This window comes from Thermobia domestica, chromosome 5 (genome assembly GCF_964235325.1).
Source record: "Thermobia domestica chromosome 5, izTheDome1.hap1.1, whole genome shotgun sequence".
In the NCBI taxonomy this organism is placed as follows: domain Eukaryota; kingdom Metazoa; phylum Arthropoda; class Insecta; order Zygentoma; family Lepismatidae; genus Thermobia; species Thermobia domestica.
The window spans coordinates 96,207,933-96,321,381 of record NC_137458.1 but is presented as its reverse complement, the minus strand read 5'-3'; the positions used below and the strand labels follow the sequence as shown (position 1 = coordinate 96,321,381).

Genomic DNA, 113,449 nt, shown 5'->3' with positions numbered 1-113,449 from the left:
TTACAAATTTGCATAAGCAGTTACCGTATTTGGGTACATTTTGCATATTATTCACTTCTATATTTTATAGCCACTTGCGTGGCTTAGTGGTCTAGCATTTTAGTCTCCGATTCCAACATAAAGGGGTCAATTCCGCTGGGAACAGCTGAATGGAATGGTTCAAATCCCACTTTATGCAAGAAAAAGTGTAGTTCTACATTTATAAGCTTCTAAGCTCGTTTAGAGGGTTATTTCTTATAAATAATTAATAATAATAATAATCATTTTAATTTTAATTCTTTTTAATAATAATTTCAATTCTTATTAATAATAATTATATCTAAGAATATTCCGCTCTTTCGAAGATATTTTGTTGGCTCTAAAAATAGCATTGTCTTTGTATAATATATCTATTTACAACCTAATCACAGAGCTAATATATAACACTTGAAATAAATAAATAATATACATTCCTATTAACACGTAACAGTTTACAAGCGCAATGAAGAATATACCGGTATGTTTTATGTTTACGTTCAATTAATCATTATCACTAGAGACCAGATGTTTAGGCATTAAAAACCTGGAAAATAGGTAGGCAAATAGGCACTTAAAATTTATAAAATAGGCACTAAAATGTAACTCAAAATAACGAAGATACATACTCAATACAATTAAAAAATAAATTCAAGTCATAGATAATGTTCAAAGAATATAGAAACAGGCTACCTGTTTGTGAATATCTTCTTTTCCTGTATATATGAAAACGAAGCTTGCCATATATTTCGAGTATATTTGGTAAATACATTCTCTACTGCACTTTTTCACTATACATAACAGTCCAAATTTTATATATTTATCAGTACACACAGCAGTCCAAACTTTTACAGCACTTTATCAGTACGCATAGCAGTCCAAAGTTTTATGGCATCTTATCAATATAAACAACACTTATATTTCTCGGAAGAGGCAGAATCCTTTCTTTAAATTCTAAATTATATACTTTCTCCTAATAAAGTCTAATTTGGAAGAAAATTCATAGAATAGGCAATGTTAGACACTAAAGCAATTATTTAGGCAGGAACGGGCGAAATAGGCAAAATAAAATTGTCTTAAATTGAAACTATAACCTCCGATTTAAACTTCAAAACGTTATTTTTGATTATATTTTTAATATTAAAGAATAGACATTTTGTCTAACATCCGGTCTCTAATCATCACTATCGGACATGCGCTGAGCAAGTTCAGAATCCGAAGATGAATTCTCGTCCTCTTCATCATCATCATCACTGTCAATACCACTAAGTTCAATTACAAAATTATCTATGGTATCCTCTATTAATCCATCTTTCTCCCAAAACTGCTGCTCCACTCTAATCACATGTTTGTTGTACCCCTCCCAATCCTCCGGTGTCACAGATTTCAGAGCATCTCTGGTTACTTCCTCCAATCTAGTCAAAGGCAAATCCCCTGTTGGATTATTTTCCCTAACAATTCTTTTGATTTTTGCCCAAGCTAGTTCAATGGCATTAAGTTCACACATGTAAGGCGGAAGGCGAAGTACGTTATGACCATTGATCTTCAATAATTCATCAATGCGATATACTTTCTCCTGTGGCTTATGTTGTTCAATCAGCTGATGTAGTTCAAACTTCTTCATATTTTGGGAAAAGGGAACTTGGTTGTCTTGAAGCCAGTTCATCATCTCCTGTTTTACAGCATACTTTGATGGTGGTTTGTTAATTTGTATGTTGTGGTAGGGAGCATTATCAAGAACAATGATACTTTCTTTAGGAAGATTCGCGACAAGTTTTTCCGTAACCCATTTCTCAAAATTAAGTGAGTTCATTTGTCCGTGGTAGTCCCCAGAAGCCCTTCCTGCTCTAAAAGTTAAACTTGCCCCATCAATAAACCCACTACTCGCTCCAGCATTAACTAAAATCAACCTGTTCGAAGAACTTGGGTTTGAAGTTGGGTTTGAAAGTTTCACTCTGCCAGCATTTCTCAAAAGTCAGATTGTTGTCTACCCAACTTTCGTCTATGTAAACGATATTTCTATTTTGTGACCTGTAATTTCTAATGGCCCTCAAATACCTTCCCCTCCAATTCACAATATTTGGACGCTCGATGAGAATCTTCCTATTACTCCTGCATCTTTTCCACTGAAACCCCATATTGTGAAGCAACCGCCGTAAAGTGTGAACCTTCCACGGGAAATCAACTTTTTGTTTGATGACTGACAATAACTTTGGTGCACTTGGAACAATTTTCTTCCGCAAATAGAAGTCTTGTATAATATCACGTATAACGCACCTGTCAAATTCATCACAATGAAACCTATACTTTTCCGCTTTAGGTCGTTTTTTACCTGGAGTGGTGAGTGATGATTCACCAGCTTCCAGTCCCTCTTTCCGTATGTTTGTCACACTTCGCACAGAGATCCCTGTATACGCGGACACACGCAAATTAGGATTTGATAATAAATGCTTCAGTTTTTTCTCCCTCGCTTCTTCGTCGCACTGCACTATGACCTTCCTTATTACTTCCCTAGCTTCGCTGTGTATAGTTTGCCCTCTCTTACGCTGTGAAGCCATTGTCAAATGACTAATAAGCAATAAAACCGCAACCACAACAGCACTCAATAAATAACCAACTCACACGAACTCTTCAGAATGACATTCACGTGACAATTTTCTACCCCTGGCAACGCTGACATATAGAAGGAGGGTAAGGGAGTGTCGCAAGAGTCAGGCAGAAAGCATGTTGGAATTTGTCCCCCTCTACCTCAGCTCCCGCTGGTAAACAAGCTAGCTCCCTATAGTACCTGAGAGCATAACACACATACTGCACTTACAGGATAGACGAAAGTTATCGCTTTCGAAGGGTTCTTTGTCTTTTGAACTTCAACACATTCATTCTACTTTTTCATTTCACATCTCATTGTTGCTCATCTCTCATTTCGACCAATGGGCCTGGAGCCCATCACTGGTTGACCCGATATGGCGACTGGGGGACAACATGGACTTCCTACGGCAATAGCAATAGATGGTCCAACCGTCTCCTCTGCAGACTCCGATATCAGAGGTAGGCACCGAGACTCACACCGTACCGACAATAGCCCGAAAAGATCACGATCTCCAGTTATAGGTCACCATCACCCACCATCTCCGAAACGTCATCGCCGAGATAGCATCTCAGACTCTGATAGTGAGCGACTTAGAATCGACGACACGGAGTTTCCATCGTTATCTGACAGTACAAAACAACCAATCTATTCGTTCTTACTTACAAATTTCGACACGAAATATCAGAACGAAAAACACATCTATCTTCAGCTCACTAAATATTATAGGCGAGCTCGGATCTCACAAATTGTTGCCAGCAGAAATGATCATCAAATCTCCTGATTAGCATCTGGCTACCACTATTCGTAACAAGTTCAGTTATGAAATTTTTGGCAAGAATGCACAGCTCACTAAACTGACCGACCGGAGAATCAAACAGCCGTCTCCGCCACCATGCACGCCTCCTTTCTCTGTGGCCATACGAGGTGTAAATCCTGACCTTACGGACGATGAGATCCTACAAGAACTAACAGAAAAAGGGCACAAAGTTTCCAAGTGCATCCGCATTCGAAACGACCGCGGTCCCACTTACATGGTCCGAGTGTTATCTCAAACGCAGGACATCATCAATCAGCTGCTTGATAACGGAGCTTATATATATCACAAACGGAATCGTGTCGAGCCATCAAGCACTGCACGACCAGTACCAATCCGTTGCGAGCGTTGTCAAGAATATAACACGCACACCACCGCCAACTGCAGGAATAACTTGAAATGTGGATACTGTGCTGGACTCCATTCCCCACGCACCTATCCGAACTTGCAGCGTCCACCGCAGTGCTCAGCTTGTCCTGAACAACACCCGATTTATAGCTTTAAGTGTCAAGCTCGACCCGCACCTTCACCAGATAAACGTCACTTAGTGGCACCAATGGCGCCAATGGTGGCGTACTCATTGGATTTGCTTCTCAGCTACCTTATCGTACTTTCCAAGCTCCTATTTTCAACCTTCCAGAATATCTTATCACAACCGTCTATTTCAAGGCTTTATACATCACCTTGGCGATCATCTACGTTCGCCCCGGTCATGCAATACCATACTCCTTTCTTCAGTATATCGCAAACAATTTTCGCCACTTCATTATCATGGCCGATATCAACATTCATAGTAGACCCGCTTGCCAGAAAGCTCAATTCCAGGACTTCGTTACATCACGCATACCTTGCATTCTGCATAAACTTCCAAAATCAACACGCCCTCTCTGATACCACACCGGATGTTGTCACTCTCAGCAGCCCTTGTCAGCCTCAGCCTCAACTACCCTTGTCAGCAAGTGCCATATCGAAGTCTTAGACCCCTTGGCAGTGACCACTTTCCAGTTAAGTTAACTATAAAACGTTCTTTTCGCCACCACTGTTCTGTAAACATTCCACCTAGGAAGGTCCCTAGATTTGACAAAGCTAATTGGGATAACTACAGACTTCATCTCACTTCTAAGCTTGAACATCTCGAGCCACCAAATACTGAGGATGAACTATACTCGGCGCTGGATGCTATCACCTCTTCTATTCATACAGCATCTGCCGAGAATATACCTACCTCGCAAATACATTCATGGTGTCCTCGATTACCACCTCAGTACCTTCACATAATCAGACGTTCTCGACAATTTTACCGAGATTACGTACGTACAAAGAACGAAGAGGCTCTACGCCATCACCGACAACTCCAACTTACGGTTCGTAACTACGTTGTAGCCTATAAATTTCGAAACTGGGTCAAAACGTGCAATGCACTGAACGCAACTTCTCATCCTACCAAATACTGGAAGAGATTTAATGCATTGACTGGCAAACTCATTCCAACACCTTATTCTCTCATTGACGGTGACCATCCACTCACCTCAGATCGTGCCAAAGCTGATGCCTTTGCGAATCATCTCCAAACCATCTTCACGCCATTTCCTCCTGAAAGATCTGAACGACGCCACCCTGCATATACGTTTAATGTTGATTCTCCTCATCTTCAACCCAGTACAGAGCATATCTTTCCAGCTCATCACGTACTTACCACACGTATCACAGTTCCAGAAATTCGTGAAGTCAGCTCGAAAACGTAACACTGCTTCAGGCATGGACCTTATCACCTACCGTCACATTAAAGAAAGTCATTTCTGTTTACTGCTCCTGTTAGCCCTTATCTTCACTTTCATTTTACGTACCGGTATCATTCCCGTCGATTGGAAAACCCCCAAGACTTCAATGTTTTTAAAATCTAACAAGCTAGCTACGTCAGTATCATCTTAGCATCCAATCCAATTAACTACTGTTTTCTGCAAAATTCTTGAACGCATTCTTGTTAACAGACTTCATCCACATTTCTCTCGCCATCGCATCCTTCCACTCCATCAAGCAGGTTTCCGTCCTCGCATTGGTGTTCATGAGCAGCTCTTATACCTCACCAATCTCGGAAACCTGCTTATTTAACCACTCACAGCCTTCATGTTTACTTCTATTCGACAAGGTATGGCATCTTGCGCTCTTCTTTAAGCTTCTGTGCTGTAAACTATCAATGTACTACATCCGATTCATTTTCAACTTTCTATCATGTCGCATTACATACATATCTGTAAACAACTCCTTATCACACCCTCTCTTTATTCATTCCGGCGTTCCACAGAGCTAAGCATTATCTCCACTTCTGTATCTACTCTTCGTTGCCGATCTTCCTCCACTTCCTCCAAATGTACATCTCTTCCAGTTTGCAGGCGACACAGCCTTACTTGCTCTCGGCAAACGATCCATCAATTGAACACAGCACTCCAATCTGCCATCGATATCTTTGTTAGTTGGTGCTCGAAATGACAATTACACCTAAATCCTGAGAATACGCAAGCAATAGTTTTTCTTGACCCTAAGAGACGGTCCCGCGTCCATAGAAACCCAACACGCCTGAACCTTACTGTTCTTGATACTCCCATCAAATTTACTAAACACGTTAAGTACCTAGGTGTTACATTCGATACTCACTTCACATGGCGTCCTCACTTAGCTCAGATTATCACTAAAGCCTACAATAGGCTGAATCTTCTTCGCCTACTCACTGGCACAACCTAGGGCCTACAAGCAGATACAATTCTCACAACATATAAGGTGTTCCTACGACCCGTCCTCACCTATGGGTTCACAGCTTGGGTCGCTGCACATTCAACCTTTGACAACAAGCTCAAGACCCTAGAAAGACACACCCTGCGTATTGCATATCGTATCAAGGTACCCAGCCCTGCACAAGATCTGTATGATCGCATCTCCTTTCCTTACATTCTTTACCACATCGAAAACTTCGACTTTCCTACATCACCAATAGACTGAATCAGAAGCATCCCCTTTTCCTTCATATTCTACACAGTGATATCGACTACGCTCCACGACATCCTGTCCGCCACCCGCCACTCTCCATCCTCTTTACTTTATACCGTTATTCACTCCCACCAAATCATCTAGATCAAGACATCGCATCTGCCTTTGCCATTCATTCAGGTTCGCACTATGTCTTCCCATCATACGCACAGTAACCCATTTATTCTAGCAGGGCTCATTCTGTCTCTCATCATGATCCTGAGCAGCCCCAGAATCGGAAGATAACATGCATTCGTCTAACTAACCCTTCCCGTTACTGTGTTGTGGCGTTCAGTGCATCTCACCCTCATCTCCATCTCATCACCCATCCTAATGATTATGGCTAAAGGCCATAATGTCTGCTATGGTACTTCAATACTATATAATTTATGGTCAATAAAGTTTATATAAATTATTAAATCACTTAGACCATCCCTGCTGCCTTCTTTATATTAATATTCCTTCTCTTCCCGAAAAAGGGGTGTAACCCTTGTAAAGGGCTACTATGCCTTTAGCATACTAGCATTGTAAATAAAAAAAGACATTTCGTTGCTTGAAGTCCGCCAGCTGTCTGGCGCCGTCTTGCTAATGAGAACATTAATGGAGAGGCATTAATAAAAAGACCGAACCAGTTTTAAAACCGAAAACGGTTTTTGATAGAAAACTGAATTGGTTTTAAAATCGAAACTGGTTTCTAGGAAATTAAACCAGTTTTGAGAAAAGCCGGGTTTTCAAATGCGAACAAAATCCGTTTTCGGTTTTCCCAAAAAACTGAAAATTGAGAAACAGTCTTCTGCGTCGCCACTACGTAATAAGGCATGAAATCAATAACAACAAAACTTTTAGTTGGTAGTCAGTCCCTCATTATTTCAGAATTACCCCGCTGTACTAAAAAAATGCAAGACCAAGAATCAAAAGAGATATCAACAGCATATGTGGCAGACACACAACTTAAGACAAGTATGCAATAATTATAATTTCACTCTGTGCGATGTATGACATGTAGCGAAAGTCTAGCAGGAAGTCCAGAGGTCATAGAGCATGAGTCCACTACTGGTAACCTGAGCAGCTGCTATATGACCAGACATAAAGTGAATGAAATATTAGACATCCTCCTGCAGTATGTCTGGGCATCCATCTACGGCGCGTTACCTAAGTTCATGAAGAAGGTATCTAATATACAAGGTTGTATGTAATCATCACCAAACGAATTCAAGCAGTGGGAGATCAGATAAACGAAATAGCCAAAGTAGTGGTGGGACATCATGTCTTTCCAGCAGGGCTGGATTAACCCATCTGGAGGCCCGGGGCTGAAGAAAATATGTGGCCCCTGCTGACTTCACTTAATTGATTTCTGTGAAAGTTCAGTAGGAAAGTTAAGGGAATATGTTTCATATTGTTAGTCATTTTTTATTTCATGATGATTGTATCTTCATGATTCTTTTTAGATAGCCAGTTGAGATTTTGATTCAGAGTGGAGGTTCCTGTCCACCTGGAGGCCTGGGGGCTCCCCTAAGCTCCCCTTTTAATCTGGCCCTGCTTTCTAGGAAGTGTAGGCTATACCGTTGGATATTATATGACATCGCTTGTCATCCTATTTGAAATTGTTTCATGCAGGACATGCAATAAAGGGATTAAACTTTGTCCAACACCCTATCAATGAAGCCTATCCGGCCCTTGGGCTGGTCATCAAAGACGCATTAGATTGAAGGACACAGAATCCGATACCATCCCATATCTGGCTGCTGGAGGACAGGCATAGCGATTGAGAATGAGGTATTGATTAGTTTCTTGTCACAGTTCCAGTGTTTCTTCCAGACATTTTTGGGGGGCACTCCTTCTTCCCCGAAGCTCTGAGAGTGCCCCCTGAGAAGACCAAAATAATACCTCTATAATATAATAAATAGAATAGTACAGTGTGAAAACAATATGTGCCCGTCCCAATACTAAGTGTGCCTCCCGGAACATTTTTTCTGAAAGAAACACTGCACGGTTCCGAAAGCCACTGATAATGTCCAGTAGTATATTATTGTTTTTATTATAGTTTCTTTTAGCTTGTAGGGTACGATCGTGATACTTAAAACTGAAATAAGAGAACAAACAACGCCTTTAAAGATTAGTTTTGATGTTTAAACTTCTGTACATGAATGTAGTCATCGTTTCCAACCCGTTTATTATTCAACATGGGTAATAGTTCCAGGGTATGTCAGTTTTGTTGTTTTGACCAACATACATGAATTCGTGCTAAGGTCGTCTTACTTTCTTTCTGTAGTAATACATAAAGGAATATAAATGGATGAAAAACAAATAGCAAATATTTTAACAATTCCACCGAATGGTAATAATAATGAACAAGTATTGCAGCTTTCCCAGGTTAAGTTTCTGTTGGAATTTTTTCCCCATGTAAATAAGAGTATTTGTTTGAAGTAATATTGTAGCATTTACACCCAACGTTATCAATAAATGGTGTATTGATCTTAAAGTAGAAAATTTAAAGATTTAATTTCATGCCTATAGGAATGTGGGTGAATGTCTCGCAGTGGGTATTAACGCACAAAAGCGTATTGTAGAACTAAAAAACATAGTAACATTGGAAACATGTGCCTCGTACTTGTAGTGAAAGAAAGCTTGCCAACCATACGATAATTTATTGTGATATACGATAATTTAAGCCTTAATGCTATATGCAATAATACCCTTGCGATAATACGTGAATATACGATAATTTTAGAACGCATACATTTTTTCAGTTTTTGAACGTACAAATAAATTGTAGATGTACATTAAATAATTATAAAACACAGATACTGAGGTTTCTAACAGTCATTCCCGCTAAAATAAATCAATAAAGATTTGAAAATAGGCAAATGGCAACGCTGCATCTATTCTTTAAATTCAATTACTTTTACGAGGGGGTGGAAATGTTGTTGTTCAGAGTAATATTAGTAAGCATGGGCAGAGTTAAGGGGGGCAATAGGGGGTAATTGTCCCCAACTTTTTGATAAAAATAAAAATGCCGCTTATAAGATCCTTTAATTAACATTTGTATTCACCGTGCCCCCCCCCAGTAGACAAAAGCTCTGCCCCCCAGCAGATAATTCCTAACTCCGCCTATGTTAGTAAGGCTAAAAGAAAAATTATGAGGACAGTGAATCCGATTCAGATTTGATTTGAAGTTTAACGTCTCTTTCAACAACGAGGCTATGAGACCTGGGCGTAAAGCTTAACGTGAAATCCGACCCACAAACCTCCCCCCGTGAATCGAACCCGGGTCCCCCACGCCACAGGTGCGAATGGTAACCTCTTAGCCACGAGGGACCTGATTTGGAGTTCGAAACTGGATATCACTAGATAAATGTATTATATATTATGGCTATTGTTAGCAGTATGATACTTGTTTGTACAATTATCACATGCATAACGAATATATGATAATTTTTTTTTTGTAATATACGATAATTTTAAAGACGAAAATCGATAATTTTGTTCTATTTTAACGAGGCATGGTACCCTGTTGTAACACCGATTGTAATAAGATTGCCCAGACATAGAGAACATCGGAAAAGAATCGACACGTATTTTTTTATATCGGCGAACAAACGCATTGTAAGGGTCAAATAGGGGCATAAAAATTGTGTCAAAATGAGATTATGTGGAGTATAGCGAGAACGAGAAGAGATATCGGAAAAGGTTAAATGTACGAAATACTACCCATAGTCGACGCAAGGCAGTAAGATAGAACGCGCACTTTCGAAAAAAGCAGAATATCTGAAAATGAGGCAACCACGTATACAACATTGTTAGAATGTATTACGGAAATGAGCGAAGAGGATGGCAAAGAGCAGGAAGAAAGAAGAAACGAAAACGGAAAATACGTGTTTTTGCTTTAACTGCATACGTCGACGGTATGCGAAAGAAACTCAAATTCATCTCAATGCACGAAGATGGGAGAATACGCTGGAAGGATCCACCGCCGTTCGTATAGACAACCAGCGAGACAATACTGGACAGTGGGTTGCATATATCGCATATTGGGAACAACAATCAGATGTATCTTGGAAACGAGAATGTGTTGATTTTATTTGATTTTGATTTTGAGTTGGGTTGAGTTGGTTTTGAGCTTTACGTCCCGTTTAGCAGCGAGGCTATATGAGACGTGGACCTACTGATTAACGTGGAATCCGAACCACATGAGCTCCCACCGGGAATCGAACTCGGGTCTCCCACGCCAAAGGCGTGTACGCGATTTTGATTTTGAATATAACGTCCCTTCCAGAAGCGAGGTTATATGAGACGGGACCTACTAATTAATGTGGAATCTTAACCGCATGAGCTTCCGTCGGGAATCGAACCCGGATCTCCCACGCCAAAAACGCGTACGCCAATGAAAATATGGGGCCGCAGTGGCTCAGTGGTAGAGCGTTCACCTCTGGTGCATGGAATCCCGGGTTCAATCCCAGCTCACGCCAAGTGAACTTTGTGGTGGACAAACACCGTGTGCGTTGGTTTCCTTGGGATTCTCCCGTTTCCTCCCACTTTCTTCACTCCACCATTTCATTCATTTCTCATAATCACAGTCTCCTTTAGCCTAACCGGCATAATCGTGGGACGTAAGACTCAAAGATTTCATTTTTTCTAACGAAAATATATGTAGGCAGTAGTAACAAAAAAATTGTTAGTACTATTGTTATGTTGTACATATATTCGTAGTGATGTGATGTTGATACTCATGCGTGGTATTAATATTACTATTGCTGTTTATGTATATGGACCAACTACTATTACATTCTATTTTGCTGTTAATGTTTGTTCCCATTACGCGATATATGCAACCCACTGCGCAGTACTGTCTCGCTGGCTGCCTATACGAACGGCGTCTGTATCCTTCCTACGTATAGAGATGAAACTTTGTGCATTGAGATGAATATGCGTCTCTTTCGCACATGAGCGACGTATGCACCCAAAGCAAAAACACGTATTTTCCATTTTCGCTTCTTCTTTCTTCCTACTCCTTGCCATCCGCTTCGCTCATTTCTGTAATACATTTTAACAATGTTATATACGTGGTTGGCTCATTTTCAGATATTCTGCTTTTTTTTCGAAAGTGTGCGTTCTATCTTACTGTCTTGCGTCGACTAAGGATAGTATTTCGTACATTTAACCTTTTCCGATATCTCTTCTTGTTCTCGCTATACTCCAAATAACCTCATTTGACCCCATTTTTATGCCCAAATTTGACTTTCAATGCGCTTGTTGGCCGATTTAAAAAAATACGTGTCGCTTCTTTCTCGATGTTCTCTATGTCTGTGCAATCTTATCATAATCGGCGTGTTACACCGGGGTACCCTGCCTTGTAAGTGCCATTTTATGAAAATTTCGTTATTAATGAGACATGTCTTTGTAGGGCAGCTGATTCTGAGGACGCAGATGAGAAACTGTTGTGTGATGATGGTGGACTAGATAGTGGTTATAAGTTCTGGAAATTTATGCATTATCTCCAATGAGTTCGTAAGAGATGAAGAGTTTGATATCATTGTGTGCTTTGTTTAAACTAGAACTTCAGGTACAGTACATAAGGCCAGGAGATCTATTTATTAATTATTTTTTTAATATATTAATTTTAAAAATACAATCTTTTGAACGTAGATACTACTAGCAGAACACCTGTTCTTCGCTCGGGGAGAATACATTTTATTTTGAATATAAAGGGCTGAATTTGGGGAGCTATAGTACCGGGTCCCCAGGTGGACAGGATATTCTGATCAAAAATCTCAACTAGCTATCTAAAAAGAATCATGAACATACAATCATTATCATAAAATAAAATATGACCAAAAATATGAAACATATTCCCTTAACTTTTCTACTGTCTTTTACAGAAATGTATTAGGTGAAGTCAACAGGGACCACATATTTTGTTTCTAACTCCGGACCTCCAGATGGGTTAATCCAGCCCTGGCTTTGGTTGTTTCCTCCAGTTTTTTTCCCTTCTAGATCCGCCATTGCATGAAGGCCATGCGAGAGGATATGGTGGTAGGAAAGAGAAGTAAGGGCGAAGGAGACTGCAATTGATGGAAGAGATCAAAACAGGAAAATCGCACATGAAGACGAAGAAGTTAGCGAAAAACTGTGGAGCATGAAAGCTTCTCAGTTACGATAAGTGACCTGCCAATTATGGCAGAATACCTATGATGATGATGATGATGAATGGTTTCTTGAGCCCGGAGAACCCAGCAGAGGGCGCCTGTGGAGAAAGGAATATATCTAATGGCATGGGCATCAGTTGGATAGTCGTGCATTTCATTTTTTAAATATCCAAGAACATGAAATGATCTATGTTAGCTGAAGGTTTGAACATCTGATGCTGTCCTAAAAAATTAAGTTTACATATAAAAATTCCGGTAATTAAACTTGTAGACCTATGTGTGTAGTAATTCGTGTAAGCCTCGTTCAAAGATTACTTGGACGTTGCTTCAATATCCTTTCAGTGTCAAATTGCGATAAGAAAATGACCAAGGTCGCTATGTTTATCGCAAACAATCCACATTGCGCTGTTTTACGGAACAGTGTGTGAGTGTGTTTGTATGTGTGTGTGTGTGTGTGGCTAGGGATTACGAATCACGTGGACAACTAGCCCAAGATGAGCGCGCTGTGAACTTCGTTTGATTGATGGGACTTTCCGAAGAGGTCAATTAGAAGAGCGTAAATATCCGGGTAAGAGCTTATTTTCTTTCTTCGTTTCAATTTTTTATTCAGTAGATTCACAGTTAAATGGTGTTAAATGGTTTGGGAACTTTCCTAAAATCATCTTATAAGTTGAAAGAGTCGATAAGAAAAAAAATGTTCATTTTAGCTCATAGTTCATTTACAAGTGTGATCTATTGTCAACATGGTAAGTTTGGTGTTTCTCTTTACTGGAATATTTTCTTTCACAAATATTTTATACTTTAGTCAAAAATTACGTTAGTGGTAAATAGTGCTTATATGTATATGATGGAATGGCTGACTCGCTCGGTTGTGCTCATAGTTACAGGTTTGATTCAGGGGCGTCATTTAGGGGGGCAGGGAGGGGCATTTGCCCCCCTGAGTTTGGGATTTATATAGATTTAATCAATAGAGTAGTAATAAATGAGTGAAAAACGCGAAATTTTACTTATATCGAGGGGTTTTGCCCCCTCCCCCCAAGCAAAATCTGAAATGACGCTCCTGGTTTGATTCCTGATAGGGGCCTCGTTTTCGACGTTCCACTAGCATCATGAAGAAATTGGCAAGTTTCTTGAATTAACAAATGTCTACCTCTAGTCTAGAAATTCAGAAAATAACATCAATGGGAAGGGGTGTGGTGAATGTAATCCCGGGAAATGGTGGACTAGCCAACTGTCAACTGTGACCCTACGTTGTAATTGTCCGCTTATATACTATTTGTCTATAAAGTCTCAATTGTTAACATAACCCTTGCAAAAGAAGTAACATAGTAAGTAGGAACGCGAAATCCCAACTGTTGAATAAATTACGGCAAATTGTTGGTTGGCCAGCATAAACTACATTGAGCCAACACAGTTTTCTATTTAATTCGTGTAATTCCCAGTTCACAACAATGCCGATCATTGACCGACCAACTTACCAATGGTCACATTCCGTAATGATTTGCGTCAACGTAATACAAAATTTGCAATTTAGTTTGAGATAATCGGCTGAGTGTTATAATTGAATGTTTGCATTTTTTGTGTTGCGTTAGTGTAGAAAGAATTTTACGAAGGCTGGTGTGGAATGATCTTCCAAGTGTGATATTAGGGAATAAACCATCAAACTGGTCTTGGGTCCTTCATTTGCATTGTTGTAAACCAAGAAAATTGGACAAATCACTTTGAACACCGTATATGAAGGTACTGAATACCACGATATGTTAATAATATTAAATACTCGATTTTGAAATTTATTGGTATCTTCACTGCTAATGAGTTATATAATCAGTCCATATCAATGTCGTGATATGAATTGTTCAAAAAATGAAATGAAATCTTTGAGTTTTACGTCCCATGATCATGCCGGTTAGGCTAAAGGAGACGGTGATGATGAGTAATGAATGAAATGGTGGAATGAAGAAAGTGGGGGAAACGGGAGAACCCCGAGAAAACCCACGCACACGGTGTTTGTCCACCACAAAGTTCACTTGGCTGAGCTGGGATCAAACCCGGGACCCCAAGCACGAGAGGTGAACGCTCTACCACTGAGCCACCGCGGCCCCTATGAATTGCTCAAATTATGCCAAACAGCTGTTAGTAATTAATTCCACTCGTTAATTCCAAGCATTAATTAATATTACATTATTGATAAAAGTTTGGATCTCTACTTGGGTTATGTCTAATTATTCATTGGAAAAGAGAAGCAAGCACAACTCTGTCTCAGTGGCGTCGCCAGCTTTAATTTCTTGGGTCGGGCAAGCGGAGGGGCAGAGTTATTTTGGGAGGGAAGCTGTTTTCTTCTATACTGAAAATAGTAGTTTCATATTACTTGACCTACATTATATTCCAACATGTCTGGGGAGCAATAGGGGAAGTGGCGAACGATGCCACCTCGTCCCCTTGCTTCCCATTAGCGTTGTTACTGTTTCATTTTCGTAATTTAATTTGATAAATTTAACTTTCAATAGTTATAACGTTGTTATGCTAGTTGTCGCCTGTGGCAAGAGCTCGACTTAGCGCCTCTCCCTGACCAACAAAAACCAAAACGCTCCCCAACTATTCCTGATAATGGCATCACACAGTAATTTTTCTGTTTCATTTTTTCTTCAAGTGGTAAAGCTTGATTTCAAAATTGTAGTACACAATTGAATTTTTAATACAAGATAAAACACCAAACTAATTAGTATTTCATTGCCAAATAATCTGAGAGTACCGTGTCAAGCATTCTTATAGTTTTATCATAATAACTACAAATCACAATGTTTTTAATTATATCGGGATGTGCATATGTGTAGAATGAATCAATAATCTGTGGCTTTAGGATAGAATATTTAATTATAACTCTCAAACTGTTGCCTCGAGTATTGTACCGTAAGACGGGGTTACTTTGCACAAAATATGAAGAGAGTTTCAGTTCTTTATCGGTAAAACCATGAACTGTAAAGAGGAAGTTTCAACTGCCACCGTAAGATAGAACATCTAACTGTATTTTGGCTATAATGTTGGTGGTTAACGTCAATTCTAATTACCCGGAGGGTTTGTTGTTGTAGAGGTATGGAAAGCAGTTACTGTAAAGACCGACAAAGTTTGACAGATATCACGTACAAGAATTTCCGTCAAAGTTAAGTCAGTTTCGTAGAATACTACTGTGTATAATGGGACTTTGATCGAATAGTTGAAATTCAAATGTGATACGTTTTAAAGTCATATAAAATAGCAAAACTGGGAGAAGACGATATCAGCCTATACTCGAGGTTACTTTGCATCGGTCCAAAATACCGCTTAGATAGGAAATTATTATTACTGGAACTTTGTGCATTCTAAATTTTGGTAAATTTCCTATTTAGGTAGATGCTGGAATGAATCTCTTGTTGGAAAATAAATTATGAACAGTACGGATCCAGAAAATTAGTTTGAGAGGGACTTCACTCACAAAGGCTTCGCTTTTTTTTCTTTCTTTAGAAATCGCTAGACGCTCGAAACTCGGAAGCTCGAAGCTTATACGCATAAGAATGACTAACATTAGATTTTTTTTTTTTAAGTAAATTATGCAATTTGGGTGGGCTTCAGCTTGAAACTCTCAAACCCCGTAAATCTTCCACTGATTACGATTGGGATGATATTTTTGGACATAAGGAATATCCAAGGCAAATCGGTTCACGGGATTTTTTTTCTTGAGTTGGCATTTTTGTGGGACATATGCTAAACTACTAGAATGTGGTTCCTGTGCCAGTACCAGAAAATACATAATATCCTTTATAAATGTTGGTAATTCATACTAAGCATCGATACCGGTACGCTTATTCTAATATTAATATTTGTAGACTGCATGCAGTTTTGAGTAGAAAATAAATTGTATAAATACTGAAGGAAGAACACAGCACAGAAACGTTATTTCGTATGTTGAACATACTTTTTTGTATGTTGTGCAAAGTATCAAATGTAAAATCGTAGACCAATTTCTAAAATCAATATTTTAGGTCATTACCTAATACAATATATTTATTGGTAAGTATCCTTATCACGGAAAAAGATCGTCCTTCAGTGATTTTGTAGCAAACGCTTACCGTATTACAATTACACACTGTATTTATAAACACAGAAGCTAATCAACTGTCTCATAATTTAGTTTCTTATGCTTGATTCAAATTAACGTTTAATAGATTTGTTCCATATATATTTTTGTTCTGAACAGTAATTAGAGAAATTTATCAAAAATTTTACGTCTAAATCCAAACTTTGATAGTTCATAATTCGCGTAAGCTCATCAAGATCTATCCTAATGCAACTTTAGTAAAGAGTTTTACTGACCACCTTTCTGTTTTGTTTTTTAAAAGAAAAATCAAATGAAGGGCGAGTATGCCTTCCTTTTGCATTATTTCTTTATGATATTTTAAATAATTAATAAAAGGACAGAAATAGATACGTTTTAAAAATTTGATATTAAAGGTATAAGTAGATATCGATTTTCCACCCCCATAACAACAGTGACGTAACTAGGGGTGTCAAATGGAGCTTGTGCCCGGGCGCCGGATTTGGGGGTGCAAAATTGGGCAAATACTTATTTTCACCATAAAGCAAGGAAAGGAGTTTTACCAAACTAAAGATCATAAAAAATTACCTCAGAAACTTAACAGGACAACAATGACGCATCAATCTTGGCATCAAATCCATAGAGCATAAGTTAGCTTCAAAACTATCTTTTGAGGACATTGTGAAAACCTTTGCAGCCAAAAGAGCCCGCAAAGTTAGATTTTAGTTCCAGTTTTTTGAGTTTTCATTTAACATATCGATTTAAGAGATTTGTAAAATGTTCGAGTACCGTAAGTACTTTGCACAAGATTTAAGGAATTCTAAAGAAAATCGCATGTAACTGTTGGGATGTAGTATGGGCAGGAAGTTACATGAAATTGTACACATGCCGTTACGTAGCTGTTGTTAGGTAAATATTATGTGCAATGTTAAGATAAAATCGAATCGTTAGATTATGAAGAAGTAATTAATGTACGTGTGAGTTGAGATTAATATATTTAGTTGGGAGCCGTAGCGATTGTGTATCCACAAAATAATTGTTGGATAGATCTTGTGAAAAGTATATACCATAAACAGGTATAGAAATAAAGTAAGCATTTCTACGAAAAGGTGTTACTGATTTGGGCAGGTCTATAGAATTACAGTAGACACAATTGAGGTGTGTTTATATTCTTTTAGGAAGAATATAGAATTTTACATTGGCGCAGTCGTTTATTGAAGTTACGCTCTGTTTAATTATGTCTACCATTCCGAGCTTTCCGATTTTTAATGTGGAAACTGATCGCCTCCAAACTTATTTGGAACGCTTTGAGTTTATGTGCATAGCAGCACAAATACCAGAAGAACGAAAGGTTGCAACATTATTTACAGTAATGGGAACAGAAGCTTATGATCAACTATGTAACATTTGCTGGCCAGATTCTCCATCAACAAAATCTTATGAAGACATCAAGATCGTAATGAAAAAAATATTACGCTGCAAAAGTAAATATAATTTCGGAAAGATATCAATTTCACATCATGCGACAGAAGCCTTACCAGTCAATTTCATCTTTTGTATTGGATTTAAAAAAACAGTCGACCTTCTGTGAATATACCTGTTGTTTGGACGAAAATTTGAGGGATCAATTTGTTTTGGGGATTGCGGATGAATCAATTCGTAGAAAATTACTCAATACACGTGATCTAACATTCAACAAAGCAACAGAGATAGCATTAGCAATGGAAAGTACCGAACAACAACTTCGGCTTTATAAGACATCTGAAAAAAGTGAATTAAACGCTATCCAATCGCCAAGGATTCGTCAAAAAAACGACAGTTCATCAACATCACATAGCTCTTCGTTATCTTCTGCTCAGGCTTCACCAAAGTCAAAGAGTAATTGCCGATATTGTTCGATGCAGCATAAACGAGGACGTTGCCCGGCATGGGGAAAGATTTGTTTACGTTGTGGACGAAAAAATCATTTTGCTTTGACATGTAAATATGATTCGTTTGTGTCTTCAGAATCAGAACGTCAAACACAAGGTTTAGTTAATTCTGGGTATCAAGAGCCTGCAATCTGTGATCAACATGAAGCCCAAGAATTAAGTAATTTGGCAAACATTCTACGGCTTGATACAATCTGGGTAGAAACTCCAAATGCAGATATGGCAGGAACAGACCCAACTTCGGCTTCGGATATGTTACCAGCAATTGCAGACAGTACAAGTAGCGATATGGAACAGCCACAGATTAACGAACATACATTAAGTACTTCTGTAGATTCTGTGACGGACGAAGTAATGGAATTGAAAAACAATTCAATGTCAAATGATGAAATCCAAAAACCAATACATATTGTACAGCGTAAAAGACGCATGAAAAACAAAAGAGCATCATCACACCGGCAACTAAAATCAGCTACTGGTACCGAAATAGAAAAAGCAAATAAAAAAAGTGTAGAAAAGAAGTCGACAGATGGCATGGCTAGCAACTCGAATGGTGATGATCCGTTGCATAAACGGTCAATTGATCGAGATAATTTGTTAGTTGCGGTAGTTGAGAAACTAGAGAACTTAGAGGCACAGATTGATGAGCTGAGAACCTGGTGCAAAGCACCGAAGAAGAAAGACAAGCGAGATTGACAATTGAGACTGTATTCATGATTAATTGTTGTAATGAAAAAAAATACTAATTGTATTTAATGTTGTTTTTTAGTGGCGGCGGTTTTTTAGGTAACAGGGGGAGAGTGTTGGGATGTAGTATGGGCAGGAAGTTACATGAAATTGTACACATGCCGTTACGTAGCTGTTGTTAGGTAAATATTATGTGCAATGTTAAGATGAAATAGAATCGTTAGATTATGAAGAAGTAATTAATGTACGTGTGAGTAGAGATTAATATATTTAGTTGGGAGCCGTAGCGATTGTGTATCCACAAAATAATTGTTGGATAGATCTTGTGAAAAGTATATACCATAAACAGGTATAGAAATAAAGTAAGCATTTCTACGAAAAGGTGTTACTGATTTGGGCAGGTCTATAGAATTACAGTAGACACAATTGAGGTGTGTTTATATTCTTTTAGGAAGAATATAGAATTTTACAGTAACTTTCAAATGTAATGATTTAGAACGCTGTATTTTAAAGTATAGTAGCTAGATATAATTATAAGGAAAACATTAGTTCAAGTTCATTAGTAAACATTCAGTATGACCATAGTTATTGAAATATAAACTTTGGTGCAAAGTAACTCCATAGCTAGACATGTCCTCATTTTGAACCCTAAAATTGGTCCTGGTGGCTGTTTAGGAAAATGGAATATTCTCTTCTTTTGGGATGTAGTTCAACTTCAAGATTCGTAACATAAAATTGTTAATGTTGCCAGTATACAATTTTTAAGGAGATACAACATATTCAGCTGCAAGCGAGAAGACACATTGGATATTCATTCGCCATTATCATAACCCATTATTTTCCTTAATTCTTACATCGATTGGTTGGTTGGTGGAATTGACGTTTAGTTTTTCTTTCAGCAGCGAAGCTATATGAGACATGTGTCTAAAATCTAACGTGGGATCCGAACTGCATAAGCTCCGCCGGGAATCGAGCCCGGGCATTTCGCGCTGAAGACGGATCGCTAATCATGAGAGAGAGTACTGTCCTAGTTTAGGTAATCATATATTTCTACAATTCATGGAAGAAATCTGTTATACTTAGTTTACTTCTTCCTTAATGTGAATTTATATTTACAGTTGTGCTAATTGTTAAATAGGATTGCTCTCTTTAAACCTTGCGCCGTGGAGAGAAACACAGTCTTATAGGAGGATAGTATTCGGATTTTAAGAAGGTGGGGAAAACAGAGCAAGGACGAGCAAGATGAGGAGGAAGAAAGAAAAAGAAGGAAAGGAACACTTCTACATGTACTTCATAACGAATTTAAACAGTCATAAAACGAAAAAGGGATATCGGAACCCACCACCACAATATTTGCGAAAGTGTTGGCAACACAATAGTCTGCGGAATATAGCCTATCTCCCGCCAATTCTGGAGCCTCAGTGTTCGGCCCAATTCTGGCCTTACATAAGCTGCCATCTAGGCATACACCTTGTGGGACTGAGGAAAACCTTAATCAGAAAGACTGGCCGGAGCCGGGTTCATGCCCACGCTCGATCTACCTATTTTAATGCCTTTTTTGTGTTGGACAGTGTCTGGTAAGGACACCCACACAGTGAGGGTAAATCTGTACTGCATAAAAATGTTTACATATTTAAATTCGCTTTATACTGTACTTTGAACACGTAATTCAATGTGTATTCTATTCTTCCTATAGCAGCATGATTTATTTCCTAGTGCTTTAATTCTATGGTTGTTAGTCATTATAATTATTGCATCATAATCCTCCTTTTCAAAGCTCGTTCAATTATTATGAAATTCTAGACTTGGCAGTTTGCAACATTGCAAATCTTCACCAATACTGTGGCGAGAATATTTCCACTCACGCTCGCATCGAAATTCCCAGCCCCTGTTTACAATCAGTATAGTACGTTTATTTCGCCTTATTATGAAAACAACGCTGTCCAGCGAACTTAACGGTCTTTGCTGTCTCTGTTTACTTTTTACAACACAAACTGCAACTTCCCAATATTGCCGGGCGTACAAGGTTTTCTCATACTTTCGAACAAGAACACTTGTACAAAATTGAGTGTGTATTATATGTAGTAATATTGTATTACATAATAACTAAATCGATTTGTAGTAACTTTAATATCTCAGTCATCTCAAAAGTAGCAATTTATGTAGTAATAATCACGGGCGGCGATTAGGGGGGGCAAAGGGGGGCAGTTGCCCCTCCACTTTTTGAAATGACCCATTAATGTATATAGTTTCATTTGGAAATATAGTTTTGTATGTATTATTGGTTCATAGAATACAAATGTTGCCATAAAATATTTGCCGTTCCAAACTGGTAATAATAATTAGTCCATGACGGTGCAGAAGTAGGTACATTCAGTTTAACGATTCATGTACCTGGCAACCATGAATTAATCATTTAGTTTGAGGAGCAAGGTTTTGACACTCCCTCTACGATTATTGTTTGTAAACATTTTTTACATCCTAGAGTGAACGGAAAGTAAAAATGCGATAGCTATTTACTGATGTAGCTGACTTGGATCTGTATCTGTATCTGAAGATCTACAACAACCTTAGTTGAAGTTATGCGAGAAAGAAAAGAGAAAAGGAAATTAATTATTTTTGTTCAGGAACGTACGCAGGGGATGTTTCGTGGTGATCTGGACCTCCCCGAAGTCCCGAATTTCGTGTGAATTTAGTGTATTTTTAGGAGTGATTGTACAAATTTTAATATAATTTATAGTCGTATTGAATCTGTACCCTTTCCAAAATAAATTTTTGCGTAGGCCCTACGTGCCTTTTTTTCGTGTATGACTAGTATAATCGGTGTTGTAAAAGTTTATTTGTTAAAATTAGGCTATAGTTTCTTGCTATTCTATTAAGATATTTGCCAAGCCTAGAGATGCCCTCTTTGTAAAAATTTTATCTTAATGTAAGCTTATCCATGTGATTATGCAAGAACATTGTAGCCGAAGAATGTAGAGAGTGAAATAGAAACAATGAATGCTTATTTTGATTGATTTGCAATGTTGTTATGATTGATTTCTGATTTGTAGTTGTTTGCATGCAGTTCCGTGCCGTGGAAAATCAGCGCCCGGGGCAACAGTATACGGCGGCGCTCCCGTACATAATTTTACCTCTCTTTTCTTTCCTTCTTTTCTGTTTTCCTCCCGAATTTCTGCCCCCTTACTTCGGCGCCCGGACCCGACGCCCCGCTCGCCTCCCTCACGGCACGGTACTGTTTGCTTGTTCTCAAGTTTGACATCCTTATCCTGGGAAGGAAGTATAAGAAGGACTCTTGAGTTTGAATGTCTGTGTTTTGCTTCCCTATGATGTAACGTTGAAGCTCTGAAGGATGGGGATCTATTCTTAAGGGGATCACCACACAGAAGTCAGTACATATTTTAGCTCATTCCCTTAACTACTGCCCAATGACGTTACATATTATAAATATTGTACTATTAGATAAAGTTGTTTCAGCTACAACACAAGACACTGATTCATTTGGTTGTGTCTTCTGATATCGAAAAAGGGAAAAAATAAAAGAAAATATTTGATTCGTTTTACAATGAGCACACAAGATGGCACTTGCTGTTAGATCTTACTAGAAGTGCTCAATTTTATGACATGTTTATTTATATGTGTAAAGTATTTTAAAGTAACGATCTTATTACGAAATAAATATATTATTTGGCCGTTTTTCGTGTTTCACATTTTATTTAAATATTAATTTACATTTAAGGAAATAGATTTTGAGAAGAAACTTTCGCAGAACGTCATAATGTGTTGTTGCCAAATTTGTACGTTTAATTCCTGGATTCTAGCGTTGCAGTTCGAGAACGGAACTTAGCTGTGACTTCCGATAGCGGTCGAAAACTAATTTCTCCAGTAAGTATCAAAGCAGAATTCCATACTTACTTCTTTTGTTATCTGACACCAGTAAGCACTCGACACTACCTGGCAACGCAGCACTATTCAAGCAGCGTTTAGCATAGCACCGAGATCACCTAGTGATCCACCTTAACGTGAGCTTCGAACCACGAACGAGACATGAATCTTCTGCAGTTGGCGTGTGCATAGATTACGTCCGTCCATAGATTTCAGAGCCTCAAGTCCGCTTTTTTTATTAAATTAAAAAGGAACAGTTCAAAATTCGCTAAATTCCTGTATTATGAATGGACTAAGGTTTATTCCCGCCATCTATCTACTTATAAAATTGAAAGTGACTGTTTGTGACTCTAAATCTCTTGAACACCCGATCAATTTCGATCAAATTTTCAATATAGATGAGGTTCGGGCCTGGGCATGTTTTTATCTATTAACTTTTACGGTAGAACTTAGGAGGGGTGGAGGGGAGATGTAAAAAATAAATAAAACTTAATAACTCTTGAACCACCCGACTAATCTCGATCAAATTTTGAACATAGATGAAGTTCGCGCCTGAGATGTTTTATTATTATTATTATTATTATTATTATTATTATTATTATTATTATTATTATTATTATTATTATTATTATTATTATTATTATTATTATTATTAGGGTCTATTATTATTATTATTTCACTTGGACAGAACAACATTAGGGAGAGAGATAAATGAAAATGACTGTCTTTGTGACTTCATCACTCTTAAACCACCCGACCGATCTCGATCAAATATTCAGCATGGATGAAGTTCGGACCTAGCATGATTTTTATCATATCACTTTGACGGTACAACTTAGGGGAGGGGGAGATATTTAAAAGTGGTCGAAAATGACCGATATTAGTGTCGAATGTATAATTTTTGGGATCGCTGAGAAGAACAGTGACACTTTCGATGCTATTTAAATCCAAATTCAGTCCCGCAACTTGAGGGAGGAGGTCGAATCCATACTTTTCGGTATCGCTGAAATGAACAGTGACACTTTTAATTCCGTTAAAATCCAAATTAGTCCTGCAACTTGAGGGAAGGGAAGATATATAAAAATGATCGAAAGTGACCGATATCAGAGAACGCTTTAGAAATAGTAAAAAGTGATTGACTAACGGAACGTACTACCATTTTTAATTAATTTAACCCAGTGAAGCTGGTAATTGATGCTAGTATCCTTATAAATTTACTTAAATGAATTTCTAGAAAAGTTATTGTTATTTTGTCGCTGTTGGAAATGTCAAACTTGAAAAGAAATTAAGAGTTTTCAAAAGCTCGCGTTCTCCGACATTTGTCGAGGTTACCCAATCCTTCCTCCCTATGGGCGGATGTGGCACACATCATCATGCGAAATCAACCCTCACGGTATTGGCCATTTCTCACCAGAATAGTTCACCTCCAAGAGAGCTGTATTTCAGGACCACGTTCAAAGAAGGCCCCCTTTCTAGCCTGTGTTTGTTGTTTTGTGCAGGGTAATATTTAAATATTATTTAGTACAAATTATTGTAAACTCCAGTCAGCAAAAGAGATGTCCAAATCTTTAAGCCCGTCTCTGGAACTTACTAAATGAAAACGAACTCATGTAAATACAATTCTTGTAAGTAGACAACTAGCTGAAGTCGGAATCCGATGGAGCAAGAACTTCAATCAGGCTAATGAGCGCGAGCACAGAAGTGTCTCAGTCTCCTTAGGGTCAGTGAGCTTAAGCTTGTGCGAGCCCTAATTAACCGCAATTGCAGTCTCTAGCTGATATGTTTTGTTGTTTTATTGTACACAGGAAAGTTCTTTCTTCTTAGGAGAAAGAGGCCCGGCTCGGAGGAGGAGGGAATCTAGTGTTCAACTTCTATATTGTGAGGTAGTCCTGTTGTGGACGAGGGATTGTTTGACTGTGAGTAACTAGAAGATGCGTCTAATATAAAATATTTTTTTATAATCAACTTAATATTTTGTTGGCGTGTATTTAACCTTAAAATTGGTGAAACAGATTCTGAGACTTAAGTATTGGTTGGTGTAAATGAAATGTCCAACCCCAGGTACATCATTTCCAAACGCCAAACAAATAAATTAAGATTACAGTACCTGGTTGATCCAAGTAGTGACTGTCTGCAAACACACATTTTTGTCATTGTTTAGGCGACAGCTGGGTTCCTTGGCGCAAGAAGATTGGGTCCTGCTATGCGAAGAGGTCCTCAACCACATATTGCTCCGCGCAATCATCAGGGAAGATCTTGCCCCCAAAGAAGTGATTGATATACAGGAAAAGATGGTAGGTGGATGGAGACGTGTCAGCAAAATACGGTAGGCGAGGAAGTGTTTCATACTAACACATGAAGAGCTTGTACTGCTTCTTAAGCGATATGTTGGCGAGCATTGTCTTACAAGTTGAGGGCACCATGTCTGTTGACCGCTGCTGGATGATTGCGGATTGCGGACATACAACGATCCGCAGTGATGGTTTTTGTCTCGATGAAGAAATACATTATGGATCAACTGGACCAAATATCACCATATCAGTTAGAGCGTATTCCAGACATTTTGGAAATCATCCTGGACTTTGAATAACCACTGGCCTGACCATTTACGATTTTCGAAGCAGGTTCAGTTTTCATTTAAAGTGATGATCAGATGAAGGAAACTTTCGCGGTTATTTCTTACACTCAGAGAGACGTACACACCCAGACTGCGATTCCTGTTGGCTAGTGTCAACTCATCTCATATATATATCCAACTTTTCTACCTTAACGACTGCACAGAACTGCCGAACGACAGTTGTATGATGTATGCCAACCATGTCTACAATGGCATGAATACATTTCTCAGTATCTACTTCCTCTGTGTGGCTGAGAAACTCATCTGAACGTGGTGTTTCTCGGTGACCACGGGACTTATTTTCTAATGCCGTGTCATCGGAACTAAATTTGACAAACCAACGGCAAGCATCCATTCATTATTGCTAGTCCAAATGAACTGTTCGTATTTTATTGTACTTGCTGTGCAGAATATCTCACTTTGAAGTGGTAAAGAAAAATCGCTCGCAATTGTGTGTTCTCTATGATGCAATTAAGGCTGCAGTGGATTGGTTGTAGAGCGCTTACCTCTGGTACATTGGTCTCTGATTCGATCTATATCACACCCAGTTGGTTTTGTGGTGGATAAAAAGTGTGTGTGTATATGTGGATTATCTCTGAATTCTCCCGTTTTCTTAACCTTCTTTATGCTACCTTTTCATTTGTTCTCATCATCACCGTCTCCTTTAGCCTATATAGTGTAACCATGGGACGTAAAATTGAGAGACATAGATAATGCATTTTCATATGACCCTGTTCAACAACAAACTGCTTCCTGATGACTTCCTAGGTATCCCAATCTCCTTGCTGAAAATGTACAAAGTTTGTGACGTTAGATATATGACTTCAGTCTATCCGTGTGTTGTGTCACTGAAGTGAGTTCCCAAACAGACATTAGAGTGAAGATTCCATTCGCACAAACAGAGGGTAGGACATATAAGAGTAGACAGAAAAGTAAAGTTATGAAAAACTTTATAAAAACTGTTTAATTTTTGAAAATCCTGACAGACATGAAATGATCGACCTCTCCTTGAAAAAGTAGAATTTTCTTATCATTGTACGAAATGAACAACTTGTTGTGAGCGATTGATGTTCCAAAATAAATAAATAAAAAGTTGTACTAAAGCAAAATCGCCATTTTCTGACTCATGACTTTTCCAAAACTACTGATTCAAATCAATTGAAGCCAGCAACGCCAATTTTTGTATAACTTAAAGGGATTCAGATACTTGTGTTTTAATGTAAGATATCCAGATCTTGGGGGCCCAAACGAACTTTAGGAGGTCAGAGCTCCCTCAGCTCCCCAGGATCGGCACCCACGACCGATGAGATGTCTTAACAAGCTAATGATGATTAAATGTAGCATATTCCCCAATCTTTAGATATAATCTTTTTTTAAAATCTTGCATTCCATTCAATATAAAATCAATTTCTTCATTTTTTTTGTTTGTTTTTTGATTACGTTTACACCCTAGTATTCTCTCTTTAGTCTCAAGCACGCATGTCAAACTCGCAGTCCTTGACTCATAGTCTTATGGCCTTTGGTTTACCACGTCGAAAGAAAACTAAATAATATAAAAATAATTCACTTCTTTACAGATTGAATTAACAGAAATTCAGTGCTACAAAACTTTTAAAAGCAAAAAATCAGTGTAATGGGTATTCCTGAATTTTAGGTCTACAAATGCTTGCCTGCGTGTTTCCTAGAAACCTATAACTTTGCATCGTACGTGATTTCCATTCCGATAATATAAATGTAAACAATCTTTCTCACTTAAGAAAAGGAACACGTCTCCAGTGAGATCCAGATTAAAGACATTGATCTGAACTCTGTTCTGAAAATTGCAGTGCAAGCAATAGAAATCCGAAAGCTGGTTGGAGAAAAAAGATTCCAGATATTGGAGTATTAACAAATGTTTATTTATTACTAGGACTTCCTTCTCTTGCTTCTAATTAAAGAGAGAAGGAAAAGGAAAGTAGAGGATTAATTTTAAAAAAAAATGTTAATAATTTTTTAAATATACTGGGTGTTTCAAAACAACACCGATAACGTTTGGGAGGTGATCCCTGACACCAAAATAAGACGAAAAGTATAGATTAACCTGCGTGCACAAATGCTTCCTTTCGGAGTTATAGGCTGACGGAAACATGAAAAAATGAACTTTAAAAGTCCATAGCTCCAAAACTATGGGACCTACCATAGTCGGGTCAAGACTTTACTTAGGAACTAAAATGTGCTCTATCCAAAAATACATGTTTCAGAATCCTAAGGTACTCACACAACAATTTTTGTACAGGCAGTTTGGTAACGGGCATATAATCTGAAGTACTCACCAACTACCTCTATAAAAATTGTTGCGGAAGTACTGCAGGATTGTGAAGCATGTATTTTTGGATATATCACATATTAGTTCCTTAGTAAAGGCTTGATCCGACTACGGTAGGCCCCATAATTTTGGAGCTATGGACCTTTAAAGTTTGTTTTTTCACGTTTTCGGTAGCCTATAACTCAGAAAGGAAGCATTTGTGCACCCAGGTTGGTCTATACTTTTTGTCTTATCTTGGTGTGAGGAATCACGTCCCAAGCGTTGTCGGTGATGTTTTGAAACACCCTGTATATTTAAATATGATTTTCTCCCCTTTCCATATGGGGGTACGGTAGCTTAGTGGTAGAGCGTTTACCTCTTCTGCATGGTATCTGGTTCCATCCAGCCAAAGTAAGTTTGTGGTACCCAACATCGTGTCCGTAGATTTTCTTGGGGTTCTCTTCCATCATAACTCACTTGTCTTAATCATCCGTCTCCCTTAGCCTAAAGGACATAATCGTGGGATGTCCAACTGAAAGGTTTTATCTTCTCCTTTCCGATCCGCAGTAATTTACTCTGATGACTATTTGGCCTACTTGAGATACTGAGTTTGACGCCTGGTGTAAAGGATATTATACAAAATAAGTTATAGAAAGATAATATCATATATAACATCTATGTCCTAAACGTAATTCAAACTCGGCCAATATCTTATGTTAGACTGCTTGACCGTACTAAATAGTATGAAGTCGTTAATTGTTCAAACGTGTTTTATGTATCATAATGTTGACTGGTAAATAACTAGTAACAAGATAGTTTCTGATGTCCTTAACAATGTCGTGTTACAACTTCCATATCAGAGGAAATGTAGACATCGTATGAAATTGTTGTAACATAACCGTATACGTAGACATGTAAAGAATGGAGACGGAGCAAATTGCAAAAGGAAATTACCTATCTTAATTTTCTACAATTTGTACGTCAACATTGTTCGTGTTTTCTTTATCTTTAAAAAAGAAGTCTTTGACAAATGACAACATAGCCAAACGGAGTTCATATTATGAAATACTTTTGTTGCTTTAACTTCAACAAATGTTGGCTGCTCATTTAATCAAACATATTTGAATTAGGTAAAGTTGTTATTCTTGACTATCCTAATTTTAAAAGGGAATCATGTCAATCTGTGCGTCATGCTATTCCAAATAGTACACAGTCATGCTAATAAGTATCGCTACGTGTCTAGTAAGAGGAACCAAGAGGGCCGGGAGACCCTGTAATGGCTACTTCTCCGACTGCTCCCCAGACATGTAATATAGGTTAAGCAATATGAAACTATCCTTTTAAGTATACAAAAAAGACATGTCCCCCAAAATTTTATCTGACTCGCCGTTTTCACCCAATAAATAAAAGCTAGCGTCGTCACGGTACATACTTGCCTATCAATAGTTGTCCCTAGCATTGTAGGAAATTTGCAGATGTAAAACTATTTTGACCTTTTAATTACAACTTACAAAATCAGAATGTTTCAATTTTAATTATTTCAAAATAGGACAGAAATCGTAACCATGTTTAGATTTTAGTAGACTAGTAATATTTGTGTAATGCATATTGGTCGAATCATAATTTCGGGCCATAACTAATTAAAAATACTGTATAATGACTTCCTAGAGTTACGTTGAAAAGCTTGACTAGTGTTTACTGTACTTCACCTTAATATAAATGGCGCGGTTATTGTTTAATCGCAAACTTTAAGGTTTACAAAAAAAATCTCGAAAAGTACGCATAGGGATTTATACTCACCCATATCAAAATATCAAATTGTTTAGTTCAAAGAGTTATATCGATTGATATATTTATATGTAATGTTTGGTTCGTCAATTGCTAATCATATGGTAGAAAATTTAGTTATTAAATATTACAATTTGGCCTATAACAAAATTTAATAGTTACGAAGTAAGGAGCGTAAAATAAACTTGAAGAAGAAACCAGTAAAATCAAAGTATTCATTTCAGTAAGCTAACTTCAAAGAACACAGGGAAAAGAAAATACCTACCACATGCAGTAGCGCAACGCAAAAATATCGTCCCCCCCCGCAGGATTGTTTTTGGGCTTCCCTTCCAATGCCCATTAACTTCTCACTACATTATGTCCCTGTAGAAGACAATGGTTAATAAATCCATGGAATATAATAAAATTACAATTAAAATTATTACTCACCGACAAAGGCAAAAATTATTTCCCCTTAACCTTCGAGTGCTAAGATGATTTTTTAAACTGATATTGCTAGAATGAATGAATTTTCACCCAGAGCATATATTTCTTGTCTAAAGTAAGCCGAAATAATGTTGTTCAGGGAAATGGGTATTCCGTGTTCAGCTCACTTTTTGCAGCCTATAGTTGTTGGCATTTGCTTCGCGATGGACCTGCCCGCATTCCAGGCCCTGCGGGCCCCTCAGTTACGTCACTGACTACAGAGGTCTCTTGCATGTGATGCTTTATTACTATCCATAATACCAATATCTCATTCATCTTGACGAGTTCTATTGAAAGAGGCAGGACGAGGAGGGAGGGATATAAGTGCGTAAGTAATTTGTATCATTACTCAAATATTACTTTGTGACACACTATTAACGTTTGGTATTACAACCAGGTGCGTAGCCAGAAATTTTTGTTGGGAGTGGTCCAAAGTTTGGGGGTCCAGTACTATAAGACACGGAGTCTATGTAGTATTTAACCAGTGTAATTCTACACCCGAAAAGACGGTAAATAATTGTTAAGTTCTGCCACCCATATTCTCAGAAAAAAATAGTGGAAGTATATTGTTTCTTTAAGAAAAGAAAGAATTTCTCTGCTAAATAAGTATAGTTCTATTAAGAAAACGTCCTATATATGTATCTCGAGTTACGAACTTTTTGGATGGTCCGGACCCAGTGGATCCCCGCGTAGATGCGCCCCTGATCAATAGTAAATGGAAAGACATTTTTGGAAATTTTCTTATCGAGAGGGTATTTGTTCGATTCCTAATATATCTAAGTGATTCGTACCTCAAACTAAGCTCTATGTTATCTATCATGATACGTCCAAATAGGAATGCAGTAAAATAGCTCTTGTGCTGGTTAGGTATCTTTCACTGATAATAGAAGAGAAAATAACTGTTAATCAAAGTTTTCTGGTTAGTAATAGCAGAAAATTGGTAATGACAATAATAAATCCACAATATTTGACAATATGAAACGTGAAATATGAATTTTAAAATTTTGAGAACGTATGTTGTGAGGTTCACAGTCCCTTTTGAAACTATCTTGACGTAAGCTGCAGTTAACGAACACATGATGATCTACAAGTGTATCGTCTCTGACAGATAACGATTAAAAGAATGATCGTTAAGCAATGTGACCTTCGATAACACGCGGAGAGAACTCAAACGTCAAAAGTGCATCTGCGAGGTGAAAACATTGCTAAATCTTACAAAACTGGCTACAATTGTCAATTTCTCGGTTTCAGTTATACAAATTACATTTCAAATTTTAAAATAAAATCTGGTTAAGAGCAGTAATGACGACAGAGAAGAAAAGTAGATCACGCTTTTTGGTTTTGATGACGAGAAACAACTAACGAGAATGTGATGTACGGTACCGGGTGTTTCAGACGAAAACTCCACTGCTTATACATCGCATACGGCTGAAGATAAAAGGATGAAACAAACAATGGAATCGAAAAGTGTCGAATTGAACGTTCTGTTTGCCCACAGGGTCCTTTATCGTTATGGTCTAGAGTTTTACACGAAAATTTTAAATAACAAGGTTCTTATCTGATGCATCATTGAAAAACAAACCATTTTTATATGAGGGGACACCGTGTACCAAAAACACTATTTAAATATATGTATGTATGTATGTATGTATGTATATACTATATTTAAATATCAAAGTGGAGAGCATTTTTTCGGTCTTTGTAAACGGTAATAAGTTTTCCCTTTAAAAATGCAAGTCGAAATTCGTTTAAAAAAAAAAAAGCTGTTCACGCCATTGACTCAAAAATCCACAAAACACAGTGATTTTCTGAGGATTGGGCGATTATAATGATTATACATTCTTCACAATGTACGAAACATCTGTCGAACTGGTCACTTATTTGATGATTTATTGTATATTGGAATATGCTGTAGAATTGTACATCTTACTAATTTACCATACATTACCATATACAGCTATAACAGTTTCATCTAGCCAAGCAAGGCAGCATTACAAAAACTTGATTTCAAAATTCTGACGTTGTTTTTTGGTAAACCCTTTATAAGAGCAATGTTTATCAACAAGATTTACTGATAGAGGTGGAACTAACGCAACTTCGTAATGGTAAGATAAACATAACTTGTATTTGAGTCTTCAGGTACTCTTAAAGATAATTTAGCAGAACAAGGAAAAATTCAGATGGGAAGTCATTAACGGCTTGTACTGTACTTACGAGTTTTAGACGGCGTTTCCATTTTACATGTATCTTGTAACTGTCATAAAAAAAATCTTGAAACCCTATAATATTTCTTCATGTAAACATAGTCTTGAAAGGGACATACAACATTTTTTCCATCTTGTAAGGAGTTAAACCATGTCCAACTTTCTGGGTCGTCTTGCTTGCTACCTGCTATCGCCCTCCCGCTGACATAAAGGAAAAACCTGTTTCGCTTTCAAACCAGCTTCCAAACCAACGGAATCTTTTGGACAGGGAGGGGAAGTGCGCCAAAATACACGTTTTTAATGAGGAGGTTAACTATTTGTCCACTAGAGTGCAGTGCTGCATGAGTGGAGATACCTTTCTTGCTTTCAGGAAGTTGTAACATGTAAACAGCTTCATTTTTTTTACGACAGCTACAAGATTCATGTAAAATGGAAACGTGGTCTAAGGGAAGGTTTCATTTTACATGAATCTTGTAGCTGTCATAAATAAATGAAGCTCTTGGAGGCTAAAGGTGTTATGTAACAAATTGAATATGACGGAAAAATTGACTTTCACAACTTTGTCCGTTAATATACCGCCTTTATCCTTTCTAAATACCTGCACCCAGACGAGGACTCACTAAATAAGGTGTTAAGTGGCATGATTAACATATAACGCGTGCATGAACCGCCAGAATGCAACATTTCAAAAAATGTAACATAACACCTTTATCCTCCAAGCGCTTCAAATCTTGCAACCCGATCTTTCTGTTTATTCTTTACACATTTGCCCTCATCATCACTATGGGACGTAAAATTGAAAGACATAGATATTGCATTTTCATATGACCCTGTTCAACAACAAACTGCCTCCTGATAATCTAGGTATCCCAGTCTCCTTGCTGAAAGTGTACAAAGTTTGTGACGTTAGATATATGACTTCAGTCTATCTTTGTGTTGTGTCACTGAAGTGAGTTTCCAAATAGACGTTAAAGTGGAGATTCTATTCGAACAAACAGAGGGGAGGACATATAAGAGTAGACAGAAAAGTAAAGTTATGAAAACATTTATAAAAACTGTTTAATTTTTGAAAATCCTAACAGACATGAAATGATCGATATCTCCTTGAAAAAGTAGAGTTTTCTTATCTTTGTACGAAATGAACAATTTGTTGTGAGCGATTGGTGTTCTAAAATAAATAAATAAAGAGTTGGACTAAAGCAAAATCGCCATTTTCTGACTCATGACCTTTCCAAAACTACTGATTCAAAGTGCTGCATGAGTGGAGATATCTTTCTTGCTTTCAGAAAGTTGCAATGTGTAAAGAGTAAATAGAAAGATCGGGTTGCAAGATTTTTTTTATGACAGCTACAAGATTCATGTGAAATGGGAACCTACCCTTAGACCACGTTTCCATTGTACATGAATCTTGTAGCTGTCGTAAAAAAAAAAAAAAAAACTTGCAACCCGATCTTTCTATTTCCTGTTTACATGATACAACTTCCTGAAAGCAAGAAAGTAGACAAATAGTTAACCTCCTCATTAAAAACGTGTATTTTGACGTTCTTCCCCTCCCTGTCCAAAATAATCCATTGTTTCCGAAGCGGCGAAACAGGTTTTTCCTTTACGTCAGCGGGAAGGCGATAGCAAGTAGCAAGCAAGACGACCCAGAAAGTAGCACATGGTTTAACTCCTTGCAAGATGAAAAAAATGTTGTATGTCCCTTTCAAGATTATGTTTACATGAAGAAATATAGTAGGGTTGCAAGATTTTTTTAAATGACAGCTACAAGATTCATGTAACGTGACAACCACGCTTAACGTATGACAGTCTTGTCTTTTATGTTAAAGGAATGGATGAGAAATTAATGAGTACAATAACATGAATGCTGAAAGGATAACACACAACCAATGGCGATGGCAGATTTAATTTCTTGTGGAACGGGGCAACGGAGAGGCAGAGAAATTTGAGGGGTGTAGGTTTTTTTGTTTTAGTATAACGAAAAGAATAATCTTATATCAGTATTATTGACCTACATAACAACACAATATGTCTGATAAGGGGCAAACAGGGGAAAGACATTGCCAAAAATCAGAGGCCCTGTCCCCTTGACCCACTCTGGCGTCGTCACTGTAAGTAACGCCCATATCATTTTCAGGATTCCAACCCGCGATCCCCAGCTTTTACGCCTTTAAACTGATCGACCAAGCCAGCTGGCTCATTGAATGCATGTCCATCCTTCAGCGTAAAAAGCTAGGCAGACATGCTTAGTGAAATAGTTGTTGTCAGCTACACGACGGAAATAAACAATTGTGGTTGAACTTGAATTTCTTGGATGTATTTTAGTTCAAATATTCTGATAGTGGAAACCAAACAGAAAAGAGAGGAGTAAATCCAACTATTACCAGAAATATTATCAGGAAAACTAACCACGGAACAAACGTTGGTAAACAGATCAGAGACTTCCGCACACAAAATATGTGTAACCTTGTTTATGTAGCGTCGAAGTGATAAAACAATCACTGCACTTCGGGACTAGCATCCGGAAGATAGTTACGACAAATTTTCCACTTCAAAGACAGAGAAAAGTAACCTTTGTAGTCACAACGAATATCTAAGCATTCACATGTTTTCTATTTTGTATTTGTAATTTCACATTTTAACTTTCAATACACTTAAAAAATTAAGTTGCCCTTTTCACTATAAGCCCCATCCCTTGTTTTTCAATAAGATAATAAGAAATATAGGATAGTACCCGGTTTCGCCCAAGAATAAAGAAGCCATGCCGCCCACCGTACGAGACGAGACGAAAAATAAAGTTTTCTGGTCTCGTCTCATAAAGTTTTGTTGAAGTCTCATTTCGTCTCGGTTTGCAATTTATTCTTTCCTGTCTCGTCTCGTTCCATAAATCTATATACAGCAAGAAAACTCCCGACTGTCCGTCTAGTGCGGCAGAAGGGCAGGCCAGCCATATTAGAAAAATGCCGGATAGGCCAGAGTTCTTTATTATACACATCTTTACCCGTGCATACTATTAAAAGCAGATTTATATATCAAATCCAGCTCTTATGATTATTTTTTGTCGTTTTAATACAGAGCAGTACTTTATAAATCTTTAGGAATCGAAGGCAGTTGTGGCTTTTATATGTGTGGACAAATGGGAATGTTAATGGGTGGGCCGGGTAGGAATGCATCGTTCTGAAACAAGAACGACACATTGGCACCAAGATATCCCACGGCCATAGTAATGGGTAATGCATGGACGTCTCTGGCGGATGGACAGGGGGACTGGGTGTCCCCCAAAATTTTGATTAGACGATACACATATATACAATTGTTGAATAAATTTAGTGACCTTTAAATGAGTGACTACCGAATTGAGTGAGAGTGTAATGAAGATGATGGATGGAGTAAGGTGCGATACACGAGACAACACATGGTACATTAGTAAAACGAATAAATCTATCTTCTGCCTAGGGACAGCTTTAGAAGCCGCTAAGGACATAAGCAGCCCTTATAGAAACAAAAAGTTCCACTTTGCAGTGAATGATTGAAAGATATGAAGTCGATGAATATCAAGTTTGTAGTAGGCCTATTTCTAAGAGCAAGTCCAGTTGATCAGGTGGTATAATGTAGCGGTATAAAGTGAAAAGCTGACATAATGGAGAACGGGTATAACAAGGACGGGTAGAATTGAGTTCATGATGCCACACAGTGTCCATGAGTAAGAGATGTTGAGAAGTATATCGGATAGTGATGAATGTCTGCCTAAGAGACTTAATATGTGTGATACCAGGAAAAGTGATGAGATCACAGAGAGCTCGGGTCGGACTGGGAAGTTGAATGCAGTGTGCCATGCGCAATGCATGAAGTTCAAGAATGCGTAGTTTTCGTAAAATGTAGTCAATGCCGAAATTCAGACCGGGAACCGTATGTAAGAACTGGACTCATGAAGGCTTTGTACGTCTTGAGAACTGTGTTTGGTTGGAGGCCTCAGGCAGTGTCAGTGAGGCGCTTCAGATGGTTTGAAGTTGGTAGGCTGTGGCAGTGACTTTCTGGAGATATAGTTTCCATGTGAGATATATGTCACATATGATGCCAAGATAAGTAACGGTGTGAGTAGAAACTATAAAAGTATTGTTAACTTGAAGAGAAAGCAACGACAGGTTGCGGTGAAGTCTGGAGCTTTAGCGTGGTGGTATGAAAGTGATAGCTTGTGTTTTTGTTGCGTTTATAAAGAAACTTCACTTGTTGCATCAGCGTGTGAAACGATTAATAGCTTCCAGGATATCATGATTAATCTGGCGAATAGTTTTTTCCAAGGCCAGCAAAGCTATATTATCGGCATATTGAAAAAGGTATGTGTAGGGAGGAAGCGAAGGAAAATCTGCTATAAGAAGAATGTACAAAAGAGGCGAGAGGCAGAGGTACTCCTGACGAAAGAAATATGAGATGAAACAACTGATCAGAAAGGCGACCAGCCAAAAAGTAATAGATGAAACAAACATAAGCAAGATTAATTTGGATGATCTTGTGAAGAAGTGTGAGGTGCCTGACTGCCAAAGGCTTTTTTGACGCCAAACAGCAGTAGACAAGAAGGTTTGACGGCATTATAATGGGATGTGAGGCGACGATGCTAATCGTTGATGGCATATGAAGGACGGAAACCTACTTAGTGAACAGGAGGAATATATTTAGTTTCGAGATATGAATGCAATCGTTTAACGAGGATGTGTTCCAGAACTTTACTAAAAGTGAATGTCAACTGAGTAGGACGGTAAGATAATGCGTCGGTGGGAGGCTTGTTAGGCTTCAGAAACATGGGGGTTTTGGAAAACAGAAGTTTTCCAGTCTGTTGAAGAAAAGACGGTTCTGAGGATGAAAGTGTAGATGAGTGCAAGTAGATTCAAAAATAGTAGGAGGACTTTTTTTGATGTGGTGATATGTAACATGATCAAAGCCTGGGACAGAATTTGTTTTACAATTGACAACAGCCATGATTTCATCGCTAGAAATAGATGTTGTAAGAGAATGATGCGGAAGAAAATGATGTTGGGCTCTAAGTAAGGAGATACTAGATTTACCCGATGGTATTGGTGGTTGACGCAGGTGTAAAGATGTCTAACAAGTAAACTGCAAAGGCGTCAGCTTTCTCTTGATAAGTTTGAAATGGTACGTTATTATGAAGAAGGTGACAAGACCTAATGTATTTGCCACAGAGGGCACGGAATCATTTCCCAATTTAGTAGGATTGTTAGTTTCTTTGAGATTGTTTCAGGTCTTGACCAATTTCCTCAGAAGATATAATTTGTGTAGGCTCTGATGTAGTTACGTACGGTGCGCTATAGTTGGGTGTGATGACTGAGATTTTCGGGGTTTTTAGCAAGGATATTTACGATATAACTGACGAGAGCAACGAATCATGGGTAAGTAGCAAGATTGAAGATGAGCTTTAAATGGAGTAGAGTAGATGGTCGGAATATACAATTAGAAGGTACGACTGAGAGTCGAGTTAATGTTTTTAATGCTGTTGTATAACTGCTCCTCTGTGTGCGGAGGTGGATGATGATATAAAAACTGAGAAATGTATTTGCGGTATTTGTTACAATCAGCTTTATCATATCAAAGAGTTGGCCAAGAAGGGTAGATTAGTAGATTAAGTGGTCTGGGTATGATAATGCGTCAGCTTAATAGGTGCGTGATCACCGCCAAGAAGTGTTAAGATTTCAACGGTGCAGTGGAAAGCAAGAGTATTGAAGTGATGACTACATCGGGAGTTTTCTGAGAAATAGGACAAGATGGTTGTGGTAAATCGTGTAGAAAGCTTGTTGTATTTGAAGCGACAAATTGTGTGAACGTGGTACCTTCGTTATCTGTACGAATATGAAGATTGATGTCTGCCATGAAGACGTAATACTTTATGTGTTGTATATATACGGTAGAAAACAAAGTGGAATCGAATGTCTCGGTCTGATATAAATTTTAATGAGTTGAGTTGAGTTGATTTTAGTTTAGCGTCCCTTTCAGCAGCGAGGCTATATGAGACGTGGACCTACTGATTAACGTGGAATCCGAACCACATGAGCTCCTGCCGGGAATCGAACCCGGGTCTCCCACGCCAAAGGCGCGTACGCTAACCGCTTAGCCACGGAGGAGCTCTAAATTTTAATGAGAGTGTAATGGTTATATTCGGGAAATACAATGTTGTTATAACATATTCAGGAAGATTGAAAATCGGGCTAGAGTTGCATCGATATGGTAGCAGGCACGTAGCCAGGATTTCATAATGCGGAGGGGGGGGGGGATCCGTGACATGAAATACTGCGGTTATCACACCAGGGGCTCGATCATTCTAAACTATTTTACTGGCAACATATATTCATTCGTTTAGCCAGGATTTCATAATGGGTTGGGGGGAGTGCAATTAAATACTGTGGTTATCACACTAGGCTCGATCAATCTAAACTATTTTACTGGCAACATATATTGATTTGTTAGGACAATAAATTAAGGATTTGTTAGTAAAAGAATATGTTATGAAGAAATCTAGAGTAAAAGAATATATAAAAAGATATTGAAAAAGGTTTTACAATATCTACATTCCTTCCTCTGTTCATTCTAATACAACAATTTTCCTTTCATTATGACCTCAACTATTATAAAGAGTAAATATCCACTATTATAAAAAGTGTATATCCAATAATGTCTTGTAAAATATTTTACAATTTCTGCGTTCCCTTTGTCTGTTGAATCAAGTGTTAACAGAACTTTCTTTCCACATAACTTTTTGTTTTTATTATTCCGTCTATTCCAAATGAAAAGTTAAAGGATCAGTAGAAAACTGTTTTTAAAATAACATGTTTGATACTGCATAGAAGTGATGACGAAAAATTATAATAAAATATGTTCACACTATCAGAGAACGGCGCTATGTTTTCGAAAGCTTGAAATTTCCATGACTAGTAGCAGGAATTCTGAAAATGCCGTAACTTTTCTAGAAATTTCAAATTTCCTGACTTTTCCAGGATATCCCGTTCATTCACCATCATATATTGCAAGCCATTTGGCTAATGCGTTCCTCGAAGGCTAGAGTGGAGAGGAAATAATGAGAAGGGCACGCGTCGACAACGCTGTGCTCAAGTTTGCGTATCATTGGCTACAGCTTATTTAACTTATCATTTGAAACAGACAGTAAAACATACGTCATTAACTTTTTCATTCTGTCTCTAACAAATATTTACAAAAGCAACCTCCTTTTCCCTTTTCGTGCTATTACATTTAATACCTCGTTAGGGTTGAAAGGCACAGGGTAGATATCAGAGCCAAAACAATGAGACGTTCTTCCCCCATTCAATTTCGTAGGCAAGTCTTTATTTTTTTCAAAGTTGAGAACTATCTCTCTGTTTCAGACGTCGTCACTGGTAAGGATGCTAACACACTGTAAATAACGAATGTTTGGGCAGTTCTTGTCACATGTATCCAAAGTTGTCGTAATCTTCATAAAAGCTACACTTGCTGCAGCTTTTTAATGCTGATTATTCTTTTTCTAGTGTCTTTTTGTTTAATCCTTCCTTAATTTTTTTCCATTTCTGGTTTCGAAGGGAGGTCCGGACCCCCCTTGGCTACGTGCCTGATTGTAGGATGTGGTAAAAGCCAGTAGCTGCCTCACCGTTGGTTCTATGAGCGGGAAGAATGTTGTCATAATGAATGATGTTACAACTGGCTTGTGTTCGACCGTTTGAAAAAGGTTTCATTGAGATGAAATGCATTCACTTTTTGTTCGATCAGAAACGTTTCAAAGAGGAGTTTGTTTCTATATCGGCTATTAAGAAATAAGAACACAAAAGCCATGATGAAGTACTGTAGTACCGGTAATTGTTTCTATATCGGCTATTAAGAAATAAGAACAGAAAAGCCATGATGAAGTACTGTAGTACCGGTAATTGGCTATTAAGATTGAGACGGAAGATTTGACGTGTAAAAATATACATCGGTATTATTTAGAGTAGGTTGCGTTGAAAAAAAAAAAAAACGTAAAAATGATACGGTCAGAGTGAATGACTTGTTGGAGGACATGTGGCTGTATAAAGGGATGAACGTTTTGCAAGGCAAATATAGTAAAACCGAGAAGTTTATCAATACTAACAGGACTGAAGTCAATGGGGAAATCAGTGTTGGTAGAACAATCATGAATTCGGAGTGAGGTTACTAGCTCAGGTCAAGTAGTCTTTGGTTTTCTTTTGCACTTATAACTGTAGGTAGAATGTTGTTCGCTGCATGTAGCACAACGAGGTGGCAATTAATGACAATGGAAACTGATGTGATGACCGTGTATCATCCAGTTGAGTATACCACATCTGACCAACCAATAATTTAAAGATTGAGAGGCTAAATTATTTCCAGCTGCAAGTTTGTTTCTTTATCTTTGGCGTATTTGTGAATTTTAAATGAGCATGTCAACGATGCTCTATTACAGTAGGAAAAGTTCTGTAGACCTGCCAACATTGTTCGCTGGTCAAAAGGAACGTTTTGAAATTAGAAGTTCAAACAGAATATTGTAATCTTGTTTTTAACCTTGGATGAATTTCACATTGAAAATGTGCAATGTACCTATTAAAAACACACGGTTTTTAATACATATGATAAAACTGTATGATATCTTTTTCCTTCCAGGAGGTTTACAATTTCGAAACGGTCACATAATGGAACTACCAGTCTTGATTTTTACTGCACATTCCTGACACCATCTTTACCGATTTTTGTGAGCTGCATCATTTAACATGGCTTTGGATTTTATTGCAGGATGCATTGGTGGTAAGTTCGATTAGAACTAGATTTATTTCAAATTCGTATTTTTCTTTTGTTTTTTTTTTGTTTTTTAGAACAACGCCAAGTAAAAATAAAAGAGTTCAAAATACGAACGTAGTATGCATGAAATTAAAATCATAGCTGGAGAAAATATTGTTGGGAGAACTATCTAAATCAATTTATAATGCTCCGCGGGCTAGGACAAAGTAAGAACCATACTTGGGGACCAGGTAAATTAAAAATAAATAGATAAATAACAAGAAACATGCAACAATGGTAAAGAAACACACTACATTCATATTCTATTCTGTGAATTTTGTTCCATTTTACATACATATTTTGCTCCTTGCTTCAGACGTCTAGATCAAGGAGAGCCTGAGCTACAAAACTTCTGAAATTAACTATGAAATCTGTAGTTTTTCGAGTGGTACCAACGGCCTTCTTGGTAAAAGCTAAGTCTAGATTAAAGTATAATATGATCATCAGCTATTACACATGGAATTAGAAACAGGAGCAAGTCGACACATTTTCCTTTTTTATTGCAACTTGAACAACATTGGCTCATCACTGATCTGAAAAAGCAAGAATACATATTGCAGAAACTTTAAATACCATTTTATGCATAAAAAGCTTGAGAGCTTTCGGGGATTGGAGTGGGGTGGAAAAATGGTGAAATTAATCTCAATATCTTCCTAGTTACCCCTTGCTTGAAATTAAAAGATAATCAAATCATTATATACTGTAGGCTCGTTGGTTATACGTGCTTTTTGTCTGACCCTTCTGCGATTTCAGATCCAGCATTGAATTATCAAATCTATATTATTATTATTATTATTATTATTATTATTATTATTATTATTATTATTATTATTATTATTATTATTATTATTATTATTATTATTATTATTATTATTATTATTATTGAGCTGAGCGAAGCGAAGCTCTTATACTCGGGTTAGCCGTTTGGTTGTCCGCGAACTCCTCCTAGACCGTTTGGCCGATCTCAACCAAACTTAGCACGCTGATAGAGTATGTCGTGCTGAGTGACAACATAGGTCGAAATCAAAAATCCGATGTACCATCGAGGAATAATCACCGAAAAACGCTTCCTGATTACGTAGTTTAAGCTCTCTCAGCTCATTTCATTGCAATCGGGTATATCCATTGCATTCCTAGTTATTATTATTATTATTATTATTATTATTATTATTATTATTATTAATGATAATCTGATTAGAATGCTATAATAAAGAATAGAACAAACTCACGAAAATCTTTTGCATTCTTTTTATAGTTTCAAAATAATATGTATCTGCACACCTAAACAGTGCTACCGCAATGGACTTTCTCACTCCCAGTTTCTTAAACTAAATCTTGGTGTGCTGTAGTTGTTAATGAAACATTTTCTTGTGAAATACAAACAAAATTGTAAATCATTCTCGGAAAATTGACCAAATAAAACTTACCCTGAAAGTAAACTACCTCTTGTAGATTTTTTCCATAAGAAAATGACTGATACAATATGTTAAGGTTATTGATGAAATATTTGTATGTAAACTCAAATTGCAGAAATCATATTTCACAAGACTATCAAAAAATTCATCCCAAGAGTAAGCTCTCTCTTGAGGCTATTCTCATGGAAGCTATTTATGCAACATTATAGGAATATTAAAGAAATATTTATGTATGAAATATAAACAAAATCACCTGAGTCATTTACGAGAAAGTAGTCTGAAAAGAAATTCACCCCAAGAGTAAAGTACCTCTTGTAACTTTATACAGTGAAACCTGTCTATGTTGGCCACCATCAGTTCCATCGAAAAGTGGCCAACTTAGACAGGTGGCCAACTTACAGAAAATAAGTGTGATTTATGTATTTTTAGAATAGGACTTCTAGTATTACTTGACTGTAAAATTTTAATAAGCAGTGACACGACAGCTACTTATAAATAGTGTATATAGAGTAATCAACAATATACAGTACTAGAAAATATTACTATAGTATGCAAGAGCGCCGATTTCTCCGTACATTTGGGGGGCTCATTCAGATGCAGAAGGTATATATATGAAGATTTAAAGACAAATTGCACTCAAATTATACCAAATATTGTATACTCATAAATAAAATAGGGGCCACATGAGCTTTGGGAGGCCCGGTCCCCCTCGGTCCCCCCAGGATCGGCGCCCTTGATAGTATGTTTAATATATGTGCATACCTTTCTCTTCCTGAAAATTAGTCTGATACATTGGATTATTCGGATTGAAAACACAATAACACAACCAACCATGAAATAGAAGCGTATGTACGCAGTTTATTGAAATTGATATTATAGCACACTGCGTTATTCAGATTGAAAACAAGAAAAGCTAAGTTATAAACTGAGAAATTCATATGCAATTTATATGATTTCTTTTCAGTTGTTACTGAATGGTGGTTCATTCTAGACGTATTTGTTTTACTCTTTTTGGCAGATATGCACATTCTAATATTGTAGTTAACACCGCGGTGATTTTAGCAGACATTTGTCCGCAGACAAAACGAAATTTCGCAGGGTTGCCAGTATACATTTTAAATGTGTACTATCAAAACCAATCAAGGTACTTCTAGTGCAATGTCAATAACGATTCACGTCTATAACTTAATATGCACATAATATGCTAACATGTATAATATCTAATAACTACCTCTTGTTAATGAGCTATAAGTGTTTCCCTCGGAGCAAAAGATGTTTGGAGAAAATCTTGAGGGAATTCATATCTCAAAAACTCCGCTATCTTTTGACAAGCCGACAGGTGCCAATAGTTGACAATTGACATGGTTAGTTTTAACCTTGAGAATTTTCCGGAATTACTAAAGCTCCCCACTGATGAGAGAAGTTGATATAACTAATGGTTTTACCAAAACAGACAGGGTAAACAAATACGTACAACCATTTCCTGAATTCCTGTACGTGCTTTTTCTTATTCACATCTTCCTTCACCACCCCTTTATGAGGGTAGTATTCTGGCCATTGACCTCCAAGAACAAATCTTGCGAATCTATGGTTTTTGTTGTCCAGTCACAAATACAGAACATCTGCCTCTCATATGGGAATTCGAAAGAGTTAAGAAAAATAACAAAACTGTATTTTTCGTGGCCAAGATACGGAGGTAAATTTATCATTATCATCATAGGGTAAACATTGCTTCGGTGTGGCCAACTTCCAAGATAGACAGGTGGCCAACTTATAGAGTAGTAAGTAACGAGTGTCTTATGGGAAAATGCAGGTTCAAGACGAACTACGCCAAGATAAGCAGGTGGCCAACTTAGAGAGGTGGCCAAGTTGACGGGTTTCACTGTACATAAGGATTAATTTGAGCAACAGTATAGAGTTATTAATTAGATATTTATTTATGAAATATGTATAAAATTGCGTATGTTGTATTGGAGAAAATCGTCCGAAAACAAACTCATTCCTCAAGAATAAATTATCTCTTGTAAAACTATCAATTATACCATACTAGCGTCAACTACCCGCTTTGCTGCGTTAAAATAATAATATTAAAAAAATAGCAATATGTTTCGTTAGTCAGTCACTTTTTACTATTACTAAAGCGCTCTCTGATATCGGTCATTTTCAATAATTTTCAAAATATCTCCCTCTCCCCAAACCCCAAGTTGCACCGTCAAAGTGAAATGATAGAAACCATCCCAGGCCCGAATCTAATCTATTTTGAAAATTTGATCGAGATTGGTCGGATGGTTTAAGAGTTATAAAGTCACAAACATAGTAATATACATATTGACCCTATATATATATATATATATATATATATATATATATATATATATATATGAACTTCAAAGGTCCTTTAAAGGTCCATAGCTCCAAAACTATGGGATCTTCCGTAGTCGGGTCAAGACTTCACTTAGGAACTAGTATGCGTCCTATACAAATATCCATGTTTCAGAATCCTGTGGTACTTCCGCAAGAATTTTTATGGAGGTACTTGGAGAGTGCTTCACATTGTATGCCCGTACCCAAACTCGCTCTATAAAAATTGCTTCGTGAGTATCTTAGGATTCTGAAACATGTATTTTTGGATAGTGCACATATTAGTCCTAAGTGAAGTCTTGACCTGACTACGGTGGTTCTCATAGTTTTAGAGCTATGGACCTTTAAAGTCAATTTTTTCATGTTTTCGGGAGCCTATAGCTCCGAACGGAAGCATTTGTGTACCCGTGTTGGTCTATACTTTTTGTCTGTACCCGTGTTGATCTATTCTTTGTGTCTTATCTTGGTGTCAGGAATCACGTCCCAAACGTTGTCGGTGTTGTTTTGAAACACTCTGTCCCTAGATATACTGTAGATATATTGTTAGGTTATTGTTTAAATAATGTAAAAAAATAATAGGTTAACTTTGACTTTGAATATTATTAGGGGGCCGCAGAGGCTCAGTGGTAGAGCGTTCACCTCTGGTGCTTGGGGTCCCGGGTTCGATCCCAGCCCCCGCCAAGTGAACTTTGTGGTGGACAAACACCGTGTGCGTGGGTTTTCCGGGGTTGTCCCGTTTCCTCCCACTTTCTTCATTCCACCATTTCATTCATTACTCATCATCACCGTCTCCTTTAGCATAACCGCGGGACGTAAAACTCAAAGATTTCATTTCATTTCATTTTTTGAATATTATTATAATTGAAGGAACCAAAAATGTAGGCAAAACAAGTATTTCCGCCTGTTCTTAATTCATAAAAATCTTGGGTAAAACTAAAGTAAAAGGCAAGTGATTCTATTTGTTTCTTTTCTTTTCCATAATACACAGAGTTTTATTTACACATAATTAGAGAATCCAGTTTATATGGCAAATTGATATTCCCAAAGATATTCGTAACATCGAATCAATGAATGTATTTAAATCAGTTACAAAGAAGTATCTATTGAACAATTGTTTTTATTCAGTAGATGAATACCTATCTGCTAAATGCAGCTTGTAGATTGTATAGTGTAATTTTGTCTCATATAATACCATAGCGTTATTGTCTTTTAGTATGTAATAACTATTTCTTTGTATCTTATTTATTGACATGTCAGATTCACACGCTCATCTTCCTTCGAGCTTCATGTATGACTTACGGATGAAAATAAAATGAAATGAAAAATGTAAATGATGTTGCAGAAAGAAAGAACATGTTAACATGAAAGCCAGCTTTCTGTAATTACGTGGGAGACCAAACGTAATGTGAGCTTTGGATTCAGTAGTGACAGTCTTTAGTATACAGAAAAAAAATACAACTTACATCCAGGAATAAGGTTGTCTCTCAGTACCACACATTATGTGGTTTTTTCCTATGTATATAGGGCCGGATCCAGGATTTTCTGACGGGGGTGCACCAATACTTACCAGTACATTTAAATTGAATTGAATTTTTAAAATGCCTTCACACTGTAAAAAATCGTTGTGTTATTTCAACGACATGCATATATGTTAACACGATTGTGTTAAAATATAACACAAACAAGTAGTTAGAACAACTCACTCTCGATTTGGAGTTGTGTGTCAAATGCCGGTAGTTGAAATGACACACAACCTGTCTGTTAAATTAACACAAGTGTAGAATCTTCGGTGTTGTATTCTGCATGATTGCCAAATATGTTGGGCATCTAATTATAAAGGCTTATGAATTGAAGCTACAGACAAACACAGTAGAAAGAAATATTTAAACAAATCCAGATATACGCAAAATTTCATCTCCCATATTTGATGCATTTATTGCTTCTTTTTCTAAGCGATTGTGTACTAAAAGCAACAAACGCATCAACGTGAAATCATTTGATCATTTGATAGTGAATAAGGAAGGACTATAAAGAAAAGTAAATATACAGTCGTCATTTTGTTATAAAATTACATGGCGAGCAGATTTTATCTTATCCCGAATGGTTATCGTCGAATATACGCGGCTTAAAGAAGCACTCTGATTAGCAAAATTCAAAAGACGTAAACAATTTATTCCTTTACAAGCAACATTTTCTTCATCTCCGTGGCCAAGTCGGAAGAGCACGCGGTTAGTAATCGAAAGGTTGGTGGTTCGTGCCCTCCACCCGTCACTGGAGTATTATTTTTTACTTGTTTAAAGTGTTTTTTAGACTGAGCATAATGTAAACACATTACACATAAAGGCGATTTAACATGTTTTGAGGGAGTAATTTTGTGGTTCGTTAACGCTTACGGCACGGCTCAACACCGGTTGTGTGTTAAAGACGTAACACACCCCTTGTATTAAACGCCAATACCGCGGGGTATGTGTTGAACTAACACCGCATAGTGGTAGTAACGCTGGAACCACTGCCTTATGTTAAAATTGAGTTGAATTAACACAACCAGTTTTTACTGTGTAGGCATCTATGGTTTGAATGAGTAATTTCCCTGAAAATGCTAAATGTCTGTTTTCTCGGTAAATTCTTTCCCTTCAACATTCAGAAAATTTACGTTAACTTTTGTTTTCATAAAACTCAGCTTTCTTTTAAGCCCGCCAAAACGGAAACATGACATTAGATTGTCTGAAAGTGTTGCTATTTTTACTTCTAGCTTCTCACTTTAGATACTCTATATTCACAATGAAGCGGGGCACACCCCTAAATCCGGCCATATATATATATATATATATATATATATATATATATATATATATATATATATATATATATATATATATATATATATATATATATATATATATATATATATAGATAGATAGATAGATAGATAGATAGATAGATATAGATAGATAGATAGATATAGATATATATAAATTTTCACTCTGTCCTTATAATGTCATTACATTATTAATGTAATATTTATTTATGAAAGATGAACAATATCGCCTGAGTTGTTTTTGAGAAAATTATCCGAAAAAACACTTTCTCAAGAATGAACAACTCTTCGTACATTTTCTCAGGACAAATGAGTTATGTCGTATTGTTGTCATTAATGAAACGTTTATTTATGAAATATTAACAAAATCGACCGTGCCAACTTTGAGAAAATCGTCCGAGAATAGCTTCCGCAAGAGTACACTACTCCTTCTCAATTTTCCCCAGAGATATGGCTTGTACAGAGGGGGACACTTCTAAATGGTACAGCCATATGGAGATTTACGGCTAAGGTGTACCATTTAGAAGTGTCCCCCGCTGTACCACAGTATACGTTTGTAATTGAAAATTTGATTTGTGAAATATGAACAAAATTGCCTGATTAGTGATGGGCAGTGGGAATATTCAAGGTGGGAAGGAAAAAAAGTGAGAATATTCCCAGGTTTTTTCCCTGGCATATAAATTCCCGGGAAGGAATTTATTTCCACTTATTTACTTTATCTTCCAAATCATAAGAACCATGTGTCTAATTACTTTATTTTCATTTATTATTATTTACTTCTAGGTTTTAAATAATTTGGAGATTAAAAAAATAAAATTCTTTGACAGTACTTTAAATAACTAATAATATGATATTTAAAGTTCCATTTCCGTTTGCACTAAAAAGTAGCAAAGTACAAAAATGATGAAAAGGAACCAGTTTGTAAAGCAATGTAAAAATTATATAGAAATAGAGAAGAAGTACTATCAATACACCCCAACCACAGTTAGTAATAATAGACGTCGGTCTGTCTTCTGGCTCTGATTCAAATTTCTGAAAAGGTGCTCAGACGACTCTTACATGTGAATTAACGCATGAAATTTCGAGAAATAGGTAGGAAGAAAGGTCGTGTGTTACAATGTTACGTGCTAAATTATAAAACTAGATTATTATATTGCAAATATTGTGAACATAAATATATATGTGCAAATGTGTCTTCTGAGACATGGTGAGACATATGTCTTCTGACAGTTACCCAACCTAATTTGTTTATAACATATAAAAATTTAATATGTTTATGGTATTAATAGTAGAGTCAACTTTAGAAAATCCACTTACATATAAATTTAAACTGTTTAGCGGTGTAAAAGTATGTGGACTTACTATACCATTTTTCCACATTTTTACTTGCATAGAACATATTGTAAGTAAATATACATTTATGCGTATTCTCTAAATATAATAAAATATTAATAAAATAACATAATGCCGTTCAGAATATACATTATGAAGAATCCTCTGTATATAACAGTAATAATATACGGTGATGAGAAACGAATTTACCTTTGAAATCGTAATATAGTAATAGAATTCAATTTTCTGTGTGTTTGTACATAAATTCGCGGAATATTCCCATTTTTGGGAATCTTCCCGGGAATTTTCCCAGGGAATATTCCCGAAAAATATCTTCCTGGGAATTTACCCATCACTACGCCTGATCCGTTTTCGAGAAAATTGCAAATTTTGATTTCTACATCTCAGTAGACTACCCTTAATTTTGACGGTAGAAAGAAAATTCGAAAAACTAATAAGAATCACTTAAAAACTTTCCGACGTATGCAAAGTCGTTTTGACGTATGATCAGGGGGTAAAATTGAGGGGAACGCGAGGGACGCAAAAATATATACGGCGTCCCCCAGTTCCTAAAAGATTACGATGGGCAAAAATAGGCAGGAGGACGGCATGACGTCATTCCGCTACCTGCTGTAACCCTACCTTTTCAGATCCACTTTTACCCCTGCGTATGATTAGCGTCATACTAAAAGCCTGACTACTGCAAAAAAACATATGTTAGTCGAATTCTTTATTATGGCACTAATCATCGTCAGAACGATTCTGCATAAGACCCTTTCCGCCTTATGCAGAGTCGTTTTGACGTATGATTAGCGTCATACTAAAGGCCTGCCTACTGCAAGAAAGATATGTTAGTCGAACTCTTTAGTATGGTACTAATCACGCGTCAGAACAACTCTGATATAAGGTTCTTTAAGTTTAAAGTTTGGTCTCGATGCGTTCAACGGTATGGCCTCTAGGCGAATGTACCGGTACAGCAGGATGAAGGGACGATCAGACGGACGGATGTCGAAAAATGATGCTGTTTGTATGTATAAGCCATGAAACGTGTAAATCCGTTAAAATCTCGATCTTTTCTCACGACCACCATTCTGTCTTCACTCCTTCAGTCGCTCGAATATTTACTCGATGAATTTAATGGAGAGACGAATATAACAGTTTAATGGAGAGACGAGATTAGGCTGACCGTTATACAAATTGCTTCATAATGGTGTAGATGACAACGACCTCATTTAAACAAATTGGCAACATCGTGTTCGTGGGTTTTCCCGAAGTAGACTACTCCCGTTTCCTCCCACTTTTCATTCCACCATTATTCATTTCCTTTAATTATCGCCTCCCTTTGCCTAACGGGCATAATCGTGGGATGTCAAATTCAAAATTTCATTTATTTTTCCTTTTAAACAAATTGGGTACAATCAGGGTAAAAGTGGGTCTAAAAAGGTAGGGGGACGGTAGGTAGCGGCATAACGTGACGCCGTCCCCCTGCCTATCTTTGCCCATTGTAATTTTTTTAGGAACTGGGGGAACGGCATACATATTTTTGGAGGTGGGAGGGGGACGGCGTCCCCTCGCGTTCCCCCGCACTTTTACCCCTGGGTACAATATCAATAAGGTTAATCAGGATCACTTTTGGTTTAGCCAAAAATCTAAAAATGAGCATTTTAAGAATTCGCTTGTAACAAAAATATGTTCAACCAAGATTTCAAAATAAGGATTTGGATTTCAGTCTCCCGTTCGTGAAATATTTACAATAATTTAAGCAAGCTTGTAAAGTCTATACTAGTGCTCTCAAACGGGTCGGGTCAGGTCAGCTCGGGTCGGGTTGTCGGGTCGGGTCAATCGGGTCAACTCGGGTCGGGTTGTCGGGTCGGGTCAATCGGGTCCGCTCGAGTCGGGTTATTCGGGTCGGGTTGTCGGGTCGGGTCAATCGGGTCAGCTCGGGACGGGTCACTCGGGTCGGGTTGTCGGGTCGCGTCAGTCGGGTTATCGGGTCGGGTTATCGGGTCGGGTTGTCGGGTCGGGTCAGTCGGGTCAGTTCACTTTGGTCAACTCAGTTTAGGTTGAGTTTAAACTCGGCTGGAGTCGAAAGCTGCTGTTTTTCACTAGCTGCCTAATTAAAAATAGCAATTTTCAATTGATTTTATAGAAACCATAAATCTATTTTGAACACTTGCAGCTAGTGTTTTTATGATAAATGCTTATTTTTCTACTTGTGTGTACTTTAATTTTTAAATATGAAAGATTGATTTTACCAATCGACTGTAATATTAATATCTACGCCAATATGGAGTCTGGATTTAGAACAAAACTAGAAGTTGTTTAAGCAACGCCAAAAGAGAGATTGGATATGGACGACCAAGCCCAAGCAGGGCCGCGGTGGCTCAGTGGTAGAGAATTCATCTCTGGTGCATGGTGTCCAGTAGCGTAGCTAGAGTTTTTTTCAGGAGGGGGGGGCAATGAAGGGCCCAAGAGGATTTTGAGGGGGACATCTCCAATATATATATATATATATATATATATATATATATATATATATATATATATATATATATATATATATATATATATATATATATGTGTGTGTGTGTGTGTGTGTGTGTATTCAAGGTGAATGTTTCCATCTTTATTGTTCATGATTTTACTCTTTGGAAAACAGTGAAAATATAAGAATTTAGTACCTCAAACAACTACGATTCATTAATGCAATTGATTTCTAATATAAGTAAATAGTTATTTAATCATGGCGTTTAAAATATGTGTAGCTGGTTGACTTAAGTGGAAGCAAATACATTTTTACAGGTAAAGAAAATAACTTATAGGTTCATGCCTCTACTTGAAAAGGATCTTTCTATTCGTGTGGGCAGCAGCAAACATATCCACAACCTTTTAAAGATCTAACGATTTAGCAATTTTCTTCTCAATATAAAGTAACACTAAGTTTTTCAACCTATCATGAGTCATTGACTTGCGTATACAAGTCTTTAATCTTTTCAAAGAAGAGAATGACCTTTCACATGTAGCACTAGAAACTGATATAATCACAGAGATGATACTTAGCTTGTAGGTTTCTAGGAATGATTTTTGTAGACACAAAGAAGATCAACGAAATTCGTTAAGGAATCAGCTTTCGTTTTCTTCTCGTCTTCATACAACTTAATTGTTAGAGCAACCCACATTATGCTTTATTTCTTGTTTAATTATGTTTTTTTTTAAATTATGCTTTATTGTTAATTTCAATGATTATTTTACATTAATCGTGTATAATGTATATTTATTATACATCAAATATTCTAAATATCTTGATCTATTTATTGATATTTTTTGCAACTAGTTTCTCTCATATTTAATGAACTTTCTACTTAATTCATTGTAAAGAGATGTGCTTTTCTCGAATAAATTTTTTCTATCATTTGTGTGCGCCTTACAGGTACATATATACAGAAAGGGAAAGTAAAGGATGCCACCAAAAAGTACAGAAAGTGCTTAAGTTCAAAAAGTAAACATAACAATACAGTGATGACGCCAGAGGGGGGCAAGGGGGGCGAGCGCCCCCCTAGTAGCTACTTCTGCCCCCCTGACTGCCATCTAGACTGCCCCCCCAGACTCGTACAGTCTTTAAACATTCTTCATGTAGTATTATATATCAGTATCATAACCAATCTCATTGACAAATTGTAGTCTACTTTCCATGAATTTACTATGTGGCAGATTAATCCTCAAGCTTTCTTCTTTGAGCGTCTGGGTATGCACGCATATTTCTGTTTTCTAATTTAGCCCCTTTTGAGGTAAATTTTAGTTATACTTCTTTCTTATGATTTTTAATAATTGTGCCTAGCGAACAATAGTAGATTTGGTCGACTTGTTTTCTTCTCATTGGATCAACTTCGATTGGAAACAAAAGAAAGGTAAAACCAGTTACGTAACTTGTTTGTATTTGTCCAGGTTTGAAGTTTTCAGTTTCATATTTTGTTTTATTTAAAACTTCATTTTTCTGAAACCTTATTCTCGGCTTCCAATATTCAGAGGATGTGCTTATAACAGCTTAGTTTGCAACTACCAGGGCTTAATTTTTTGAAGGAGATAAAAAGAGTTGTGTTTTCCCTTCCTGCAAATGATAATAATAAAATTATGGAATGAAATTGATTCCCAATAAAATGTATTGTCAGAGTGCTGATCTTTAGTTAGTAATTGGTTTATACTAGTGCTCCTTTACTTATTTTGTTCCAAAGTACTGACGTGACGTCTACCATATTGACTAGGAACTGCTGAAAAATTCGTAGCCCAATCCAGAAGGAGTGCACGTGGATTGGTGAAGTTTTACTTCTTCTTCTCTTCCCCCGAGAGTCAATATACTACCTTGTACAGTGCTCCAGCTTTTGCAGAAAAGTTTAAAAAATCTAGATTTCCTCGCACCACTGTTCGTAGCACTACCCCTATCAGATCTAAAATGGCGTCTTTCAAGTGTTATTTAAGTTTGGGAAATAAGTACACGTAATAGTTAGACGGAGCTAAATCTGCGGAATAAGAATGATGATCTAGACATTGAAATCCTAGATTATGCAATGTCAGTTATGTTCGCAGGGGCTTGATGGACAGGTGTATTCTCCTGAAGGAACAGAATTCCTTTCTTTTCATTTTCCGCAGCGTTGAACTTTGAATTTTCTTTCAGTTTTGTAAGTAATGTAGAGATTCTGGATTAAATATCTGACCATTGAGGAGGTAGTCTACCACTCCATACTTATACCAGAAGAATGTTCCAAACAGTTTCTCAACCTACTTCTGTGTCTTGAACTTCTTGGGGCGATGGAGAAATGAGTGCTACTACTCCATTGGCTGTTGTTCCGATTCAGGATCATAGTGGTACAACCATATTTCATCTATGGTTACTATTCGTCAGCGAAATTGATCAGCATTACGGTCAAATTGGAAGAATACTTCTCTTAATGCCGTTACCCTTTTATTCTCCTGACATATATTTTGGGAACCCATTATGCCGAGAACTTGCGCATATCCAAGCCATTCTGAATTATGCTACCGACAAGTTCCAAAGAAATGACCAGAATCCCTGACACAAGTTTTGCTGAGAAGGTAAAAACTGAGAAAGCGGGGTGCAGACCTCAGACTATAATAAATATAAATAGCTTAAATTATTTTTGTCACACAAAAACTGGGGCGGCCTAGGCCCTCCGGCCCCGGGCTATATCCACCACTGGCTGGAAATGCTGCAATTTTCAAGAATAATGTCACAAATTGCATCCATGATTCCAGGAAGAGTCATTGGTTTCAATCATCCTGGATGTAAAGCATAATTTGTTGAGAAATTGCTACGTTTATACTAAGCCACTTACTTCTTCACCACTATATATAACGGAGGAGAGTCCCGTGGTGTTTCACTGATTTCCTAATTAATTTACTTCGGTGACTTTCCTTGGTGGAACAAAAATATTATAACAGTAAGGATCTGGATGTTCGTGAAATTATATGTTTGGGCACACATAATCACTTCAGAGGCCTGAGAAACAATAAGAATTTCATTATTAATATGAACATTTATATTTGTACATACACAGATATGTTTTTCTAAACTACGGATTCATTTTTCTACCTAGTACCTACACTCCTTCTGGATTGGACTACGACATTTTCAGCAGCTCCTCGTAAATTCTCTCTCTGGCTCTCTCTCTCTACATATATATATATATATATATATATATATATATATATATATATATATATATATATATATATATATATATATATATATAGAGAGAGAGAGAGAGAGAGAGAGATAGATACGTAGCATATAGACGAATGTGTTACTTGTAGCATACGCGAAAGTAATTCAATTTATGTTTAGGCTTCAATATTTCATGTGCAGACGTTACTTATCTGTTAGTTACAAATTTTATTTGAAATAAGTTTAATTTATAATCATATAGATCTAACATAAAAACAGCAACGAAATACACAATGTAATGTAAAATAAGTCAAAGTAATAAATATGTCATTTTTGGTATGGCAAATAGCCGCCCCCCGAAAATGTAACTGCCCCTCCTTTGCCCCCCTTAGAACTTAAAGCTGGCGTCGTCACTGTAACAATATAGTATGGAGTTCTTGCATACTATTCATTGCTGGCGGAAAAATTTCTTCTTTTACTTTCTTTTCTCCACATCAAAGGATTACACCGAAAAGTTTACAGAAATGAAAATAAGCTTTTCGTTGTTGCATTGTTATGTTCTCAATGATTTTGCATTGTAAATATTGGCTTTAAAAAATATTAACACAGTATGTTAAACTTTCAGTTAAAGAGAATTTTCCAAGAATTGTGCTATATATTTTAAATTATGCTTTATTTTCTAAAATTATGCTTTTAAAACTAGTTTCCCAATGTGAGTGCATTTTGGCGTTCACCCAGTGTCGTGACCATAGTGCTCTCAAACGGGTCGGGTCAACTCGGGTCGGGTCAGTTCGGGTCGGGTTGTCGGGTCAGGCTACTCGGGTCGGGTTGTCGGGTCAGGTTATTCGGGTCGGGTTGTCGGGTCGGGTCAATCGGGTCAGCTCGGGTCGGGTTGTCGGGTCGGGTCAATCGGGTCAGCTCGGGTCGGGTTGTCGGGTCGGATTATTCGGGTCTGGTTGTCAGGTTGGGTACACCGGGTCAGCTCGGGTCGGGTTATCGGGTCAGGTCAATCAGATCGGATCACGGTTCGGGTCAGTCGGGTCGGGTCATCGGGTCGGGTCAGTCAATTCGGGTCACGGGTCGGGTCGGGTCGGTCTTCAACCCGACCCGACCCGACCCGTTGAGAGCACTAGTCTATACAAACGCCTTGTAATACTTCGAGCTGGCAATTACTTATTACATGTTATGTACCTCTAATTTATGTACATTTAATATTACCTTTTTTTTTATCTTACTACATATTTTTGTTCTGAATTTGTACGTTTTTAGTTTTGTATCTTTATATTTCTACGTGTATCACATATAACTTGTTGAGATGTACAAATCAGTGTAAGTCCTCTTTAAATGGAGTGATCTTTCTCTGTTGAAAGTACAGTGAAATAAACCAATCTTACAGTAATAGCATTATTTTGTCTGTGGGTAACGCAAATTTCTAATGCTCAACAACTGCTCCGCTCCGCTATGTTCGCTAGAACTGCAAATGCCGTCAATTCCATGAAGTGTACGTGTACTACCATTAACACTCACTATTAAATGGAAATAAGGTTGTAATTACATACATAAGATCCACAAGTATTTTCCCATGTCAAGGAGAATATAATTTAGTAATAAAGGAAAATGAGAACAGTATAATATACTGATACCATGTTGCTTTGTTACTAAATTATATTCTGCTTGATAAACTATAGAGAGCTGATTATTCAACAGAGGCTGGGTTTCACCTATCATTTATTATATTCTACGTAAAATCAAAAGCAATTATTTCAATTCATGAAACGTTATACATTTAACTACAACTAGATACCTCTTCTACGGAGATTAAGAATAGGTGTACCAATACAAAATGATTACATATGCAGCCTTTTGGACAAAATAGATTCTTATTATCTTCAAAAATGTTTTTAATAAGCGACATTATATTTTTCGGTGCAAGTCTACTTTATGGAGGCCCTAATCATTGTGGCTATAAATAAAGCGTTTTCAGGCTGGCAATGTTCGACTCAAACTGATTTAAGATGGAACTATAATTATTTTTAGTGTAAAGTTTTCTCGTATATGTATACTAGAAAAGGTTATAGTAAAAACAATTTTAGTACAGTAGAAATAAATATATACAGTAAGTGGATGGATAAATGTGTATATATTCAAACATGACTATGGAATGCCCGGAGCAATTTCAACCAAACTTGACAATATATAAATTACAACCTCAGAAAAAGGTCTTGGGGTAAAATATTCCTAGCATCCTTTTAGGGAGTAGAAAAGGGGTGATATAGAAATCGAAAACGACCGATATTAGTGTCGAATCAATAGTCTTTCGAAGCCACTGAGATGAATAGTGACACTCCAAATGTCGTTAAGTCCAAGTCCAGCCCTCATCGGCACAAGGGATGATAAGAGATGAAATATAAAATGTCCAAAATGATCAAGGTTAGTGTTAAATCCATAGTTTTTGCGTCATGAAATAGACGAATTTGTTTGAAACGACTTTTGAAACATAGTTATTACCCTCCTCAAGCTTGATGTGTATCATGTCCACCTTTGAATGAACCTATTCCTGTACGAAGAACGGGCATTCCAGCTCGTAATAATAATAATAATAATAATAATAATAATAATAATAATAATAATAATAATAATAATAATAATAATAATAATAATAATAATAATAATAATAATATGCACTACTACTACCACTAATAATAATAACTTTTACCAATTATATTTATTTCCGATGCGACTTCTGCTTACTATTGTAGTGCAATGTTATTGTTTTTTTTTAACCAGTTTTATTCATAGTGAAACCCCAGTAGTTTGCGTCCTGTTGGTCGGTCTTCGCGCCTCCCCGGTTGAGAACCACTACTGTATAGTGTAAGGGTGTGAAGTAGAAAAAGTTGAGCAAAATCCTCAATGTTTTTACTTGCATACCTTGTGTAAGCTTTATCCCTATCATGTTATTCTAATACCACTGATCCAAAGAATGGAAAGTGGTTCAAGATTAGACAGCAAAGTAAGAATCTTTAAATAAATGTGCTTTTAATTTGTAAGAAGCTGAATAATGTGCTGTTCAAAATGTAATAAATAATGCATTGAAGTTTAATAAGATAAGATCGACCTTAGTACAATTCATCCTGAGTATCTCATATATGTACAACGCGTAGTTTTTTGATTACCCAGAAATTTAGGAGACAGAAACAAAATAAATAACTGAATATATAAAAAGTAACATCTTGAAAAATGTTTTTATTGTAAATTGTGAAATATTACATTTTCTCTAGGGTTTTCCTTATATGATTAGTTTTACATCTTGTGAGTGGGTATTTTGAAATTCAAATTAGGTACAGATAGTCAATAGGACTGTGCGGACTTAGAATAGCACCGCTGGCAACAAACAATTGCTGCAGCCTAGTAGGCTTATTTTTCAATTCAATTTTTAATTTTCTATTTTTCAATTTTCAAAACATACATCCATGATTTACTTTATTCTTTCCTCATTGACATAAGATAATATAATAATGATGAATCACTTATAAAACACAATATACGAGTCTTCATACGTTTTTCGGCCTGTAATAACTGTTAATTTCCTAGATGTTTACCAGAAACTATTGAGTATATAGGTTTAGAATTTTATGCTATCAGATCTAGAAGACATGCTATCGGCAGATCTAGAAGATAAAAATTGGGGGGCAGCCAGATGCCAGACTATATAATAGGTATATCACAAGTTTACTATAAACCTTCAAAAATGTATAAATAATAGCTTCAATTGTTTTTGTCACTCAAAAAACTGGGGGAGGGGGGATAGGCTCTCCCAGCCCCGGGCTAGATCTGCCACTGGTTATCATCCTCCTAAGAACTAGAAAAATTCTGTGGAACTAGTCTTTTGTTGAATATTTACCATTAATTTACATGAGGAATTACTTTTCGGTTTAGGTTAACTGGAATTTTAATTATTTGCTTTTACTAATTTCTTTTTTAAAATCTACTTAAATGTCCCTCATTTTGGTATATATAATTTTAATAACCAAATTTAACTTTAAGTAATACAAATTCATAAATAACACAAACTCATTTTAAAAAAAAGTAAGAGACGTTTAACTGAACTTCAAAAGAAATGAGTAAAACCACATTTAATAATTCCAATTAATTTCAAAAGCAAGAAGGGAAGAGCCGAATTCAGAAGCTTCCGACGCGTAAAACTGTGGAACAGAACCACGTTGCCGGGCCGAACCTTTTCCTGTTCGAGCTCGGGAACCATATATAGTGATTTTTTTCCTTAGTCCATGGACTACTTTCCCACAAAATTTCGTTCAGATCCGGCCAGTAGTTATCAATAAATAAAGCATCATATGTAAACTGAGCCGAACCTTTCCTTGATCGAGGTAATCCATCAATAATAGCAATCTTTATTCCTTAGATGATTGGTAATTTGCCCCTGAAATTAAGTTCAGATCCTATCAATAGTTACCGACAAATCAAATATCACATACAAACACACATACATACATGCTTAAGCCCGGGGCTAAAAACAGAAAAATAATTTTTCATATAAAGGAATGGGTTAAAAAAATGTGGTATAAGTATTTAACCCCATTAATCTCTAGGTCTGTAATAGATGCCAAATTTGTCCATTCCCTCATTACGGCCCTGATATAATCAAGAGAATCAATCTGTTAAAAATGAAATTGAAAAACTTATCACTTGCGATTTTTATTACAAAAGTAACCAAGAAAGTTCTATCGCTTTCTCACCCACCACCTTCGAACATCGATATATCACCTAAGATGTATAACGATATCTGGTTCTTTAACATTAAATATTGAGCCATAAAAACACCAATTTACCTTTTTGTTGCACACACGGTTTAATAAAATATGATGGAGAAACGTACAATTACTTTATACACAAATCTTCTAAGATGTCTCCTTTACTAACTCTCCATAATTCTATTTATTTTCGGTCGTCATGACGACGACACCGAGATCAGATTATATAAAAACATTTGAATAATCTTTTTTAATATTAATACTATAAGTATATTATTTCTCTTTCTTTCTCTTCTTCTATTAGTAGAATCTGCCTAGTATATATATGAAATACATTGTAGCCCAAAATTACAAGTAAATAATAATGGTTACAAGTAAAAATATACAATAATGATTACAAGTAAAAATATACAACATACCGTTGTAGACGTACCTGGAAGATCAAAAATAGTCTCCATTAGCATCGACGACCTTTCCTAACGTTCTGGAAGACCATGGATTCCATCGCGGTAGAACTTGGTGGGCCGTGAAGCGACGAAGGTACAAAGTTCATTTGGCATCTCTACTAGGGATTTGAATTGGCGTCCTCTAAGGTGATTGTCCAAGGAATGGAACAGGTGATAATCGGACGACGCAATGCCCACGGACTATGGCGGATGCAATAATGTTTCCCATCCAAGATGTAGAATGGTGTCTCGGGTCATCCTAGCCATGTGGGGCTTAGCGTTGTCTTGTTACAGGAGGATCCCTTTGCGATTCAGAAGTCTGACTCCAGAGTTTTGAGTTTTTCTTAAACATTGGTCAACTGGTGACAGTACACAGTTGCATTGATGCTCTGACCAGCTGATAGCAGTTCCTGATGCACGATATAGCGAGCAGTCCACCAAACATAGAGGAGGACCTTCTTCTGGTGCAGTGCTGGTTTCCGCTGTTTTGGAACCGTTTCACGGGATGCTAACCAATGATGAAAGTGCCGTGGAACTTCGTACAGGACCCATTCTCATCACATGTCAGCACCTTGTTCCAAAATGGCTCCTTCCTCAGACGAGACAGCAAAGAAACACAGGTGTCTGCTCGCGTTGCCTTCTGGTCCGGAGTCAAATCATGTGGGACTCATCATGTAGTGCTTCCCATGTTGATGGAGATGCTGCCGAATAGTTTCTTCACTCACACTAAATTGTAGTTCCAGTTCCTCACATGTCTGGCCTCTGTTCGCCTCAATTCCTGCCTGAAGATCTTCATTTTGTACATGTGTTGGTCTTCCGGTACGTGATGCGTCTTCGAGTGTTTCGCCACCGTCCTTAAACTTGTTAAACCACCGCTGCAGCGGCGTTTCGCACCAGTTTGAACACGTACAACGTACATGCCCTTTTGACCCTCTGTGGAGGTCCAATGTAATTGGACCCATGTTTACGCAAGTTCACGTTGTAATTGAGCTACAACCAGGTAGTATGTTGGATATACCTACACCAACAAGTGACCTTCGCCTTATCTCCTTTCACATTACTCACGGTGTGAGGATTGAATTAAATTTGAACAAGGGCCTCACTGATAAAATGGGAATAACAATAAAATTAGAGACATATAAAGAATATATTTCATTCAAAATATATAGCTTCCAGTTTTCAACCTACAACACTGTTAGAAGGACATATAAACCTACTAAATATTCAATATTCAGCATTAGAAGCACAGTTGGGTGAAGAAAAGAGAAACCTGGTGCCAAAAAGTTATCACTGTTCATAGTGAAGAAGACAAGAGGGATAGTTGAACACAGACCTCCACAAAAAGCGACAGAACTTTCTTGGTTACCCTTATACAAGCATAAAACAGGGTTTCATATTACTAGCCCTTCTCATTTACTTATGCAAATTCTTATCTGCTTGTATTAATTTAATAATAAACTTAGTGCTTATATAAATCTCAAAAATGCTTGTTCTTTTGATATCTCATGTTGCAATATATAAAACTCATGTTGTAATATTGACCTCTGATGAAGTGATATTAAAGAATATAAGTTTCAAGTTTCTTCTTTTTCAACTACTGATAAATAAAAATAATTATTTGTTAATATTCATGTGATAAGTTCAAGAATGTTCATTATAGCTTTAAAAGTTAATAGAACATGCACTGAGGAATAAATTAACGTTTGTAAAATTTATACATTTTTAAAACATTGACTTCTTACGCAATACCGTTTATTTTAGTTTCTCTGTCTTCTTCACTTAGTAACAGCTTCTTCGTTTTCTTCATTGCTTGAAAGTTATCTTCATTTTGTTCTTTTTGGTCTCATGAAATAGTATATTGTTTGAGATTGTGGAACATGGATTTAAGGAGTATACAAACAGTAGATCAACATTTGCTTTTAGTTTAAAAGTACAGTTGAGTCACGGTAATCCGAACACGTTTAATCCGAACAGGTCAGGGAGGAAAATTTTATTTATTTATTTATTTATTGTGGCGAAAATATGCAGTTTTAGGAAATTAATAACTAAAAGGATGAAACTGGGTGCATGTTTTCGTAGAAAGCAAAGTAAACTTTTGTTAAATATAGTTTTTTCTTTAATACCTGTATTTAGGCCTTAAGCCGCATTACGACAATTACACAAAGTTTGAAATAGAATACAGTATACGTACTGTACAATATTGAAACTTATAGGTTTAGTATGAGTGAAATACAGTAATATAGTAGAATAAGTACTGTACTATAACATAAAACAGAATGTACACTACTGGTAGTGTACAGTACTAGTATTTACCATATTACAGCACTAGTATTACTTGTTACAAGATATGAACTCATTTAATGTCTTTTATCGCAGTGAAGAGAATCTATTCACCATCGACTGAAACTACTGTACGTACTGTACGTGGAAAAATGAAGACATCAAGTTTTTCTAACATTTGTAACATGTTTGCAGTACAGTCCATATACTGTAGTCAGAAAACGTGTTTTGAAATACTAAACCTATGTATTACAACACAATAGACCAGTTTACTCGCTTCAAACCGCGATGTTACTGTTATTCCGGCTAATCCGAACAATTACGTAATCCGAACAAGGTTCGGTTCCAATTAGTTCGGATTAGAGGGATTCCACTGTATACTGAAAACAACGTGAATTTGAAACAATATCAATATTCAATACAGACTGGTACTTGCCAAATGGTAAAAACCATCTTATATGCTAAAATATTCCAGTTTTACGTGCGATTGGGGCGAAAACGCAAAAAGCTGGCCAAAAGTAAAAAAACGAAAGTTAGTAATATATGATTTTTTTATGTAGTTGGCTAGAGTGATGTTAGAAGGGCCCAAATCCATAAATAGAATAGGGTTTTTACTTTATTCCGACTACCTGAGCCACTCTTAAGTAGACCCTTCAGCAGGTCAAATGAGTAGAGAACAATAGAAGAATTGTGACGCGTCCGTTGAAACGGTTGTAACTTTCGAACGCGTTCATAGTTTTTAAATCTGTAAAGTTTTCCTATATCATACTGGTAAGTAGAATAAGTGTATGAAGTGAAAAATTAATAATAATGATGTAATAATTTATAATTTGAATCGCAAGTCAGGCAAAATTTTCACATTGTTTATATATTTTATTAATTTAAAGCGTTGAAAACATTATGTGCACCCTCGTGCACCACGTTCATATTTTGTAGAATGGCAGTTTGAATGTTAATTAATGCTGTCGACGGAAACGTAGCTGCCAAAACGTGCCAATTACGAAGCGTGTTGATGTTAATTATTGTTCATTTAATGTTACAGTGACAAGCTGTTGCAGTTATCATAACCGAATCAAATACCAATAATTTGTGTCATTTAAGTAATAATACATTTCTAATAAATAAGAACGTAAGTAACAAGTAATTGTTCATCAAAATATGTGAAAAAAGTGAATATTGTTAAAGATACATTGTGAAAATTACAAAGTATGTTGACATTCTTTTTATTCCGCCATTTTGGATCCGCCATTTTGTTTTTTTCAACTTTAGTTGCAGAATCGTAATCAGCAACCTCAATAACCCCTTTATCGCCACTTTTGAGAACATTTCTACGACTTTTTCGACTTTTGCAAATTTTATTCCGCCATTTTGGATCCGCCATTTTGTTTTTCAACTTTAGTTGCAGAATCGTAATTAGCAACCTCAATAACCGCTTAATACTAAATTTCATTCAATTTGAATATAGTTATCATATTTTGGCCAGCTTTTTGCGTTTTCTCCCCACTGTGCGATGGTTAAAACATGTATCAGTTTCGACGCCAGCATAGATTTCCTAGGGGTGTAATCTAAAGGGCCGAGATATTTCGGGACCAGCAAAATTTTTGTATATCGAAAATAATAATTTTATATTAATGCAATGTGACCTGGGGGCCAGTCGGGGGCAGAAGATACTACCCGGAGAGCGGCTTTGTACCTTCTCTAACATCGTCACTGCCATGGAGGCTAAACACTGTGATGATGTGAATGAGTGAAATGAAGAATGTACGAGGAAACGGGAGAAACCCGTATTTAAGCGGTGGAACCATTTTAAGGAAGGCAAAAGCAATATGGAGGATAAATGAAGAGTTGGCGTTCATAAGCATCAATGTAGGATGAGAACATTGTGAAAGCAGAGACATTGTTTAAAAAAACATACGTTTATCAATTTTTTAATTGGCAGCTAAACTGAATGTTGATGCAGCAAGATTCAGGAAATTGTTATGGAACACGTGAAAATATTTCGTATGTGTGCAAGATGGGTGCCATTCACTGAGTGAGTAACAGAAGCTCCGTTCCATTCCATGTTGCAAGCCACTTCTTTAACGCGTGGAACAATATCTTTAATTCTTGAACAGAATCACTGTCGAGTTCTGACTCAGACATTATGATCCCGAATGAAACAGCAGTGGAAACACAACGATTTAACGCCTTTACAAGAAATTCGGGTTTCTAGATCTTCAAAGAAGTTAATGATGATTTGGTTTTTTAATATCCGTGAATAGTATAGCAACATTAGGTTCCAGGAAATCAAATTGTAAATGAAGCAATTCACAAAAGAAAGTAGAAAAAAGAGGCCTAAACTGTTTCTTGAAGACTGGATTGTCCTGTAGGATAACGCTAGGCCATATGTAGCACGGTAAACTATGGGAACCTGGAGAACATTAGTGGCAAGTATCTGGATCATCCTCCGTACAATCTAGATCTCGCACCCTGCCATTTTTAGGCTTTTCCAACACTTAAGGACGACTTTGGATAGAATGACCAAATTTAGAGAATAACATGACGGGACACCGGAAAACTGGAATAATTTAACAACCCACTTAAGTATAATTATTATTACGTCATTAATAATGCAAGTGGGAAGAAATATCTATTCAAAAATAACCAGATTTTTATTTATTTAACCTTATTTCAATTTTAATATTTATATTACCTTTTAACATTTAACAGAAACCAGGATTAGAGGCATCGATTCCTCTTGAATGTGTGTGTGTTTTTAATGACTGAATTTCTTGTAGAAAGATTGGTCTTTCTTCTAAAAGCTTCAGAAGTCCAGACAAGAAATGCGTTTAAAATGGCACCTTGTGACTATACCAAGTACCTACAAGCCAAAAATGAGGCGTTTCTTTCTTTCTTTTTTTTAAAAAAAAAAGTAAAAAAAAAGTAAATTTCTGCGTCGTTTGCATTTTTTTCTTGGGAACTCGGACGACTTTGAAAAAGGGGACAATCCCGTTTGAAAAGAGACATCTCATCAGCCTAAGTTAGGCGGAAGTTTAGCACGGAACAATGAGTTTCTTTTTTTAATGTTTGACCTAGGAAGGAAGAAAAAGGTGTGGGGCTTCAACCATTATAGTAAGATCCCTGTACCTCAGAATTTCTTAAAGGTAAACATGAAATTTGGGCCAGTCAATAAGAGATGATTTAGGGTCGAATAAGGAAAAAAAATGGTGGAAAGCTGGAACAAATTTTCTTTTCTTTACAAAAGTGTCCGTAACAACATACTCATTTTGCACCACTCTGCCACCCCGGATTTGGCCGCCATCTTGGAAAAATGGCGCCAAAAATTAATTTTTTTGTAAATATCTCGCATGGAAAGCATTTTAGAGCAAAACATGTTATTACAAAAAATAATTCACATTAAATTCTCTACAAGAAATGTTCTCTTCATTTTTTCTCTAGGATGCATCGTTTAGCGTGGCAAATTACGCATGTTTCTTTCAGCATCGCTCTGTAGGAGAACCTTAACGAAAATTTTCTGATACTATTTTGTTTTAGAGATTTTTTAAATATAAAATATAAATTAATATATTTTTCATTCATTGCAGGTGTGACTAAGGGTTCGTAATCAGGCCTATTTGATCATCTATGTTCAAGATGTCAGCTGAAAAATGTTTTATCTGTGAAAGACTTCTCGGTGATGGTGTTACATGTATAGTAAGAGAAAGGGACTGAAAACATTAGTAGACTTCAGTATTAAAGTGAAAGATGGAAATGAATGTCACCTTAAGGGACTGAGAAGTGTTACACTTCATGAAAAGTAGAAAAGTTTACACAAAAACAAGAATTAGCAAAGCGTTGCTATCTGAACGTACTTCATCACCTACTCCGATAACCCTTGAGAGAAGTACTAAAATTTAATTTTTAAGAAGAAGCCTGCCTGTTTCGTAGACAATGTACATTAGTTGAATTTTTAAAGAGAGAATAAAAAACTTGTTGGTGAGCGTGAGAGTGTACATCGCGTCGAAACAATTCAAGTTAAAGATTCTATTATGGAAGCTAACAAAGAAGAGTGCCAATTTTCATTCAGTGAAATTTTTCAAGATTATAATGATGAAAAAAACAATAAGAACTAAACTGAAAGAAAATTTCTCAGAAAATATTATTATACCAACAAAGAAAAACATAAAGCCCATAGTTTGCTTCCGTGATACAGGGCAATGGATTATCACGGATGCACGGATTATCAAAAGCGTAAATATATGGACGAAGAGATGTTGAGAATCATAATGACAGTCGGGCAAATAATTTCTGAAGATATTAGATCCCAGGTTTACGAAACTGATGAATAGCCATCAGCAAATAACTTTGAATGACGTTAATACATTCATTCCTGGGACCTTAAAATGCCTTCTCCATACTACTATCTTAAAAAACAAGACAGAGAATAGCACAAAATGGGAAAGAAAAAGTATAATAATTTCTCACGTCATAATTGCAGCAGCTACACCAAAATATCTTTTATCCTCATCGCAAGTAGGACCTGCGATGCATCTCAATCAAAAGTATGATAGTAAGCATCTTCTTAATGTTCTCTCTACGTTAGGACTGTGTGCATCATATGCTGAGGCAGCTTTCTTTCAAGTTTCGGTCCTTCTGCACCCTGCATTCTTTGTTTGTTGATATAATAATATCTTCTAACTAATTTTCTTTCAGTTTAGTTCCTATTGCTTTTTCAGTGGGCAGTGCATCATTATTATCTTGAAAAATTTTACTGAATGAAAATTGGGACTTTTCCTTGTTAGCTTCAAGGTAGTTGAAAGCATAAACCATGACATCTGAAGCAACATTATCTTTCGGAAACAACCACGTTTCATTTCAGAAGAAATCTTGTAGAACTCTGTCATGCTTCAGCAGCAACATTGCCAATCCTATTACTAACTTCTTTTCCCCAGTCGTCATTTCTTCTGTCGGCTGCTTCCATAATAGAATCTTTAACTTGAATGATTTCGACGCAATGTACACTCTTACGTCCACTCACAAGTTTTTTACTCTGCCTCCTTAAAAATTCATCTGATGTACATTGTCTACAAAACAGGCAGGCTTCTTCTTAAAAATTAAATTTTAGTAATTGTAACCTAATGGTTATCGGCGTAGGTGATGAAGTACGTTGTAATAGCAACGCTTCGCTAATTCTTGTTCTTGTATAAACTTTTCTACTCTTTTCATGAAATGTAACACTTCTCAGACCCTTAAGTCGACATTCGTTTCCACCTTTCACTTTAATACAGAAGTCTACTAATGTTTTCAGTCCCTTTTCTTTTATTATACATGTAACACTATGCGATAATCATGCCTGTTGTTCTGTATGGTTGCGAAACATGGTCGCTTACTCTGAGGAAAGAACATAGACTGAAAGTATTTGAGAACAAGATCCTGAGACGAATATTCGGACCCAAGAGGAACGGGAATGGGGAATGGCGGAAACTTCATAACGAGGAACTACATAATTTATATGGTTTACCCAACATTGTTCGGGTCGTCAAGTCTAGGAGGCTTAGGTGGGCGGGTCATGTAGCTAGAATGGAAGAAAGTAGAAACGCTTTCAAAGTCTTGACTGGAAGATCAATCGGAAAACGACCATTAGGAAGACCTAGGCGCAGATGGGAAGACAATATTAAAATGGATCTCGCAGAGGTAGGAATACAAAGTAGAAACTGGATGCAGTTAGCTAAGGATAGAAGTCAGTGGAGAGCTTTTGTGAACACGGCATTGAACCTCCGGGTTCCATAGGCCATAGAGTTAGTTAGTTAGTAACACCATCACTGAGAAGTTTCTCATGGATAAAACATTTTTGAGCTGACATCTTGAACATAGATAGTCTAATAGACATGTTTACTTGTCCTTAGACACACCTGCAATGAATGAAAAATATATTAATTTATATTTTATATGTAAAAAATCACTAAAACAAAATAGTGTCAGAAAATTTTATTTAAGGTTCTGCTAGAAAGCAATGCTGAAAGAAAGATGCGTAATTTGCCACGCCTATAACATCTAAACGATGCATCCTAGAGAAATGAAGAGAACATTTCTTGTAGAGAATTTAATGTAGATTATTTTTTGTAATAACATGTTTTGCTCCAAAATGCTTTCCATGTGAGATATTTACAAAAAACTAATTTTTGGCGCCATTTTTCCAAGATGGTGACCAAATCCATGGAAGCAGAGTGGTGCAAAATTAGTACGTTGTTATGGATACTTTTATAAAGAAAATAAAATTTTTTTTACCATTTTTTCCCTTATTCGACCCTTCATTGACTGGTCTAATTTGGTATTTAGTCATGGTGTCCCAAGTTTTCAGTGCATTCATAGTATTCAATGAGACAAAAGTGCCTTGTAAGTTTCGAACTGCTAGAAGAAGTGACACTTTATCTTGAATATGGGTAATAAAAGTAGAACCGTATCTATTATTATAGTTTCATCATGTCGACCATCTTGAAGTTCGCAAGTTTGGATTCAGGTTTAAAATTTTTAATAGGAAAGGAGTCACATGACGTATCGTTTCAGGGCAGCAATTCACCAAAAACAAATATACAGGGTGTCCACAAAGTCTGGGTACATGGCAGGAAAAAGCACATTTTAGTCAATTTAATGTTAATGAATAATATTTTCAACATGTTTTCAGTACTGTTCAACGCATAATTTGATGCGCTTTGCAAGATTAAGGTGAACTCGATGGAATAGATCTGAATTGCCGTCGATTTCAGCACACTGACTGGTAATGTGTTCTGTCACGTGGTTTAAATGTTTAATCTTCATCGAGTAAACTTACCCCAGAAAAAAATCAAGGGAAGAAAGGTCTGACGGACGAGAGGACCACTCCACATGACCTCTTCTCCCAATCCAGTGAGGAAAAATGTCATTCAACCAATCTCTAATAGCTGCAGCAAAATAGGCAGGGGCCCCATTCTGGTGAAACCATTTTGGAGGTCCCTCACCCAAACGCTCAATTTGAGGCATCAATTTGTCTCTCAGCATGTTCAGATAAGTCTCACCCATTACATGTTCATCAAAGAAGAAAGTCCTAGCATGTAAACTTTCCAGAAATGACAGCACACCATCACTTTTTGGCAGCCCTGCTGTTAGGATGGACTCATCCAATGTGGATTCCCTTGAGACCAGTACCAAAGATTTTGTCTGTTCACTTTACAATTGACATAAAACACAGCTTCATCACTGAACAACACACAATCTTTAGTAAAATTTATATTTTCATCCAATTTGTCATGGAGGAAGTTCCACTGTTCACTCCGGTACAGTTCTGGCCGAACCCACCTCATGCGTTGCAACAGTCGTTTCAAAACTCCTTTGTAAACTTCCATTCTGACAGTTTCACCCTCGGATATAAACTGTCATGATGGTTTAAGCTCTTGCTGTCGAGATAGGCGATCAACACTGTCTTAATCTCGGATGTTGTCAGTCAACTTTTTTTTGTGAGACGGGCAAGACGATGAACATCATATCATTGACTATCGCTTGGTCTCCGTATCGTATTGGTAGCACCAGGTCCCATCTCCTGTAATGATGGTTCCCAAAAATTGCGAATTCCGTTCAGCCGAGTGTACTTCTGCTCATCTGTCAGCGTGCGCAGTACAAACCTGTCACAATTCTTCCGCTTTTTCAAATGTTCGTGAACAATAGATAGTGCTTACATTCTTTTTGCTTATCTTGAACTCTTCTGCTGTCATTCTTAACGATATCGCCTATTATCCCCAAGCATCCGCCGTACTCGTTCTATATTGTCTGAGATTGTGTTTGTGGGAAAGCGTTTAAACCACTCAAATACACACTTTTTATTCACTGCTGCAACACCATACACTTGCACTAACATTCCATGAGTCTCCATTGCCGTTTTCCCTAATTTGAACCAGAATTTCATATTAAGGCTTTGCTTCATTTTGTGCTCCATTTTGCAATGATACGAGTTCTCACACTGACTCCATTAGTTTGGTCGCATTTGCACCACTGCTTCTCTTCGTTGATTTGCATGATGGGGGAGGCTTCTTGTCATGTCTCTCAATGCCTCTACGCGGGCTCCTCATCCTCTATCGGGTGCTGCATAATCCAGAAATTGATAATTTGTGGGTTACCATGTTTTTACCTCACACCCTTCAATTAGTTGTAATCTTTTACGGTAAAAAATAATATCCGTTCAATACTACTTAAACAAGTAGCTGTAATATTGGCACTCCCGCTCAAACCTTGGATACCTGCCAACAAAAAATTTTTGAGTGCGCGCCTGATGAGTACTACCTGTATTATTTTTCTCTTTTGCGTTAGCATTTCACTACAGTATGTGCACTTATGACACTATCGATGCTTTACTATACGCGGGGGTCTTGAGGCATCTTTAGTTTGCGTAAGAAAAACAATTTACAATTGATTTACTCAACGTACTCTCCCTTCAATTTGGTGCATTTTTCTCTTGGGTCCTGCAGTTTGTGTAAACCCTCCAAAAGTTTTCGGTTGGGTACCAAACCATGCACTTGCAACTAAAAACGCTTCAGAAATATTGCTGATTTTTTTCCCGACAGATGTTATTTATTTATTTATTTGTTTGGAAATGGATAGTAGTTATAAGGGACTATGTAAAGTATAGTAGCGTTTATTTTGGTCGTTTAGAATGCATGGGTTGAAGTATTGTTTATCTTAATCTGTATGTTTGGTAACGTTAAGAAAGAAAGAAAGAAACATTCATTTGCGATAATGTAAATCGCTTATTAACTAGTATTTCTAATGTTTACTTACGTAACTAATTTTCTGTAACTCTGTATACTTGAAAGTTCAACAAGGACTCTCCTGTAATCCTCAGAAGTCAGATCTCATATCTTTATTATGGCCCGTCTTTCACTCATTCCGCTGATAACTTTACGAACTTCAGTCTACATATTGAATTAAAAATGAGTTTTGTTTTCTTCTGATAAAATCCACATTTTAATTCATTAGAAAAATGAAGATAGACTGAAAACATGTTTTCAGACTCCCAAACTATGTTATGTACGAGTGTCATCCAGAAAATAAAGACCGTTTAGTTATACAAAATGAGAAACACACTATTCAAAGGAAAAAAAAAAACAATTCTGTTACATACCTAATGCTTGTTTTAGTTCTCTATATAATCATTACCTTTATTTAAACATTTGTCGTATCTCTTCACGAACTTCAGAATTCCCATATCATATTCTTCTGCCACCAGCTCGTTAAGCCAGTGGTTACTGCATTCAAGAAAGAAAGAAAAAAAGATCGCTCGTGCAGTTCCGTCGTGCAGCTGACTCTTTTTTTTTAACGGTCAACTGGCTTCCGTAACAGTTGTATTCATAACGAGCTTCATCCAGCTCTTACTCTGCTGGTGCAACTTAAAAATTGCTGAATCAATTCCGATAGGAAAATTTTTGATCATCCACCCTACAGTCTGGACTTTGCTCCTAGCGAATTCCACCTTTTCCCTAAGCTGAAAGAATTTCTGGACGGTAAACGTTTTGGAAGTGATGAGGAGCTGGAAAATGCAGTGACCACCTGGCTTGTATTAACAGAATTATATTATCAAATAAATATTGTGTTTTTCATTTTGAATAACTGAACAGCTCTGTTTTCTGGATAATCCTCGTATAAGTATGGGAGGTCTTATAGAACGCTATGTTCGTTCGTCTATCTGTCAACAGATACTGGTATCAGAGCAAAACCGGTAAGAGATAGCGAGAAGTAGTTTTTCGGAATATGTTTAGAATAGGCTTCATCGTCTTCCTTAATCTTATTCAAACCGGAAGTGGTGAAAATTATGGTTTTCAATTCCAACGTTAGTTGATCATCATAGAGCAAAACGAGAATAGGTAGCGAGAAACAGCTGTCTGGAATCGATTCAGCATCACAAGAATAGATTCTTTGATTTGATTTGATTTATAGTTTAGCATACCTTTCAGCAGCTAGGTTATATGAAATGTGGATCTACAGCTTAACGTGCAATCCGAACCACATGAGCTCCCGCCGGGAATCGATTCCGGGTCTACCACACCAAAGGCTCGTACGCTAACCGCTTAGCCACGAGGGAGCTCAAGAATAGATTCTATCTCAACACTTATCTCTCTACTAAAACTAGAAGTGGTGAAGTCCACCATATTTCCCGTTTCAACTTTGATCTCCATGAATTAAAAACAGGAAGTGAAAACGAGAAATTGCTTTTGGATATACATTAAGCATCCCAAGAACAAGTTTCATCTCCAAATTTAACCCTGCAGTCAATTTGGAAGTAGTGGTAATCTACGATTTCCGGTTTTAGCACATTGCAATAGCGAAAAAAAATCTGTAATAGACAGAAGAAGTAATTTCTTAATCCAGAAATGTAGGTTTCATATCCGACTTCAATCCTATATTATAACTGAAAGTGGTGGAAATCTAATAATTACCATTTTCGGATATACTGATTCCCATAGAGCGAGAACGGTAATAGAAGAGACATTTTTTTAAAAGATATAAATTCAGGATCCCAAGAATACCTTTCTTTTCAGTTCATATTCTTGTACAGAAAACCAAAAGTACTAAAAAGTAGATAAAATTCAGTATTGATTCCTATATTGTAACAATCATAATGATGTAGATTCGAGATCCGAAGAAGAAATTCCATTTCTGACTTCTTCCATTTATTGCAACCGAAAGTTATGCTTCTACTACGTATTTCCGCTTTTAGTATTAAATTCACATAGTTTCGAAATTTACCATAATTTCACAATGTTAAACGACATTTAATTTTTTTCCTTAGAAACTATAATAACTTAGGTCTCCCATGCTAATATTGTTTGCGCTGTCTGCTTCAGTGGGGAAGGTCTGAGTTCGGTTCTCGGTGGAGGTGCATGTGCTTAAATAACTTCAGTATTAAATAAGAAGCGAATTCTAATCCATTATAATTGCAACGACTATTCGCAATTTATCGTTACCTTCTACATATTTTGTTAGAAATAAATTGACAATAATATTCTTTCCAAGATAATGTTTCACGAATAGTATGTGCTTCAATATTAGGAGTATTAAGTCATTGTTAGATGTATTTGAGTCACTGGTAGGAGTATGTGTGTCAGAGTTAAACTAACACAAACAAAAGTAAATACAATCTGTCACTTAAACGTATATTTTGTTTTACTTTCTTCTCCTTTTTCTTTTTTCTTTCTTTCTTTCTCTCTTTTTCTTATATATACGGTACACATTAGGATAACAAAAACTGTTATTCAGTGTTGCCAAGGAACAACATATTTTCTCTGCGCCTTAAACCTTTATTTTCGTTCATTCTCTCGAAGACGTCCACCGAAAAGAATTTAACCTCAAAAATGATATTTCATTAACATTAATACTATCTTTCAATTGATACATGTCTCATCTTAGAACAAGACTAGGCCCTACATCTTTCTGAGTTTAACGACGCATCTTTATGCAACGAGGCTAAAGGAGACCATGATAATGGGATGGATGATATTAGTGGAATGATGACAATGGGAGGAAACGGTAGAAAACTCACGCACACAGTGTTTTTTTTTTAGCACAAAGCACACGTCGTGGGAGCTGGAATCGAAAAAGGAACCGCATGCTCCAGACGACAACATTATAATAAACGAATAATTAAAATTAAGCGTTAGCCATAACTTTTTCCATATCTCATTAACTCATACTATGTACTGTCATCTTTCTAGTATCGTAATAAAAAGCTTAATCAGTGTTGCCAGATTGAGCTCCAAGTAGCGGATTGGAGATTTTTTTAAGTGTCCTTGCTACCAAAATTTCAAATTGGGCGACGCGCTAGTTTTGGGTTACTTTTAATTATGTGCAGGCCATAACTCTTAAGAATACCCTACTTTCTTATTTTTATTTATGAAATCACAAATTAGTAGTTTTATATAGCTACTACAATAAAGTTTTCTTTGTAGAATATTTTATTCATAACGCACAATAATTTTACAATAAAGTTTTCTTTGTTGAATATTCTATTCATAACGCACAATAATTTTGGTAAAAATAACATGTTCGATAATAGTTTAATTTGAGTAGTTTTAGTACCTTTTAATCTCAATCCGCCTTATGCACAGTCGTTTTGACATATGATTAGCGTCATACTAAAAGTCTGCAGCAAACATATGTTAGTTAAACTCTTTAGTATGGCACTAATCACGCGTCAGAACGACTCTGCATAAGGTCTCATATCTTTTGTTGAGGTAGTATCACTGACTGTGTTGATGTCTAAGTTTTAATGCTTAGGTATAATAATTTTACGGAGCAATAGAAACGTGAATTGCAAAATGTTACTGTATTATCCATATTAACATAATGAATAAGTGGAGCTACATTAAAAAACTTCCAAAATTCATAACTCCTAGATACGGAATTTAGTGAATGAACTAAAGAAGGAATAAATAGTGAAAAATCATACTATAAACATTGTAAAGTGTATTTAAGAACCCACGAAACTAAATTAAGCAAACATGTCTTCTTAAATCAGAAAGTTCGCCCATTATATACTATCATCGTCTACTCAGTTCATTCCGCACTGCGGTTCTACTGCTCTTGATGTAGTACGGAGTTTTCTTTAACACACAACTGCCAACAGTTCTAAACTGTGGTCGTCGTCTGACCGTCGACAACTCAAACATCTGACGTATTTCCAACTCCATGTGTTTCCATTAAATCGATGTATAGTAAAAGTATATATTTGCAAAATAATTCATTTTTATATTTTGGTTACAAATAGTTCAAATCCACTATTTTTAGAATACAATCACGTATCTGAGTTTTTGGTCTTGTATCTGGCAACACTGATCTTGATAAGGTTTAATCTGTTTCGTCTTAATAGATGGCGTGGTTGTCGTGCACCATTAACTTTTAGGTTTACAAAGAAGCAACCTTTCTTTTATTTCCTCAGAAACTACAAATGTGATTTTACAGTCACCCACGTGATTTTAATCAGTTTGAAGAGATCTGTTGATAATGCTAATAATGTAGACTTTTATGAGCTATACTCAGATGAAAAGAACTGACGTGAATAAAAGTTGTAGGGCGGTCTAGACTTGTCATTTTCAAGTGGGCAGTCTATGACCTCACAATTGGCTGCTTATGGTCTCAGCACACCAGGCACAGATAAAAAAGGGAAGGGAGCAATCTTACAGCTGATAAGAAACAGTAGTAGAAGACAAACAAGGCGTAGTTACATTACCTACATTACCCGTAATTCACGATTAATCGAAGGCTGTCAATCTAGCTTGATTGCATTCCACCTATTGGGGTTCACTTTCCCCCTTTTCTTGCTCTACTTGTTCTCTCGCTCCTCTGGCTCTCATCGGAAATCCGGCTCTTACGTCATACAACGGCAAGTTGGAAATGAATGACATACATAATATGTATCCAGTATCTGAACAATTTTATGCTCCGAAAATAGCAACCTCTGAACTCAAGTTACACATAGTCATAAGTGTTAATAACGCATTAATTATTCTTATATTGTCATCTTTTCAAACGATCTTTTTTCTTCTTTTGTCTCTTCATTCTCCATATATTTTTGTTTCATTACAGGTTGTGCTGGAGTGGCTGTGGGCCATCCTCTCGATACTGTGAAGGTAAGCGCTATTGGCTTCTCCATAGATGAAAAATGAAATCTTTCAGTTTAACGTCCCACGATTATGCCCTTTAGGCTAAGGGAGACGAATGATTAAGGCAAGTGAATAATGAGGGAATAATTGGTGGAATGAGAATATGGGAGGAAAAATGGAGTACCAAGAGGAAACACCCATTAACTACTAATGATAAAATTACGTTTGTGATAATTAGTAAAGTGAGAATGTTTTATATGACAGTATAGATCTTGATAATAAGAACTAAACATTTCTAAAATTAAAAAAAAAAATCTCGAGAATATATTTATTTTTAAGTATTTTGAGTTCCCCTATAAGCAGGGGTAAAAGTGGATCTGAAAAGGTAAAGGGACGCTTGACATCACGCCGTCCTCCGTGCCTATCTTTGCCCATTGTAATTTATTTTAGAAAGTGGGGGGACGCCACGGATATTTTTTGGAAGCGGACGCACGGCGTCTCCCCGCCTTCCCCATTACTTTTACCCCTGCCTATAAGCTTATGAGTGGCGCTTTTTGTGGAATCTGAAGGGCAAATCAATATGTTAGAAAACTTGAGGAAGTGGTGTGAAGAAAATAAATGTTCAAAAGCAATGGTGATTGGAACGAACGAAGCGGTCGGTATCGAATAGCCTATAGAATCAGTAGAGAAAATAGAACAGATGACTAGTTTTCGATACCTGGGTGTGCGAACTTGGAATAAAAACCAGGATACGAATGGTGAAAGAAGCCTTTAGGAGGAACAAAAGTCTATTTTGTAGGACCTAAAATAGAGAGTCATGAATGCTTCGTGTGAAGTATTGTACTGTATGAATCAGAAACATGGGCATTACGCAAACATGAAGAAAAACGACTGGAAGCCTTCGAAATGTGGTGTGGAGAAGAATTGAAAGAATTAGTTGTGTAGAGCATAAAACGAATGAGAGGCTGTTAAAATTGGTGAGGGAGAAAAGAATAATTTAGATATTATTAAGAAGAGAAAGAAAACTGGTTGAAACATTTGTTAAGAAGAAACTGTATTTTGAGAGACGTGTTAGAGGGTATGGTAGCAGGAAAGGGAGGGAGGGGGTGAAGGAGACTATAATCGGTGAACAATATCAAAACAGAAAATCTGTATCTGAAGACAAACGAATTAGCTGAAGAACGTGGAGCATGAAAACTTCTCAGTTACGGTAAGTGACTTGCCAATAGTGGCAGTATACCTATGATGATAATGTTGATATACAATTATACTTCTCACATCAGTGTATCGGATGCATAAGAAAAGGTGTTCCTTTTAAAATCTCCAGGATTGCCAACGAAAGGAACAGCGAAGAAAATCATATAGCGTTTAGTTGAAGATATTTATTGTCCAATTATTTTGTTTTTATAATTAACTAAAAGTTTCATTACTAGTCTTAGTGTGAGTGCTTTCCTTCCCGTTAGTGGTCAGCGATCGGTGAGGGCCACAGAATTCTCAATGCTGAGACTCAGCATCAGGAACCAATTGGATATCTACTTAGATGAAGACGTAGCTAACTCAAGAATTATAGCTTTAGGAGTTGAGCTGTGACCACATAAGCTTATACGGTCTCTCAGTGTTAACTTACATTTTAAAAAAAATACAGAAAAATAGGAAAAAAAATCTTCTTTTGAGGTTTGAAGCAATGAACCACAGTTAGGAAAACTAGATGTATGATAAAAGCATGAAATTGGTCCATTGGAATTCTCGTAGTTGAATAAGTGGCGGTCGAGACGTTGGGCTAACGATCGTAAGGCGAAACCGGAGTCTTTCAGAAAAAGAGCACGGATGTCAACTGTCCTCGATGTTTCTGCGTTTGTGTTCCTGTCCAACCTGGTTCTCATTCAAAGTGAACAAGATATAGAGAAAAAGAAAAAAAGATTATTAGAGAACTCACTTCTGGTACAGTACAAAGGTCTTTAATTTGATCCCAGATCATTAGTTCAGTCAGATTAGGTCAAAAATGAGCAAAACTCGGACAAAATTAGTAACTTTTTGAAACTCGGGGGATAAGTTCCTCTGATTCTAAGGAGTCATATCTCAAAAGTCCCCGCACCTAGGACTTGTGCATCATTCAAATTGGTGGCCATATTCAGCACGGCGGACGCCATTTATACGCCAATATTGTTCTCCTATCTTTTTCTTGTTATAACAATTTGATCTGAACCATACTTGGGTATATCATACATGAATACCTGGCGCATGCATATGAATATATATTATCCAGTACCTTTTATACAAAAACTTTATCAAAAACTTTCCTTCTGCTACGTGGGCTCTCTGATCTCCAGTATTTGCTCCAATGGTCATATGAATTAGAACAATAATTCATTTTCATTTTAAAACCCAATAATCTAACAAAGTATTTTGATCAGATTCAATTCTATTTTTTAAGGTTATAGAAGTGCTGTTCCACATTACAGATTCGGATTCTAATTTAATTCTTACGAGTAATTTTTATAAGCACACATAAGTTCTACCATTTTGAAATACAGACCATTGTTTGAAAATAAGATCAACAGTTCTTCTTGCCTCTTGTATGATAGGATTTACAATTTGACAAAATTTTAACTGTCTGTCGAACGTGATTCAGAGATCTTTTATAATCTCAGTTTCCTCAATTTTCACATGATTAACCACTTATAAAGTATTGTGTTTTGATTGTGTACGTTTTAAATTTTATTTCATTAGTATTTATTTTTGTAAGTTATTTTTACATGATGCATTTACTATTTTTAAGTCTTGCTGTAGCAAGTAGTTATTACACAAGTTGTTAACTATTATTAACAATTTGATATTATCGGCATACAAAAATATATTTGAATAATGATAATATCTGGAAGATCATTTACAAATAAAATAAGTAAATAAATAAAAGGAATCCTAAGGACGGCCCTTGAGGAATCCCATTTTTCACATAGCTCAAACTAAAATTAATAGATCCGATTTTTACTCTATATGTTCTATTTTTAACTAGCTTTTGAACTAACAAATATACAAAGAAGAAGACCAATATTTGATAACTTGTTAATAAGATACTTGTAATCTTTTGACTCAAAAGTTTTTGAAATGTCTGTGCATATTACGTCTATCTGTAGCTTACTTTAAGATCCGTAGAATCTAAAATCTGTAGAATGAACTAAAATAGTTATAATTGATATACCTTCTTTACAAGAGCCATGTTATGACTCATTTATGATGGTTTTTTTTTTACATAAAAATATAAATTCATGTATAATCATCGCGAATACTTTTGAAAATCCATTGACTAGAGTAATTGACCTGTAGGGGTATTTCGTTTTTCCCCTGCTTTATTTTCTGGGACAACGTACACTTGCCTCCATATTGAAGGGAATATGCCAGCACATAATGAGGTATTAAATAAAAACGTCGAACTAGCTACTAGTTCATTTGCATATGCTTTTCTTATATAGTATGGAATATTATCTGAAGTGTTTGGTTTAATTGTTTTAACAGCTTTGATTATATCTAATTCACTGATAGCAGGAATCCTAATCGAAAACTATTACTAGCACTATTCTGACACATTACGTCGTGACTTGAATCTAAGTTAAAACTTTCCTAAAACATTTTCTAAAATACTTCAACGATTTCAACTATACCCTTCACTAGTGTAGCATTGTGGTTTTTTTGTTGTGGGACTTTTTTTCTCAGAATTTTTAGAGCTATTCCAAAGATAAGAGCTTCTCTTATAAATATTACGTTATCATGTTAAATAATAGAATTTTCTTGCTTTCGTATACTAATTTTAACAATTTTTCTCAGATTTGAGTATTTCTCATATCATACAATATTACTTGTTCATTTTGCCTTTACAAAGTTATATTTGGTTCTCTTGAGTCATCCATGTGTCTTTATAGTTCTGCTCATAATTACTTCATTTCTTAGGTGCATGTCTGTCTACTTTGTACAATAATAATAATAATAATAATAATAATAATAATAATAATAATAATAATAATAATAATAATAATAATAATGTTTTCGCAGGTCAGACTTCAAACCCAGGATTTCAAAAATCCACAGTACAAAGGCACATATCACTGCTTCAGAACTATCTTACAACAAGAATCAGTAAGTATTAAGTAATATTTGTATAAATTTCAAAATATCAATTTGTTTTTTTTTTAATTAATAGTTGGATATTTACGAAGTATATGACATCAGGTTTGTCAAATTTGTAAAAACGTAATAGCCTGCTGTGAATAGTGTTAGTGAGAATAATGAAAAATGAAAAGTTATACACTGATTTAGAACTTTCTTTAGCTTTCAAACATATCTGTTCAGAATCAGTAAAACTACTATTGTCAACAGCTCTTCTGTTCAGATTGTGCTTACGTTTGCTTTTCCCTCTCCGCTTTCGCAAAAGAGAATAACCTAAATTGAAAGAAATTGGTAAAGATTGTTAAGGGTGAAACACGAATATTCACCATACAAAATCATTTGGAAACTTAGAATACAAACAGATGGACCAAGCTTGATATAAACCGATAAGGATGACTTGACTACTGGCTAAGTTGGAATTATAGTCAAATATGCCGCAACATTATCAAATTCGGAAAATAATAAATAGAAGTGCTTCAATCTCAATCAATTGTTGTGGATATGTCAATACAGTGTTGTGTTGTGTTTACAACTTCCTGCGATTTCACCGTCTTAGATACCAAGTTATTTGTATCGAGTTGTAAGCTGTGAACGAAATAGAAGAGATTGTCAATATTAAATCAACACTATAACTGATGTAGTTGGTTTTCTAACTTTTAGTATATCTGAAACTATTTCTTTTGTGAGAATATTACGTGCATCCTCAAGGTGAAGTGTGATCATATCCACAGATTGTTTAAGGAGTAAAAAGAATATGTTTTAAAGCAGGGATGCAAATTACCACTCGCTCACTCGCCCGGGTCGAGTGGTTCATCAGTGTGGGCGAGTATTTAATATCATACCGAAGATAAGTAAATGATTTCTATTGTGGGATGTGGGCTAGTAGCTTTTTTATTGGACGAGTAAAATTTGGTTGCTTATTTGCACCCCTGTTTTGTTTTAAAGTAAAGAAATCGTTATAAATTCAACTATATAAAATAAAACGAGCTATTTCACACGGTATATTAACCACAACCGGCTTTTAAATCAGCCAGTATGACGGAAAACTGACTTCGCATCGAGATTAGAATTAGTGAAACGATGTAAGCTACAACAGATCAAAGCATATAAGGCTATAGCGAATATGCGTAATCCCATCTTCTTTATGAAGCATGAGAGTAGATAAAGATATTTTCTTAAAATTCGTAGGTAAATGTATCTGTAACTTGTGAGTATAGTAGTCTAGTTGCTAGCGCGCGTATGTATGACGTCCTGGGTTCATTTCTGGAGGGAGAGCATCAAACACAATGTAATGATGCAGAATTTGCTTTAAACTGTAGCTTTCGTCCAACTATAGTTTTAACCTTGCTACTGACAAAAGAGGTAAATGCAAATAAGTCAATCGACTTGATTCTTATCACCTGCGTTTCTCGTGTATTTTAATTAGCTCATATTGCCTGCTCAATGCAAAAGATTATCATTATATGGCACAATGTCTACTACTAGGACTTGAGAATTTTTTACTATTTTTAATGGTTAACTAAGAATGCAATAAAAAAACTTTTAAAATAAGAAAAAAATTATTATTACTTACAGAATACGCGGCCTTTTTTTCACATAACTATACCACATAATGAATTTAAAATAATGTCAGATTTGATAATCAAAATAATGGAAACATACGAAAAAAATGGAAAGATTACTGCATATATATATGCTTTTTTCCCCTGCAATAGAAAAGTTTGCTTTAAACTATCGATTATGACTTTATAAAACTTCCTATTTTAATTGTCCTTGGCGTTCATTTTCTCTGAGGTTTCCCAATTATCTCTTTGAGATTAGTACCAGTCAAGGATAAGCGGATAAATTCATTCCCAACCTGGAATTTTGCAATTATTTATATTGTGTTCTGTTACCTTTCAATATTTATCATATTGTTCACAGGGTAAACGTAAGAACTCACACACACAAACACTCCTATCTTTGTATTTATTTACAAATTGAAATGCTATATAGAATATTAGCAACGTAGGTTTATAAAATTACTTTTTCAAATAATTTTCCAGTTTTGATATTTCTAATATTATATACAATTATATTTTGGTTTAGTTTTTAATGTTACTAACTGCAGTTCCAATTGTGATTACACGATGAATTTGGAAGACACTCTTCTACCGAGAGAAAGCAGTATACCAGAAGATAATACTTCAGTTAACTGCCTTTATATTTGATAACCGTACGATTTTCCACGGTAATTTTCGTTAAAAATTATCTGGTCTTGTTTGAGAGATAATAATCAAGTATCCCATGTTTTCTTTCAAGCTTTCATTCATTCCTATAACTTGGAATTTAAGTAGGACAACGATAATCAGTTGAATTTATTCCCGTATAAGATCCATGTTTATCAGTAACTTTCATAAAAGGAAAATATTGGGATTTTCATAAAAGCTGGCATGTTCAGTACTCCTTAACTGCCAGGACAAGGACAATTAGTTAACTGAATCAAGATTTTTCAGAAACTCATTTTAAGGCGTAAATTTGTCCTCATAACTGGTATTGGGACTTTGACTTGTTTTTGTTTATTAGGTGAGCTGCAGGAAAATAGTGCTGCGCATTTATATATATATATATTAATAAACAAATTTTAAAAATATTTCTTCGCAGAAAATTTCATGGTCATTAATATTTGTAGTGATTCACATGTGAATAAACCACTTCCGTTACAATATGTTATGAATGTTTACATGTTTTCAATTTAAGTATATTTAATTTTTTATGTTAAGGAGAGAAAGTTCAACGTCTTGTTCCTACGACGATGATTAGTGTTATCTAAATATTCCACAAACAAGGTCGATGTTTATTTTTATTTTATTTAGCTAATGGATGTAAACAGCGAAGGAAAACTGCTTTTTTACGTTCGTGAATGAATACATAGTACATGGAGCGAATTCGTTTTGATTCTTGTCATTCAATATAAATATTTATACTCATTTCAATTCGTCATTATGTTATGTATTATTCAGGGACCTTCTCTTGGTTAACTTTTAGATAGATGTTAATTTACTGTATATTTAATTTCCTTTATTCTTTAATGTCAATTTGATTTCAGTTTTTGGCAAAGATTATTGAGTACTCATACACTGAACACGTTTTAACTTAGTGTCCTTGCTAAATATGTTTATGTCTTAAAACTATATCTCTTACTACTGAAGTAAACAATTTTCGTAACACGTGAACATCAGAAACTTACAAAATAATTACGTGCGTCACAATTTGTTAAATTGTCCCGTTTATCCCTGTAAATCAACATAATCTGAATTGTTTCCAGTAAACCTTTTCGTTTTTCTAAAAAAAAAAAAAAAAAAGTTTAAAAAATGCAAACTTACAGAATACTTTTAGGCTATAAGTCGTTATGTATGAGTATTATGAAATTTTACAATGTTATTATGGTATAACGAAAAAAAATGTTCAAATACGAAATATATACCAGCTGATAAATATTGAGTTGGACAGATCGGTGGGGGTGAGTCTAAATTCTTATGTGTAGTTTTGGAGAGCATAGAGAGAGAGAGAGAGATTTTTTTTTTGTAAAACTAAAACTTGTTGCTCTACGATAACCTTGCATATTGTGGTTATGCTATGAGATATCTATGGTTAACATAGAGCAGGACGTACGCAAGAGGAATCTTAGCCATAGCAATAACCAACTTTTAAAAAAATTAGACATCGGAACTTTTACACCAATATTAGTGAACATGTATTGATGTTGAAATGAAAATAATAGAATTTTCGGAGAATATTTTAATGCGTGTAATTAATGTTTATTTGTGTATGATGAAATTTTTTAAGTACCATATCATGACTAGGCATTGACAAGTATGAAGTGAGTATATAACTTAGACTAATAGTTGTGGGTCTAATAGAAGTTCTGTAGATGATACACTTTAGTATAACTTTAATATTTAGGTCGGATTCACGGTTGGATATGGAGTGCTCTTCTTTATGAGTTTAGCCATGACCTAGGAAATCCAAAGTCGTTTTGTTTTTTTGACTAATATTAGAGTCATGTACTTAATGTATTTGTGTGAAATAGTAGGTAGTGTACATACAAGAATGTAGTACTTCAATCATCATATTTGTCAATGCATGAACTTACACAATGGCTTGTGTAAGGTAGTTTAGTTCCGTACGTGGAAATAAATTTAAAGACTGAATTACAAAGCAGTTTCTACAGATAAAGAACCCTTAACTTAATCATAATTGAATTTTGAAATATTTAAAATTTCCTTTTCCTGTCCTTTGCAAAGTATATTGAAGGGTAATAAACTAAAACTACAATCACGGACAAAAGTTTAATAAACGAGTCTAACGGACTCCGTGACAATATTAAGAAGAAACTGATACCATCATCAAGTTTTTACATTATGATAATAGTAACATAACTGTACCTTGTATGGCTAAGGATCTGTTGAGTCACAAAATTATGATTAACTTTAAAATTTTAGTTTTTGTTTAACGGGGAAGGATGAAACATACATTAACCGATCGATGTCATTAGGTTGAACAAAACGACATGCTAAAGGGCAAATTCTCATGATAGATGTCATTGACTTGAATAAAATGATATGCTAGAGGGTAAATTCTAATGACGGATGTCATTGAGTTAAACAAAATGACATGCTAGAGGGTAAATTCTCATGATAGATGTCATTGAGTTGAATAAAATGATATGCTAGAGGGTAAATTCTAATGACGGATGTCATTGAGTTGAACAAAATGACATGCTAGAGGGTAAATTCTCATGATAGATATCATTGAGTTGAATAAAATGATATGCTAGAGGGTAAATTCTAATGACGGATGTCATTGAGTTGAACAAAATGACATGCTAGAGGGTAAATTCTCATGATAGATGTCATTGAGTTGAATAAAATGATATGCTAGAGGGAAAATTCTCATGATAGATGTCATTGAGTTGAATAAAATGACATGCTAGAGGGTAAATTCTAATGACGGATGTCATTGAGTTGAACAAAATGACATGCTAGAGGGTAAATTCTCATGATAGATGTCATTGAGTTGAATAACATGATATGCTAGAGGGTAAATTCTAATGACGGATGTCATTGAGTTGAACAAAATGACATGCTAGAGGGAAAATTCTCATGTTAGATGTCATTGAGTTGAATAACATGATATGCTAGAGGGTAAATTCTAATGACGGATGTCATTGAGTTGAACAAAATGACATGCTAGAGGGTAAATTCTCATGATAGATGTAATTGAGTTGAACAAAATGACATGCTAGAGGGAAAATTCTCATGATAGATGTCATTGAGTTGAACAAAATGACATGTTAGTGGGAAAATTCTCATGATAGATGTCTTTGAGTTGAACAAACTGACATGCTAGAGAAAAAATTCTCATGATAGATGTAATTGAGTTGAACAAAATGACATGTTAGAGGGTAAATTCTCATGATAGATGTTGAATAAAATGATATGCTAGGGGATAAATTCTCATGATAAGTATTAATATATAATAAGCAGTAAACACTAGCTCATATACCTCAGCTGCTACGGGTTTCGGTTTCCCTGGCAAGAGTCATTAGTACTTCTCTGGAATGCACCAAGCATTGCTGGGTACTGTCCTTTGGGCAATTCATACCGCCCCATAACAAGGCAGCGTATCGACTACTCAGTGCCTTTTTGTTGGCCTCCAAGTTTCTCTAGAGAGCTAGGGGAAATACATAGGAGAATCTTAAAGGATTTCGACGTATAAATGTCTTATTATAGCAATAATTACCTTACACCCCATTTTCCTCCCTTTCAGTACATTTTTTTATATTGCTGAAACACGAGTTCGACTACTTTCAATGAAAAATCTTAATGTCGAATTTCACGTATCTAACCTTAAGAGATTGTGAAAAATGGATATCTGGTTACAATAATTGTAACTGCATTTCTCCACCTTTTACGTTGAATTTCCGAAACTCCTTTGTTAGTGGTATCTTATGACACAAATCCTATGCATTGTTAAAATTTCATTCTTTTATATTAAGTCAGAATTTCTTATATGGAGATGCAAAGAGGAGAAAGAACATCAGCCAATGAATACGCTCACTGGCACATAGATAAAATATGGTATATGAATAGTGACCAGGCGTCTCATTTAATAACGAGATTGTCCCTCCTTTTGGAAAGTTAGCCAGTGTCCCATGGGAAAATGCAAGCTGGACGCAAAATGTCTTGTTTTTTAAAGCGTCCCATTTTTGTCTCGTTGATACGTGGTATAATTTTTATGTCTTCTTAAGGCTCATAGTTGTGTCTTCGTTTAGAATAACTTCGAAGTTCTGTGAAATAGTTCATATTTTTCTATAGCTGAATCGGTACTGAACACCATGTTTCCATATTCGATAACTTTCCGTGGGTAGATAAATCCAAGATTACTTGTTATTCACTAACATGAATAAAATAAAGATAACAATACTTATCGATAATGACAATAATAATTGTAATAACAATATAGCAATAAAGTTAACAATAATAACAATAATCATAGCTTGATGCATTATCAAATTATGCTAGTTTTCCAAGTGCCTATTTGTTTTTCAAATGTGTAATTCTGGTCATACAATACGTGAAGTAATTCATTATCGATGGGACACTCTTTACTGCTCTAGTAGTAGCATTTTGATGCACGGTGTTTGGGTTTCATTCCTCGTGGGATAAAGCTAAACTGTTTAGAGTGTTCGGATTCTACCTTAAACAATAAGTCCACGTCATGTAGCCTCGTTGCTGAAAAGAAACGCTAAATTTAAATGAACAAAGAAGCAATAAGTATTATCGGTGTCTCTGTTTCAGGTCGATACCTTATATAGATAGAACTATAGTGAGAGTTTCGAAATACCATATTAAAGGTATTAAAATGTTGTTTAGGAGACAAATTACCACCAACCTCCAGAAGAATGACTAACTAGGCTATTGAATTCTTTAATTTCCACAGAAACCTTTTCTAAATATAACTTTTCTTGTATTGACTTGTATTGTGAGAGTGTATTGTATTTAATATTTCAAGTTAGCTTTAGAAGCTTGACGATATTGGGTCGTTTTGGAGAACTATACACTAAAATAACTTCAATACTTAAATAATAAATTATCTGTGACCAAATAATCATCAATCACGCGTGTTGTATTTGAAAATAATTTGAAAATACAAGTGTAAGTTCAGCCTATGGTTTTGAAACAATACTTCCAATTATCTTTCAGGTAACTGGCCTATACAAGGGCATGTCATCTCCAATGGCCGGTGTTGCTTTTGTTAATGCAATCATCTTTGGAGTGTATGGCAATATACAAAGAAACATGCCAGATCCGGAGAGTATGTATTCACATTTCATAGCTGGTTGCACCGCAGGTTTCTTCCAAAGTTTTATCTGTGGTCCAATGGAGTTGGTGAAGACAAGATTGCAGAATCAAGGAAATGGAAATGTTGGCGGGAAAATTTCTGTGCATGTTTATAAAGGTCCAGTTGATTGCCTTTTGAAGGTGAAGAAATTGGAAGGCTGGAGAGGAGTGTTTAGAGGGTTTTCTGCCACACTGATAAGAGAAGTTCCAGGCTGTGGTATTTATTTTTTGAGTTACGAATTATTTTCTCATATTCTAGCTGGAGGTACTGATAAAATGCTGTCTACCGTTCAGTTGTTGCTAGCTGGTGGACTCAGCGGTTGCACCTCTTGGATTATTATATACCCTTTTGATGTTGTTAAAACACGGCTACAGGCAGATGGAATGGGTGGATCGCAATTAAAGTACAAAGGAATGATTGATTGTTTTCGGCAGAGCATTTGTAATGAAGGTTACAAGTTCATGTTTAGAGGTCTTGCATCTACAGTTATAAGAGCGTTTCCAGTTAATGCTGCTACATTTACTACAATAACGTGGATATTTAGGTTGTGCGAGAAATCTCCAGAAGTAAGCGGTTTTGAATATAAACTAGTAACTGATTTTAAGAACATAGACTTGATAATTCATACTGGTGTGGAAAGGGAATATTTTAACATGTTGAATTCAAATATGCTTCACATGACAAGAAACTCCTTAATTGAAAAAAGCAGTTCTACACATCCGTTTCAATCTTCAGAGCGAAATGTAACATTAGAAGATCAACGAAATAAAGAAGAAAAGAGAACAGGGATTAGTGATACTAGTTTCCGTAAAGTGTTTTCGCTTGATTATCTGAAACAACTTTCTTCGCGGACATTGCTCAATTCGTGTTTCTTGCAGATTCCCAGTTTAAAGTTCAACCTAAGAGACGACTTTACGTCGCGAACTGGTAACGCCTTTTCCCGTGATTTCAAGTGCACTCCAGTCAATTTTGATCAAACACTATCGAGAGAGGAATATATTTGTGATAAAATGTGTGGTACTTCTTCAAAAATTGATTAAATTCCAGTGTCAAAACAAAAAAATAATGAGTATCTGAGAACATTTTTAAATGGAACTTTTATTGTTATATACTATTATATCATAAATTAACTTTATATTTACTTTTCTGTGTTCGTAACTGTGATTTTAAGCTCAGGGCAATTAGTTTTGTTAAGACTAATGAGAAACCACAATATTTATAGTACACACTAGCTGTAGACACATTTTATGGACGGTTCATATAACCAGTTGAATAGTATATTGACATATTTTACTTGGTTTTTCGATTTTACATTGAAAATAAATATTCCAAGTTAACAGTGCTATGTTTTTATAATATGATACGTTTTGAGTAATCATATTTTTAAGGGTAATGATGAATATCAGTGACAAAAATTTTTGTGTTACTTTTATATTTAGTAAATAGAATATAAAGGAAATAGAACATGAACTAAATATCAAGTTAGAACAACTAAATATGAAATTATAGTACCATAGGGTTCACTTTCACTTCCTAAGCTGGTGTAATCAAGACACTTATTGAATATTAATAGTCTTTTGTAAAGAAAAAAAACATGCATGTCTCTTGCAAATCAATTTACAGACTTTACGTACATGAAAAACGGAAATAGATTCTAAGCATTTGCTTTGACATTTGTGCCATTTAACTTTCACATTATCAATTCGTTAGCAAATTATAGATTTTCAAATGTTTCCCTGATGACATTTTTGAACTAATATAGCTTGTAAATAAAACAGTTTTCGATCTACATTTATCAATTTTCTTTCTCTTTACTTCATTTAAGAGATTATTCTTCCAAAGTTTTCATCACATTTACTTTTTACGGTTATCCAAAGCTGCCTTAAATAACGTAAACACTTCAACCCACAATATCTCTCAGTTTATGTGTCGAAAATAAGTCACATTTATACCCTGGTCACCTCGTATGTAAAATTTTTCTTTCAGCGTATGAATATGTAGCAAAATTATTTTTGGAACATTACACTGTATTATGAATTACACATTACATTAATTTAGATGCAATACTCACTTTCTTTTTTTTTTTTTTTGGTAAAAAGATGTAAGACAAAGATAAAATTAAGTTCAACAAACTTTTTAAATTTAATATTGACTTATTGTCATCTTAGCACTAAATTATTTGACATCTTTTCTTTCGAAGATTGGTTTATAGGTGTCTGTACACATCAAATCGCATTGTAACTATTTAACTGACAAAACATATGTCATAAATATTATTTACATAAATACCTTGAGAGATATCTCAATAAAAACAGATTGTATAACACAAGGAAATTTATTGAGCTGTTTAAAAAGAACCTGTTCTATGTACTTTTCGACAAATACTGCAAACACACGAAATGCTAGTAATTAATAAAGACTATTGCTATGGAGAGTTTATAGAAAAACACACCCAAGTAATTTAAAATATGGTGCTATAATGCTATATTCAGGTATTTTTGGATTCTGAGTAAGTACATTTTGTACAGTGATAAGAAACACAAAATAAAACTTCAATATGTGAGTATCTCAATTTCAAAACAGAAATATAGTCCTTATGTAGACCGGGAAGCGACATGTAAATAATCAATCATTATGTTCCTCGCTAAATATGAAGGTTATCCATAATTCCAAAGATGATGTAAAGTACGTTTGGAAAAATTAGCCAGAAGAGAATGTTACAAAGACTGTTTTAAATAAACCCCACCGATAATTTATCAATGTAAGTTAATAAATAACGAAAGGTTTAAAGTTAATTAATCATCCTTCATGCTCAACTTGATGTATATAAATAATGTCATTTTAGAAAATATAATTTCGAAAATATTTATTTATTATCTCATATATATACACATTGATAATATTTTGTAATAAAGTTTGTTTGTCTATGTGTTTGTACATGAACGTTGTTTTAAATATGTAGAATATACATAATGTATATATGTAAATATTGTATTATACATAAAATAATTATTATAATTGTTTGACTTTGGAATAAACATATACAAATAGTATAGTGTGTGTTGTGCTTTACACACAGGCAACATGTAACAATAATCACAACATCCTAGTTAATTAAACATTGTATTTTTATTTTTCAGAAATATAACGAAATCAATTATATTCTAACCTAAAATAACGTAATACTCTTTGAGATTTATATAAAATTTAATAAGTTAATCTCGACAAATTTAATAAGATATACAGTAACTAGTCATATATGAAACATGAACGCATTCATGTACACTCATGTCCAAAATGATTGTTGCATATCTATAACTGTCTTCATGTAAGAATATAATTTGATAATGATTTTGCAGGGCACTTTTAATACTGATACTATGTGTATAATAGGGAAATGTATATTTGTGGTAAATTTAATAGGAAAAGAATTATAAATACGAAAATTAGAATAAGTAAAACAAAATGTTGCTAAATGGACAGAAAAGTTTTATTTTCGTTTTATTGTTCTTATTTACTGCTCTTTTGACATGAAATTTGCCGCATACATGTCTTTGCTGATTATAAACATACTAACATTGTAAGAAATACCGAGCGAATTCGCTATCAAATTATATTCCTACAACAACATATTTATAGACATGCGACAATAATTTTGAACATGAGTGTACCTTGCAACTGTCAAAATAAAATATTTTTTACAGTATTTTTCTATTAACACGTAATAACGATGCAGCACGTATTTCTGGTACATGTCTGGTATGTCTGGTATTTACATTCGATAAAATGTAACCTATTCTACGTTGCACAGTATATTGATATCACGAATTATATTATGGTTAACACAGTAGTTGTGTAAAGAATGTTCTTGGCGCTTTGTGTCTATATCTGTGGACAGTGTGCGAATTACAAGGGGGATGAGGAGAAATTCCCTTTGGTAATACTGAATGTATGCTATAACCAGCGGCGTCAAGAGCACCACCGACATAATACTTTCACGTTTTGTACTAGTACATTAGTAGACAATCTAGTAAAGTATATTTGTTCCTCAAACTCTTGAGGGGCAATTGCCCCATTCTGCTCTCTCTAAATGACGTCTCTTGCTACAACTGTCATACTTTCCATGCTATTGTCGTCTGAAGCACAATCCATTTTCGTTGCAAAAGTCCAGTCAATTCGCACAATGTTCACAGATATAGACACGAAGCGTCAAGAACATTTATACACAACGTCTGTGCTAACCATAATACAAGCCGTGGCATCAATATAGAACGCAGAATAGGTTACATTTTATTGCTCATTAACATGGAATATTCAAAGTTTTTACAACTGATTTGAACATTTTTATTGTTTTAGGTATTATAAACATATTATGAATTAATATTTTACTTGTAGTTACAAATGGCTACTTTATTGGTTAAAGCAAAAAATGACTCGAGCAGGAATCGAACTAAGGATCCTTTGCACGGGAGTCGTGGGTCCTCCTAACTCTACCACGCCGTCACTTGATAACTTTACGTGTCGTGTCATACATGCGGTTAGTTCGAATCTTTAAGACGTTTTTTCCCCACTATTTCTGGCTATTGCGCTCCTCCAGTTTGTAATATTAACACTTGAGACGTGCACTTTTGCCTCGCGAAGGATGGCCCCGAAGTTCATTTACCAAACTCTGCTTTCCACTTGTTAGTTAACTTTGGCCGGGCTTTTCTCATGTTACTTTCATTCAATACATGTTCTAAGCGAGGAAAGGAGTATTAAACATATATACTTCAAAAAAGACCGTTTCTGACGAATGTCTCATCATAGGAAAATGAAACTCGGCATTTAAACTCCTCCTTACAAATCTGTAACTACGTGTTCCATCGTTTTCGGGAATTCCAACTCTAGCAAAGCAAAGCAACTGCTACAAGATCTTAATTTCCCATTTTGTGTTCATAAACTGACCAAAGTGAGTAACCATTTTAGCTGTTTAAAATAATTCTAGAAGATATTAGCAGTTGGATTCACTTGGATCTTTTCCATTTCACTTCGATTGATATTGCTGTTCTATTGAGGAAGAGATTTGAATATTTCGCAAATAATATTTCCATAAACTTATCCTCTTGTTCGACGAATGAGCATTTCAACTAGTTCGTTTCTGACCTTTAAAGATTGCTCCAGCCTATATTTTTAAACGAATTGTGTATTCTTTTTTTTTTGATTTTTAGAATATATTTACAGATCTTTTTAACCGATGTTAGGAACCTAAAAGCACAATTTTAGAAAGCTAAAAATCAAGTTTAATTATGGGTCACAATAGTTCAGCGACCTTTCACACTTCACAAACCAATCATCTTTCCTCAGACTGATAGTTCGAAGACTGATCAGTTGGTTCATTGGGAGAGTAACATCCCTTTCAGCACATACTGATACATCTAATAATAAAAAATATACTAATATTGTTTCTTTCCTCTTCTCTTTATGTTTCCAGACAGACCAGAATTTCATCTTAACATTGTGTTTTAAAGAAAAAGGTGTGTTCAGTTCACAATTATAACAGAGATAAGACAGGCACTTGAAAGGGCTTCAGGTAATATTGCTTTACTCTTTTGCCCAGTGGTGACTCACCAACTTGTCACTTTCATTTCAGTTACTTGTATAGTTAGTTTCGGATGTAAGCTTATTTTTATATTTTACTAATGGAAAGAAATCTAGAACACTTTTACTTTTGATCTATTTAGGTAGAATCATACTTTCAGCCTTATATTATTATATACAAGAATATAAAAAAATCTAACAGAATGAAACCATGTATAAAACTCTAATACTACAAATAATGGCTGTTCCTTCGGTGAAAAAAGTGCACTTGACGAAGATTCGAACATGGATCAACTGATTAATAGGTTAGAACGTTATTCACTACGCCACATACTTAGGTGTTTGTTTTCTTGCTATACACTTTAAACATTCAGCTTGTGATTTTTGTTTCTGTCGTCTTACCATATAACAGTTTCTATTCTTTCCCTGCCTGTCACACTATTCGTGTTATTTGTTGTGTAAATTGCATTTGCAAACGAAATGTATTTTGTTGTTTTACCAAGATCCACAGTTTTTAAGGTCAATTGCATTAAGCGAACTGATTTTCTCATATCTTCCATCGCTTCAAGAGGCAAGAGATACTATCCCGCAGAAAACATACATTTTCTAATGTGACAGACAATACACACTCACAATGCTGTAGGTGTGACACTACGCTGAGTAACTACGTTACGTGTGGTGCCTCGTGTTGACAAATTCGCGAACTTGGTATGAACCATTCCTAATCGACAATTTCAACAGGTATGAGCATCGAAATTGAAGCTCCTAACAGCTTCAATAAATTATTTCCTTCGGAAACATGAAATGTACTGATCTTTTTCGCAGTATTTCTATTCCTGTTTATATCTCAGTAATCGTTCAATTTGATTTTCAGTTTAGTGTCTCTTTGAGAAGCAAGGCCATATGAGACGAGGATATACAGTTTAACGTGAAATCCTATCCACATGAGCTCACACTGGGAGTCGAACCCGATTCTCTCACACCAAAGGCGAGTACGCTAACAGCTTAGCCACGAGGAAACTCAGTTATCGTTCAAAATAGGCCCCCATGTTCATATAAACAATTTTCTTAGAATCATCCATACTACAATTTACCAAAGAATAGCCATTTCCACCTTTTTACTAATAAACGTATAACTTAGTTAGTTAGTTAAAATGTACAAGAAAAAGTTAATACACTTTAACTTCTGCTTGCTGCTTATAAAAAATGCAATTAATATAGTTACCACTGTTAATATTTCGATTTTAAACGTACATTTTTATCTTTCTTTGTCATAAACTCATTGACATATGAAGAACCTAGCGTTAAAACCAACAGAACCAGAGAGCTCAAGGTTCAAGTTGTTGATATAGAATTACCGTACCCTCTAGTTTTTAGCTGCTACAATGAGAGATGCTCTTTTTTTTTAAAGGTTATGGCTTTAATATAATTAAGGAATCGCCGTATCTGCAATAAGATACATTAACGCTTATTATGCACTATCGATGCTACAAATTTTGGTTTACTTTCTGTACTACGATGTTCTAACATGAGGTACCTATTGTGACCTCAAGGTGACAATATTGACATTGCATTCAAGTGTGGTTTTAGTTTGTTATTTCTTGATGTACATGATCATTTTGAAAGCAAAGATCGATTTTCCTCTTTGTGCAAAATATGGATAGGGTGAGACGCATGCAGTCTGATTTTTCCAGAGTTAAATTTCAACACTTTCAATACAAAATAGACGGCGGAAATACCGATAACTCACATTAAGCAGGAATGGAAAAATACCAGGGGAAAAATTACTAGCTGCGGAGAGGGAAATAACCCCGGTTCTCTCCCTGAAACTACCACCAGAAATCCGCAGAATGTTTTCAAGTATTCTTGCGGCAGATACGGAGGTTCAGTGGTAGAGCAGTTACCTGTAGCGTGTGGGGTCCCTGGTTTGATCTCAGGTCAAGTAACATTGTGGTGGACAACATCGTGTCCGTAGGTTTTCTCGGGTTATTTCTATTTCCCCCCACATTCTCATTCCACCAAATCTTCCATAATTATTTACTTACCTTAATCATCCATCTCGGTTAGCCTCAAGGACATAATTGTGGGACGTTAAACTGAAAGGTTTCATTTCATTTCATTTCAAGGATTTTTGCTTGCATTCTGATCCTTTTGGTGGATTTTTGATTCACTGCTTCTTTGTTTTCGCTCCAAGGAAAATGGACGGAGGAAGAAATGCTCTGGTAACACTTTAAAACGAAATGAAATGAAATCTAGTTTTACGTTCCACGTTTTTGCCGGTTAGGCTAAAGGAGACGGTGATGATGAGAAATGAATGAAATGGTGGAATGAAGAAAGTGGGAGGAAACAGGAGAACCCCGAGAAAACCCACGAGCACGGTGTTTATCCACCACAAAGTCCACACGGCGCGAGCTGGAATTGAACCAGGGATCCCAAGCACCGGAGGTGAACGCTCTACCACTGAGCCACCCTGCCCCCTGGTAACACTTTAGTTGGTAAAATAATAATAATAATAATAATAATAATAATAATAATAATAATAATAATAATAATAATAATAATAATAAAACAGATGGTTAGTTTTTGAAGCATGTTTCTAGTTATAATTTGCCCCTACTTACATCTCTCTATTTTTTATTAAATAAATCATCCCAGATTTAAAATATAAATAATGTGTCAAATAATGTGTCTTTAAAATTAACGCATTTTCCAGTACAATAACTGTTTAGACTATATGCCATAAAAAACATCGAAATTACCGTATTTCGAGCTATTTTTCTATGGATTTCAGCATTTTCCCCTACTTTCCTATTTACTGTTTACTATCAAATTTTCCTTGATTCGGAAAATTTCTCTCAATCTACGAACACTAGTTGGACCGCATAGTTGTTGATTTGTCTTTCTAAAGCTAGTAGGGCATCCTCGTTTCATGATTTCCCACCTTACAGAGCCTTGAGAGAAAAAGAAGCACGTCCTCTTCAAATTACCAACTAAGACGTACATTTCCTTATAGCCAAAAAAAAAAAAAAAAAAAAATCATTGTGATTGATTTTTTTAAAATCTTGACTAAATACACACTACACTTACTTCCCGCCGTAAGTGTGCAATAATTCGGGAACTAAAGGTCTCCAGTTGACAAAATTTGAAATGTTAGTAGACCTTAATAAGCCTAATATGTGTGTGAAATACAGTGCTGTACGGGCATTTGGTTCTTGACTTACTAGCTATCAAACTTGGGATTTGGATTCAAATAAGTACAAACTCTCAACTTCGATGGATGATAACTCAAGGATCAAAGATCTGCACAAGCTCGTGAAGTTATGCCGTTCCCAATTTTGGTCAAAAGACGCACGTCCTGGTTTGTATTCCATATTATTTCATAAACGTATTAAGCCACATGAGGTCTACTACCATACCAAATTTGGTCAAGATCGAATTAGTATCGTCAATAACATTTCACATATAATGACGTTTCGTTAGGCTGAAACCCAAGTTTAATAGTCAAGAACTCAAGAACCAAAGGCGTGCACATTACATTTCATATTTGCACCAAGCTCGTGAAGTTCTATCTCCATCTCAATTTTGGTCAAAATCAGATGAGTTTCATCGATAGCGTACGATATGTACTGTCCTTTTGGTACTGATTTCTTTTTTTCTTTTTCTTTTTTCTTTTTCTTTTTCTTTTTTTCTTTTTTTCTCTTTTTTTATACAAATATCAAATCAAGGATGTCAGTACTTTATGGCATATTTTAGCAACATTGATTCTTACACAATTTATGTATACCACATATAAAAAGGAGAACTACATAATTTTCCCCTACAATGCTTGGTTTCACTCCATGGTAACATACTCATACATATTTTCAAGTGTTAGTTATGTTCTTTAATGTCGAGATGCGAGGGGCCCAGAGCAAAAATGGGTTCATTTAAGTTTCGAAGATTAACTTTATGATGTTAGGATGTCAAAATTACGTGATGTTAGAAAATGTGATGTTGCAACTATATGTCATCTTTTGCATGTGAAAGCTACAACGCCAACAAAACATATACTGACCGATAAAAACATATCAGTGTTTCTACAAAATATCAAGAATTTTGCAATTTTTCACTAATTTTGTACTTTTGCAATAAACACAGAGTAAACATTTTATCTCTTTTCAAATAATCGATTCTTTCACAGTCTTTCCACAACAACAATTCAAAAAGGTCGTAAATCGATTTTACTCATACAAGTTAAAGAACTTGTTGGTATTGTGGTAGGCCTATATAGTTAGTGTACAAGACTTTGGTGTGGGCATCCGGATTCGTTTCCCTCGGAAGCTCATATGGTTCGGATCCCACATTAGATCCAAGTCTTGTATAGCTCGGTGCTGAACGGGATGTTAAACTCTAAATCAATTAACCAACTAATCACGCAAGGTAAATAATGGATTTCCACGTTTCTTTCATATAGCTGGATTACTTTATATTTTACGAAATATACCGTGTATCTAGTATTATTAATATGTACTCGAAATTTTACAAATAATTCTAAATTTACCTCAAAATTCCCACTGTTGCTATACCTAATAATTGTGCAATGTGTCTCGCCACAAAGACAATTTCAGTAAGGCAAAACGTGCTGTAACACAACATTCCCTTTAACCTTTTCAAACCTGACTTTATTTTCGTCGTTAAAACTATATTTTCTCTGAGAGAATCTAAAAGGAAACCGTCTGAAGGCAACTTATCCTGTTAATACTACAATCTGGTATCTAAATTACCAAATGGTCTCTATTGAAACATGTAATTATAGGCATAAGAGATAACACAATACACTACATATCCATTGGCATAGTAACACTCAGGTTGAAAGGGTCTCAAACAGTATTCCTTTGTCGGCTTTGCATTTTGTTTTATCTATTGCTTTGCGTAATGACTGTTCTAACGCACTTGCATTTACAGTCACGATTTCTATAATCAACGCTTTTGTCACGAGCTAGAGGCCAATAACGTTTTTCATTATCTTTATGGTGGAATGAAGAACACTTTTTCTTCCAGGATAAAGATCTTTTGAGGCAGATGAGTAAATATTATCTTTAAACAGTGTACGGAAGACAGTGGAGGGGTTTCTTGTACGAAGGCTGGAAAGAAAAAGTGGCAATACTGTCCCATCCCCGCATAGGTAATGTTGAGCGACCTTCAGTTGGCAACACTTGTAGCGGATGGGTGGAGCTATGCAACGCGGGTGGTGGCGCTAGTGTAGGTGCGACAGTGATAGTAGTGAAGTGTGTTGAATGCAGATTGGCAAAGCGCACCGCTCTAAAGGTGATGTTTTCCAAGTTAGAACAACGCTCATGGATAAAGATCAAAGTGGCCCGTGGTAAAAACGCCACAGAATGTCACTCCGGACTACGTGAAGCATGCGGGAATGACGCATTGCCGTATCGGACTGTGGCACGTTGGGTAGCATCGTTTCGTGCAGGACGTGGCAGTGTGTAACAGGAACCAGGTGGAGGACGCCATGCGGTCGACAACTGAGTCATTGAATTGATGCAATCGTTGCTGCATGTGGACAGGAGATGGACTGCGAGGGAATTGGCGAACGAGGTAGGAACATCCCATACCACTGTGATGAATGTGTTGCACAATGTCCTTGGGTACCAAAAAATTGCATCCCGTTGGGTACTGCGCCACCTTACAGACGTTCAGAAATGGCTGAGATACGCCCTCGCAGGTGATCATTTGGCAAGGTACAGACGGGAAGGTCGCGCGTTCCTGGACAGGGTTATCGCACTTGACGAAACATGGGCGCTTTCGTATGAGCCAGAACTGAAGCGCCAATCAAACGAATGGCGCCACCCACCATCTCCCCGATCCAAGAAGCTGCGTCAGGAACCTGGGAATGTGAAGGTAATGCTGATGGTGGCATACGATGTACAGGGTGTCATTTTACGGCATGCAGTTTCTCTGAACCAGACCGTCAATGCAGTGTACTACAGCAGGTTTCTGGAAGAACATCTTTGTTCTGTACTCCGCAGGAAACGACCCAACTTCATCAGGGATCCACCCATTGTTTTGCATGGCAACGCCCGTTGTCACAACGCAGGTGTTGTGAGGGACCTGTTTGCACCTGGGGGTGGGAGGTTCTACAGCATCCACCCTATTCACCGGACACGAGTCCATGTGACTTTCATCTGTTTCCTTTGATGAAAGAACCATTGTGAGAGATGCGTTTCCGCAGCAGAGATGCTATACTTTGTGCTATAGGGCGCTCTCTTGCAGACATCAACAAAAAGTGCACCGCTGCTGGTATCCTGCAACTTCCCCACATCTTACAACGGGTGCAACATGCTGCAGGGGAATACATTGATGGCTTGTAGAAGTTTCATGATTGTCCAATAAAGGGTTCGAGAATGATTTGTCTGTTGCCACTTTTTTCTTTCCAGCCCTCGTAATTACTCCAAATTTCCAGTACTCCGAGGCACGAAGACACTTTTCTCTTAAATAAGTCGGAAACCAAAATTGTGGAACTCTAAACTTATTTTCAATGTAAATTAATTATTTAATATATTTTAGGTACCCTTATGCTTGGTGATGGATTTTATTGCTATTTGGGAAAGGAACAAAAAACATGCATAATATTCAAGAGAAACTCACTGAGTACTGGTGAAATAACTAAACAACTGATTCGAAATTAGTATTTTATTTAGATAGCCGCTTTTCTATTAAATTAATATGTCCAGTTTACTGCATTTGCTAACAGATGTCTGGAAATAATAATCCAGTCGAAATAAATTAAACTAGTTAACATGTGCATTTCTTTTGCAATAAATTTTCAATTATTGCTGAATAATCCAGAAAATAGTACAACATAATTCTTTTTCTTTGCTGTTAATTTAATAATGTACATATGTATAAAGTTCTTTGAAAAATTAACTTCACAAGAAATAAATATATATCGCCAACAAAATTCAATGTTAATCAGCAATGCTGCTATACTTTGCAGTGACCAAATGTGAAATTAAAGCAATCTTCCTACGTTTATTTCGACACTGATTTAAACCTTAATTAAACTATTCGATATCAATACATTTACTTTGAAACAACGTAGGCTCAATCTTCTTCATATCGAATAATCCTACCGCAAAAATAATGGCCACGGTGGCTCAGTGGTAGAGCGTTCACCTCTGGTGCTTGGGCTCCCGGGTTGGATCTCAGTCCCCGCCAAGTGAACTTTGTGGTGGACAAACACCGCGTGTGTAGGTTTCCTCGGGGTTCTTCCGTTTCCTCCCCCTTTCTTCATTCCACCATTTCATTCATTTCTCATCATCACCGTCTCCTTTAGCATAAGCGGCATAACCGTTGGACGTAAAACTCAAAGATTTCATTTAATTTTTTCGTATTGCGAAAATATTGCCTTTTCGCCTACTAGAAGGGTTACATGTATGGAAACAGGGCAACACCCACTTAAACAAATGAGAAGTGATAAATAATGCTACCTATAGTTTGATTTCACTCACAATAAGGGAATAAGGGATAATTAATGAAAGAGAATGATTATGAAAGAAGTAGTTGCAGGAGGAAATCGGAGAACCGCGAGAAAACTCATGGACACGATGATATCCACCATAAACTGACATCGCGCGGGATCGAAGCTGGGACACCTCGCAACCTCTAATACTGAACTTCCGTACACCTCATGAACATGATGAAGAAGTAACAACGTCTCGTCGCTATGTCCAAATGAACATGCTATTTTATGTTTACATTCACCTGTATGAATCAGCCCAAGTCGCGGTTCGAAAAAAAAACCTTCATGCCATCACACAACCTTCTCCACACTTAATTATACTCACTAGGGATGATTCCATATCGGGACCAAGTACCTGGGGAAAACCTATATATCGTCTGAAAGCTCTTGCTATGAGAAGTACGAAATCGTTTTCAAATTACGGGCAAACCCGCAACTTGACCCTATGAGGGGCCGGTTTATTGGTGTTTTTGACCTTATGTATGGCATATTCGGCAGAATAAAAATGAATGTTACGCGTAAGTGCCTGAAGCGATCATGTTCCTTTTAGGCTCATTGCTAGAATATGAGTCGAGCAAGGGTTTGATACCATCACTTTGCACCCAGACCTACCCATTTGGCCAGTGTTGCCAACGAACTATAAATACAATGTGGTAGATGGTTCCTGTACCACTGGATGTATATAACACTGACAATCTAGAATGTTTGGGAGACGGTAACACTCAACGCTTTTTTGCTATAGTGTTGTGTGATGTTTCTGCCAAGCTTGGTGTATAAACGTCTCATCGTACCGAATCTGCTTTATAACTTCTCATTTTAAAATTGGTTGGCAACACTGACAAACTGGAGTACTTGGGAGAGGAATATGCCCACAGTATAATTTCTCTAATGACGAATGGTGTTTATTCCACGTTTCATGGATATACATCCAGTGGTACAGAAATTATCTTACACATTGTATTTATAGTTCGTTGGCAACACTGACCAAATGGGTATGTATGGGTGCAAAGTGATATTATCAAACACTTGCTCGAGTCACGTTCTAGCAATGAGCCAAAAAGGAACATGATGGCCTCAGGCGCTTATGCGTAACATTCATTTTATTCTGTCGAATATGCCATACATAGGGTAACAAACACCAACAAAACGGCTTCTTATAGGGTCAAGTTGCGGGTTTGCCCATAATTTGAAATGAAATGAAATTTTTGAGTTTTACGTCCCACGGTTATGCCGGTTAGGCTAAAGGAGACGGTGATTATGAGTAATGAATGAAATGGTGGAATGAAGAAAGTGGGAGGAAACGGGAGAACCCCGAGAAAACCCACGCACACGGTGTTTGTCCACCGCAAAGTTCACTTGGCTGCCCATAATTTGAAAACGGTTCCGTACTTCTCATAGCAAGAGCTTTCAGACGATATATATATTTTCCCCCAGGTACTTGGTCCCGATATGGAATCATCCCTAGTCAGTGGCGGCTCGAGAGTGCTGTAAGAGAACTAAATTCCATGACGATTCTGACTTTCAGGCTAGTAAAAGCGAAATAAATTAATGTTTGTGTATTTCTTTTTAAATTTCAAATTTTAGTTTGCAGCATTTTTTATTATTTTCTATTTATTTGTTTACTAGCTAAAACACCCCTTCTTCGAACGGGAGGAGTAGGTTTATAGAAAATAATTAAACTCCTTCCTTCCCCTTTAGGATATACGACACAATGAAAGTATTATGATAAAAATCCGTTCTTGAAATATCTACTTCTCCTTTGTATTCATATTTGTGTGCCCTCATGAGCGTTAATCAGAGATTTATTTTCTTAAGATAAAATTAGAGAGACTCCGTTGTACAGAGGTTACCATAATTTTTCTAATAGCTTTTTAATTACTTCAGAGTATTTCTCAAGCATTTAACTTTGATCCAATGTACCGAAAAGATTCTCTCAATTGAACGTAATATGTCAGACCTTGAGTTTACTCTTGAGTGTTGTCCTGCAAAGAGGACCAGAAGTGTCGTGTTTAGGTATAGAAAATAAACAAAAGACTCAGGAGAAGAACCTGCTGTCATTTAAAAAAAATACAGGACAGACGATTATTGTGTTTATCAAGTTACTCCTTAAGTGGACATGATTCTTCTGTAAATATTGATGAAAGTGTCAGTTGCTCTTTTATCAATTGTCAGTTGATACAGTAGATTCCGAATTTTAATAAAGTCGAGGCAAAACATAAAAACAAGAAAAAAGTATGTAAAACTGTGTATTTTACATTGTCAGATTGGATAGAGTGCTTGATTAAAAGTAGAACACTGTACTACTCGAATCACTACAGACATAGTGTTGGAACGCACGGACAACTGGCAACATTGATCAAATGTTCAAAGGTTTTTGTCCATTAAAACGGGATGAGTGACTTTGTGTTCGTTTTCACATTTGTTGAATACTGGTTAAGTACTGGATAATAGACACAATTAGAGATAACGATGGAAAAGTGTTATACAAAATGAACACAGTAGTATGAACTAAGCAGACAATGTTATTGTTAGTCTTATCTGTAAATACGATAAAAACACAAGGTCAGTAAACTTTGCGTGATTTATTTAGTTGTATGTTAATGTCACACGGTTGTTGTTGTTTTTTTAAAGTTTTTTCTCCAAAACTAACATTTTCAATACAAAATGAGAGTACTTATTTTCTCAATAACATTTATTATTATCTTTTAATCCGGATAGCAAGGTGGCTCAGTGGTAGTGGGCCTACCTCTGGTGCGTCGGGTCTCTGGTTCGATCCCCAGCCAAGTAAGTTTGTGGTGGACAACATCGTGTCCGTGGGTTTTTTCGGGGTACTCCCGTTTCCTCCCACTTTCTCATTCCACCAAGTATTCCATCACCATTCACTTGTCTTAATCATTGTCTCCCTTAGCATAATCGTGGGATGTTAAACGGAAAGTTTTTTTTAATCTTTAAATCACTTTGATAGCATATCTTATTTTGATTATCAAATAGCTATGGCAAGTAACTTCCATACTGCTTAATACTGCAGATGAAATATGAAGGATTTCATTGTATACTGAAGCTTCACAGTAGGATTTTTTTAAAAATGCACTCACGAATTTGTCATTCTAATTCAATAATGCAACAAAGATATGTTCCACATACATTCCTTTTGTGGTAGCCTCAAACGAAATAGGTGCGACTAGATTAGAAGACAGGGTGGGGTAATGTCTTCATCCTGCGTCAACCCAGACGCTACCTCGTAACGGGAACTAAAGCGATCTTAGTTGAAACAGCGATTGTTTCAACTTGAAGCCAGGATTTGATCTCGAAGCCTGGATCACGATGAGCAGGATTTGACATTCCAGTTTTGAAGAAAACGTTTCAAGTCTGGACTTACATCTCTCACTATACTTCTCTGTCATCCTTTTTGGAGAAATAAATCACAGTGTTTGCATCCGAAGAAGTTAGCTACATGTTGTGTTACCACTCTTTCACTGTGGACAGGCCATTGTTATAACTTCTAAGGATTACCTGGGTCTTAATATCGATAACTATTTAGTAAGTATTGTAATCACCCCTTGTAATATCTCGAGGTCTTCATGCAATCATATATATAGTCAGTGTCGTATTTACGATTTTGTTTCGGGGGGACTTCGCTAACTTTAGTCCTGGAAATGGAAAATTCTGCAAGATATTTAATTTACTTTAATATGGTAATTAAAATTTCGGGGGGAGGGCTTAAGTCCGAAAGCCCCCCTTAAATACACCACTGTTGTTGAGTTATGTTTAACGTCCCGTTCAGCAGCGAGGCTATATGAGACGTGGACCTACTGATTAACGTGGAATCCGAACCACATGAGCTCCCTCCGGGAATCGAACCCGGGTCTCCCACGTCAAAGGCGCATATGCTAACCGCTTAAATACACCACTGTATATAGTTGTGATTATTCCTTCAGGCAACGATTTTCAATTTCTGTTTCAGGATTATGCACCAAAATTCCGCACACACTGAAAAATAAGACCCTAAATGAGTCGCCACCAAATCGTTGATCTGGAATACAAGGTTTTATAACGAGATCCAAGTTCGGCGATAGAAAAGAAGTGTGTCTCCCGATAGACGACCCATTAGATTACAATTTTTATGAATGATGTATCAAAATTCTGATACCGTACAGAATACAAAAAAATATTTTAATGTTATACCATTACAAGAAATGAGCTGAAATAGAAAATTGTGATTATTTAACACATATTATTTCAAAATTGTTATGAATGTCACAAAACACAATCATTGAAGTACACAATAAATCATTATACATTTAGATTCTTTCAATAGACATTATTCAAGAGTTCTATTTCTTCTGGAGATTTTAATTACAGCTGCGAGCAGGCTTCTAGGTGAAGAAGAAACATCACAGTTCCAAAAGGTAAGCGTAGTTTAGGTTAATTGTAATATAGTAAAAGTAGTATAATCCATAGAAGTAGTAAATAGAAGTAGAATAGTTAATAGGAATACTAGCAAATAGAAGCAGCGTAATCCCGTAGAAGAAATAAATAAAAGTAGGGTATGATGCTGATTCGAATTATAAGACCTCTTGATTATGCACTTTCGTAGAGATAGTGTTTGTATAGAAATAGAAACAGATGTATAGCTTGCTTGTACATTACGTCGACAGCGTCACAAAGTGTCGTATCTCAAAAAAAAATCGAAAATTGAGATATTTTACTATGTAGTTGCATACACTGACTTCTACAATTTCCCAAAACGATATATCTGTAATGTGCGTTGTTTTGGCGGTGGTGATGACGTCACTGTGTCGTATCTTAAGATGAAGCAGATAAACCATTTTTACAAACAGTCGTATCTTGAGTTACGACAGTTTGTGAGCAACAAATCTTTTGCAACTGGACAGATACGCCTATATTCAAATCAGTTTGTTTATATATACAAAGTGGCTCAAAAGTAGGTATACAGTCCCGTACTGATAAAATTATTGCTTTTTATATCATTTCTTATTGTTATCCACTTAGTTTCTTTATCATTTGTTCCTAATGTATTTTTACTTATATCTTAAGCTCGGAACAGCCGAAGCAAATAAATTTATAAGCTAGAATGTTATACTTGATCAATGCGGGGCTGTATACATATATACAGGGTGCGGCAGCGTTCATAGCGTAATTTGACTTGCGTAGTACAATCACGTACTGCATGAATGCGCGCCAACTCATGCCGCATTCTTGTACTAATGAGCTGCCATTTCGAGTGTGACAGTGATATGGAGTGGTGAAGTGCATAGCATCGTGCCTTTGCTGTTGAAAGTTATTTCAAGAATAATGACTCTGTTATTGCTACCCAGCGTCTATTGCGTCAACATTTCAACTTGGGACGTCATAGTAAAGTTCCAGATGGACGGACCATTGTGAGGTGGGTACGTGCATTTCGAACAACAGGTTCTGTTTGCAATGGCAAACCGGGAAGAAGTGAAAGAACTGTGCGAACACCAGAAGCTGTGGAAAATGTTCCTGCTGCAGTATTGCGTAGCCCAAAAAGATCTGCTCGTCGTCATTCGCAAACTGTGCACATGTCCGATCGCTCATTCAGGAGAATATTGCACGAAGGTCTCCATTTTCACCCATATAAGCTGCAGATTGTTCAATAAATTAGGCCTCGCGATTGGGTTTCACGAGAAACATTCTGCTTAACCATGCGTGATTTCCTTCGCCAAAATCCACAAATGTTGCACACCATCCTGATGTCACATGAAGCTCATTTCGAGTTATATGGTTCAGTGAATAAACAGATCATGCGTTATTGGAGTGATATAAACCCGCATGAACTGCACATCAAGCCCTTGCACAGTTCTCGTGTCACAGTGTGGTGTGGAGTTGCTTCCTTTGGGATTATTAGCCCTTACATCTTTGAGGATGACAGTGGCGTGGCTGTAACTGTCACTAGTGAAGGCTACCTAAAGATGCTGCAAGACTTCGTTCTTCCCCAATTAGGTATGGTCGATGTAGATGTAGAACAATTGTGGTTTCAACAAGACGGAGCGACCTCGCATACAGAAAGAATTTGCATGGATTTCTTGCGACAGACATTTCCACGTAGAGTAATTTCCCGTTTTGGTGACATTTTCTGGCCGCCTCGCTTACCTGATCTTTCAGTGCAGACATTTTCCTTTGGAGCTACCTGAAACAAGAAGTGTTCCGAACATACTGTGCCACCACTCTTGAGTTGAAGGATCGCATCAGAACTTACGCCGGCAATGTCCCAGGGAATAGTTACGCCGAGGTATGGAAAGCTTCCAACGCCGCCTATATGAATGTGTTGTACAAGGGGGCATCATTTGACAGGAGTCATATTCAAAAAAGTAATCCACGCAATGGACAATGACTTACATATCAGTAAATGGCATACCTTTAACTATTAATTGACATAAGAGATAATAAATAAATTACAGTTACTGCCTGATCGTGTGTTTTTAATATCCTACTATGAACGCTGCCGCACCCTGTATTTAGACGGCATGGGGCGTCCTCAGGTTGCGGATCGACATGACATGACATTTTTGAGTTTTACGTCCCACGTTTATGCCGGTTAGGCTAAAAGAGACGGTGATTATGAGAAATGAATGAAATAGTGTAATAAAGAAAGTGGGAGGAAACGGGAGAACCCCGAGGAAACCCACGCACACACTGTTTGTCCACCACAGAGTTCACATGGCGGGAGCAGGATTGGAACCCGCGACCCTATGAACCAATGGTGAACGCTCTACCACTGAGCCACCGTGGCCCCAGGTTGCGGATCGAGGAGAAGGCCTTTAGATATAGAGATTAGCTGCGAATATACTGAATAAGCAGTCGCGGACAGACAAGAAGTGGCCCTTCTGGCAATGACAACTTGATAGCATTATTTTATGTTATGGTTAGTACGCTCTTTGTGTTTCTTGTGTGTTCTCAGGAATTTCGTTTTACTCTCAAGAATCTCAGGAAGCATTTGTTAAATTATTTTGTGAAATAAACACGAAGTTTTTCAATAAAAGTGCAATATATTCCGATTGTTCATCTATTAATGTAGTTCTGAGTATAAAAAACCTGCGTCGTATCTTTCATACAAGAGAGGATTACCATCGTCACAAATTGTCGTATCTTTTTTCCGCCAAATTTTCCACAAGGTTTGACAGGCAAATTCCATAAAACTTTCTACACTGATTTCTTATGATTTAAGTTATAACTTGGCAAATTTTCACTCCTTTCGGTAAGATAGATTTTGAGTTATGGCTGTTCAAAGTTGTGTGAAAACCTAAAAATCGCTCTCCTGAAAAGTTTAGAAAACTGAGATACGACAGTTTGTGACGCTGTCGACGATTAGTCTCTTTGTGATTGTAGGCTTTCAATTTAACGTAGTTTGCAATCATTCTGTATGTGTTTATAGGGTCATTTAGGGAGACATCTACACTCAGGAGATCTCGACTCTTTAAAGGTCTGGCAAAGCTAGTGATCACACACGAAAAAACATTTAGTACGTGGAAGGTTAGTGTCGGTTCTCAGTGACAAGTTGCATATGCAGAGAAGTTAATTTTGTCCGTTGCAAGGGAAGCAGAAGCTACTAAAATAGCTACATAAAGCTTTTTTAAGAAAAAAAATATCCATATTATAAGTTTCAGTAAGTCAAAAATAATGTATAGCGGTAATATATGTATGAAAGGAGGCAAAGGATTGGTATTATGATAGAGTATACTCTCTGTATATATGTGTGTCAGACTGACACACACTGCTTGTTATAGTGACAACTCGTGCCAGCTTTTGTTGATCAATGTATTTAGGGAATAAATCGACAGTGATTGTAGGGACATTTCAACATGTAGTTCCTTTATTATAAGGAAAGTCATCAGACCAAAAGAGTAAAGTCTGGTTCATCTTAATGTATACATCATAGGTTTAGGTTACATAACAAACACGCTTTCTCAACTTCTGGATCATTTAGTCCGTTATAAGCCTAATGGTAAAAAAAGTGCCTTTGGTTTTAGATTAGCACAGTATATGTGTCAAAGATCGTGATATATTAAAAAAAGCTTCTAATGCTCCCACCACACAGTACTCAAAATTGTCTTTTCTTAAAGTATCTTTCTCTCGTAGTTTGAAAAACAATTCAACTTATCTATGGCAACTTTGTTGTAGGAACCCTGGTAAAATGTTGTGAAAGAAGATTGAGAAAGCCACTCGGTCGAAAAAGTGTTAAAAAAAACGCTCTTTCAGGCCAGCCACCCTGAATGAGGTTTTCCTGGATTTTCCTCATTCACACCAGGCAAATGTCGGGGTGGCACCTAATTTATAGGTCCCAAGCCGCTTCCTTCCTTCCCCAATCCTTTCTTCCTTCCTTTTCCCGGATTGTGTGCTCGCCGAGGGACGTCATCGCTCAAAAACGTGAAGGGCTAAATGGTCTTAGATGCCGAAAGCCCAGAAATCTAAATCCTAAATCCTAGACTGAGAAAGTCAGTTTAAGTTGAAAGAAATCAGCCTCTGTTGGATTCTTCGCATATGGACTCCGAAAATGATTGTGTTAAATTGTGATTTTCGATTACTGATTATTATACGTAGTGAAATATTGAAGGCTATCTGTTGGAAAACAGGCTGAAAACAAAGTTTGTTATTAACGAGCTTACATTGTTTCAGTGTTATTGTATTTCAACTTAGGTTGTAATGAAGCGCAGCAAAGTTTGCAAATAAGTCATATCTAGTATTTCATTACGTTTTTATGTTTGTTGTAAAGGACACTGTTTTCAAAGATGTGAAGGATTTCGTTGTTTATGTGGTGTCGACATCTTCCATAGTAAGTGTCGATTTCTCCCGCAAGACTTCCAAAATCTACTGATTCGTACCATTCAGTTTATGTGTTCTTGCATTTGCAAATACTGCATTCAAGACGAAGATTTTGTGTTTTATAGCTAGGTCAAGGATTATTGTCAAGTATTATCGCTTTTGCAGAATAAAATTGTCTCAAGTTTCAGAGTAGTGTCGAGTTGTTTTTTAACGTGTCGAAATGTCCCTAAATGATCCTCCACATATATCATTACATATATAATATTCTTTATATTAATTCTTTATTTAACTTAATTATCTTCACATTATTTCACAAATTTGTAAATTATTTAGTACTAGCAGCGTTCACCCCGCTTCGCTGCGGTCACCCCGGAACGCAATAAACTTTGTTACTTAGATAATTTTTACTTTTTCGCTTTCAAGTGATATGATAAAAACCATAGTAGATTGCAGTAAATGTTAACATTATATCGCCTCTCATTTATGTTAACCCGCCCCGCTTCGCTGCGGTCACCCCGGAACGCAATAAACTTTGTTACTTAGATAAAAAAACCATAGTAGATTGCAGTAAATGTTAACATTATATCGCCTGTCATTTATGTTAACCCGCCGAGTGACACGGTCATGCGGGTTGCATATAAATACGTTTATTTTTACCTATGATGAATAATAACAAAGGATTTGTACGTTATGGACACTTGAATGGTCAATTATCTCAAGACACTGGTAATTAAAAATTAAAGTGATATGATAAAAACCATCTAGGGTCCAAATCCTAATAACCCCCCAAAAATGAAAGAAATTGGTTCAGCCGTATTAGCGTGATGAGGGAACAAAGGATTTGTACGTTCTCTTTTATATATATAGAAGATCTTTTTAATTATAACATTTACTTATTATTATTTTACTTTTACTAATTATCATGGAAAACGTTTATATCTTAATAATATGTTAGCATTTGTTGTCTGGTATTACTCTATTTCTTGCTTTACGTATAGTACTATATTATGATTTTACGTAAAGTCAGCAAAATGATGTCGTACATGGCTTGAATGCTTAAATTTCTCCAACAGTTCTTACAAGATATGCACATAGTTAGCTTTCCAAATAAAAGTTCGGTTTGATAGAAAATTTTGAATGTGTTTGAAATTTCGAAGTTTAGATGCTGGATATAGCTACTTTGACAACAAGAATGATAGTTTCTTCTTACATTAGTCTTAAACGTTTAGAATTTAGTTTTTCTTTTATCCAGTTTCATGTTAGAAATTTATTGCAACTAATTAAAGTAAGATTCAGACTGAACTTGAAAGTTATGACAACTCACTTTGCTTTACCCTATAATTTAAATACAGTTTGTTTTCCCGTTTCCTCAGTATAATTTCGTATTTTTTACTTTCCTTCAGTACTGACGTACCATGCAATATCCGTAAAGAAAATGGTCTATGTTTAGAAGAAGGGGTCTAGTATTTTTTTTTTTGTAAAAAATTTACAATTTCGGTAATTTCTGTTCAGATTAGATTAGTTTAGGTTAGGAGATTAGTTTATGTTAGATTATGTTAGTGTAGCGATCCAGTATAATTTCGTTTATTTCTACTAATATTAGGTTAGTTTAGGTTAGTTCAGGTTAGCTTATATTAGGTTAAATTTGGCTACATTGTTAGGTGTAAGTACTTGCATCATCCATTTCTCCTGTAAATTTTGTATTTATTATGTGCTTCTAGACCCCTTCTGCTAAACATAACCCAGGAAAATTATTATATTGTACTTTGAATCTGTTACTAGAATTATAGTATATTGTATTATTTTTGTGTATATTTTTGTAGTTCTTGTTCTTGTTCTTGTTCATGTAACCTCATATAGAGGTTATACATAGGGGGAGATGCGGCACCGTAGTAGTTAAGTCCGCTATGGCCCTGGAATTGCTGAAAAAATAAAAAATTAATGAATCTCCACTAAAGTCATTGCTTGATATACATTTGTAACTCGTTGCGTCCAGGAAAAAAAAAAAACTTGAAGAAGATACATGTTGCGTACACTGAAGACCAGACCTCAAAAGAACTTAGATAACTATGTTAGTAATGATCTTGAAAATTATCCTTGTGGTAAAATGTAAAATGTCAAATGGGTTCCAACAGTTCTCTGATGATGAGAGTGATGCATAACAGGACATCTATATCATGAAGATTGTCAAGCAATATCATGTTTCCACTCAGGATTGTCAGTTTATTATTATTATCATTATCACCACCACCACTACCACTATTATTATTATTATTCATTGGTGTTCTTGTCTTTTGTATTTTGATAAGCTTTAGAAGTCAAATTGAGAAAAAAAATCACAGGTGAAGTCGATAGTAGCACTTTCGCCAGATACATTATCAAATGCCATTGAAGTTATTCCTTTTTTTTATTTATTTATTTATTTTTATTTATTTATTTTTATTTAAGGTATCCATATAAAAATGAAGAATATATGTGCATCGGGTTTAGTAGTTTTAGAGAGGGATACCATTTATCTGTAAAAATTCAATCAATAATTGGATGAGAGTCCAAGAGGTCGTAGCTAAAATTTGTGCAACAGAAAAAGGTCCATAACCAAGTGCTCTGTGAAGTTTATTAATCATATAAGATCTGCCTTTAGTAAACTGTTCGCAAACAAAAATTAAATGATTCAAAGATCCAATATCACGCTGACACCAGCATAAAGGTGTAGTCAATTTATGTATTTGATATAATTTATAAGGCGTTAAGGCGGTGTCAAAAAGAAGACGATTTTTGTAGTTGTAGTAAGCTGTTTTTCCTTAAGTTTCAGATTTGGCATGTCACTGAATTTATGCATTTTCCACCAGACTCAACAAATGAAGTGAACTAAAACTGTATAACTAAAACAGAGATAAGTGTAATTAACAGGAATTAAATATGATATTCAGAAATGTATTTTGTTTTTAGTATTTCCCTTTTTTTCATTTCTTGAACAACTATTTACAAGCATGAAACTTGTAGTAAGCCGAATACGAAAAGGCTGGCGCGCTGAGGTATGGTTGGTCTTAAATTTCTAAAACTGTCAGATAATCTTTATGCTCTCTATCCAAGAAAAAATATGTATGAAGTCATTAGAAAGAAATAAGTATTCTTGGGTGAATTTACCTCAAGTTGAGCTTGGGTGACACGAATATGGCATAGCTAATGCGATGAATTTCCAATATTTGAGGGGTTCCGGGTTCGATTCTCAGTGGAAGAATCATGAAACTTTTGAATGTTTACTTTGGTTCGGATTCGGCCTTAAATTGTAGACCCACTTCTTAAATAGCCTCTAGCTGAAAAGGGACGCTAAACTTTAAGGAAAGTTGAGGAAAAATCCTATTTTTTACGATTGCCCGAAGACGAGGCTTAACATATGTTCATTTGGGTCATTGTAGGCCAGAAAATGGTGGATTTTATTCGTTCTTTTTTCCCTTTTTCGGCATTTTTTTTTGTTTATTGGTAATTTTTAAAGCTTTATATAGGCCTTAACGTCTTTTTTGGAACTTCATCTTTCGACTATAAATTTACTGACTATTAACTCGAATCATCACCACCTCTTAAACATCTTTTCTTTAGTAAAGAAAATTCAAAAGATAAGACATTCTTCAACGACTGGACTGATAAGGAGGCAACAATCACAAGTCAGATAAGGAGGCGTTCACAATGTCCTCCAGCAAGGGAAGGTGAGGGTGAGGAAGTTTTCTTATTTTAGTTTGTACTTCAGTTTGTGGAAAGACAGACAGTTAACCTACCAGAAGCTTGTATTTCTTGAGCATTATATTCATTAAATATATAATTCTAATTAAATTGGGTCTTATTTTTACGTCCTTTTCCCCCAGTTTTTAGTTTTTTTTTAGATATTTTTAGGTCTTTTTATAGGTCCTTTTAAAGCAATTTTTAGGTCTTCAACTTCTGAGTCCTCCTGCT

General features: G+C 36.1%; 2 protein-coding genes across 3 annotated transcripts; one reads left to right on the top strand and one right to left on the bottom strand.

The window, feature by feature from the left end:
• Nucleotides 1-1,189: 1,189 nt before the first annotated feature.
• Nucleotides 1,190-1,828, bottom strand: LOC145685177 (uncharacterized). Its single transcript, XM_081757531.1, has one exon. The coding sequence runs from the start codon at nt 1,826-1,828 to the stop codon at nt 1,190-1,192; it is 639 nt and encodes a 212-aa protein (XP_081613657.1).
• Nucleotides 1,829-12,999: 11,171 nt separating this feature from the next.
• On the top strand, nt 13,000-88,669 carry LOC145686014 (mitochondrial basic amino acids transporter-like). Of its 2 annotated transcripts, none has more exons than XM_081758855.1 (5): nt 13,000-13,157; nt 41,175-41,315; nt 76,037-76,080; nt 80,104-80,187; nt 87,465-88,669. In XM_081758855.1, exons 2-5 carry the CDS (start codon nt 41,282-41,284, stop codon nt 88,641-88,643), a joined length of 1,341 nt encoding a protein of 446 aa, XP_081614981.1. In that variant the 5' UTR covers nt 13,000-13,157; nt 41,175-41,281; the 3' UTR covers nt 88,644-88,669. The 2 variants fall into 2 exon arrangements, with proteins under 2 accessions (XP_081614981.1, XP_081614982.1); XM_081758856.1 differs by lacking the exon at nt 13,000-13,157 and adding an exon at nt 13,183-13,335.
• The last annotated feature ends 24,780 nt before the right edge of the window (nt 88,670-113,449 follow it).

Bases quoted from the DNA above. Each gene is read 5' to 3' on its own strand.
- LOC145685177 (XM_081757531.1), bottom strand. From the start codon at position 1,828: ATGAACTCACTTAATTTTGAGAAATGGGTTACGGAAAAACTTGTCGCG.
- LOC145686014 (XM_081758855.1), top strand. From the start codon at position 41,282: ATGGCTTTGGATTTTATTGCAGGATGCATTGGTG. The intron at 41,316-76,036 runs GTAAGTTCGATT...GTTTCATTACAG, and splicing joins TATTGCAGGATGCATTGGTG to GTTGTGCTGGAGTGGCTGTG. The intron at 80,188-87,464 runs GTAAGTATTAAG...ATTATCTTTCAG, and splicing joins CTATCTTACAACAAGAATCA to GTAACTGGCCTATACAAGGG.